We start from the raw sequence: 144,179 nt of genomic DNA, 5'->3' as shown, positions 1-144,179 counted from the left end.
ATACAGGAGCACCCAGATTCATAAAGCAAGTCCTTAGAGACCTACAAAGAGACTTAGACTCCCACACAATAATAATGGGAGACTTTAACACCCCACTGTCAACATTAGACAGATCAATGAGACAGAAAGTTAACAGGATATCTAGGAATTGAACTCAGTTCTGCACCAAGCACACCTAATAGACATTTACAGAACTCTCCACCCCAAATCAACAGAATATTTATTCTTCTCAGCACCACATCACACTTATTCCAAAATTGACCACATAGTTGGAAGTAAAGCACTCCTCAGCAAGTGTAAAAGAACACAACTTATAACAAACCGTCTCTCAGACCACAGTGCAGTCAAACTAGAACTCAGGATTAAGAAACTCACTCAAAACCGCTCAACTACATGGAAACTGAACAACCTGCTCCTGAACAACTACTGGGTACATAACAAAATGAAGGCAGAAATAAAGATGTTCTTTGAAACCAATGAGAACAAAGACACAACATATCAGAATCTCTGGCACACATTTAAAGCAGTGTGTAGAGGGAAATTTACAGCACTAAATGCCCACAAGAGAAAGCAGGAAAGATCTAAAATTGACACCCTAACATCATAATGGAAAGATCTAGAGAAGCAAGAGCAAACACATTCAAAAGCTAGCAGAAGATAAGAAATAACTAAGATCAGAGCAGAACGGAAGGAGATAGAGATACACAAACCCTTCAAAAAATCAACAAATCCAGGAGCTAGTTTTTTGAAGATCAACAAAATTGATAGACCACTAGCAAGACTAATAAAGAAGAAAAGAGAGAAGAATCAAATAGATGAAATAAAAAATGATAAAGGGGATATCACCACCAATCCCACAGAAATGCAAACTACCATCAGAGAATACTATAAACACCTCTACGCAAATAAACTAGAAAATCTAGAAGAAATGGATAAATTCCTGGACATATACATCCTCCCAAGACTAAACCAGGAAGAAGTTGAATCCCTGAATAGACCAATAACAGGCCCTGAAATTGAGGCAATAATTAAGAGCCTATCAACCAAAAAAAATTCCAGGACCAGACGGATTCACAGCCAAATTCTACCAGAGGTACAAAGAAGAGCTGGTACTATTCCTTCTGAAACTATTCCAATCAACAGAAAAAGAGAGAATCCTCCCTAAACCATTTTATGAGGCCAGCAGCATCCTGATACCAAACCCTGGCAGAGACACAAGAAAAAAAGAGAATTTTAGACCAACATCCCTGATGAACATTGATGCAAAAATCCTCAATAAAATACTAGCACACTGAATCCAGCAGCACATCAAAAAGCTTATCTACCATGATCAAGTTGGTTTCATCCCTGGGATGCAAGGTTGGTTCAATATATGCAAATCAATAAATGTAATCCATCATATAAACAGAACCAAAGACAAAAACTACATGATTATCTCAATAGATGCAGAAAAGGCCTTCGACAAAACTCAACAGCACTTCATGCTAAAAACTCTCAATAAATTAGATATTGATGGGATGTATCTCAAAATAATAAGAGCTATTTATGACAAACCCACAGCCAATATCATACTGAATGGGCAAAACTGGAAGCATTCCCTTTGAAAACTGGCACAAGACAGGGATGCCCTCTCTCACCACTCCTATTCAACATAATGTTGGAAGTTCTGGCCAGGGCAATCAGGCAGGAGGAAGAAATAAAGGGTATTCAATTAGGAAAAGATGAAATCAAACTGTCCCTGTTTGCAGATGACATGATTGTATATTTGGAAAACCCCATCATCTCAGACCAAAAGCTCCTTAAGCTGGTAAGCAACTTCAGCAAAGTTTCAGCATACGAAATCAATGTGCAAAAATCACAGGCATTCCTGTACACCAATAACAAACAGAGAGCCAAATCATGAGTGAACTCCCATTTACAATTGCTTCAAAGAGAATAAAATACCTAGGAATCCAACTTACAAGGGATGTGAAGGACCTCTTCAAGGAGAACTACAAACCACTGCTCAACGAAATAAAAGAGGACGCAAACAAATGGAAGAATATTCCATGCTCATGGATAGGAAGAATCAATATCACGAAAATGGCCGTACTGCCCAAGTTAATTTATAGATTCAATGCCATCCCCATCAAGCTACCAATGACTTTCTTCACAGAATTGGAAAAAACTACTTTAAAGATCATATGGAACCAAAAAAGAGCCTGCATTGCCAAGACAATCCTAAGCCAAAAGAACAAAGCTGGAGGCATCATGCTACCTGACTTCAAACTATACTACAAGGCTACAGTAACCAAAACAGCATGGTACTGGTACCAAAACAGAGATATAGGCCAATGGAACAGAACAGAGCCCTCAGAAATAATACCACACATCTACAACCATCTGATCTTTGACAAACCTGACAAGAACAAGAAATGGGGAAAGGATTCCCTATTTAATAAATGGTGCTGGGAAAACTGGCTAGCCATATATAGAAAGCTGAAAGTGGATCCCTTCCTTACACCTTATATAAAAATTAATTCAAGGTGGATTAAAGACTTAAATGTTAGACCTAAAACCATAAAAACCCTAGAAGAAAACCTAGGTGACACCATTCAGACCATAGGCATGGGCAAGGACTTCCTGTCTAAAACACGAAAAGTAATGGCAACAAAAACCAAAATTGACAAATGGGATCTAAGTAAACTAAAGAGCTTCTGTACAGAAAAAGAAACTACCATCAGAGTGAATAGGCATCCTGCAGAATAGGAGAAAATTTTTACAATCTACCCATCTGACAAAGGGCTAATATCCAGAATCTACAAAGAACTTAAAGAAATGTACAGGAAAAAATCAACCCCATCAAAAAGTGGGCAAAGAATATGAACAGACACTTCTCGAAAGAAGACATTTATGCAGTCAACAGACACATGATAAAAACTCATCATCACTGGCCATCAGAGAAATGCAAATCAAAACCACAATGAGATACCATCTCACACCAGTTAGAACGGCGATCATTAAAAAGTCAGGAAACAGGCTGGGCGCGTTGGCTCAAGCCTGTAATCCCAGCACTTTGGGAGGCCGAGACGGGTGGATCACAAGGTCAGGAGATCAAGACTATCCTGGCTAACATGGTGAAACCCCGTCTCTACTAAAAATACAAAAAAATTAGCCAGGCGTGGTAGCGGGTGCCTGTAGTCCCAGCTACTCGGGAGGCTGAGGCAGGAGAATGGTGTGAACCCAGGAGGCGGAGCTTGTAGTGAGCCTAGATCGCGCCACTGCACTCCAGCCTGGGTGACAGAGCAAAAACTCCGTCTCAAAAAAAAAAAAAAAAAAAAAGTCAGGAAACAACAGGTGCTGGAGAGGATGTGGAGAAATAGGAACACTTTTACACTGTTGGTGGGACTGTAAACTAGTCCAACCATTGTGGAAGACAGTGTGGCGATTCCTCAAGGATCTAGAGCTAGAAATACCATTTGACCCAGCCATCCCATTACTGGGTATACACCCAAAGGATTATAAATAATGCTGCTATAAAGACACATGCACACGTATGTTTATTGCGGCACTATTCACAATAGCAAAGACTTGGAACCAACCCAAATGTCCATTAATTATAGACTGAATTAAGAAAGCATGGCACATATACACCATGAAATACTATGCAGCCATAAAAAAGGATGAGTTCATGTCCTTTGTAAGGACATGGATGAAGCTGGACACCATCATTCTCAGCAAACTATCGCAAGGACAGAAAACCAAACACCGCATGTTCTCACTCATAGGTGGGAATTGAACAATGAGAACACTTGGACACAGGATAGGGAACATCGCACACCAGGGCCTGTTGTGGTGTGGAGGGAGGAGGGAGGGATAGCATTAGGAGATATACCTAATGTAAATGATGAGTTAATGGGTGCAGCACACCAACATGATACATGTATACATATGTAACAAACCTGTAGGTTGTGCACATGTACCCTAGAACTGAAAGTATAATAAAAATAAAAATAATAATTCCTGCATGTGAAGGTTATTATGAGAATCAAATGAGTTAATACATGCAAATTCTTAGAACAGCTCCTGGCATGCAGAGTAAATTTTTTTTTTTTTTTTTTTTTTTTTTTTTTTTTTTGAGACGGAGTCTCGCTCTGTCGCCAGGGCTGGAGCGCAGTGGCCGGATCTCAGCTCACTGCAAGCTCCGCCTCCCGGGTTCCCGCCATTCTCCTGCCTCAGCCTCCTGTGTAGCTGGGACTACAGGCGCCCGCCACCTCGCCCGGCTAGTTTTTTGTATTTTTTTAGTAGAGACGGGGTTTCACCGTGTTCGCCAGGATGGTCTCGATCTCCTGACCTCGTGATCCGCCCGTCTCGGCCTCCCAAAGTGCTGGGATTACAGGCTTGAGCCACCGCGCCCGGCCTAAATTTATAATAATTAGGAACTTAACTGAGAAATAAAAGCATAAGTATATTGCTTTCATATAGTAGACACATTACATAAAAATGCATAAATTTTTATTATGTGGTCACATTATCTAAAAATGTGAAATTAACCAGGCGTGGTGGCTCAGGCCTATAATCCCAGCACTTTGGGAGGCCAAGGTGGGTAGATCACTTGGGGCCAGAAGTTTGAGACCAGCCTGGCCAACATGGTGAGATCCCCATCTCTATTGAAAATATGAAAAAAAATTAACCAGGCATGGAGGTGGGTGCCTGTAATCCCAGCTACTCAGGAGGCTGAGACATGAGAATCACTTGAACCCGGGAGGCAGAGGTTGCAGTGAGCCGAGATGGCACCATTGCATTCCAGGCTGTGCGACAGAGTGAGACTCTGTCAAAAAAAAAAAAAAAATTAAATAGCAGAAGAGACAGCTTTAAATGTTCAAAATGGTACCACAGGGAGAGGAACTGGGAAGTGGGGAGTAGTGAGATCTCCCACTGCTGAATGAATGCTGCCGTCTCCTTCTCTTTCTCAGTCAGGAGTATCTGGTAATACCTATTCCTTGCGCCAACTAGGAAATCACTGACTTCCGGCCAATCATTTATAGTCTGCTCCATTCCCTTCCCAATGTTCCCAGACAGAAAAGCACATGTGCAGATTAAAGCACAGACTCAGATTAAAAAGAGTTCCTCTATATTATACTAAAATCACTGATTGCTAACCAGGGCTCGTTTTAGAACTTTCCCTAAACAGCCTGAGCTTCCATAGTTGAATCAGCACTGGGCACCTCAGATGCTGTCTCTCAGGGCATCCTGGCCTTCAACACAAATGTCACCACATTGCTCACTTCAGTCATTCCTAAATGACTTTGACAATGTTTGTCATATTCCTTATTACTGGTTCTTTAATTTCCTGTATTTTTAATTGGCTCTCTTTACTGAAATAAAAATTTACATGAACAAAGTTTTTTAAACGAACATTTTATATCACTACCACAAATGGAAAAGCACTGCATTTGCTACAAAAGAGGAACTGTAAAAAATAAATAAAATAAGAATGTAACACCGTTACTAAATTCCAGCTAGATACTATTGCTTACTCTTTTGTCAAAAAGGGAAATTAGCATGTTTTGAGACATGATAAGATATGTTAGCCCTGGCCAAGCATGGTGGCTCGTGCTTGTAATCCTAGCACTTTGGGAGGCCAAGGAGGGTGGATCACTTGAGATCAGGAGTTCCAAACCAGCTTGGCCATCATGGTGAAACCCCGTCTCTACTAAAAATACAAAAAATTAGCTGGGTGTGGTGGCATGCACCTGTGATTCCAGCTACTCAGGAGTTTGAGGCAGGAGAATCGCTTGAACCCAGGAGGCGGAGGTTGCAGTGAGCCAAGATCGTGCCACTGCACTCCAGCCTGGGCGACAGGGCAAGACACCATCTCAAAAAAAAAAGAAGAAAAGAAAAAAAAAATGGCTGGTGCGGTGGCTCACACCTGTAATTCCAGCACTTTGGGAGGCCGAGGTGGGCGGATCACCTGAGGTCTGGAGTTTGAGACCAGCCTGACCAACATGGAGAAACCCCGTCTCTACTAAAAATCCAAAATTAGCCAGGCATGGTGGTGCATGCCTGTAATCCCAGCTACTCAGGAGATTGAAGCAGAATTGCTTTAACCTGGGAAGCAGAGGTTGCGGTGAGCCGAGATCCTGCCATTGCACTCCAGCCTGGGCAACAACAGCAAAACTCCATCTCAAAAAAAAAAAAAAAAGGTAAGGGAATCATAAAGAATAACTGGCCAGGTGCGGTGGCTCACGCCTGTAATCCCAGCACTTTGGGAAGCCGAGGCGGGCGGATCATGAGGTCAGGAAATCGAAACCATCCTGGCTAACACGGTGAAACCCCGTCTCTACTAAAAATACAAAAATTAGCTAGGCACGGTGGCACACGCCTGTTGTCCCAGCTACTCGGGAAGCTGAGGTGGGAGAATTACTCAAACCCAGGAGGCGGAGATTGCAGTGAGCTGAGATCTCGCCACTGCACTTCTGGCTGGGCGATAGAGCAGACCGCCTCTCAAAAAAAAAAAAAAAAAGAATAACTTTTCACTATGTGAGCCATTTTTGTTTAGTGCATAATGTCTGCATACTCCCCAGTATCCCCTGCAGCTCCTCCACAGTTGTGGGGTCCCGCCCTACAGGAAGACAATGCATTTTAGCTCAGAGTACAGGTCTCAAAAACTTGGCTAAATATTTCCCCCTTCCACTCATACCAGTGTACAGGGAACAATAATGGATTAATGGATTAATAACCAAAGAGAGGGCAGGTAGGTCCCAACTGGCATCTGCTCCACTCGGCCCACTGGTGTCTAGACAGGGCATAGTAATAGTGTTCACCACTTCTCTTTCCCCCAAACCTCCTCTGGAAATTCCAGGCTTACCTCAATATTCCCAAGGTTCAAGTGACCAACTCAAGGGCTCAGGCTGCTGAGGCCCAACCTCACGTGCCCAGAAAGTGGACGCACCCAGAGGTTGCTCCTGGAAGGAAGGAGAAATGACGGTGAGTAGAAGCCAGTGTCAGCCGCTCTAGCTGGGCCCTCCTTCTACTGATGTCTTGACCTGCAGTCCACAGCCTCTGGGCAAGGAACTAAAGTCGTTTTGAGCCAGCAGGGTCAGACTTCTAGAAGCAGCCAGCTAAGGTAAAGGATCTGTCCTTTACGCCCTGGAAAACAGTCTGGAGAGGTGGAACCCGCCTAGACTTCAATATCAGACAGATCTGGATTCAAATCCCAGCTCTGCCTCTCACTTACTGAGGAATCTAAACAACTCCTTTTGTTTCACTCAGCCTCCATCTTTTCATGTGGAAAAGAACTGCTTGGTAAGGTTGCTGTGGGGAGTGAGTAAAGCAATATACGTAGTGCTTAATCTCACAGACAGCAGATGCTCCAGAAATGCTCATTCTCTTGCCCACTGGTATTCCTCAGGCAGCCACCAGTCACCTTCTTCTGAAGCTGTTGGAGGGGTACGGGCAGGCAGGAAGCTCAGTCTGAACAACCCGACTTCAGACCAGCTCAGACACAAGGTGAAACAGAAACCGAAAGCTCAGAGTACATGACTTACCTCCTCCAAACCTTTGCTCCAGCCACTGCCACTCCCCAGAGAACGCCCTCCCCATCTCCTCCCACCCACTGCAGAGAGTGCTCACATTCTCCACTGTTTATCAGACACTTGTTTCTCACTGCCTGGCACTGTGAGTTGTCGTTTATTAACTAGTTTATTGTCTTCTTTGAAAAATAATTTTTTAAAAAAATATACCTTATCCATACACACAAAGCAGTCCCCGAATTCATGAGTGGATATACTTGTGGTTTGTATTTGCGTTTTAATTACTAAGCAATCTGGTTCATCCCTTTGTGCAAAGCATTGCCTTAGGTTGCAGTGTAGGAAACTGTATTAGCTCATCCTCACACTGTTATAAAGAAATACCGAAGACTGGATAATTTATAAAGAGAAGAGGTTTAACTGGCTCACAGTTTCACAGGCTATACAGGAAGCATAGTGACATCTGCTTCTGGGGAAGCCTCACTGTATTTATTTATTTGAAGGACTGATTTTTTACAAAGTGAAAAATCTCTCATGTCCTCTTCAATGCCTCCTTGAGGTCCCCACTGTTAACATTTTTATTCTTTCAGACTTTTTTCTAGGCTTATAAAGCCATAGTAATTCTTGCTCTGCCACTTACTAGCTGCATGACCTTGGGCAAGTTACTTAACGTCTCAGTGCCTTCCTCGACTCATTCATAAAGTAGCTATAGTGATTCCTGCATGTGAAGGTTATTATGAGAACGAAATGAGTTAATACATGCAAAATACTTAGCTCCTGGCATGCAGAGTAAAGACATAAATACATAATAACTAGGAACAAATATTGTTTTACATATATAGAGAGAAAGAAAGACATCACATATACCATTTTGTTTACAAAAGCAGGTTAAGTATACTGTGCCAGTATCAATCATTGTATTGCATCTGAGCTCCAAGTCCACCCTGTTCTGTTTGATGACACCGAGCTACATCCCATAAAAAGATCTCCTTTGCCAGCTGGCACAATTTTAGGCTTTGTCAGTAGAGGGCACCAGAGGGACGGTGCAAGGCCTAGCAGAGGACTGGGTTTCTCTTCCGGGTTCTGGTGCTTTTCTTCCTGCTCTTAACGCCATGACTGCCAGCAGCTTGTAGAACAACACCCAGTGGTGCTCACCTTCAGGGAACTTTGGCAGCCTCCCAGCGGGCAGCTTCCTGCTCACCAGCCGGGGCTTGCTGCCTGCAGACAGCTTGAGTGCTCTTGTACCTTTAGCAGTTAGCCTCCTTTCACTAGTTAATAATTCTTCCTATTACATTTTCCCTTTCAAATTACTGGTGTGGTTTCCATCTCTAACTGGACCCTAACTTTAGCTCATGCTGAGTATCTATCAGATAGCTTGCAAAATTTATTTAACCATTCCCCTATTGAAGGGAAAGTGAGTATTACAGACACACTGTGCAGTAATGAACATGTGTTTTTCATCTGCATGACTGTTTTTGAAAGAAAAAAACTCCTGGAAGAGGAATAAATTGTTCTGCCATAGGGTTGTGCATTTAAGTCTTTGAAAAATGTTGTGAAATTGCTCTCCCTATAAGGTTGCACCAATTTATATTTCCAAAAGTAGGTGAAAGTGCCCACTTCCCCACACCCTCACCAACCATTTTTCTTTGACATGTATTAATCTTAGGGGTAGTGTCTCATTGTTTTAGTTTCTTTTGCGCAGTTACTAAGGAGATTGAATATTTTTTCATAACTTTGTTGTCTATTTTTATTTCTTCTGTACAATATTTGCTCATATCCCTTATTCATTTTTTAGTTGGATTGTCACTTTTTTATAATTCATAGAAATTGTTTGTTGATTCATTCCTAAAAGTATGTGTAGTTTTACAGATTTTATTAAGGGCCTTCGTTCTTAGTTATGTAGCAAATGTTTTCCCCTGATTCATTTCATGTCTTTTTTTATGTGATAAAATATACATAACATAAAAGTTACCATTTTCATCATCTTAAGTGTACAGTTCAGTAACATTAAGTACATTAATACTGATGTGTAACCGGCACTCATCTCCAAAACATCTTCATCTTCCTAACCTTCATTGTATGTCTTTAAATGCATTCTTCGTGTCTTATATTATACAAAAGTTTTACATTTTTATCTATTCTAATTTATCAACCTTTTCCTTTATGACTTCTGGCTTTTACATCTTGCGTAGGGAAATTTTTGCTGTATTTTCTATATGTTCTTTTAATGCCTTTCTAGTGTTGTTTTAACATTTATATCTTTAAGCCATCTGGCATTTTTGTGCTGGAATGCATGGTCTGAGGTGGGCTTCTAACTTTACTTTCTTGTGGGAGGACCCGATTATCCTAATACCTTTTTTAAAAATTATCTTTTTGCTGGGTTCGGTGGCTCACGCCTGTAATCCCAGCACTTTGGGAGGCCTAGGCAGGCAGATCACGAGGTCAGGAGATGGAGACCATCCTGGCTAACACAGTGAAACCCCATATCTACTAAAAATACAAAAAATTAGCCTGGTGTAGTGACGGGCACCTGTAGTCCCAGCTACTGAGGAGGCTGAGGCAGGAGAATCGCTTGAACCGGGGAGACAGAGATTGCAGTGAGCCGATATCACACCACTGCACTCCAGCCTGGGTGACAGAGCGAGACTCTATCTCAAAAAAGAAAAATAAAAATCCATCTTTTTTAAAAATTATTTTATTGTGTCACTTTTGCCAAAAAGTACCTGCCTTCTCTCCCAAAGCAGATTATCATTTCCTAGAAGGGAGGGACATTTCTTTCATCCGTAAGTTTCCTTCCAACCTGGCAAGTAGTACATATCGTACATGTTGGTTGGTGGTGTGACTGATAGGAAGTTGAATGAGAACTAGCACATTTTTAACGAAACAAAGCAGCAGCTATCAGAACTCAGAATCAAATAAAAGCTGTCCCCCAATTCATGAATGGATATACTTGTGGTTTGTATTTGCATTTTAATTACTAAGCAATCTGGCTCATCCCTTTGTGCAAAGCATTGCCTTACGTTACATGTAGGAAATTGTATTAGCTCATCCTCACACTGTTATAAAGAAAACCTAAGACTGGATAATTTATAAAGAAAAGAGGTTTAATTGGCTCACAGTTCCACAGGCTGTATAGGAAGCATAGTGGCATCTGCTTCTGGGGAAGCCTCAGAGAGCTTTTATTCATGGCAGAAGGCAAAGCAAGGGCAGGCATCTTACATGGCAGGAGCAGGACCAAGAGAGTGCGGAGGTGCCACACACTTTTAAAAAACCAGATCTCATGAGAACTCTATCACAAGAACAGCACCAAAGGGATGGTGCTCACCCATTCATGAAGGATCCATCCCCACGATCCAATCACCTCCACCAGGCTCCACCTCTGACACTGGGGATTACCTTGACATGTGATTTGGGCAGCACCACACATCCAAACCATATCAGAAACAGAGAATGGGTAAGATATTGTTTCTGCCCTTATGAAGTTTGTGATCCCTAAATGCCCATCACTAAGGCGCTAGTTAGAGCACTGATGATCCATACGTTCAATGGCGCTGTAGCAGTCATGAAGAGGATCAAGCAGTTCTGTATGTTCTGATACAGAACAGTCTCCAAGATATGTTAAATGAGCTAACCAAGGTGCAAAACAGTCTGCTAGTATTCGTGGGGGGAAAATGAGGGAAGGACACACATACACGTATGCTTATATAAGAATAAAATATCTCTGAAAGAATATTCAAAACATTAGAAACAATAATTATCTCCATAAAAGGAAATGAAGGTTTGGGGGACAGTGTGAAATTCACTTTTCCCCATGGACCGTTTTGTACTGTTTAAATTGTTTAACCATCTAGTTGTAGTTCTATTTCTAAATAAAGAAAATGGGAATTTTATAAGTATGTTTACAATGAAACAAGAAAGATGACACAGGTATACGTGAAACAGTAGGGGAGCAGAAGAGTGCTAAATTCAGAAGTCTCAACTTTGTTGCTCCAGAATCACAAGGTGGTGCTGTAAAGGGAAGTTTCCGTCTTGCTGTAGGGCGTTGTCAATCTCAGGCGATGTGGCTAGAGGGCAGGCAAAAGGAAGCCTCTGGAAAGAACTAGGAAATGCTGCTCCACCTGTGCGTGGGGGTCGAGGTGTCTGTGCAGAGATGGCAGTGGGCAGGAAGGTTGCTGAGATCTGAGTCTGTTTAGCACCCCACACTGTTATCTTCCTGCCCCTGATTTCCATTGTCTTTTCCAGAAATTTCAACATCCTACTGAGCACAAAGAGAAATAAAAGGGGAACTCTCATTGAGTGATTTGTCACACACAGGGACCTGAAGAGTCTGGACACTGGCATAACTTTTTTATGGGCAGCTGTACTTTCAATTCCTGGCAGAATGACTCACATTTCTCATCAGTAATGGAGTAGTCTATTTTTTTATTTGTTTACAATCTTCAAGATAAACCAAGCCCATTTCTCACAGGCCTGAAACTGTTGATAAAGTTGACTTATCCTTGATGTTTCAAGATGGTAACTCAAGTGGAGAGACTGTGGCTCATATCTCCAAGGCTACTTAGCTTCTCTGGGCCTCGATTTTCTGATCTCTAAAATGGGAACTAAAACACCTCTCCGTCACTCTCATCATCATTTTTAGCAGCAGCAGGTGGCTAAACCCAAGGGCTGGAGTTGTTAATTTGGCAGCAGCAAGAAACCCCAGGCCAAAACTGGCTCACTGTCCCCTTGCAGTGTGGCCAGACTGAGCCTTCAGAAAGGCATGAGTGGTAGGGGTGAAGATTCTTACTCTCTGATCCCTTCTGCCCTAGTGGAAGGATCCTTCTGAAGTTTCTAAGGATTTTTTTTTTTTAGAGGGAGTCTCGCCATGTCACCCAGATTGGAGTGTAGTGTCACTGGCACAACCTCGGCTCACTGCAACCTCCACCTTTCAGGTTCAAGCAATTCTTGTGCCTCAGCCTCCCAAGTGGCTAGGACTACAGGTGTACATCACCACACCTGGCTAATTTTTGTATTTTTAGCAGAGACAGGGTTTCACCGTGTTGGCCAGACTGGTCTCATACTCCTGGCCTCAAGTAATCTGCCTGCCTCAGCCTTCCAAAGTGCTGGGATTACAGGTGTGAGCCACCATGCCCTGCCTCTAAAGATCTTTTTGAAGGTTCTTCAAATGGTGAAATAGCAGCCTGATCCAATAGAGTGCTGAGCGTCTAATTGTACATTCTGAGTGGAGGAATGCCAGCAGCAATGTGTGCGTTGTGGGTGTCATGGTGAAGATGACTGACTCTGTAGATGAACCCCTTGACTTACACTGATTTGTTAGATACCGGTTTAGGGGCCGGGCACGGTGACTCAAGCCTGTAATCCCGACACTTTGGGAGGCCGAGGCGGGTGGATCACGAGGTGAGGAGATAGAGACCATCCTGGCTAATACGGTGAAACTCCGTCTCTACTAAAAATACAAAAAAAAAAAAAAAAATTAGCCTGGCGTAGTGGCCGGTGCCTGTAGTCCCAGCTACTTGGGAGGCTGAGGCAGGAGAATGGCGTGAACCTGGGAGGCTGAGGCAGGAGAATGGCGTGAACCTGGAAGGCAGAGCTTGCAGTGAGCTGAGGTCGTGCCACTGCACTCCAGCCTGGGCAACAGAGCCAGACTCTGTCTCAAAAAAAAAAAAAAAAAGAAGTGGCTTAAGGGAGTTTCCCATGTTTCCCATCTGCAGTTTGCTTCCTGTTCTGGAGAATATATCCAGATCATTATTTTGCAACAGGGATGGCTCAGGGCAATAAAAAGTGAGTCAATACCCCTTATCCTTGCGTTGGCCACACTGATTATATTAATTATAGCCACAGAAATCACCACCAAAAACACAGACGGGTACTAGATTGGAAAAACATACTCTGCCCAAGAGGGCAAAGCTTCCCTGCAAACCTGGCCGAGTATTCAACAAGCCAAAAAATCACCCAATCTGGTGGCTAAATTCCATTAATCAGCACTGAGATGCAAAAAGGATTAAAGAAAAAAGAGAATAGCCCCCACATCCAGCACTCAGTTGAAGATATAAAACAAAACTGATGCATTTGAAGCCCCTGTAATTCCTCCCCATTGGCATGTTCCTCCCTCTCTCCCCAAGCCCCGAGCCCATCCCAGACAACTACTACTCTAAACTCCTCATCACCCCCATACATCTGTATATTTGTACAATATACATATGAATTTATAAACAACATAAAAGACTCTTATGTGTGTTTTAACATTCTATAAATCATCATATTATATATATTATTTGCTCATCATGATGTTACTGATACATATATTTAAACTGTATGAAATGCCAATATTTGGTTGTTTCTGATCTATAAGAATGGCAATTTCATACGGTTCAACCTAATAATTCTAGCTAATTTTGTTTCACTACTTGATAGTATTCCTTTATACGACTATACCACAATTTATCTATGCTCCTGATGAATCTATAGATTGTATGTGTTGCTTCTTTTTATTTTATTTCTTTGTGCTCTTACAGTGTTGCTCAGAAAACTAACACTCCTCCTTATCTCCTGGTACATGTGCAAAATTTCTTTTGGGGCCAGGCGTGGTGGCTCACGCCTATAATTTCAATATTTTGGGAGGCTGAGACAGGAAGATTGCTTGAGGCCAGTTCAAGACCTTCCTGCACAATGTAACAAGACCCTGTCTCTACAAAACAATGTTTTTAAGTTTATTTTAGGACATAGATCCAAAAATAGATTTGCTAGATTTTACTGTGTGCAAATTTCCAACATTTATAAATATTGCAAATTGCTTTCTAAAATGATTGTGTCAATTTACATTTCCTAGATCTATGTAACAGAGTTCCCTTCACTCTGTATCTTCACCCATACTTAGTACTGACAGAGTTTTAAATATTGATAATATGATGGACATAAAATGCTATCTCACTGTGGCTGTATTTTTCAAATTCTCTGATGACCAAAGAGAATGGTTATGTTTTCAGATGTTTATTGCTCATTGGTATTTCCTTTTAATTACTGGTTCATATTTTTTGCTCATCTTTGAACTAGTTTATATGTTTACCCATCTAGATTGGATTGTTTAATACGTTATGGATTGGTAGAAGATTATATATATAGTATATGTATGCACATCTCCTTTATCAGTTATACAACATGGCAGATATCATTTCCCAGTTTGTGGCTCATCCCTCAGGTTTTGTTTTTGTTTTTGTTTTGAGACAAAGTCTCGCTCTGTCACCCAGGCTGGAGTGCAGTGGCATGATCTTGGCTCACTGCAACCTCCACCTCCCAGAGTCAAGTAATTCTCATGCCCCAGCCTCCCGTGTAGCTAACATCACAGGTGCGTGCCACCATGCCCAGCTAATTTTTTTTAGTAGAGACAGTTTTCACCAAGTTGACCAGGCTAGTCTTGAACTCCTGACCTCAAGTGATCCGCCCGCCTCAGCCTCCCAAAGTGCTGGGATTACAGGCATGAGTCACCGCACCCCAGCCTCATCCTTCAATTTTTTAATGTTGTTTTTGGTGTTTTAAAAGTCAAGAAGCAAGTGTTTCTTCTTAAATTCACAAATGACAGTTCCCATAGTGGGTTATCAAGGGAAAAGGTGGGGCTTCTCAGGAAATATCTCTAACCCTTTAGGTTGAGATCATAGAGAATTCTATGATCAGTAAAACAGACCGAGAGTGCAAAAGGGTGATATAACCAGGGAAATGTCACAGCATTGCCGAAACTCCTGAAAGCTCATTGGAGGTTTATGGTCATTGGTTTGAAACAAGACCTGTCTGCAACATGGAAGGTTTTTACCCCAGCCACATCCTGGAATTCCAGTACAAATTTGGAGGACACGGATTTATGCGATTAGCCAGAGTTGGGATTCTGCCACCTCAGTGGAACTGAGGGAAAGGCAAGGGTGCTGGTGCGTACAGGAGACTTTAACAAAGACATGTGGACTCTAAGCTGCGTGAAGAGTGAGTGGGGGGTGGTGCTGATATCGGGAAGACGATAGATAGGGTCAATCAACCTAACTGGAAGCCCCGGTGGCACTGAAGATCCTTGAAGGGAAGGTCCCAGAAGAAGCAAGATGGAATGATGTGAGGTGGATGTCGGAGAGGGACATGCTTGGAACTGAACCGTGAGTGGAAGTACAGATGGTAGTAATGATGGAGTTTACTGGATGCATGATTGGGGGGACATGGAGGATACACTCATTGAAACAGCGTGGGGAAAACCTGGGACAAACGCAGAGTGAATAATGGGAAAATACATAGCAAAATGGAATTATAAATAAATATCCTTTTTTCTTTGTGTGTTTTTGTATTTCCCAAATATTTCATAATGAACATACATTACTATGTAATCAGAAAAAAGTTATAAAATAAAATTCCTTTATTTATTAGTAAGTCCATTTCTACTATTTACAAGTACTCAGCTCAAAATCTCACAAAGTTATTTCCATTCTAGAATTTCACCAGTATCTCCCAGCCATTTTACAGAATCACTTAAAATGAGACCTAAGTAGACATATAAGTTTCACAGCATAAGTTCTTTCTTTCGAGAAATACCTATCTGAAATATGTATGTAGAAGTGGGGAGGACTGGGTATACAGTGGACAGAATTGGGGGCAAAACTCTTCTTGAACACCTTTCATATATTTTCTTATCTTCGAACCATACAAATGTCTTTATAAAAATATTACCTACTCAAAATTACTTAAAAAGTAAAACTTAGTATAATTAAAAATTTTTAATTTAAAAATCTTTTTATAAAAATTCAGATTTGCAAAAGTTATGTTAGGAAATAAACAGCTGTTTGCATTGCCAAATAAGTAAATCTTTAAACACAGAATTTCCTCTAGTGCTTTTTTAAAGGGATTTCATTTTTTTAATGTATTAAGAATTCCGTTTTTAAAAAACACCTGCCTGTAGCCCCAGCTGCTACTCAGGAGGTTCAGGGGGGAGGATCACCTGAGCACAGGAGGCAGAGGTTGCAGTTAGCCAACATGGTATCACTGCACTCCAGCCTGGGTGACACAGTGAGACTGTGTCTCAAACAAAACTAAACTAAACTAAACTAAATTTTAAAATTTGGTTCCTTTTCAAAATTCAAAGATACAAATGTGTTGCTACATTCTTATCACATCCTTAAGAGCAAACTGCAGACTTCCGACAAAACTGAAACTCTACCAGAAAGAAGTTAAATGATTTGTCACATACAATGCAAATCTCACCAGGGGACAGTTACACTTGTTTGGTGTGGCTCCGGAGTTTAGAATGAAAACGAGTGGTTTTAAATAGCTTCTAAGGAGGCAGAAACAGAGAACAGAGAAGAGAATAATTAAAGCTGTCCAACGTGAAACCAAGTGACTTGGAGGGACAGGGTGGCAAATCCAGAGATACGAAGAATTGCAAATCCTTTGGGTATATACCCAGTAATGGGATGGCTGGGTCATATGGTACTTCTAGTTCTAGATCCTTGAGGAATCTCCATACTGTTTTCCATAATGGTTGAACTAGTTTACAATCCCACCAACAGTGTATAAGTGTTCCTATTTCTCCACATTCTCTCCAGCACCTGTTGTTTCCTGACTTTTTAATGATCGCCATTCTAACTGGTGTGAGATGGTATCTCATTGTGGTTTTGATTTGCATTTCTCTGATGGCCAGTGATGATGAGCATTTTTTCATGTGTCTGTTGGCTGTATGAATGTCTTCTTTTGAGAAATGTCTGTTCATGTCCTTTGCCCACTTTTTGATGGGTTTTTTTTTTTCTTGTAAATTTGTTTGAGTTCTTAATCATGCTGCTGTAAAGACACATGCACACATATGTTTATTGCGGCACTATTCACAATAGTAAAGACTTGGAATCAACCCAAATGTCCATCAGTGACAGACTGGATTAAGAAAATGTGGCACATATACACCATGGAATACTATGCAGCCATAAAAAGGGATGAGTTTGTGTCCTTTGTAGGGACATGGATGCAGCTGGAAACCATCATTCTCAGCAAACTATCACAAGAACAGAAAACCAAACACCGCATGTTCTCACTCATAGGTGGGAACTGAACAATGAGATCACTTGGACTCGGGAAGGGGAACATCATACACCGGGGCCTATCATGGGGAGGGGGGAAGGGGGAGGGATTGCATTGGGAGTTATACCTGATGTAAATGACGAGTTGATGGGTGCTGAGGAGTTGATGGGTGCAGCATGCCAACGTGGAACAAGTATACATATGTAACAAACCTGCACATTATGCACATGTACCCTAGAACTTAAAGTATAAAAAAAATAAAAATAAAAATAAAAAGAACTGCAAATCCTCCAGGAATGGCTTCGAGGCTTCAGTAAGTCACTTAGCACTCTAAGGGCTGGACTGCAGGGTCACTGGGGTCCTTTCAAGCTCCCAAATCCATGTCCCCACTTGTGGTGAGTTCCCTCTGCTAGAAGGGTTCAGCAGAGGTGAGGGATGGTGGAGGAGGAGTCTGTTACGGAATGAGAGGTTGTAATAAAGCAAGCTTCAAACAGATTAACCACTGGCACCTGAAGACCTCTAGCTACAGACGCACATCCACACTACATTAAAAAGTCCAAGGTAAAGTTCGTCCCTTTCTGTAGGCAGGCCCCAGAACATGAGCAGTCATTGTGTGGCAGTACTCAAATATGAAGCAGTCGCCCTGAAGAGCCAGGACACACATCTGTGAAGTTTTAAAGATTATCACCAAAAAAAAATTAAAGCACTTAAAAATGAAGGTGGAGAGCTCAGAGGCTCTGAGAACAAATTTACAAACATCTAAGGGTCCAAGAATTCCAGGTTGAGAACAAGTTGACCAGGTCACTCAGAAAGCATCAGATCTGGAAGGTTCTGTGAATCATGTATGGCACAAAAATTACCTGTTTGAGGTAAACTTCTAGTTTAGTTAACCTCCATGGAGATTTGATCATTATCGATTAAGGGTTGCTATTCAGCAACATTCACCATTGTGTTGTACCAGTCAGCGTCTGTTCTGATGGGTCGGTACCGCAGTGTACTGGATGCTTACATGTTTACCACCACCTGGGCATAGGCGGAATAGAATGCATTGCTAGGGGTAAGCCCTGTGATATCCAACCTGCCCACCACCATTGTGAATCCCTGAAGCAGAGGCCAGTAGGTGCTATGGCTCTAATAAAAATAAACACCAGTGGTTACATAATTGTAACATTTGTAATAACAATTGGTTTTTCATGTCTTTAATTTTGTTTGGCAGTATCCAAACTTCTATGAAAGAAAGAATGAATGAGGCCCGACATGATGGCTCATTCCGTTGGGAGGCCAAAGCGGGCAGATCACTTGAGGTCAGGAGTTCGAGACCAGCCTGGCCAACATGACAAAACTCTGTTTCTACTAGAAATATGAAAATTAGCCAGGTGTGATGGTACACACCTGTAATCCCAGCTACTCAGGAGGCTGAGGCAGGAGAATCGCTTGAACCCAGGAGACGAAAGTTGCAGTGAGCCAAGATCGTGCCACCACACTCTAGCCTGGGTGAGAGAGCGAGACTTTGTAAAAAAATAAATAAATAAATAAAAATGAATAAAAGAGAGGAAGAAGGGGAAAGAGAGAAACATTTAATTACAGCTCTTGTAGGTGAGTACAACTAGGCAAAATATATAGGAACCTCACTCAATCTACCTATTCCCTTCATAAACGTCTTGGCATACAATGACTATCACCACTGTCAAATAGCTGTGATCAAATCACCTGTTATTCCTGAACTCAAAATTCACACAGACATGCACACACAAATACAGACAAGCATAATGTTTCACAAAATCTTGGAGGTAACACTCTACCAACTGTGCACACCTCCCACTGAGGAGGAATGAGCCAAGGATGACTATGTTCTGGTGTCTGGATAGATCGACGACTCACAGCTGTAAACGCCCAGGGACCTCCGAAGTGCTTGCTGGAGGCCTCTAAAAACAACATTTCCTGATTCTAGAATTTAACCTTACACAAGCACTAAGTTCTAGCAAAAGAGAAATAGGAAATACACCAGAGGCTCAAAACTTAAACATCAAACCCCAAATGTTCCTGATGAAGGAGGTTTCACTCACATCCGAGTGAAGAGACCGCCAAATAGGCTTTGTGTGAACAATAAAGCTTTTTAATCACCTGGGTGCAGGCGGGCTGAGTCCGAAGAGAGAGTCAGCAAAAGGAGATGGGGTGGGGCCATTTTATAGTATTTGGGTAGGTAGTGGAAGATTACAGTCAAAGGGGGTTGTTCTCTGGCTGGCAGGGGTGGGGGTCAGAAGGTGCTCAACGGGCGAGTTTTTGAGCCAGGAAGAACCAGGAGAAGAAATTTCACAAGGTAATCTCATCAGTTAAGGCAGGAACAGGCCATTTTCACTTCTTTTGTGATTCTTCAGTTACTTCAGGCCACCTGGATGTATACGTGCAGGTCACAAGGGATATGATGGCTTAACTTGGGCTCAGGGGCCTGACAGGAAGTTTTATCAACAGCGTTTTGTTCAACTGAACTCAGAGCCAAGAGCTGGCCACCTTCTGCTGTGGACATCACGAGCCAGTGAGGGAAGAATTAGGTCTTACTCAGAGTATGTCAGGGGTACTGCTAGTGCTGAGTTGCTGCTAATAAAGTCAGCTGGAATTACACACAAAGGAACTTAAGTTCTGCTATTTCTGTTGCAGTTACAACTAGAAGACTACCACCTAAAGGCCTTTATATGCACCTCAGCACAGTTAGATTTAAATAGATGCACACATACACATTCTTTTTCGTCTTCTCAACAGCTAATGTATTTCTCTACTTTACAGACAAGGCTGAAAAAAGCTAGCTTGATTTAGTTAGTGTCTCTGAGCAAAGGAATCACAGGACAATATGGAAATACAGGGCTTTGATCTCCAGATCCTTTGCTCTTTCCTCAGTACCTCACCATCCTTCGCTTGCCTTCACATGTCAGTTCTGCCAAATGGACAAAGACTGTGACCACTAGCTTTTAGCCCTGACTGTTATGAACACGGTTTTGGGAGATCATCCTGACACATGTGTAAGAATTAAAGAAAGAGGAAAGAAACATGAAAGGTGGCTTGACAGTCAAGGACAGGTTTATTTTAGAGAAAGCAAATTTGAAAGGGGCTTCTGGCAGAGTTAGGTCAGAGCCCACTCACTTACAGACTAAGAGTTTTTAAGGATTTAGGGTGGGAGAGTTTATCAGAGGCTTGGATTGTTTTTGTATCTCTTTGTTGTGCTTATCTGGGAGGAAGAGTGTGTCCGTTCCCATACAATCTTTCTGCAGCTGTAGGTATACCCTGCCCCCCTCCAGTCTGCTTTTAGCTTCCCTATCTTAGTGTACCTGAAGGAAAAGGAATGTGCTTATTAAGGCCCATTGTTTTACTGGAACCTATTGTATGAGGGCAAAGTTTGGCAGTTACCCAAGAGACTTCCCCCACCCCCTAACCTCTGTGCCAGAGCTGTCTTATCTGTATTTTACTCTCTTCTCTTTCTGGCTGCTTGCTGTTAGAAGGGAAGTGATTTCCTTGAAATGCATGAGGCTAGAAAGGGAACTGGAACTTAAAGTGGCGGTGTTTGTCTGAGATGAGATGACGGTGCTCCTGCCCTGTCAATATGGATTAGACATTCCCTCTGTCAAGCTACATTCAAATCCACGTGACAATCAGGGACATCGGAACAGTGTTCTTGTGAATATTCTTATAACAAATGTACTGTACATGAATTTGACTTTCACATAAATAATTATAAATGCAGGCACCACTGAGAATTGTTTTTCTTCATTCCTCGACATTTTTTTATGAGCATTCACATATCAGATGAAACGCTCCTAATGCCCTTCCACGCCCCAAGCCATTCCAGTTCACCTGGCTGAAGGAAAATCCAGTAAATGAGGTCTGCCAGCAGGTTGTTCACATCCCCAGGACTTAGCTGCCTCGTCTATAAACAAAGGCGTTAACCACAGGACTTTGGATCTCCCTATGAGGGCTCACCTTCAAGGGTTCAAAATACAGTTCCAGGAATTAACAAAGAAAAGTTCCTCTAGAAATTGAAAAAAAAAAAAAAAACTCAAGTACATAAAAATATTCAAAATCTTAATGAAGAAAGCATCAAGATGTCCTTACAGAGCCACCCCCTTCAGGCAAGCCAGACATCCCCTCTGCCAAGAAGAGCCCAGTGATCCTGAGAACAGCTTCAGTCTCTGACACAGCCTCTCTCCTCATCCCTCAGGCCAGAGGAGCAAAGTGTAGTAGTAGTGACAAGGTGGGGACTGTCCACTGCAGTCTACACTGCAGTTGCCAACCCTGAGGACATCCGGCCAACAGAAAGGTGCTGGCCTGTAGATTGAGTCCTGATTCAAGCTTTGCCTGAAGCCAGTGTTATCCACTCCTGGGTTTCCATGTGAAAGAGGCAATAAATTCCCTTCTTTGCTTCAGTCAATTTGAATTGGGTGTTCTGTCAATGTCACCTGAAACCCCAACATTGATTTTTTTTTTTTAAACAATGTCTTGCCCTGTTGCTCAAGCTGGAGTGCAGTTGTGTGATCTTGGCTCGCCGCAGCCTCTGCCTCCCAGATTCAAGAGATTCTCTTGCCTCAGCCTCCCAAGTAGCTGGGATTACAGGTGCCCGCCACCACGCCTGGCTAATTTTTGTGTTTTTAGTAGTGAAGAGGTTTCGCCGTATTGGCCAGGCTGGTATTGAACTCCTGACCTCAAGTGATCTGCCTGCCTCAGCCTCCCAAAGTACTGGGATTACAGGCATGAGCCACCGCACCCAGTCCAACATGGAATATGACATCAGGTTATAAAGTTTCTGCTTGCAGAGCAGCTGAGTGTAAATGAGCCATCATCTTCCTACAGGGAAACCTGTCTCTAACCAAATAAAAACTTCCTATGTGAGCACCTTCCTTACACAAAAGCAGGAAATGGGCCTGGCATAGACCAAATGTTCACCTCACTAGATATGCAGAAGAGAAGTCTTAGGAAGGGGGAGAGTAGAGAGAGGGTGGCTGGACTGTAACCTCATTGTCCAATGTTCAAGGCCATGCAGAGGGGACACAGAATTATAACTAAGGGGTAGTTGTCTAAAGAGGCAATCTAAGCTCAGTCTAGCCTAAGAACGTGGTTCTTTGAACACCAGGGAATCTTAAAATGTCCCTGGTCCCCAGGTCAGACACAGTATTTCACACGTATAGTCCCAGAACTTTGAGAAGCTGAGGTGGGAGGATCACTTGAGCCCAGGAGTTTGAGACCAGCTTGGACAACATAGTGAAACCCGCTCTCTACATTAAAATACAAATGTTAGCTGTGCGTGGACACACACCTGTAGTCTCAGCTACTTGGGAGGCCGAGGTGGGAGGATCGCTTGAACCTGGGAGGTCAAGGCTGCAGTGAACAGTGATCCCACCACTGCACTCCAGACCAGGTGACGGAGCGACTCTGTTAAAAAAAAAAAAAAAAGTACCTGCACAAACCAAGGTCAATTACTCTCTCTTTAGGGTACACATCCAAAACCAAGGCTACAATCCAAGTCTTCAATAAGGAAAGTTTTCTGGCCAGGCGTGGTGGCTCGTGCCTATAATCCCAGTATTTTGCGGACAGAGGTGGGAGGATCACTTGAGTCCAGGAGTTTGAGACCAGCCTGTGCAACAAAGTGAGATCCCTCCGTCTCTACAAAAAATAAAGAATAAAAAATATCCAGGCATGGTGGTACACACCTGTGGTCCCAGCTACTTGGGAAGCTGAGGTGGGAGGATAGCTTGAGCCCGGGAGGTCGAGACTACAGAGAGCCGAGATTGCCCCCCTGCACTCCAGTCTGGGTGACAGAATGAGACTGTCTCCTAAAAAAAGAGTGTTTTCTAACATTTAGACTTGTCAAAAGAAAAAGAAAATCGAAATTGACTGTGTCAGAAAACAGGGTGTTTCCTGTTTCTAGAATGCCAAGTGGAGACCACCGATTCCTGTGCTGGGCAGGAGGCTGGAGGATACAGACAATGATTCGTTTGAAGTCTAAGAACCAACAAAAACTCTCTGCTATAATGAAAGTGCATCCAGGGGCACAGGGAATACTAGTTTTTTCCTTAGTGTGAAAGCAGGCTGGGGCATCTGTTTCTTTGTTCCCTGTTTGTCCACTCGTCGACTCACATCATCGTTGACAGCAGTGAGGATGGATAAGATGTCTTCCCGTCTGCAACAAAGAAGAAAACAATTTTTTTTTAACAGAGTCTCACTCTGTCACCCAGGCTGGAGTGCAGTGGAACAATCTCAGCCTCCACTTGAATTCAAGTGATTCTCATGCCTCAGCCTCCCAAGTAGCTGGGATTACAGGTGCCTGCCACCACACTCAGCTAATTAGTAAAGACAGGGTTTCACCATATTGCTTGCCCTGGCTGGTCTCAAACCCCTGACCTCAGGTGATCCGCCCACCTCAGCCTCCCAAAGTGCTGGGATTACAGGCATGAGCCACTGTGCCTGGCCCAGAGAAGAAACTTTTTTCAATCAGGAGGTAGAAACCACACACCAGGTCTTAGAAAAGACACCAGGTACCATGTACCAGGTCTTAGATCAACAAATATGCAGCAGATGCCACAGATACCAACAATGCCCTCTCTATCTGTAGCCTTGGGAGAGATACAAAGATAAACATGACACAATTCCTGAAGTTAAACACTTAGAATGCAGATATAAAACATTTACCAAGGATGGCATATACACAATATTCATAACACAAGGCAGAATGTGGTCGACACCAAATGAAAGGTCAAGGTTCCGCTGCAAGTTCAGAGGAGAATGCACTTCTAGTTGGGAGGGAGAGAAAAGGCTTCATGCAGGTGGTAGCATTTGAGCCTGCACTTGCAGGACATATAGCATTTAGCAGAACGTTCTCAGGGCGGGCAATACATATCACTGGAAGCAAGCACAGGTTCTGAAAACAGATTCAGTTTTAAATTGTGGCTCCATCACTCATTCATTGTGTGCTCTTAGGCTGGTTACTCACTGCTGCATACCTCGGTTTTCCCAGCTCTAAAAGAGGAACCATAACAGTCCCCATCTGAGGGGTTGCTGAGAGCATCAAAGGATGTATATTGGGTCAAGCACTTAGAACACTGGCTACACTGTTCTGCTGATCATCATTTTTAGTATTAGTATGACTACCCTCATCCCCTCATCCTTATCCTCACTATTTTTCAGGGAAGGGATACAGGCCCCTACCTGCTCTCAATCCCTGCATCTTGCTTTGCACCTGCTCTCTATTCCCAAATCTTCCTGTGTCTGTTTTCTTCTTACCACTTAGTCTCACCTGAAATACTACCTGCACCAAGAAGCTATCATTATCCTGTTTTAATTTGTTCACGGCAGGGATCACTTCCTGAAATTGTCTCTTTTTGTTAGAGACAGGATCTTGCTCTGTTGCCCAGGCTAGACTGCAGTAATGCAATTGTAGCTCACTACAGCCTCAAACTTCTGGGCTTAAGCAATCCTCCTACTTCAGACTCCCTAATAGCTAGGACTACAGGTGCATGCCACCACACCTCGCTAATTTTTTTCTTATTAATTTAAATATTATTTATATTAATATTAAATAATAATTGAATAAAACTATTAAATAAATATTAAACAATTAAAATATTACTAATTTAAATATTAAACACTGAAAACTATAAAACATTGATGAAAGAAAGTGAAGAGAACACAAATAAAAAGGAAAGATATCTCATGTTCATGGGTTGGAAGAATTAATCTTGTTAAAATGACCATACTACCCAAGGTGACCTACAGATTTAATGCAGTCTCTATCAAAATACCAGTGACAAGCCAAGTGCAGTGGCAAATGCCTGTAGTCCTAGCTACTCGGGAGTCTGAGGTGGGAGGATTGCTTGAGCCCAGGAGTTCAAGTCTAGCCTGGACAGCATAGCAAGACCCTATCTCTACAACAAGACAAAACAAAAACAAACAAAAAAAAATTACATTCTTCACATAAACAGGAAAAAAAATCCTAAAATGTATATGGAACCACAAAAGACCCCAAATAGTGAAAACAATGCTGAGCAAAAAGAACAAAGCTAGAGGCATCACACCACCTGACTTCAAAATATACTACAAATCTAGAGTTACCAAAACAGCATGGTACTGGCACAAAAACAGACACATAGATCAATGGAACAGAATATAGAGCCCAAAAATAAATTCACACACCTACAGCCAACTGATTTATGACAAAGGTGCCCAGAACATACAATAGGTAAAAGAAAATCTCTTCAAAAAACAATGCTGGGAAACTTGGATATCCACATGCAGAAAAAGTAAGACTGACCACTTATCTCTCACCACATACAAAAACCTACTCAAAATGTATGAGACTTAAATGTAAAACCTGAAACTATGAAGCTACTGCAAGAAAACATGGGGCAAACATATCACGACATTGGGTTGGGCAAGGATTTTTAAAATAAGACCTCAAAAGCACAGACGAAAAAGCAAAATCAGACAAATGAGATTACATCAAATTAAAACCCTTTTTCACAGAAAAAAAAAACAGAATGAAGAGACAATCTACAAATGGGAAAAAATATTTGCAAACTATACATCTCACAAGGGGTTAATATCTAGAATACATAAGGAACTTAAACAACTCAACAGCAAAAAAAACAAATAACCCCATTTAAAAATGGGCAAAAGACTTTAACAGACATTTCTCAAAAGAAGACATGCAAATGGTAGACAGGTATAAGAAAAAAGTAAATAGTTTAAGCCAAAATAAATGATTTCAACTCATTAGATTATGATAGAACATACTTACCAAATGCCCTCTATTTACATAAATATCATACGAGCATTTATCATATCACTTCTGGGGGTATTAATCTATCAATCCCACCTAATATCATCCCTCCTATGCCTAGAAGGAATAATATTATCATTATTCATCATAAATACCCTTATCATTTTAAATATACACTTCATCCTAGCAAATATCATACCCATTACTCTACCAGTATTTGCTGCCTGTGAAGCCACGGTAGGCCTTGCTTCACTAGTTTCAATTTCCAACACATATGGTTTAGGCTATGTACATAACCTAAATTTACTTCAATGCTAAAAATAATTATTCCTAGAATTATACTACTACCAATAACATGACTCTCTAAAAATTATATAATCTGAATCAATATGGCTACCCACAGCCTAATCATCAGCTTCATTGCCCTATTATTCTTTAACCAATTCAACGATAATCTATTCAACTTCTCATTAACTTTCTCCTCTGATCCGCTAATATCACCCCTTCTAATGTTAACAGCCTGACTACTACCTCTTATAACTATAGCAAGCCAGTACCACCTCTCCAGTGAATCACCCCTATGGAAAAAACTGTATTTCCATATTGAGTTCCCTACAAATTTTTCTAATCATAGCATTTACAGCCACAGAACTAATTGTATTTTATATTCTCTTTGAAGCTACACTTATCCCTACCTTAATTATTACCACCCGATGGGGTAACCAACCAAAACACCTCAATGCAGGTACATATTTCTTATTTTACACACTAGTGGGATCCCTCCCCCTACTTATGATACTTACTTGTGCCCAAAATATCCCAGGCTCACTGAGCATGATAATAATAACATTTAGTACTCAAGAACTACCAATCTCTAGATCCAACAATCTCATATGATTGGCATGAATAATGGCCTTCATAGTAAAAACACCCCTATACCAACTTCGTCTATGACTTCCCAAAACCCATGTATAAGCCCCTATTGCCGGCTCAACAGTACTTGCAGCAGCGCTCCTAAAATTGGGCGGCTATGGCATAATGCGACTTACCCTCATCCTCAGCCCTCTGACAGAACATATATCCTATCCTTTCCTGATATTATCCTTATGAGGCATAACTGTGACAAGCTCTATCTGTCTACGACAAACTGATCTAAAGTCAGTCACTTATTGCATATTCCTCCGTAAGCCACATGGCACTTGTTGTTGTAGCTATCCTCATTCAAACCCCCTGAAGTGTTACCGGTGCAATTATCCTCATAATTACCCATGGACTTACTTCGTCCCTACTATTCTGCCTAGCAAATTCAAACTACAAGCGAATCCACTGCTGAATCATATTACTCTCTCGAAGACGTCAAACATTACTTCCACTAATAACCTTTTGATGACTCACAGCAAATCTCACCAACCTTGCCCTACCTGCCACTATTAATCTAGAAGGAGAACTCCTTGTAACAATGGCTTCATTCTCCTGATCAAACATTACTGTCATGCTCATAGGACTTAGTATATTAATCACAGCCCTTTATTCCCTCTATATACTTGTCACAACACAACGAGGAACACTAACATACTATATTAACAGCATTAAACCTTCCTTTACACTAGAAAACATACTAATATTTACACACCTTTCACCAATTCTCCTACTATCTCTAAATCCTAAAATTATTATAGGACTTACACCTTGTAAATATAGTTTAATCAAAACGTTAGATTTTGGGTCTAATAACAGAAGTCCGCAACTTCTTATTTACCGAGAAAGTATGCAAGAACTGCTAACTCATGCCCCCATGCCTAACAACATGGCGTTCTCAACGTTTAGAGGATGAGAGTTATCCATTGATCTTAGGAACCAAAAATATTGGTGCAACTCCAAATAAAAGTAATAATCATGTATTTTTCCATTACTATAATAACCTAATCTCCTTAACCTTACCAATTATTATTACCTTTATCAACCCTCGCAAAAAGAACTCATATCTATACTAAGTAAAAACAGCTATCACATGCACTTTCACCATTAGCCTCATTCCCACAACATTCGTGTGTACAGACCTAGAAGCCATCATCTCAAACTGATATTGAACAACAATCCAAACCCTAAAAGTCTCATTAAGTTTCAAACTAGACTACTTCTCCATAATGTTTATTCTAGTAGCACTATTAATCACTTGATCTATTATGGAATTCTCAATATGATACATAAAGTCAGATCTGAACATTTATCAGTTTTTCAAATACCTACTTATTTCCTCACCACAATATTAATTCTAGCTACCGCCAACAACCTTTTCCAACTTTTTATCAGATGAGAGGGCGTAGGAATTATATCTTTTCTACTAATTGGCTGATGACATGGCCAAGCAGATGCTAACACAGCAGCGTTCAAGCAATTCTATACAATCGCATTGGTGACATTGGCTTTAATTTTAGCTATAGCATGATTCCTCTCATCCTCCAATACATGAGAGCCTCAACAAATACTTATCCTTAACCCTACCCCCAACCTTCTTCCATTAATTGGTTTTCTCTTAGCAGCAGCAGGAAAATCAGCCCAACTTGGCCTCCACCCCTGACTTCCTTCCGCTGTGGAAGGCTCAACCCCAGTCTCAGTCCTGCCTGACTCTAGCACTATAGTTGTGGTGGGAGTTTTCCTACTTATCCGCTTCCACCCCTCAACATCACTAATCATCACGGAAATGCAAATCAAAACCACAATGACAGCTGGGCGCGGTGGCTCAGGCCTGTAATACCAGCACTTTGGGAGGCTGAGGTGGGTGCATTACTTGAGATCAGGAGTTCCAGATCAGCCTGGCCAACGTGGTAAAACCCTGTCTCTACTAAAAATACAAAAATTAGCCAGGTGTGGTGGCACATGCCTGTAATCCCAGCTGCTCGGGAGACTGAGGCAGAAGAACTGCTTGAACCTGGGAGGCAGAGGCTGCAGTGAGCTGAGATTGCACCACTGCACTCCAGCCTGACAGAGCGAGATGTTGTCTAAAAAACAAACAAAACAAAAAACCCATAGTGAGATGCCACTTCACTCAAGTTAGAATGGCTATTATCAAAGAAACAAAAGCAAACACATGTTGGCGAGGATCTGGAGAAAAGGGAACACTTATGCACTGTTGGTGGTATTTAAATTAGTACAGTCATTATGGAAAATAGTATGCCAGTTCCTCATAAAATTACAAATAAAAAATACTATATGATCCAGCAATCCCCATACTAAGTATACAGACAAAGAAAATGCAATCAATATGTCAAAGAGATATCTGCACTCCCTATTTACTGCAGCATTATTTACAATAGCCAAGTTATGGAATCAACCTAAGTGTCCAAAAATGGATATATGGATAAAGAAAATGTGATATTTATAAGCGACAGAATACCATTCAGCCATAAAAAAGAAGAAAATTCTGACATGTCTGACAACATGAATGAGCCCAGAGAACATCATGTTAAATGAAATAAGCAAGACTCACAAAAAAATCTGCATGTTCTCACTCATGTGGAATCTTTGTTTAAAAAGTTGATATCGTAGAAGCAGTGAGTAAAACAGCAATTATGGAGATGAGAGGGAAGGAGGGAAGGGAAGATGAGGAGAGGTTAGTCAGTGGGTACAAAGTTACAATTAGATAGGAGGAATAATCTCTGGTGTTCTATTGCACAGTGGGGTGACTATGGTTAACAGTAAGGCATTCTGAGTTGGGCACTGTGGCTTGAGCCTACAATCCTAGCTACTTATAAGGCTAAGGCAGGAGGATTGCTTGAGCTCAGAAGTTCAAGACCAGCCTGGGCAACATGGTGAGATCCCATATTTAAATCAATCGATCAATCAGTAAGGTGTTGTATATTACAAAATAGCTAGAAGAGAGGCTTTTAGAGGTTCTCACCACAAAGAAATGATAAATGCATGAGGTGATGGATACACTACCCTGATTTGATCATTATACAACACATATATGTATTGAAATATCAAATTATAACCCTGAAATATGTAGTTATGAAGTATTAATTAAAAATAACAAAGAAATTTCTGGAGTACCAAAAAAAAACCAGACATTGCTTAATTATGCATGTATACTGTCTCCTTTTAATATTGTTGAATTTTTAAAATAATAATAATTTAAATATTCACATATTTTTATTATCTGTCCTTCCTTTACTGGACTTTTAGCTCCCTGGAGAGCAGATTTTGTCTCTCTTGTACACAGCTGCACCTCCAGCCCCCAGTTCGATACCCAGTACAGTAAGCACATAGTATGACCTCAATAAATATTGCCTTGTTACTGAAGCCATAGACATTAGCCTCTGATGTCTGTGATGAGGATGGAGGGGCTGGTAAAGAAGAGAGAAAAGCAAAGTTGACTGAAGACTCCAATCCTGAATTCCCAGAAGAGCACTACGGCCATTCCTTCAAATGGAAATTCAGGAGCTCCTGGAGAAGGCTGGGAAGATGAGCTCAGAAACATGTATGCTGAATGTGAGGTCCAAGGGCTAAACAGAGGTAGGATATCTAGCGGGCTGTTAATGAGATGGGCTCAAGCAAGTCATTCATTGGCCCAGCAAATGTTTAACAAGCTCACAATATATCAGGTCAGGGGCTGAGGATATAAAGTTAAATGAAACAGGGTCTCTGCCCCCCAGGAATTCAGAGACGAGTGGGCCAGAGATGGCAACTTTGGAGACGTTTTCATGGAGGTGCCCATGGCCTCTAGATATAGCTAAAGCTGCCAAGAGGAGAGCATGTGGCAAAGACAGAAGGCAATCTGTCAGAGCAGTGACAAATAGAATGCCAAAGATAGCACATAAGTGCTCAGGAAATAGGAGTGAGTGATAAATAAACAAAGGAACAAATAAAAGGCCCCCATGCTTTTGTTCACACTACTCCCTCTGCCCAGCATATCTTTCACCTGATTCTTTACCTAACATCTATTTGTCATTTCTAGAAGCTTCCTCTCATCCTTCAAATCTGGGCAAGGTAGTCATTCTGCATGTTCCCGTAACACCTATACTTCACAATGTGCACTTACCAGCTGGGGATGCCCTTCCCCGTCTGTTTGTCTATCCCTCTAGCTTATAAGCAACCTGAGGGCAATGACCCTGTCTTTTTTTTAACTTTATCTTCCTTTCCAGGTCCAGGCTGGTACTCAATACAAGGTTGCTAGATGGATGGATGGATGGATGGATGGATGGATGGATGGATGGATGGATGGATAGATGGATAGATGGATAAATAGATAAACAGAAAGGTAGGCAGATGGATGAACAGGTACATGGACAGAACAATTTAGAACTCTCACCCTTACCAAAGGTGTTGAATGAGAGTAAAATAAAAAATAAATAAAACTAATTAATTAAAAATGAAAGAAAAAAAAGAACTCTCACCTTGGGACCAAGACCTTCAGATGATTACACAGAGATTGAATATACCAGCTGCCTTCCTCCACATGCCGAAAGGATACATAGCCTGGGACAGTGGCCAGACCAAGTAGGAAGTCAGCCTCGACGGGAATACTGTCCTGCAGGGAAGTGGGTGCCTGCTCAGGGTTCAGAGCATCTGCTTCGATGGATTTGGAAAGCTGTATCTTTTCACCTTGGCAGGCCTGGATGAAAAAGAGTTTAGGTTTTTCAGCCAGTCCAGGGCACTGCAGGGCTGTGAAGTGAGACATGATTTCCCGAATGGGAATGAGGGCCTCATCCGAAGAGTAGACAGCTCCGTCTTCCCCATGGGTCAGAATACAGAACACGAAGCAGTCCCCGTCGGCATGGGCTGGATTGCACTTCTCCTTCTGCAGGACCTCCTCCATTTCCCCTTTCGTCACATTATTGTATATATGCACTGTGAACCCAAGCCACTGGAACACACCCTTCAGGATCTCTGTTTAAAAAAGAAAAAAAAAAGGAGAGAGAGAGAGAGAAAGGGGAAATAAAAAAATGATGCAAAACAAAAGGAAGAACTTAAACAAGGCCGGGTGCAGTGGCTCACACCTGTAATCTCAGCACTTTGGAAGGCCGAGGCAGGTGGATCACTTGAGGTCAGGAGTTTGAGACCAGTCTGGCCAACATAGCAAAACACCATCTCTACTAAAAATACAAAAATTAGCCAGGTGTGGTGGCTCACGCCTGTAATCCCTGCTACTCGGGAGGCTAAGGCATGAGAATGGCTTGAGCCTGGGAGGCAGTGGTTGCAGTGAGCTGCAACTACACCACTGCACTCCAGCCTGGGCAACAGAGCAAGACTATGTCTCAAAAAAAAAAAATGAAATGATGCTAATAGTTACAAAAATTGCACAGCAAATAGCCTAAAGCTTTGGATTATTTTTATTTTCATAACCATAAAATCTTACAATGAATCTCCTATCATGTAATACCCAGTGTTGTCACAACAGTCCTGAGAATTGGCAGTGGCCAGTGTTTCATTTCATCTGTTTCACAGTTGAAGAAGCTGAGGTCTCTTGACTCTCCCATGATCACACACCTAGTTAGTGGTGGAGTTGGAGCTCACACCCAGGTTGTCTCGTGCCAGTCCAGCATGCTCTCCCCCAGTACACGCTCTCCTCTATTCAGAATTGTGAATAGTCAAAGACTCTTGCTACTCTTTAGCAGACTGGGTGATGCCCCAGGGATATACAAGAGGCTCAGAAACATAATAATCATCCTTACACATATATGGAAAATAAAAGTCACAGAAAAAAATGTGAAAATAAAAAATAATTTTAAGATCCCCAATTTGCACTTGATAAACTATGCTAGACTTTCTTACCAGCATCTTTATGGGTTCCTCGTCTGTCCCGCAGGGAGATAAAGCTGTGGTTGTTGACAATGACACAGAGGCCTCTGTGGTTCCGATCCATCCTGTACGTAGGTGCCCACTTGAAGAACAGATAGAGCCACTTAGTAGGAATCCTCGTCTTAGGGCCTTAAATGTTTCTAACCAACCATACCAATGGGTCCACTGTGAGGAAGAGCAGGATGTATCTCTCCATGCCAGTTGTTTAAACCATGTTTGTTGTTGTTGTTGTTGTTGTTGTTTTGCAACAAAGTCTCACTCTTATTGCCCAGGCTGGAGTGCAGTGACACGATCTCGGCTCACTGCAACCTCTGCTCCCAGATTCAAGGGATCCACCTGCCTCAGGTGCCCACCAACACCCCCAGATAATTTTTTATTTTTGGTAGAAGTAGGGTTTCACCATGTTGGCCAGGCTGGTCTTGAACTCCTGACCTCAAGTGATCTGCCCACCTCAGCCTCCCAAAGTGCTGGGATTACAGGCGTGAGCCACCATGCCTGTCCAAAACCATGTTTTTATACTCTAGTCTAAACCCCTTGGAATATTTATGCCACATTATTTCCAAAGTCACTTTTTTTTTTTTTTTTTTTTGAGACGGGAGACTTGCTCTGTCGCCCAGGCAGGAGTGCAGTGGCGCGATCTCGGCTCACTGCAAGCTCAGCCTCCCAGGTTCACGCCATTCTCCTGCCTCAGACTCCGGAGTAGCTGGGACTACAGGCACCCGCCACTGCGCCCAGCTAATTTTTGTATTTTTAGTAGAGACATTTGAAAGACTGGGGATTCTGACCACTCTGCAACTCACTTTTACTGCATAATTGTGATCTGAATAAAATTTCAAAGATTCTTTGTTAAGTCCTAGAGCCCAGGACAAAGGATAAATCTCATTTGCACTGAAGATCAGACACTTCCTTTCTTTCAGGATGCCACTCCCAGTATCAGAGGCAGAGAGTCCTCAAGATTCTGGCCCTAGTGTGGAATTAGCTAATTAATTTCAAGGGGAAATACCAGGTCCTGATTAAAATTCAGACTTCGGCCGGGCGCGGTGGCTCAAGCCTGTAATCCCAGCACTTTGGGAGGCTGAGACGGGCGGATCACGAGGTCACAAGATCAAGACCATCCTAGCTAACATGGTGAAACCCCGTCTTTGCTAAAAAAATACAAAAAACTAGCCGGGCGAGGTGGTGGGCGCCTGTAGTCCCAGCTACTCGGGAGGCTGAGGCAGAAGAATGGCGTGAACCCAGGAGGCGGAGCTTGCAGTGAGCTGAGATCTGGCCACTGCACTCCAGCTCGGGCGACAGAGCAAGACTCCGTCTCAAAAAAAATAAAAAAATAAAAATAAAAAATAAAATAAAATAAAATAAAAATAAAATTCAGACTTCACCTGGTTTGGCTGGAGAAGCGCAATCATGAAAGTTAAGAAAATGGAATATGTATATTAATATTGTCAAACCCAGGGTTTATGCAAAATTATCTTCATTTTCATATTAGCAACACGAATGAAGAAAGCATATGCAAGGATTTCATGAGACAACATAAATATCAAAGATTTTTTTCAGATGGTTCACTTCTGGAGTGATCTGATGCCTTCAAAAAAAGGGAAATCTCTTTTGTAATTTTATTTCTGAGTATAAAAATAATATACAAAGTGGCATGATGGTACTCGGGTGGCTGAGGCAGGAAAATTCCTTGAGCTTGAGAGTTCAGGACAAGCCTGGGCAATATAGCAAGACCACCATCTTTAAAGATATATGAATATATATATGTGTGTGTATATATATCTATATACTTAATATACAAGTATATATAAAGTATACTTATATATAAAGTATATATATAAATGTATATATTCTTATATATAAAAATGGCTGATATATATTCATATATAAAGATGGCTGTATATTCAGTTTTAAAAATTCAATATATAAATATAAAAATTCAATATATAAATTCACAGTAGGAATTTAAAAATATGTGCAATTAGTTTTGAAGACTATTGTAACCAGCATGTGATGGCAAATTAGCTGAGCTGCTTTAGCAGAGCCTCTGTGCAGCTAAAATCATCCTTGAAATCATGGTACATCTTTATCCAAGCAGAAAATAAGTGGCTTCAATGGATAAGAAAAGAAACTACCCCTCTCCAGAAATAACCCAAAGGGTAAGCATGACTCAAAGTGCAATAGCATTTCCTCCATAGTCAAAGGGATCAATCACTTCTGATTGATAAGAAAAAGGTGGGAAGAACAGAGATCATTATAGAGAGAGGGAGAAACAAGTTGGAAACAAACAGCTTGGAGCCCTTAAAGTCATCAAAGGCCAGAACCTAGGGAGAGAGCCCCTAAAGAAACCGTCCTTTTGATTGAATTTGGGAAAAAAAAAAGTTTTTTATTAAAAACAGAGAAAAAAGAAACCATCCAGACCTTTGTGCTGGTTTCAGAGTTTAGAGTGTTAGCAGATGCTCCTTGCAACCCCCTGGAGACCAGGCTTGGTGCACCATCTATGGCTCTGTTACCTAGAAAGAGAGGTACTCAGACTCCAAATATCTTCCCCAAGCACTTAGATTTCTTTACTGATAATTTTCGCATCTAATTCTGGAGAATTATGCTTCTCTCAAGGCCCTCCTGAGACAATTCAGCCACCATGCCTTTCCTGATAGGAGAGACTGACGTGTCTTCGCATTCCTTTTTGCTTTGTCTGGGTTGGAAACTATGCTGCTGGCAGGGATTGGGTGGGGAATTGATTAAGATTGCATGGATCAGCTCAAGGGTTCCAGGTCAAGTATGGTTGGGTTGAGTCAGCATTTATGTCACTGGATATAAAGAGGCTAGGTGGACCTCGAGAAGAAAAAAGAGGGAGACTGGGCATGGTGGCTCATGCCTATAATCCCAGCACTTTGGGAGGCCAAGACGGCAGATCGCTTGAGCCCAGGAGTTCGAGACCCCATCTCTAGAAAAAAAAAAAAATACAAAAAATTAGCTGGGCATGGGGACACACACCTGTAGTCCCAGCTTCCTGGGACGTTGAGGTGGGAGGATCACCTGAGAGGTCAAGGCTGCCGTGAGCTATGATGGCACCACTGCACTCCAGCCTGGGCAACAGAGTGAGACCCTGCCTCAAAAAAAAAAAAAAAGAAAGAAAAGGAAAAAAGGGAAAAAGAAAGTTCCAGCTGGGCATCAGCTGAGGATCACACTGCTTTGAAGTGTTCCTGCCAGCTCCCTGATTCATCTGGATTCTGTCACAGAGAGAAAGTCAGCGATGGGTTATTTGTCACATGACACTAACAGGAAAATGTAACATCAAACAGTTTTCTTTTTCCATTCGCAGAAAATTTGTAGTAGAATCCACCAAATTCTGTCCTTGTCTCTGGGGCATGAGTTGGTTATTAACTACTGCTAAGGGTCAGTCCTCAGGCTGAGCAAGTCCATATTCCCCAGACCAGAAAACACAGCAAAAGGGATCCAAGCTTCAGTGGCTCAGAGCACCTATAAATTAATTCCTCCTTACCATGGGAGGAGGTAACGCTCCAGGGGAAGTCACGTCTAAATTTTGGAACCGCAGAATTGTAAAGCTGAAAGAAACTGCCTTATTCTTCAGAGGGGTGAAGCAGTCACCTGAGCTCACATAAATAGACAGTGGGAGAGCCTAGTCTTAGGAGAGTAAGCTCTGGAATCAGACTGCTGGGTTCAAATCCCAGCTTCGCTTCTTTTTAGCTGCAGTGCCTTTTAGCTGCAGTGCAAAGCACTAGATTTCATGGGTCTCAGTTTCCTCATCATTAGTGAGAATAACAGTAGTACCTACCTCCAGTGATTGGAGGGCTGAATGACATAATCCCTGGAATCTCTCTGAACAGTGCCTAGTACGTGACAAGTGCTTAACCTGGTCAATGTTATCAACATCATAGCACACAACCTCCATGTTAGGCAAAAAGAGAAATTGCTAGCAAAGCTGTGTGTCTTGGACTCTGAAGGATAATTTTCCAGAAAAATAAATAAATAAGGAATGGTCTGTGACAAACTTTCGATACCACAGAAAGACTTCGCCAAAGCCTGTTTGTTCATAAGCAGTTTAACCTGATGGCAGATTCTGGAATATTTTCCTAAGGTTATGGTTTCTGGGCAGGGATTCAGGGAACTAAGCACACTATCCTCAAGTCCCTCCTCTTGCTTCTTCTCTCCCTCTGAAGCAACATGTGGAACCACTCCATAGAGGACACGCGCCCAGACTGCACATTCTGCTGTCACTACTGGTCTGAAGGCTTCAGCCCTGCTGGGGACTGTTTCTGCTGCACAGAGGGTGACGTAATTCTGAACGGTGGAGGGAGAACAGCTGCCTGCAGTCTCTAGAATCTGCTATACTAGGCATTCAGAGCAGAAACCACCCAGCCCTCTCCATACTGCCATAGAAAAGCCTAGTATAATCCATGCATTCAATGTCTTGCCCTGAATTGGAATAAAAAATGAATTATTCATTATTTGTAAAGTCTCTCTTCCAAGTCACCTTGAATTCCTTGGTATATATCAAATATGTCTATCCCTGCCATACTGATCTAAGTTGTAAAAAGTATATTAGAAACACCTACCATTACTCCTTGCATGCTTATCTTGCTGGGACTCCTCCTGCTGAGGAAAAAAAAAAAAAAAGGCATAAAACGTAGGAAATTCACACAGCATGAGGAACAAAAACTAGACTTGATGCAGGGAAGCACAGATATCTAATCCACAGTCATAGAAAAGGTCACTGGGCCAGTTGCGGTGGCTCATGCCTGTAATCCCAGCATTTTGGGAGGCCAAGGCAGGTGGATCACCTGAGGTCAGGAGTTTGAGACCAGCCTGACCAACATGGTGAAACTCTACCTCTACTAAAAATACAAAAATTAGCTGAGTGTGGTAGCCAACACCAGTAATCCCAGCTACTCAGGAGGCTGAGGCAGGAGAATCGCTTGAACCCAGGAGGCAGAGGTTGCAGTGAGCCGAGATGGCGGCACTGCACTCCAGCCTGGGTGACAGAGCAAGACTCTGTCTCAAAAGAAAAAAAAGAAAAGTTCTTTGGCAGGAAATGGGAAGAGAACCAACTCTCTCCATCCAAAGGAGAAGGTTCACAAAGACGCACTGGCAAAAATACAGTGTGACATACACTCAAGGGTACTTATTCATTGCAGCATTATTTGCACTAAGGACTGGAAATAGCCTAATGTCCACTAATAGGAAGTGGTTGAAAAACCGTGGTATGTCCACATAGTGGAGTAAGATGCCAAGGAAAGCCTCTATACCCTTCTCCAGGGGAAGCTGTCATATGGAGAAAGCAAAATGAAATGGTATTTGAGTATACTACCTCTTTTGTAATAAAGGGAAGATATGGGTTGGATTTTCTTCAAAAGTAACAATAAGATAAATCAAAAAACAAATAAAAATGGTAATCGAGGCAGGGAGGAGAGGCAAGGATGCACTACTTTGGGCATATGTTAATGTTTTATATAATTTAATACAAAGTTAAAACAAAGTCTAAGACCCTGTCTTTTCTGCACCCTCCTCCCCATTCACCATTACCCCCTTCCCCCTATGACTCTCAGCCATCAGCCTGCAGCAGAAAGCCCCCAAGGGGACCTGACCAAGGTGTGGGGGAAGGGCTGCCCCTGACCTGTGTGAGGGGACTGACAAATCACCCCCAAGTTCCTGCGGATGCCTCCCTGCTCAAGCCCCCAGGTTTCGGAGCTGCACAATACTGTCATTTGCTCCCCCAGCTCTGGGGGAACAAATGCAAAGGAGACTTAGCTTCACTTTCCAAAAGGCTTCCTGCCTTTCTTTTCATAAGCCACTGTTCCCTTCCTGCAGAATCCTAGATTTCTTCTAAGCGGCAGACAAGGACCTGGCCAGACTGCCTTCTGGTTTTGTCCAGCAGTTGAGTGAGTCTTCTGGGACTAGGGGCAATGCAGACACAGCAGCAGGCTCTGCCCAGCCCCTCCAGGCCCTGGCTTTCCTTGATTTGTTCTTCCCTTGGCTGATAAAGTCAGCCAGAACACGGACTAGAAAAAAGATTTAAGGTCTAATCTGCGTTTCTTCTCCTGAGAATGTTGCATCCTCTGTTGACACCTCTCAAGTCTCTATGTCAGAGAGGAATGAATGAATGAATGAGTGAGTGAATGTCCCACAGCCTGGCCACACTCAATCATCTTTCAACTTCTTTTGATTGTTTTCAAGAGGAGTCCAATAGGGCCTTATAAAGAAGCAGGTGTTAGGTCTCCTCCATAAAGAGACATGCCTCTCCTTAGGAAAACGTTATGCCACACTCAAAAAAAAACTGATTTGGCCGGGCACGGTGGCTCACGCCTGTAATCCCAGCACTTTGGGGGCCGAGGCAGGTGGATCGCCTGAGGTCAGGAGTTCGAGACCAGCCTGGCCGACATGGTGAAACCCCATCTCTACTAAAACTACAAAAAATTAGCTGGGTCTGGTGGTACGTGCCTGTAATCCCAGCTACTTGGGAGGCTGATGCAGGAAAATCACTTGAACTTGGGAGGCAGAGGTTGCAGGGGGCCGAGAAAAAAATCAGTTCAATTTTTAAACACATTAGGAGATGTTGCTTAAAATTCAATGAGAGTTTCTTCTCACTGAGCCTAATTATTGGCAGTGTTTTTTTAAATTAAAAAAAAATCCTCAGGTGCTTAAGAAACATGAGACATTTCACCAAGTTTTATTTTATTCATCACTTGACGGAGAGGGAAAGGGCTGCCCAGAAAACTTTTAAGACAGCTTCCAACCCTAAAAGTCTATGAAAACACATGAGGTGCTGTGCCCCAGTCCCCCTGCACTTCTAGTACCGCCACAACTATCCCCCAAATGCATGTGGCCGTGGCCAAGTCATCATCCCACGTCAGCAGAACCACAGCGCTTCAGAGGCCACAGCTGAGCCACGCCCCTTTAGAAACCACTGAATTTCTCAGTCAACAAGCAGAATCGTGTGTGTGTGTGTGTGTGTGTGTGTGTGTGTGTGTTTCTACATGCATGTCAGTATCAGAGCACAAAACTAGTTGAAAAAGTGGGTGGGAAGAGTTACATTTAGCAGACAATTTAACTTAGAATTCGGGAATCCTAAAATGTCAGTGCTGGAAAACCACATTTTAAAGAGCTTCTGGGATGACCAGGCACAGCAGCTCATGCCTGTAATTCCAGCACTTTGGGAGACTCGGGAGGGTGGATCACCTGAAGTCAACATGGTGAAATCCTGTCTCTACTAAAAATACAAAACTAATTAGCCAGGCATGGTGGGGGGTACCTGTAATCCCAGCTACTAGGGAAGTTGAGGCATGAGAATCATTTGAACCCGGGAGGCTAAGGTTGCATTGAGCCAAGATTGCACTCCAGCCTGAGTGACAGAGCGAGACTCCATCTCAAAAAAATTAATTAATTAATTAATTAAAATAATAAAGAGCTTCTGGGGGAGTGGGGAGGTGGGAAGGGGTTTGCAACTCTCTAAACGAAGCTATGCCCATGGCCAAGGATTGGCCCATAAATGTTGGTTTAATTGGATTACAGTAAAAGAATCAAGGGGAGCAGCCTCTCTCCCTCAATACCTCAATCAGATATCTAAGCGCTTTTCTAGGATTGGAATTAATTTAATCAAGGGCTATTTTCCTAGAGAAAAGAAATCAGTTTAAGATTTTATAAATAATTGCAATTCTGTCTTATTTCCCATTGGGGGAGATGGGGAATTCAAATGAACAAACTCACAGCAAGCAGGCGGAGGTGTTACCGTTTCTTTTAATTAAGGAGGTACTTAATCTCTGAAGATCACTTACAAAGTGCCCTCCCAAAGCTGAGAGTCCCTCAAATGGCTAAATACCTCCACCTGCCAAATGGGGTTCAGGGCAGAGCCACAGAGCAGGCCTCTCCCGGCTATGTCACGTCCTGATTGCCTGCATAGTCTTCAGGTGGGCATTTGCCCAGCCTTTGCCAAACTCCAGGAGCTACAGGTCATCTGGCCAGTTTCCACTGCCTCCTTCATTTAAAAAAACAAAAACACCTTCCTGGGGAGAAAGGAGGGTCCTTCTTTATAGTAGAATGCTGATAGCCAACGTACGAATGTGGAGAGAATACTGGAGTCAGAAAAGCATTGTTTTACAACCAACATGGTAAACGCTGGATCACACAAGAATCATCAGCGGACGCTCAATCTAGGGGGAAACTTTTCATGTGCAGCAGGATATTTACAGAATCTTAAAATGTCTCTCCAGCACTTGCCTATTAATTGTGTGGGGAAAAAATAGTAATTATATAAAATTAACTACAGAGTGATGATATTCAGAAAATATCTTGACTAAATAATCAAAACTAGCACCACAAATAGGGGGGCAGATGGACATGATGTATCTCCAGATGGGATGCCCTGAGAAAGACACAAACATCACTTCGGTGATATTCTGGCCAGAATGTACAGCTTGAATCTAATTATGAGGAAACACCACATGTACCAAAGATAAGGAAAATTCTATTTAATGAAAGGTGGGAGGAGTGACTGCATTTTTCAAAAGTCTCGATGGCATAAAAGAGGAAATTAAATGTCATAACAGCTGTGGAAATGTTCAAGATTAAAGGAGACTAGGCCGGGCATGGTGGATCACGTCTGTAATCCCAGCACTTTGGGAGGCTGAGGAGGGCAGATCATTTAGGTCAGGAGTACGAGACCAGCCTGGCCAACATGGTGAAACCCCATCTCTACTAAAAATACAAAAATTAGCCGAACATGGTGGTGCACACCTGTAATCTCAGGTACTTGGGAGGCTGAGGCATAAGAATTGTTTTAACCTGGGAGGTGGAGGTTATAGTGAGCCGAAATCATGCCACTCTACTTCAGCCTGGGTGACAGAGTGAGACTCAGTTTAAAAAAAAAAATGATTAAAGGAGACTAAAGGATCATGACAACTAAATACAATATTGTATTGCATTATATTGTATTTTTAATTTTTATTATTTTCTTTTAGAGAGGGTCTCACTATGTTGCCCAGGCTCACCTTGAACTCCTGGCCTCAAGTGGTCCTCCCACCTCGGCCTCCCAAAGTGCTGGGATTACAGGTGTGAGCCACCACACCCAGCCTTGTGTTGTATTTATATAGGATCCTATGTGGAATTTTGTACCACATGGTTTAAAAACTGTCAAGGACATTATTGGGTTCAACAGACAAAATTGGAATATGGACCATTGATTTGATAAAAGTATTATATTAGCATAACTTTACTGGCATTGATAATTGTGTCATAACTCTGTAAAAGAATATCCTTTTTTTTTTTTTTTTTTTTTTTTTTTTTGAGACGGAGTCTCGCTCTGTCACCCAGGCTGGAGTGCGGTGGCCGGATCTCAGCTCACTGCAAGCTCCGCCTCCCGGGTTCACGCCATTCTCCTGCCTCAGCCTCCCGAGTAGCTGGGACTATAGGCGCCCGCCACCTCGCCCGGCTAGTTTTTTGTATTTTTTAGTAGAGACGGGGTTTCACCGTGTTAGCCAGGATGGTTTCGATCTCCTGACCTCGTGATCTGCCCGTCTCGGCCTCCCAAAGTGCTGGGATTACAGGCGTGAGCCACCGCGCCCGGCCAAGAATATCCTTATTATTAGGAAATACACACCAAAATATTTAGGAGTAGGCCGGGCGTGGTGATTCATGCCTGTAATCCCAGTACTTTGGGAAACTGAGGCAGGCGGATCACGAGGTCAGGAGATCCAGACCATCCTGGCTAACATGGTGAAACCCTGTCTTTACTAAAAAATACAAAAAATTAGCCGGGCATGGTGGCGGTCGCCTGTAGTCCCAGCTACTCAGGAGGCTAAGGCAGGAGAATGGCGTGAACCCAGGAGGCAGAGCTTGCAGTAAGCCAAGATCACGCCACTGCACTCCAGCCTGGAAGACAGAGCGAAGACTCCATCTCAAAAAAAAAAAAAAAAAAATTTAGGAGTAAAAGGCCACTTATACTTACTCTCAAAAAGTTCAGAATGTATGCAACTTACTCTCAAAAAGTTCAGAAAAAAATTATGTGTGTGTGGAGAGAGAGGGAGAGAGAGCAAGTGTGAGTGAATGCACAAAAATAATAAAGCAAATGGGGTAAAACACCAACAACAGGTAGGTAAATCTAGGAAAACAGTACATAGGTATTCTTTGTATTATTCACATTCTTGCAACTTTTCTATAAAATTGAAATTATTTTTAAATCTAAAAATTGTAACTGTAAAAATATCAGACCATGACAGTAGTAAAGAAGACATAAAATAATTTTTAAGAATAAAAAATAAAGGCCAGGCACAGTGGCTCACACCTGTAATCCCAGCACTTTGGGAGGCCAAGGTGGGCATATCCCTTGAGGTCAGGAGTTCGAGACCAGCCTGGCCAACACAGTGAAACCCTGTCTCTATTAAAAATACAAAAATTAGCCAGGTGTGCTGGTGCATGCCTGTAATCCCAGCTGCTTGGGAGGCTGAGGCAGGAGAACCGCTTGAACCTGGGAGTTAGAGGTTGCAGTGAGCCATGATCCCACCACTGCACTCCAGCCTGGACGATGCGTGAGACTCCGTCTCAAAAAAAAAAAAAAAAAAAAAGGATTAAAAATAAAACTTCTACAAACAACTGAATTAGAAAATGAACAAAGGACTTAGACATTTCTCTAAAGAAGATATACAAATGGCCAAAAAGCACATGAGAAGATGCTCGACAGCCCTAGTCATTAAGGAAAGCAAATCAAAACCACAAGGAAATAGGGCCTCACTTCCATTAGGATGCCTACTATCAAAAATGAAAGAAAATAATACGTCTTGGTGAGGAAGTGTTTCTGAGGATGTGTGCACAGTTGGTGGAAATGTAAAATGGTACAGTCACTGTGGAAAATAGAATGAAGGTTCCTCAAAAAATTGAAAATAGAATGACTATATAATCCACCATTTCCACTTATGGGTACAAACACAAAAGAATTGAAAGCAGCATCTCAAAGAGATATTTTTACACCGACATTCATAGCAGCATTATTAAAAATAGTCAAAAGGTGGCAGCAGCCCAAGAGTCCATCAATGGATGAGTGGATAACAAAATGGAGTACAGTAAGTCCTCACTTAGAGTCATCAGTAGGTTCTTGGTAACTCCGACTTTAAGTGAAACAATGAACTGTATGCTATAGAAACTTAACTCTTAGGGTTTTTTGTTATCGTTTTTTGAAACAGGGTCTCCCTTTGTCACCCAAGCTGGAGTGCAGTGATGCAATCTCAGCTCACTGCAACCTCCACCCCCCAGGTTCAAGCTATTCTTGTGCCTCAGTCTCCCAAGTAGCTGGGATTACAGGTGTGCGCCACCACGCCCGGTTAATTTTTGTATTTTTAGTAGAGATGGGGTTTCACCATGTTGGCCAGGCTAGTCTCGAACTCCTGGCCTCAAGTAAGCCGCCTGCCTTGGCCTCTCAAAGTGCTGGGATTGGAGGTATGGGTCACCATGACTGGCCAACTCTTGATTATATCAATTAGCCTATGGTGAAATTGGTTTCATTATGTAGTATGTGGCTGGGCGTGGTGGTACATGGCTGTAATCTCAGCACTTTGGGAGGGTAAGGCGGGAGGATTGCTTGAGCCCAAGAGTTTGAGATCAGCCTGGACAACAAAGCGAAACCCCACCTCTACAAAAAAATTTAAAATAAAAATAAATACATTATACAGTATGCTATCACTTAAAGTCAGTTTCCAAAAATCTATCAACCTTGTAAATGAGGACTTACTGTATATACACACAGTGGAATATTATTCAGCCTTTAAAAAGGAAGGAAATTCTGAGATATGCTACAACTTGGATGAACCCTGAAGACTTTACACTAAGTGAAATAAGCTAGTCACAAAAAAACAAATACTGTATGATTCTACTTATATGAGGTACCCTGAAAAGTCAAATTTATAGACAGAGAAAGTAGAACCGTGGTTTCCAGGGGTTGGAGGGAAGGAGAAAATGAAAAGTTATTGTTTAATGGGTACAAAGTTTTACTAAAAGATGATTAAAAAGTTCTGGGATGGATGGTGGTAATGTCTGCACAACAATGTGAAGGTGTTTAACATTACTGAACTGTATACTTAAAATTGATTAAGATGGTAAATTTTGTTACGTGTATTTTACCACAATTGAAAACAAAAAACAAAAAATTTCCCAGACCAAGCTAACTCATTGATGCTGACAGATGTTGGCAAAGAAATTACCCAAGTCTGCTGGAGGAACCACAGATCCCAGGGAAGACTGTCACATATCTCCCAAGGATCATGATCACATTGTGAGGAACAGATTGCAAATTCTCCCAACGTTTCCCCTTCCACCCGTCCTTTCAGAGCGGAGCACCACAGAAACCAGAAACCCTTGCCCTCTGGGTTGTCCAGCTACATGCTTGGCAAACCTCTTGTTCAATACAGTAAGAATTTCAAAACAGTAACAGCAGAACATTAAACAAAGCTCTGTACTTGAACTCTGGAATTACTATCAGGCACCCTGTACTCCATAGATTATATGTCCCTAAAGCTGGCTCTAATTGCATCCCACAGATAAGAACAGAGGAACCATTTCAGAGCAACTCAAGGGTGTGTGGAGTCAGTTCAGACTAACTAGTGAGAGCTCAAACTAACTAGTTCTCACTAGCCGGCTAGTGTCAGTCAATTGTTAAATTTTCAGAAAATGTGCACTCTGGTTGATATCATGTTGTTTACTTGCAATCACCATGGCGAGAGCATTTACAGTAAATGGTACAAACCGGAGCCAATCTCTCTTTTTCTTTTTGGGGGGGTGGGAGGGGGGGTTGGAGGGTGGAGCCGGTTGTTAAACATTGACCAGCACACCACTGAACCTACCGGTAAGGCTTCCAAGAATGTTTTAATGTCTGTTTGGGAAACTAGTTCTTCCTCTCCTTGATACAATGACTCAGCTTCCTTGTCTACAGGAGGTGTCGCTATCTGGGCAGCTGAAAATAAAATCACAGACAGGAAAATAAAAATTACCTTCTGACTAGTAGCAATCCAAAATAACCAGCCATCAAAAGCAGCCATCAAAAATAATTATTTTGAAGAGAATTGTAAATTTTTTTTTTTTTTTTGAGTCAGGGTTTCGCTCCTGTTGCCCAAGCTGGAGTGCAATGGCATGATCTCGGCCCACTGCAACCTCTGCCTCCCAGGTTCAACCAATTCTCCTGCCTCAGCTTCCTGAGTAGCTGCAATTACAGGCACGCCACCATGCCCGGCTAATTTTTTGTATTTTTAGTAGAAATGTGGTTTCACCATGTTAGCCAAGCTGGTCTCGAACTCCTGACCTCAGGTGATCCACCCGCTTCGGCCTCCCAAAGTGCTGGGATTACAGGCGTGAGCCACTGCGCCCAGTCTGAGAATTGTAAATTTCTCATTGCATTTGCTTATGGAAGCCTACATATATACCCAGAAAAAAAAATGTGTAAATTTATAAATTATTTTTATTCCTTGTATTGTTTTATTTTCTTTTCTATTGTTTTTGTTATTTTATAATTTTATTAGTTCCTTAAAATTACTATATATTTACTAAATCGTATTTCAAAACTTATTGTTGTTTTAAGCTGCTAAAAAAAAAAAGTTATAGTGCTTAATGTACCAGATAATTGCCAAGTAGAGATTTCAAAAGCATTGTCTCAAAAAATAATATCAGAATTCAGGCTATAATAGCGAACAAAGAAAGAAGGAAAGGAGGGTAAAAAGAATGTAAGAAAAAAGAAAATCCATTTAAAAGTGGTAATTATATAAAAATGTTATAGCCATAAAATGATTTCTAAGGGACCATTAATAAAAACGATCTATATCTGTATTATTAATATATTCATGAAAATGTCAGCTATGGCCGGGCATGGTGGCTCATGCTTGTAATCCCAGCACTTGGGAGGCCGAGGTGGGTGGATCACTGGAGGTCAGGAGTTCAAGACCATCCTGGCCAACATGGCAAGACTCTGTCTCTACTAAAAATACAAAAATTAGCTTGGCGTGGTGGCAGAGACACCTGTAATCTCAGCTACTCAGGAGGCTAAGACAGAAGAATCGCTTGAACCTAGGAGGCAGAGGTTGTGGTGAGCCGAGATCGTGCCATTGCACTCCAGCCTGGGCAACAAGAGCGAAACTTCATCTCAAAAAAAAAAAAAGTCAGCTATATTATGTGGGGGGAAAAGCAAGTTTTAGAATATGATTAGCATGGTCTTTGTTAAAAATATACGTGTCTCTGTGTGTGTGTGTATGTAATATCTCTGTACACTTACAATTGTTTCTATATAGAAGGAAATCAATAAGTATATATTCCAAACAGTGGTTATCTTTGGGAAATGGGTTAGTAATAGAAAAAGAAGAAAAGGAGAAAGACTTTTACCTTCTACACTCTATGTTGCTTTAATTATTTGAATTTTTATTTAATTTTATTATAATTATGTACCTTATTTTAATAATAAATTAAAAATACTAGGCTGGGCGAGGTGGCTCATGCCTGTAATCTCAGGACTTTGGGAGGCCAAGGCAGGTAGATCACGAGGTCAGTAGTTTGAGATCAGCGTGGCCAACATGGTGAAACCTTGTCTCTACTAAAAATACAAAAATTAACTGGGTGCGGTGGTGCATGCCTGTAATCCCAGCTACTCGGGAGGCTGAGGCAGGAGAAGAATTGCTTAAACCTGGGATGGGGAGGTTGCAGTGAGCTAAGACCGTCCCACTGCACCACAGCCTGGGGAGAGTAAGAGTCTGTCTCAAGAAAATACCAAAGCAAACACCAAGGCTCAAGATAACTTAGAAAGTTAGCCAGGTGGTCCTTAAACAAAGCCAGTGTCCTCGCTTGGACTTTGGATCACACACACTTACAGGAAAGTCTAAACTCTGCACACCTACTCTTTTCAGTCCTTTAGACTTTCATCTTAACAGCAGAACTAGGCTCAAACTCTTAGAACTAAAGAAAGTCAATATTAAAATATCAATAATGATTGACACCCAAAAGAGATCACATACAGGTAGGTTATAGAAAAGAAAAATCAAAATTAGAATTCTGCTGATATAAAGCTCAGTCCTGGGCCAGGCTCAGTGGCTCACGCCTATAATTCCAGCACAGATCACTTGAGGTCAAGAGTTCAAGACCAGCCTGGCCAACATGGTGAAACCCTGTCTCCATTAAAAATACAAAAATTAGCTGGGCATGGTGGCAGGTATCTGTAATCCCAGCTACTCAGGAGGCTGAGGCAGAAAAATCGCTTGAACTTGGGAGGCGGAGGTTTCAGTGAGCCAAAATCATGCCACTGCACTCCAGCCTGGGTGACAGAGCAAGACTCCATCTCAAATAAAAATAAAAATAACAAAGCTCAGGCCAGGCACGGTGGCTCACGCGTGTAATCCCAGCACTTTGGGAGGCCGAGGTGGGCGGATCGCGAGGTCAGGAGATTGAGACCATCCTCGCTAACTCGGTGAAACCCCATCTCTACTAAAAATACAAAAATTAGCCGGGCGTGTTGGCGAGTGCCTGTAGTCCCAGCTACTCAGGAGGCTGAGGCAGGAGAATGGTGTGAACCCGGGAGGCGGAGCTTGCAGTGAGCTGAGATCACGCCACTGCACTCCAGACTGGGTGACAGAGCGAGACTCTGTCTCAAAAAATAAAAATAAAACAACAAATTTCAGTCTTCAAGACTCACTGAGGCAAATGTAATCAACTACATAGAAGCTAGTGTGTCTTCTTTAGAATTTAAGTATCCAAAATAATATGACCACTTGCCCTTTGTTTACTTCATATGGGATATGACATTACAGAAAAATGACAATGTGTTTAGAAAAAAACTCAGAGCTCATGTGAGGATTTGAAATGTTCTTTCCATATCAACCTTCTGCTTTCTCATTTGATAATTTGATGATAGAAAGAACTGTTTTTATTCTTCATAACTTAAATTATGCATTTATTCATCATTTTATTGCTTGAGATTTTATCAATTTGACAACAGTATATTTTGCTCCTCAACTCATTCTGTGTTAACCAAATTCTTAGAGAGACGTTTCCTCTTAGCTAGTTTCATTTTCAACCAAAGAAATCTGCACACTAGAGTCACTCACTGAACTAAATTAAGGGTGTGGCATAAAAGTTTCATGAATATACTCATGCGTTTTTATGTATAGCTCTTGTTTAACAGTGGAGAAATTGACTCAGAAAAACACAGATATTTAGCGTATTGACACGTGGTGAGGCAGCCAGGTTTGACTTCTGCCCTGTGCTTCTACCTGTATAAAATATCACAGCAGAACTATCTTTATCAGACAGACTTGAAAAAAAAAAGAAACCCACAAGAAAATAAAGTTCTTCTTTGATAGTAGTTTCTGAGAATGTGAGGTCTTCCTGACTTTTCTCTCTGAGAGAGTCATAGTAGCCACATGAATTGAATGCTTACTCCACGCCAGACATGCATTTTACAGAAACTATCTCCTTCAAACCTCACAAAAACCTAGGAGGTTGGTACTATTATTATGCCCACTTTACAGATGGGGAAAGTGAGACATAGAAAAGCCAAAAAAGTACCACTGCACCACTAGTCAGCGGAGTCCTGGCCATCCGACTCCATAGACTCCACTCTCACCCCATGCTATCCTGCCTTCTTTTTCATGTTATTTGGGTTAAAACAAAATTCCCTATACTCTCACTCCCATATTAGAATCAGAAAAAGACATTTGTCTAAAACTACTTCCCTGCACTGAAATATAAGTTCCAAGAGGGCAGGAGCTTTGTTCTGTACTTTGCTATACCCCCAACTTCTAAAGCAGTGCCTAGTACAACATATGAACTCAACCAATATGTGTTGAAAGAACAAAGGGGGAGATTTCTGGCTTTCCTAGCAGAATATTATCGGAATGATGAGTAAATATCACACACGGGTGAGGAGCGGTGGCTCACACCTGTAATCCCAGCATTTTGAAAGGCCGAGGTGGGTGGATCACTTGAGGTCAGGAGTTCAAGACCAGCCTGGCCAACATGGTGAAACCCTGTCTCTACTAAAAATACAAAAATTAGCCAGGCATGGTGGCAGGCTCCTGTAATTCCAGCTACTCGGAAGGCTGAGGCAGAAGAATCACTTGAACCCGGGAGGTGGAGGTTTCAGTGAGCCAAGATCACACCACTGCACTCCAGCCTGGGAGACAGAGTGAGTGAGACTCTGCCTCAAAACAAAACAAACAAACAAACAAAACATCATGCATGGCCAATTGCTTTAAGAATTTCCATGGGGCCAGGCACGGTGGCTCAAGCCTGTAATCCCAGCACTTTGGGAGGCCGAGATGGGCGGATCACGAGGTCAGGAGATTGAGACCATGCTGGCTAACACGGTGAAACCCCATCTCTACTAAAAAATACAAAAAACTAGCCGGGCGAGGTGGCGGGCACCTGTAGTCCCAGCTACTTGGGAGGCTGAAGCAGGAGAATGGCGTGAACCCGGGAGGCGGAGCTTGCAGTGAGCTGAGATCCGGCCACTGCACTCCAACCTGGGCGACAGAGCGAGACTCCGTCTCAAAAAAAAAAAAAAAAAAAAGAATTTCCATGGTCTGGTCCAAGTTAGCAAGCACAAGCTACTTACCTTTCTCTCTTTTGTATTTCTCTATGTTTCTCAAAAGTTTAGGTACAACCATTTTGCAGAGGTCCTCCAAGCATGTCAGATTATCTTCATCTATTTTATCTTGTTTCTCTAGAAGTGCCAGGAAACTCAGGGAGGTCTACAAGAGAATCAATAGAGTTACATTTACTTGCCTACTGATTATCCACTCACTCAGATGTTACCTGCATGGCCAGTAGGCACTAGGTTTTGCACTGATAAATAAGATATAACAGCATCTGCCCTCAAGTTGCTCAGGGGTGTAGGGGAAGAGGCGTTACCAAGCAAATCTGTATACAATCTTTTTTTTTTTTTTTTTTTTTTTTTTGAGACGGAGTCTCGCTCTGTTGCCCAGGCTGGAGTGCGGTGGCGCGATCTCGGCTCACTGCAAGCTCCGCCTCCCGGGTTCCCGCCATTCTCCTGCCTCAGCCTCCTGAGTAGCTGGGACTACAGGCGCCCGCCACCGCGCCCGGCTAATTTTTTGTATTTTTAGTAGAGACGGGGTTTCACCGTGGTCTCGATCTCCTGACCTTGTGATCCGCCCGCCTCGGCCTCCCAAAGTGCTGGGATTACAGGCTTGAGCCACCGCGCCCGGCCCAAATCTGTATACAATCTATATTAATACCAGATACCAAATATATATAACTCTATGCAACAGGGACAGTGCTTGCTGTATATTAACAGCACAACAACTGATTGAGTAGATACTATTATATTCCCCATTTTAAAGATGAAATAATTGAAGCACAAAGAAGTTCCAGTAACTTGCCCAAGGTCACAAAGCTAATTAATGGCAGAGCTGGTACAATCTGATGCCAAAGTCTATTTTATTAACCACTGAACTCTAAGTCACAGCTTTAAGTGATACTGATTAGGAAACCAGCAAAAGAGGGACACCAAAGAAATGAGGGGAAAATGTTTTGAAAGAATTTTATATTTGGTATTTTAAAAGAAAAAGAATTTTCTGAAACAAAAAATCACAATTTGGCTAGTATTTTTTTTTTTTTTTTTTTTTTTCGAGACGGAGTCTCACTCTGTCTCCCAGGCTAGAGTGCAGTAGTAAAATCTTGGCTCACTGCAACCTCCACCTCCATTCAAACCATTCTCCTGCCTCAGCCTCCTGAGTATCTGGGATTACAGGCTCATGCCACCACACCCGGCTAATTTTTGTATTTTTAACAGAGACAGGGTTTCAACATGTTGGCCAGACTGGTCTTGAACTGCTGACCTCAGGTGATCTGCTCGCCTTGGCCTCCCAAAGTGCTGGGATTACAGGCATGAGCCACCTGCCAGGCCAGAAACTCGTATCTTGACAACATCCTACCAGGAGGAATAAAGGGCTAGGATGTGATTACAGAAGCAATGATGGAAATTCATTATACTTTCTAAAAGTTTATTAGATATTTAGTACATCTCACACACACACACACACACACACACACACACACACACACACACTTAAATGGGACCTGGACATTAGCTTAACACCACTCTGGTGAACACTAGCAGCAAACATCCGAAAGCTCTTTTTTTGCTTGTTTGCTAAAGAGTAAGTTCGGGTGTGGTTTCCTTTAGACTCAACGTTCTATGCTGATTGCTGTGCTGAGAACGGATTTCCTGACAGTTGTGAGATCTCTCAGGACATGTGTAGGCCAGCTATACTACTTACGTTTCTATGAAAGCTATCAAAGAGAAAGCCAAGAACGTCCCTCAAAGGCAAGGTTATTTGTGCTCCCCCAGAGAGACCGTATGAATTTAGAACCTTTCCGTTTTGGCTGAGAGGTGTTCAGGCCCTTTTCCAATGGCAGGTAAGTAATTTATTTCTGTGATAAGGTCTTTTGCAATTGCAGTTGCAGATAATGCAGCCTCACTGAGCCCTGGTGTGGAAACGTCTGTGTTGCTTAAAGACTGTCCTTTACACACTTCCAATGGCTGGCCTAATTGCAAAATCCAATACAGATCAACCTGAATTATCTGAGGTGTGTAACTCAGCCACAATTTTGACATGAAGAATGAGATCTCCCCACCCCCCAAACAACAACAACAAAAAAGCTGAGATCATTTGGAATCCAAAGAGGAAATGCGGTTTTCCTGAATTTGACCTGGTAACATCACAGTTCCATGCCACAGCTAAGCAAAACAGTTATGTTTCCTTTTACTAGTACTGAGAAAAACAAAATCAACTGGCCACCTGAGCATGTGCATTTGATTATTTAAAAGCTATTTTAGTAGGGGAAAGATGTTTGGAATGCTACTAACCATAAAAATAATTCTGGCCGGGCGCAGTGGCTCACGCCTGTAATCCTAGCAATTTGGGAGGCTGAGGCAGGTGGATCACTTGAGGTCAGGAGTTCGAGACCAGCCTGGCCAACATGGTGAAACCCCACCTCTACTAAAAATACAAAAATTAGCTAGGTGTGGTGGCAGGCGCCTGTAATCCCAGCTACTTGGGAGGCTGAGGCAGGAGGATCGCTTGAACCCAGGAGGCAGAGGTTGCAGTGAGCTGAGATGGCACCATTGCACTCCAGACTGGGCAACAAGAGTGAAAGTCTGTCTAAAAATAATGATAATAATAATAATTCTGTAGCCACAGATGTCTTCAAGTAGAGTTCTAGAACCTCTGCAAGCAAAAGAGAGGAAAAAAACATTTTCCAGCTTTTCTTGTTTGAAAACTAACAGTGTTTCGAATATCAGAGATTGCTTTAACAAATGACCTTTCTCTCATCCCTCATCCCCCACCTCATATTGTTCAGAGAGTCCCTAACATAGGACGGGGTATAACAATAAAAAGTGGTCTCATTTTTATGTGTAAACCTAAACACTGGAAAATTTGTGAGTGGATGCCTTGACTTGGGAGAGAATGTTATCAAAACCACCTGGAGCACTTGTCAAACTACAGGAATCTCCTCTGACTTTGAGAAATTCTGTATTTAAGGTATAATGCTACCATTTTAGCAGGTAATTGCTTTGCACCACTGCAAACGTGGGCACTGAAATTTTATGGCAAAAGCAGAATATCCTTACAATGCTTTATAAAAAAAATTCCCTAAAACAAAACCGCCTGATTTTTAAAATTCTCCAAGAATTACTGAACCTTTAGGTTGTGGGTGTGTGTGCGTATTTGTAAACACATGTGTATATATGTAGTGTGTATACATATATTTACCCAAGAGCAATGAGCCTGCCAGCATCTAGTTTATGGTCTTGCCATGACATCTGTCATTAAAAGAAGCCAGGGCTTTTGGGAGAAATGAGAGATTCCAGGACTGGGCAGAAAATATACAAGAAGAACCTGGGATATTTTTGCCAGATAGTAAAGAAGCCATCAAAGACTACTAAGGTCATGTCAAAATGACTTAGGAACCAAACTGAAGACTCATCCCCTGGGAAAAAATGGGACAACTGAACTTTTTTCTTTTTTTTTTTTTTTTTTTTTGAGACGGGGTCTCACTCTGTTGCCCAGGCTGGAGTGCAATGGCACAACCATTGCTCACTGCAGCCTTGAATTCTCTGGGCTCAAGTGATCCTCCCATGTCCGCCTCCTGAGGAGCTGGGACTACAGGTGCACACCACCATGCCCAGCTAATTTTTGTATTTTTTGTAGAGACCGGGTTTTGTCATGTTGCCCAGTCTAGTCTCAAACACCTGAGGCTCAAGTGACCTGTCCACCTCCACCTCCCAAAGTGCTGGGATTACAGGCATGAGCCACCATGTCCAGCCTCAGTATGAACTTCAGTAAGGATAATAATTGCAATAGGTTGAAATACCTCACATATGTTTAAATCCATGAGTTTAAATTTATATATATTTTGTAATGGGTCACCTGCGGAGAATGATAAGAAACCAATTAACTTAAAAACTGGATAACTAGGTGGAGCACAGTGGTTCACGCCTGTAATCCCCAGCACTTTGGGAGGCTGAGGCAGGTAGATCACTTGAGGTCAAGAGTTTGACACCAGCCTGGCCAAATGAAACCCCATCTCTACTAAAAATTCAAAAATTAGACAGGTATGGTGGTGCATGTTTGTAATCCCAGATATTCAGGAGGCTGCGGCAGGAGAATCACCTGAATCTGGGAGGCAGAGGTTGCAGTGAGCCAAGATCACACCACTGCACTCCAGCCTGGGTGACCAAGAGAGACTCCATCTCAGAAAAAAAAAAACTAGATAACTAAACAAAAAGAATCAGGGATTTACCTATAAGCTGTATCACTGGGTAACCAAATAATGGATGAGAGGAAAATGAAATGATAGAATTCTAATAACTGGCCAGGTGCAGTGGCTCACACTTGTAATCCCAGCACTTTGGGAGGCTGAGGCGGGTGGATCACGTAAGGTCAGGAGTTCCAGACCAGCTTAGCCAATATGGTGAAACCCCATCTCTACTAAAAATACAAAAAGTTAGCCGGGTGTGGTGGCAGGCTCCTGTAATCCCAGCTACTCGGGAGGCTGAGGCAGGAGAATCGCTTGAATCCAGGAGGCAGAGGTTGTAGTGAGCTGAGATCGTGCCATTGCACTCCAGCCTAGGTGACAAGAGTGAGAGTCCATCTCAAAAAAAAAAAAAAAGCCGGGCGCGGTGGCTCACGCCTGTAATCCCAGCACTTTGGGAGGCCGAGGCGGGCGGATCACAAGGTCAGGAGATCGAGACCACGGTGAAACCCTGTCTCTACTAAAAATACAAAAAATTAGCCGGGCGCGGTTGTGGGCGCCTGTAGTCCCAGCTACTCGGGAGGCTGAGGCAGGAGAATGGCGTGAACCCGGGAGGCGGAGCTTGCAGTGAGCCGAGATCGCGCCACTGCACTCCAGCCTGGGCGACAGAGCGAGACTCCGTCTCAAAAAAAAAAAAAAAAAAAAAAAAAAAATTCTAATATCTCCATTTTTGCAACCCCTCAAAATTCAACATATAAACTGGTTGAACATCAACAGTTGCTAATATCAAAGATAAAGAGAGAGAAAATCAGGTACCTCCTGATGAAAAAATAACACTACCTATAGTCCTGCCAAACGGATCTGACCTGAGTCTGATGAAGCCTCTGGATTCAACTGCCAGTCTGCAGGAAATGCAGAGGACAGAGGAACATGCCAAACTGCACCACGAGTGTGCAATTCGCAAAACCCAACCTGTGAGAAACTCCACAGGCCAACCACCCAGAGATTCTTCAACAGATACGTTTTAAGAAAAAGAAAGAGATTTGGGGGCAGGGAGGAAATCTAACCTATAGATTAAAAGGCACTTGAAAGAAAAACTGGACAAGGCCAGGCACAGTGGCTCACACCTGTAATCCCAACACTTTGGGAGGCCAAGGCAGGCAGATCACTTGAAGTCAGGAGTTCTAGACCAGCCTGGGTGAAACCCTGTCTCTACTAAAAATATAAAAATTAGCTGGGTATAGTGGTACATGCCTGTAATCCCAGCTACTGGGGAGGCTGAGGCAGGAGAATGGCCTGAATCCAGGAGGCGGAGGTTGCAGTGAGCTGAGATCGTGCCACTGCACTCCAGCCTGGGCGACAAAGCAAGACTTTGTTTCAAAATAAATAAATAAATAAATAAATAAATAACACAGCAGATGCCAACAGAAGTGAGCATTTACTGCATGCTATACCAAATACTGGCCTCGTGCTAATGCTTCATGAACATTGTTTCAGCTAATTCTCCCAAAAGTCCTAGAAGGAAATCATACAATTGCCCACAATTTTACATCTAAGAAAATAGAGACTAGAAAAATTCAATCATTGGCCTCACAGCCCAGGTTTAGAATTAGAATCAGGACCAGAATCTAGGCTCATCCAGCACCAAAGCCAATGTTCCTAACCATTGTATGATACTGTCTCCCACAAAAAATAAATCTCCCTAAAAACCCTTTCCAGCATCTTTCTAATCATTGATTAAGACAGTGCTCACACACACCCATTCTGTATGACCCACTCACCATTTCGGTTTTGGGAAGAGAGTCGTTCAGAAGGAAGATCATGTTCTTTAAGTCCTCTGAGTCAATGCCTTGTGACAGTTCGTAGAGCAGGTTTCTAAGACACATACCCAAAATGACAAATAAAGCCTTACACTTGCAGAGGACACCATAATCAATCAAGTGCTTTCATAAATGTTTTCTGTCAGTTGAATGATCAACTCTATGTGTAGACAATTATTAATCCCATTTATAGATTCAAAAAATTAAAACTTTCAGTTTCTAAGTAACTTGTTTAGATAAAGATAACACAGTAAGTAGTAGAAGCAGGCCTTCTGACTCCAAGTCTAGTGCTGTTTTTCACCACACTAAGAAGGCATATTTAAAAAAAAAAAAAAAAAAAAGGCATAAAACACAGTTCTGACATGCCCTCCCATCTCCTGATTCCATCTAGAAATTCAGGCTTACTTTACAGGCCCTTAGTAGAGAGGATCCCAGGCCAGCCAAGGTACAGTCGATTGTATATTGAAAAGGGAAGAAAAGTATCCCAGCTTCGAGATAGTCATATAATCCAAAACCAGAAAAAGTGAGGATTTCATCCACATACTAACACCCCTATGTGTCAGAGACTGTCCCTCAGATGTTTAGCCAGAAGAACGGAAATATGGATTTCTGGAATTCATCATTCCTTCCACTGACTCAAGGGCAACTCAGGTTCTGGGAGCCAGCTGCACCGCTAAGGCTTAATGTGTTCTAATCACACAGACCATAAAACACCCTCCAAAGGCTCCTCTTCGTGAGGTTCTCTGATGTGGACACTTTGTCAGTGAACAACTTTAAACACTGTCATCAGCCTGATGCAGTGGCTCACACCTGTAATCCCAGCACTTTGGGAGGCCAAGGTGTGTAGATCACTTGAGGCCAGGAGTTCCAGACCAACTTGGCCAACATGTTGGAAATCCCGTCTCTACTAAAAATACAAAAATTAGCTGGGTGTGGTGGTGGGTGCCTGTAGTCCCAGCTACTCAGGAGGCTGAGGCAGGAGAATCACTCGAACCCAGGAAGCGGAGGTTGCAGTGAGCCGAGATGGTGCCACTTCACACCAGCCTGAGTGACAGAGCGAGACACCATCTCAAAATAAAAATAAAAATAAAACGCTGTCATCCATGATAAGACCAATGCCTAAATTTTACCTCTTTGGGCAAAATGCCTGTTTTTACCTCTCTGGATTTCCACCCAAAAATATAGAAATTTCTATAACTAGACATGCTAGACATGGCATAAATGACATCCCTCTCTACCCCAGAAACTCATCTCTTTTTTCATCTTGCTTATTTTGCTCCAAGTATGCATTACTCTCTTCTCAAGACCCCAGGAAAAACATAGACAGACTAGTGGATCCCAGGAGGGAGAAGATCTGCACGTGTGGTGGCTGGTAACCAGGGAAAACGCAGGCTCTGCCACACTGAGGTGGGCTTCACTGCCAGTGAGAAGTAAAACAAAGGGAAGCCACCTCTAGGCCCAGAGTTTGGTCTTGAAGTTTTGCTGACCTCTCAACTCTCAGCTCATTAGCATCAGAGGCTGAGAAGGAGGTTTAGAATCTCCCGGTTTATCATCCAAGGAGGTAGATAACCAAAAGATCTTAACTGCAGCTTCCTTTCAAAGCCCAACGGCCAGACCGAACACTAGATGGGAGATCCTCCCATCTCCACCATAGACCCATCCTCACCTAAATAGAGAGACCTTTCCTTGGATAGGTAGCAATTGCTCCACTTTCTCTTCGGTATAGTTGAGGTACTGCAGCAGCTTCTTCTGCCCTATGATATATAGGAGTTCCGCCAGGAAGAAAGAGTCTCCCTCACTCAGCAGATCCTCTGCCAAGAGATGTTCAAAAACATCTGAGGCCGAGCTGGATTTCTCCAGCTTCTTGTTGGGAACCAATCCTATGCAGAGAAACTTGAGGCGCTCCACATCTTCGACCCCCAAGTCTGAATCAATAATCAGAAGCTTCTTACGAAAGCTCACTTTACAGTTTTTATCTGAACTGGAACCTTGAGATTTCATGGCCAGCCTGAAAGGGACAGAGAGGTGGGGCAGGGCATTAGAGAGTGAGGACATATGGCCCCCTGACTTCCCAGGCCCTCCCCTCACCACAGCCTCCTCCGTTCCGGGCATTAGACTTTCCTGGAAGTGCTGACAAATAAAAATTACTGCGAGGCTACTTCAAAAACCAACAGCCCAGAAAACTTTTCCCCCAACACTGGCAAGTTACTTTTTAGGAAGCTTGGAGGGTGCTTATATTGGAACTCAAATCACCTTGATTTTTCCCCAAATCAAAATGTTCCCAGAGGGAGAAAGTTAAGATGGAGGGACACAGCACAATTTCCCTCAAGCCTGGTAACCTGATTGGAGCCCTTACATTCATTTCCACCAAGTGGCAGAAATAGCACTTGGATCTATGCTTTAAGTTTTAGACACAAAGCAATCTGGGGGAGGCAGCGTTATCCTTATGATCTATCAACCCAAAGATAGCGAGGTACCATGAAGTATGTGTGTTACATCTTTACTTCAGACTGCTACCTGTAAGAGGGCAGGCCTTTATCTTACAGAAAGGGAAGGCGTAATCCTAGACCTCAAGCCTGAGCAACATGGCGAGACCTGGTCTCTACTAAAAATACAAAAAATTATCAGGGCATGGTGGTACGTGTCTGTGGTTCCAACTACTCAGGAGGCCGAAGTGGAAGGATCATTTGAGGCTGGAGGGCAGAGGTTGCAGGGAGCCATGATCATGCCACTGCACTCCACCCTGGTGACAGAGTGAGACCCTGTTTCAAAAAGAAAAAAAATAAATAAAATATCCTAGACCTTAGCAGGAAAGGGTGGCTTTAGACAAGAGTTGCTCAAATCAGTGTAGGAAGTTACAAATTACATGAGGTGGCTGCTCTGTCTATGGAGTAGCCATTCTTTTGTTTCTTTGCTTCTCTAATAAACTTGTTTTCACTAAAAAAATACAAATTACACGAGTCAATGTTTCCATCTGACCAGTTTATAAACTACGCTATTCTCTATACTAAATTTCATCATAATCAGAGGAGCAATGCAGTGATAAAATTTTCATTGTAATATTATTTATTCTATAAGCATTTGAGGTATATAGTTATTATGCAGAACTTGGCTATTTTTAGAAATAAGAAAATACTTTATAAAGGAAGGAACAGGTGGGGTGCCGTGGTTCACGACTATATAATCCCAGCACTTTGGGAAGCCAAGGTGGGTGGATCACTTGAGGCCAGGAGTTCGGGACCAGACTGGGCATGGTAAAACCCCATCTCTACAAAAAATACAAAAATTAGCCAGGCTAATGGTGGTGCACGCTTATGGTCCCAACTACACCAGAAGCTGAGATGGGAGGATGGCTTGAACCTGGGAGGCGGAAGTTGCAGTAAGCCAAGATTGCGCCACTGCACTCCAGCCTGAGTACTGGAAGGTGAAAGAACGAGACTCCATCTTAAATAAATAAATAAATAAATAAATAAATAAATAAATAAATAAAAGAAGGAAGGAAGGAAGGAAGGAAGGAAGGAAAACATAGCAAAAATCAAAACCTCCATAACAAAGAGTCGTTATATCGAGGTGACATAACTATAGATAATACATATTTCCTTCTGGGCTTCCAACTGAATTTCTCAAATTTTATGCATATGTGAACACACACATTACTTTTGGTGTTAAAAGAAACAAAAAAAAACACAAAAAATGTCATTTTTAATTGTGATAATCCAGGGGGTCTTCCCTGCTACTAGCCCTGAGGTCAAATGAGTGGTTTATTGGAGACACCTTTCTATTCTACCGCATCTTGCATTTGCCTTGTGGTTTCTTGACAATTCCGATCTTTAGTTTTAGTGAGTCTACCCAACTTTGTCTCTGTGAGCTAACATATTTCTGCCCCAGTAAAAGGCTATGTTGGAGGCTTCCGGATTTTTTAACTTTTGTTTTCCCAGGCATGACAAAGAAATCTAAGAAAAAATAGTGCCATTGCTGACAAGTTTTTGCAAGTTTCTGCAACATGAAGCCATGAAGCAAAGGAAAAGATCCAAGCATGAGACTCTGGGGTAAGAAGGGTCGTTAATTACATACCTTCAGATCAAGCTCCACCAATCCTCTGGAGGTAAACGATTCTCAGGGAAATTGCCTGAAAACAAAGTTTTAAAGAAAGTATAATCCTCTGTGTGCTCCAAGGTCCAAGGAAGCTCCCATTTGCTTGGGAAGAGACTTCAAGATTTGCTGATCGTTAAGTGAAAACTGAATCTTCAGGACTGGGTAGCCTGATATTAATTTCCTGCTGATGTCATCATTGCTTATCTGCCTTTTTCCCTCCCCTTTTCCAGGGTTAAGATAACTTTGACAAACAGCGTCTCCTAAAGGCTAATTTACAACTTTCTCACTGTAGAGCTTGGGGTTTCCCCAGGTAAAGCAAAAGCTTCCTAGAAAGGAACCCGTGGAAGCCAGGAAGTGCTCCAGGCTTTCCTCTGATCTCCGTTTCCTTGGTAAGTCAAACACGGGAGCATCTATTTTCCTAACCGTCTCCTTCCCCAAACACACTTCACTTTTCAAATAAAGCCAAAAAGCTCATGAAATAGTTGTCGGCCGTGTTAACCCTTTCTTATGTCCACATGCAAATAAACAAATTACTTTTTTTTTTTTTTTTTTTTTTTTTGAGATGGAGTCTTGCTCTGTCGCCCAGGCTGGAGTGCAATGGAGCCATCTCCACTCTCTGCAACCTCTGCCTCCCGGGTTCAAGTGATTCTCCTGCCTCAGCCTCCTGAGTAGCTGGGATTTCAGGCATGTGCCACCACGCCTGGCTAATTTTTTGTATTTTTAGTAGAGATGGGGTTTCACTGTGTTGACCAGGCTGGTCTCAAACTCCTGACCTTGTGATCCACCTGCCTCGGCTTCCCAAAGTGCTGGGATTACAGGCGTGGAGCCACCGTGCCCGGCCCACAAATAGAATTTTTAAGAGATAAAAGAAAAGTGGAGATTCACTTTCAGACTTTATGGGAGAAATTAAGAAATAAAAAGAAAAAGAAAGGAAAAAGAAAGAAAAGTGGGGATGGTGAATTACAAGCCCATTTAGAGGTATCTGCAAGAGACTCAACCAATTTGTGGCAGACAAAACTGACAGTATGTGTTCTCACAGCACATTCAAACCAGCAGGAAAGTGAGACTTTGAAGACATTATTGCTAATAATAAAAACAATACTGCACACTAATATTGCAACTACCGTGTGTCAGGTACAGGGCATTTACAAATATTTACTCATTTCACCATCCCAACAACACTCTAAGATAAATTCTGTTACTATGACCGCTGCTTTAACATGTGAAAACTAAGGCACAGAAAGGTTAAGTAATTTGCCCAATGTCACACAGTGAGTGGCTAGAAGAGCCAAAATTTAAACCAGCAAGTTTGGATCAAAGTCACTACACTATAATTAAGCTAACTCAAATATGTAGCACTCTGGAAAGAGGTACAGAGTCTTAGAAAGATGATTTTTCTATGAGAAAAAAAGCAAGACTTACAATGCTTTGATTACAAATGTATTAAAATGTCCTTTCCATGTCCTAGGCATCATTCAGAGAACTTCTGTGCTTAAGAAAGACAAGTCCTGGGGCCAGGTGCGGTGGCTCATGCCTGTAATCCCAGCACTTTGGGATGTTGAGATGGGCAGATCATGAGACCAACCTAGCCAACATGGTGAAACCCTGTCTCTACTACAAATACAAAAAAAAAATTAGCTGGGCGTGGTGGGGCACGCCCGTAATCCCAGCTACTCGGGAGGTTGAGGCTGGAGAATAGCTTGAACCCAGGAGGTGGAGGTTGTGGTGAACGGAGATCACACCATTGCACTCCAGCCTGGGCTACAGAACAAGACTCTGTCTCGAAAAAAAAAAGAAGAAGAGGAAGAAAGACAAGTCCTGGCCAGGCACAGCAGCTCACACCTGTAATCCCAGCACTTTGGGAGGCTGAGGTGGGCAGATTGCTTGAGGTCAGGAGTTCAAGACCAGCCTGGCCACCATGGTGAAACGCCATCTCTACTAAAAACATAAAATTTGTTAGGCTTGGTGGCGCACACCTGTAATCCCAGCTACTCAGGAAGCTGAGGCTGGAGAATCGCTTGAACCTGGGAGGCAAAGGTTGCAGTGAGCCAAAATCATGCCATTGCACTTCAGCCTGAGCGACAGAGCAAGACTCTGTCTCAAAAAAACAAAACAAAACAAAAAATACCCTTCTTGGGAAAGGGGGGACTGGACCACAGCAGGCTGGGTTACTCACTACCCCAGTCCCAGGGAAGGTGGGGCCCTGATCCTAGAATGCTGCAGCACAGTGAGGAGGGGGCCCCAGCAGACTGTAAAGCGTGTAGGGACCACCTTCTCTGCCTGTTCTGTTGGGACCAGGCTAGTCTATTTGTCCCAGCCTGGGGCTCCCCCTGTGGTTTCCAATTTGCAGTTACTTTAATTTAAAATATAAATATTATTTTCTAGAAAATAACTTAAAAAGAAAGACAAGCCGTAAGTCTTGGTCTTCTATTTAGCTGTTTTATTATAAATATTACATTTATTGGGCCATTTAGGGAGGCAATTTATTGAAACTATCACTTTCTCTCACCCTGTTCATAAAGTTTATTAACTCTTTCAAAGTTGATTCAATAATATTAAATATTTAGCAGGCAATTGAAAGCCCCGAATTGGGCACAATTGGAAAGCAAAGTGACCTGCTTTCCATAATAACTCACGGCAGGTACTACCATTTCTTTTTTTTTTTTTTTTTTTGAGACGGAGTCTGGCTCTGTCGTCCAGGGTGGAGTGCAGTGGCCAGATCTCAGCTCACTGCAAGCTCCGCCTCCCGGGTTTACGCCATTCTCCTGCCTCAGCCTCCCGAGTAGCTGGGACTACAGGCGCCCGCCACCTCGCCTGGCTAGTTTTTTTTTTTGTATATTTTAGTAGAGACGGGGTTTCACCGTGTTAGCCAAGATGGTCTCGATCTCCTGACCTCGTGATCCGCCCGTCTCGGCCTCCCAAAGTGCTGGGATTACAGGCTTGAGCCACCGCGCCCAGCGGTACTACCATTTCTAAACTTCTCTGATGAACTCATAAAAACTCCCAGCCTTGGCCGGGCGCGGTGGCTCAAGCCTGTAATCCCAGCACTTTGGGAGGCCGAGACGGGCGGATCACGAGGTCAGGAGATCAAGACCATCCTGGCTAACACAATGAAACCCCGTCTCTACTAAAAATACAAAAAAATTAGCCGGGCGAGGTGGCGGGCGCCTGTAGTCCCAGCTACTCGGGAGGCTGAGGCAGGAGAATGGCGTAAACCCGGGAGGCGGAGCTTGCAGTGAGCCGAGATAGCGCCACTGCACTCCAGCCTGGGCGACAGAGCGAGACTCCGTCTCAAAAAAAAAAAAAAAAAAAAAAAAAACTCCCAGCCTTAGTTGGCATTATTAGCCACATTCAACAGATGAGGAAACCCAGATTCAGAGAGGCAAGGAATCTTGCCACCATCCCAAAGCTACAAACAAGAATTCAGGGTTCAAACGTGGGTCTCTCTGACTTCAAGCCCTTTGCTCTTGATCCCCGGGCTACCACTGCCCAAATCTCACTCAGTATGACATCGTGTAGCATCTGTAACTGTGGGCAGGGGGTGGGGATGCCACAGCGAGGCTTCACCTCGGTGCCACTTGGGCTTTAAGAAGGGACAATCTAGTCAGATATTCCTTGGAGGAGGAAGTATTTGATCTAGGCCTGGAAGGTAAAGGTAGAATAAAGACCCAGGAAGTAAAACTGAAACTTTTATCCTAGTACTCCAGGGAAACATTTGAATCAGGTTACAGAGGGGAGATAGTGTGCAGTGCAGATGTTTGTACTCAGCATTTTCTACTTCCTCCTACACACAGTTACTGAAGGCATGGTAATGGTGGTAGAGTAAACACGTCTTATAATCTCTTTCCTGATTGGTTGCAGTCTACTGAGTCCATGGGAAGGGCCAATCAAAACCTTGATGGCCTTTTGTAGCTGTGGATGTCAACGACTGCTTTAGTTCCACATTAGTAGGGGGTAGTGGTAGCAGTGGTTGGCTTTCCTTTACATCCAATCTCTGGTCCAATTTTCCCACCCTCTGTTCGGGTAGACTTTAAAGAGTAATGACTCCTGGTTGGGCACGGTGGCTCACACCTGTAATCTCAGCGCTTTGTGAGGCCAAGGTGGGTGAATCACCTGAGGTCAGGAGTTTGAGACCAGCCTGACCAACACGGAGAAACCTTGTCTCTAATAAAAATACAAAATTAGCCGGGCATGGTGGTGCATGCCTGTAATCCCAGCTACTCAGGAGGCTGAGGCAGGAGAATCGCTTGAACCCGAGAGGCAGAGGTTGTGGTGAGCCAAGATCGCGCCATTGCACTCTAGCCTGCTAAACAAGAGTGAAACTCCGTCAAAAAAAAAAAAAAAAAAAAAAGAATAATGACTACTAAAGGATAGGCATAGCGATGAGGGAGGAGGAAGGGATATACTGGCTAGAGAAGAGCTCAGAGCACTGAAACCTCCACCCCAATCTATGAGTGTCCTCAGAAGGTCTTGAAGTAAAAAGTCCTCTAGATTTGACACCCCCAACCTCCAGGACCCCCTTGTGCCCACTTTGCTACATACCTTTGTTACAGGTGTCAATTTTCTGGCCAGAAACTTTTCTGGCTGCAGCAGCTTTGCCCAAGTTCTGGCCTGCGTCTAGGAAGAATGAGGTATGCAGACAAGTGAGGGGTGAACAAGATGAAGAAGAGCTTTATTTAGTGCTAGAACAGCTCAGAGGAGGCCCACAGTGGGTAGCTCTTCTCCGCAGGCAGGTCGTCTGTCCAGTGCTCAGTTCTCAGTGGAGAGGAAGCCCTGAAGAGGGTGGCTCCTCTGTGCTGGCAGGTCGCCTCTGCAGCTCTCAGTGGAGAAGGTAGCTCTTCTCTGGAGCCAGCCATCCTGTTGTCTCCAGCTATCAGCAGTGAGTACTCCTCTCTGCAGCTGGTCATCCCGCCACCTCTCTGCCCTCTTCGTCCTCTGGCCATCCTCTGCCCTCTCTGGCTGAGCCCAGGGCTTTTATGAACCTCAGAGGGAAGGAAGTGGCTGCCAGCTGGTCCACTGGCACCCAGAAGAGGCACCATGAGTCCCTATTCCAGTCCACAGGACTGGCAGCCCCACCCCCAGCCTTCAAGCCCTCCCTGGTCTGAAGGCGGGCCTTGCTGGGGACCTGCCCCCTTCCACCCAGGACTCTGTCTGCCTCCCATTGCCATTCAAGGCCCCAGGGCTTGGCCCCAACCCCACTTCAAGATTGGAGCAGGTGCCAGGAGTGAAGAGAGGCCAGGCAGTGGGAGCAGACACCCACAAGACTGCAGGGACGGGGTGGGAGGGAGTCCTTCTTCGGGCCCTGAAGCTGCAGGCTGCATATTTGTCCAGGTCCTGCACCTAGGAGGGTGGCTGCAGCCACACTCCGGTGTTGGGAACAGGTCCCCAAATCTGGCCATTAACTAGCCCCAAAACTGGCCATAAACAAAATCTCTGCAGCACCGTGACATGTTCTTGATGGCCATGACGCCCACGCTGAAGGTTGTTGTTTTACTGGAATAAGGGCAAGGAACACCTGGCCCACCCAGGGCGGAAAACCGCAAAGAGGCATTCCTAAACCACAAACAATAGCACGAGTGATCTGTGCCTTAAGGACATGTTCCTGCTGCAGATAACTAGCCAGAGCCCATCCCTTTGTTTCCTGTAAGGAATACTTTTAATTAATCTATAATCTATAGAAACAATGTTTATCACTGGCTTGCTGTCAATAAATATGTGGGTAAATCTCTGTTCGGGGCTCTCGGCTCTAAAGGTTGTCAGTCCCGATTTCCCACTCCACACTCTATATTTCTGTGTGTGTGTGTCTTTAATTCCTCTAGTGCCACTGGATTAGGGTCTCCATGACCAAGTTGGTCTCAGCACCCAGGAAGGCAGATCCCACCTGCTCCCAGCCCTCCTCCAAGAGCACAGGGAGGCTCAGATCCACAGCTGCAGTCTGGGTGTGGCAGCTGCAGCAGCACCCGAGGAGCTCCCACTCCAACTGAGAAGGCGGGGGGCACCCACCAGCTCCATGGCGTGTGCAGCCCGAGCCGTGCCTCCCTGCTGCAGCCAGCGTGATGGCAGCAGCCACTGCCATCACCTTTATCCACACATTCCAGACCTTCCCAGAGCTGTTGTATGTGGTATATGGGCATGAAACTAAGGTCTGAAGGTGTAGACTTTTTCTGTTAAAGATCCCGTCAGAGATTTCCAGATAGTCAACAGGAAGGAGACAATAGCTAGACAAGTAAAATGCAACCAGGCCCAGGCAGTGTGGCACTGTCTCCTATAGTCCCAGCTACTGCGAAGGCTGAGGTGGGAAGATCACTTGAGCCTAGGAGCTGGAGACCAGCCTGGGCAACATAGCAAGATCCCATCTCCAAAAAAAAGGTGACCCATTTTGTGCTCGCTATGCTACATAATAGAAGAACAAAGCAGCTGGGAAATTCTGGGGTGGCAAAACCTCAAAGTTCCACAAGATGGCAGTAGTTCCTAAAAGTTAAATTAGCAATAGGTTGTCTAGGGAACTAGGTAGACGTGGTTAAATTGAATAATGTGGGCCGGACGTGGTGGCTTATGCCTGTAATCCCAGCACTTTGGGAGGACGATGCAGGTGGATCACCTAAGGTTAGGAGTTTGAGACTAGCCTGGCCAAATGATGAAACCCTGTCTCTACTAAAAATACAAAAAAATTAGCCAGGCGTGGTGGTGGGTGCCTGTAATCCCAGCTACTCAGGAGGCTGAGGCAGGAGAATCTCTTGAACCTGGGAGGCGGAGGTTGCAGTGGGCCGAGATCATGCCATTGCACTCCAATCTGGGCAACGGGAGTGAAACTCCTTCTCAAAAAAAAAAAAAGAGAGAAAAAGAAAAATTGAGTAATGTGTACTATATTTATTTATATATATAATATATTTATAAATATATTTAAATTGTTATATAAATTACAAAAATAATTTTATATAACATAGATTGCATAGTATATAAATTTAAAATACATTTTTTATGTATCAATAAATTTAAAATGTGGTATATAAGAAACCACTATATATGTTTATATACTTGTGGGGTTTTCTTGAGACAGGGTCTTGCTCTGTCACCGAGGCTGGAGTGCAGTGGTAAGATCATAGTTCACTGCAGCCTCAACCTCCAGGGCTCAAGTGATCCTCCCACTTCAGCCTCCAGAGTAGCTGGAACTAAAGGCATGTCCCACTATGCCCAGCAAATTTTTAAAAATGTTTTTGTAGAAACTGGCTCTCACTTTGTTGCCCAGCCTGATCTCGAGCTCCTGGGCTCAAGCAATCCTCCCACCTCAACATCCCAAAGTGCTGGGATTACAGGCATGAGCCATGGCACTTGGCCTGAGTAAAACAGTTTTAATGCTGCTCAAAAAATATATAAAAGATAAAGGCAGAAAGGCCTTTCACTTCGAATTTAGTTTGTTGTTTCTAGGACAAAAAAACAGCGAGAAACTGCTAGTATTTGACATTTTTCAGAAAGAAGCATATGACTTAGCCACATCTATAAAAATTCACAATGAGGCAAGTGACAAGAAATGTCACCAAATCAACGTTTACAAAGAAGGGGTTTGTTACAGTGGGTAGAGTCAGGTCTGAGCAAGGCAGGAGAGGGCTCCCCCGACACACACCAAGTGTGGGCCACCATCAGGTGATGGTCAGGCAGTTGTTAAATGTTTCTGTAAAGTAATAATTGGTCACAGGTGGTGCCAGGGACCGGCAGACCCCCCCCCATTCCAATAGAAAACACCTGAAACTGATCATCAGCTTCCCAAAAAGATCTCAGGAGTGGGGAGAAGTAACGAAAGATCCTGGAAGTATGCCAGCATATAAAACCCCAAGTCAAGAGGGCAAGCCCTGCACTTGGTTTCTCAGGTCACCCACTTGGCCCTCTTCCAAGTTATACTTTCCTTCATTTCTTTCCTTTCTTACTGTTCTAAAGCTTAATAAACTTTTTCAGCTCACTGCAATCTCTGCCTCCCAGGTTCAAGTGATTCACCTGCCTCAGCCTCCTGAGTAGCTGGGACTGCAGACGTGCACCACCATGCCCGGTTAATTTTTGTATTTTTAGTAGAGACGAGGTTTCGTCATCATGTTGGCCAGGATGGTCTCAAATTCCTGACCTCAAGTAATCCACCCTCCTCGGCCTCCCAAAATGCTGTGATTACAGGCATGAGCCACCATGCCCAGCCTAAAGCGTAATAAACTTTCACTCCTGCTCTGAAACTTGCCTCAGTCCCTCCTTCTGCCTTATGCTCCTCAGTCGAATTCTTTCTTCTGAGGAGGCAAGAATTGAGGTTGCTGCAGATTTGCCACCAGTAACTTGGATACCATCCACCAGTAACAACTTCCGTTAAGATGGCAATACACCTCAAATGTATTTTATTTTGAGACAGGGTCTCATTCTGTTCCCCAGGCTAGAGTACAGCGGCACAATCTCAGCTCACTGAAACCTCCATCTCCCGGGCTTAAGCGATCCTCCCACCTCAGCCTTCCGAGTAGCTGGTACTACAGGCGCATGCTACCATACCCAGCTAATTTTTATATTTTTAGTAGAGACAGGGTTTTGCTGTGTTGCCCAAGGTGGTCTCAAGTTCCTTGGCTCAAGCGCTCCACCATCCTCAGCCTCCCAAAGTGCTGGGATTACAGGCATGAGCCACTGCGCCCAGCCAAACTTATCTTTATATGTTTGTTACAGGCAAAAGTACCCCAAGGTTGAGGCTCAGCCCAGGAGGCCAAGTGGGTTCAGGAAAAAATTCAAGAGCATGCTGACAGAATAAAGTGAAAGCAAGTTCATTAAGAAACTAAAGGAATAAAAGAATGGCGACCCTAGGGAAAGTAGCCCTGATGGGCTGCTGACTGGCTATATTTATAGTTGCTTCTTGACTATATGCTAAACAAGAGGTGGATTATTCATGAGTTTTCCAGGAAAGAGGTGGGGAGGTCTGGACCTTTCAGACCATACAGGATAACTTCTGAAAGTTACTATGGTATTTGTAAACTATCATGGTGCTGGAAGGACTTTCTTTTACTGTGCTAATGTATTATAATTACCATAGAATGAGCAGCAAAGGTAATCAGAGGTCCCTTCTTTCACCATCAGGGTTTTGGCTGGTTTGGGTTGGCCTTTCTACTACACCCTGTCTTATCAGCAGGGTCTTGTGGCTTGTCCTGCCAAACTCCTCTCATTCAGCGTAATCACTATCAAAATGCCAGAGGCCCTTTTTGCATAAATTTGCAAGCGAATCCTAACAGTTACATGAAAATTTAGGGAAAGGTAAACCCAATACGACCCTAACAATTTTGAAAAAGAACAGGCCAGGTGCAGTGGCTAACCCCTCAGCACTCTGGGAGGCAGAGGTGGAGGATTGTTTGAGGCCAGGAGTTTGAGACCAGCCTAGGCAACATAGCAAGACCTCATCTCTACAAAAAAAATAATAATAAAATAAAATAAAATAAAACAAGGAAGAAGAAGAAGAAGAACAAAGTTGGAGGACCACATTTCTGGATTCCAAAACTTACAAAGTTACAATAATCAAGACAGTGTGGTACTAGCATAGGAAAAAGCAACAGAATTGAGTCCCGAAATAAACCCTTATAGCCTGTTGATTTGTGATAAGTATAATATAATTCTATAGAGAAAAAATAGTATTTTCAATAAGTAATGCTGAGACAAGTGAACATTTATGTGCAAAAGAATGAGGCTGGACCTTTATCTCACACTGCATACACAAAAATAACTCAAAATGGGTCAAAGAGCTAAAATCATAAAACTTTAGAAGAAAACATAGGTGTAATACCTCATAGGCAATTGATTTAGACAACGGTTTTTTAGGTATGACACCAAAAGCATAAGCAATAACATAAAAAACCGAAATCAAGTGAACTTCATCAAAATGTAAAACTTGTACTGTAAAAGTGAGAAGACAATCCATAGAATGGGAGAATATATTCGCAAAGATTGTACCTGATAAGAAACTAGTATGCAGAATATTAAAAAGAATGCTTACAACTCAACAATAAAAACAACCCACCGGGTGTGGTGGCTCACGCCTGTAATCCTAACACTTTGGGAGGCTGAGGCAGGCAGATCACCTGAGGTCAGGAGTTCCAAGAGCAGCCTGGCCAACATGGTGAAACCCTGTCTCTTTTAGAAATACAAAAATTAGCCGGGCATGGTGGTGGGTGCCTGTAATCCCAGCTACTAGGGAAGCCGAGGCAGGAGAATCGCTTGAACTCAGGAGGTGGAGGTTGCAGTGAGCCAACATTGCACAACTGCACTCCAAACCTGGGTGACAGAGCGAGACTCCAACTCAGAAAAATAAATAGATAAAAAATAAATAACCCAATTTTAAGATGAGAAAGGATTTGAGGCCGGGCACAGTAGCTCATGCCTGTAATCCCAGCATTTTGGGAGGCCAACGCAGTCAGATCATCTGAGGTCAGGAGTTCGAGACCAGCCTGGCCAATATGGTGAAACGCCATCTCTACCAAAAAATACAAAAATTAGCTGGGCGTGGTGGCAGACTCCTGTAATCCCAGCTACTCCCAACTACTAGGGAGGCTGAGACAGGAGAATTGCTTGAACCCAGAAGGCAGAGGTTACAGTGAATCAAGATAATGCCACTGCACTCCACCCTGGGCGACAGAGTGAGACTTCGTCTCAAAAACAAACAAAAAAACCTCACACATTGCTGGTGGGAATATAAAATGATGCCACTACTTTGAAAAGCAGTTTAGCAGTTCCTCAAAAGGCTAAACATAGAGTTACTATATGATGAGCACTCTCACTTCTAAGGTATATACCCAGAAGAACTGAAAACATATCCATATGAAAATTCATATACAAATATTCATAGCATCATCTAAATAGCAAAAAAGTGAAACAATCTAAATTTCGATCAACTGATGAATAAAATGTGGTATATCCACACAATAGAGTATCATTCAGCCATAAAATGTAATGAAGTACTGGTACACTCTACAGCATAGATGAACCTTGAAAACATGCTAAGTGAAGGAAGTCAGACATGAAAGGCCACATGTTTATTTTTATAAACTATTCAGAACAGGCAAATCATAAGAGACAGAAAATGGATTATTTGTTTCTAGAGGAGGATTAGAGTGGCAGCTCACTGGTATGGAGCTTCTTTCTAGGTAGATGGAAATGTTCCTGGAATTAGATAGTGGTGATGATTGCACAACTCTGTAAATATACTAAAATCCACAGCATCATATACTTTAAAAGGGCAGATTTTATGGCATGTGAATGACATTTCAATAAAAAGATGAGGAAACCTAGGATATGTCACAATCCCATGCCACAAACTACTTACACTTCCAATATAAGCACTACATCAACAATAGTTTACATCATGTTCAGTACATTGCTTGCTAAAGTAAGGTCATGAATATATCAAAATATTTTATAAAAGTTAAAATTTGCCGGGCGCGGTGGCTCAAGCCTGTAATCCCAGCACTTTGGGAGGCCGAGACGGGCGGATCACGAGGTCAGGAGTTCGAGACCATCCTGGCTAACACGGTGACACCCCGTCTCTACTAAAAAATACAAAAAACTAGCCGGGCGAGGTGGCAGGCGCCTGTAGTCCCGGCTACTCGGGAGGCTGAGTCAGGAGAATGGCGTGAACCCAGGAGGCGGAGCTTGAGGTGAGCTGAGATCCGGCCACTGCACTCCAGCCTGGGCGACACAGCGAGACTCCGTCTCAAAAAAAAAAAAAAAAAAAAAAAAAAGTTAAAATTTAGGAGATCCATCATTTCTCTTTTCATTCCATCACTGATTCATTCAATATATATTTATGTGTGTGCCAGGCTCTTCACCCGGTAAAGTGTTTAGGAGAGATACAAAGATAAAACTGATGAGAATTCTGCACTCGAGCTACAGCATACTCTCCAAGAATTACAGCGTGAGATGTAAAGTGAAAAGAAGTCTTGGAGGAGATTCACATGAAATAGTACTGTTCAGGAGAAGGGGCGATAATTCCAATGGAAGAGATAATGACTTCATGGAGGATAGAAGGAGACAGTATTTGAACTGCCCTTGAAGTATGGTTATATTTTGGGGATGTGGAGATGTGGGGTAGGGTAATATGCTGGGGTTCCAAATGGTCCAGAAATATACAATCACCAGAACCAAAGATCCCGGGGTAGGAACTATGAGCTGTTCAATTTGGCTGAGCTAACAGGTGTTTGGAGTGGGATCTTGAACAAGATGAAAATGAAGATACCAACTAGACAGTTAAAGACTTCAAATGTTTGACTGAACTGCAATTTTATTGTGTATGCATTTCAGAATCTTTTTTTTTTTTTTCATATTCTCTACAGATTTTTAAAACATTTTAATTTTAAGTTCTGGATACAAGTGCAGGATGTGCGGGTTTGTTATATTGGTAAACGAGTGCCATGGTGGTTTGCTGCACCTATCAACTCATCACCTAGGTGTTAAGCCCCACATGCATTAGCTAGTTATCCTGATGCTCTCCTTCCTACAGCCCCCACAATAGGCCCCAGTGTGTGTTGATCTCATTCCTGTGTCCATGTGTTCTCATTGTTCAGCTTCCGCTTACAAGTGAGAACATGTGGTGTTTGATTTCCTGCTCCTGTGTTAGTTTGCTGAGGACAATGGCTTCCAGCTTCATCCATGTCCCTGTAAAGGACATGATCTCATTCCTTTAAAAACAAAATTTTATTTCCATAGGTTTTTGGGGAACAGGTGTGAAGGGGTGGCCTGCCCCTCCACACCTGTGGGTGTTTCTCGTTAGGTGGAACGAGAGACTTGAGAAAAGAAATGAGACACAGAGACAAAGTATAGAGAAAGAGAAAGTGGGCCCAGGGGACCGGCGCTCAGCTTACAGAGGACCCACGCCGGCACCGGTCTCTGAGTTCCCTTAGTATTTATTGGTAATTATCTTTACCATCTTAAAGATAAGGGAGTGGCAGGACAATAGGATCATTGTAGGGAGGAAATCAGCAGTAAGACATATGAACAAAAACCTCTGTGACATGAATAAGTTTAAAGGAAAATGCTGTGCCTTGAGATGCATATGCAAACATCTCCATAAACCTTTCAGCATTATTTCAGCCTATCACATGGGGAGAAACCTTGGACAATACCTAGCTTTCCTAGGCAAAGGTCCCTGCGACCTTTGGCCCTGTACGTGTCCCTGGGTAGTTGAAATTAAGAGAATGGTGATGACTTTTAACCAGCAAGCTGCCTTCAGGCACTTGTTTAACAAAGACACATCCTGCACAGCCCAAAATCCATTAAACCTTGAGTCACCGCAGCACATGTCTCTTGCAAGGACAAGGTTGGGGGTAGGGTCACAGATTAACAGCATCTCAAATACAGAACAAAATGGAGTCTCTTATGTCTACTACTTTCTATACAGACACAGTAACAGGCTGATCTCTCTTTCTTTTCCCCACACAGGTGGTATTTGGTTACATGCATAAGCATTTCAGTGGTTATTTGTGAGATTTTGGTGCACACATCACCTGAGCAGTATACACTGAACCCAATTTGTATTCTTTTATCCCTCACCCCACTCCTACCCTTTCCCCTGAGTCCCTGAAGTCCACTGTATCCTTCTTATGCCTTTGCATCCTCATAGCTTATCTCCCACTTATGAGTCAGAGCATACAATGTTTGGTTTTCCATTCCTGAGTAACTTCCTTTAGAATAATAGTCTCCAGGTTGCTGTGAATGTCATTAATTCATTCCTTTTTATGGCTAAGTAGTGTTTAGGTGAGGTTATTTTTAAGTAATTAACATTGAGTAAAGAAGATTCATACATAGTGGCAAAGACACATAACTTCTAAGTATCTTAAACTACATCTAAATGATACCAAGACATGCAGTCAATTCTAAAAGTTCAGTTAATGATATTTAATAATACAGGAAAATATTCACAACATATTTTTGTGTAAAAAAAAAAAAGCAGACTTCAAAATGGACCATGCATTATGATTCCAATCATGTAAAAGCTACACATTAACAAAGATTAACAGGTATAAACAGGCCGGGCGCGGTGGCTCAAGCCTGTAATCCCAGCACTTTGGGAGGCCGAGACGGGCGGATCACGAGGTCAGGAGATCGAGACCATCCTGGCTAACACGGTGAAACCCCGTCTCTACTAAAAAATACAAAAAACTAGCCGGGCGAGGTGGCGGCGCCTGTAGTCCCAACTACTCGGGAGGCTGAGGCAGGAGAATGGCGTGAACCCGGGAGGCGGAGCTTGCAGTGAGCTGAGATCCAGCCACTGCACTCCAGCCTGGGCGGCAGAGCGAGACTCCGTCTCAAAAAAAAAAAAAAACAAACAAACAAAAAAAAAAAACAGGTATAAACAAATGTAAATTCATTCAACCATTGTGGAAGCATGTGATGATTGCGTGGTGGTGAATAATAGACTTTTTAAAAATTTGTGCCTTTCTGTATTTTCAAAACCATCTAAATATTACCTTTGTAGTTAGAAAAGAATATGTATTTTAAATCCATAATTCAACTGCTTATTTATATGATGTCAAACTGGATTAGGCTGAATTATCAGCAAGTGAATAAAATAGTTCCTTCATCCATGGAGAAACATCGATTTATGACATTCTTTGAATTCCTCTTCTGTTAGAATTCTTTATGAATTTAAAATAGAAACATGGCCAGACTCAAGATTTCAACACAAAGATTACATCATGTTCAGTATATTGCTTGCTAAAGTAAGGTCATGAATATATCAAAATATTTTACAAAAGTTAAAATTTAGGAGATCCATCATTTCTCCTTTCATTCCATCACTGATTCATTCAATATATATTTATGTGTGTGCCAGGCTCTTCATCCAGTAAAGTGTTTAGGAGAGATACCAAGATAAAACTGATGAGAATTCTGCACTCGAGCTACAGCATACATACTCTCCAAGAATTACAGCGTGAGATGTAAAATGAAAAGAAGCCTTGGAGGAGATTCACATGAAATAGTACTGTTCAGGTTCATGTACCATGTTCAACAGTACTGTATCATGTTCAATAATAACTGTTTTAATTTAATTTAATTTAATTTAGGAGAGCTAATTAATTAAACACGAGGCCAAAGTACGTAAGAAAGTGGCAGTCTTTTACTGCAAATATGCACACACTCTCGGGCGAGGTTCTCTGATCCTCAGGTGTGGGGGGCCAGGGAAGTAGCGCCGGCACTCTTGGGTGATGTTCTCTGGTCCACGAATGCGGGGGCCGAAGAAGTCACACTGGCTCCTGCCGGTGGCAGACTTTTATGCATTGGTACTGGAAGGGGGAGGGCAGTGGGCGGGATAAGGGCGTGATAGGGGCATCTCCGTAGGTGTGGCCGAGTAAGTTTCGATCTCTTCGGATTGACATCACCTGGTGCAAGCTGGGTTGATCTGCATCTTCCCGGGGCGGGCTGCATTTTCCCGCGCACGGGAAAGTTAGTGAGGAAGAACCCGGAAGCAACATGGATTATGCCTTCTTGTTCACCTTCCTCCATCTTGTCCCTTCTCCCTCATCCAAACAATAACCAATTAAAAGAATTAATGAAAAATCTGATTCACTGCATCACCAAAAGCTCTAACAGCTGCACTGCACAGTATTCCATGGTGTATATGTACCAAGTTTTCTTTATCCAGTCTATCACTGATGGGCATTTGCTATTGTGTCTTTGCTATTGTGAAGAGTGCTGCAATGAACATACATGTGCCTGGATCTTTACAATAAAATGGTTTATATTCCTTTGGGTATATACCCAGTAATGGAATTGCTGAGACAAATGGTATTTCTAGTTCTGGATCTTTGAGGAATCATCACATGCTTCCACAATGGTTGAATGAATTTACATTCCCACCAACAATGTAAAAGTGTTCCTATTTCTCCACAGCCTCACCAGCATCTGGTGTTTTTTGACTTTTAATAATCACTATTCTGACTGGCATGAGATGGTATCTCATGGTGGTTTTCATTTGCATTTCTCTGATGATCAGTAATGTTGAGCTTTTTTTAATATATTTGTTGGTCACATAAATATCTTCTTTTGAGAAGTGTCCGTTCATGTCCTTTGCCCACTTTTTGATGGGGTTGTTTTTTTCCTTGTAAATTTGTTTTAAGTTCCTTGTAGGTTCTGGATATTAGATCTTTGTCAGATGAATAGATTGCAAAAATTTTCTCCCATTCTGTAGGCAGCCTGTTCACTCTAATGATAGTTTCTTTTGCTGTACAGGAGCTCTTTAGTTTAATTAGATCCCATTTGTAATTTTTGCTTTTGTTGCAATTGCTTTTGATGTTTTTGTCATGAAACCTTTGCTTGTGCCTATGTCTTGAATGGTATTAACTAGATTTTCTTCTAGGGTTTTTATAGTTTTGGGTTTTACATTAAGTCTTTAATCTTGAGTTAATTCTTGTATAAGGTGTAAGGAAGGGGTCCAGTTTCAATTTACGGCATATGGCTAGCCAGTTTTCCCAGCACCATTTATTAAATAGGGAATCTTTTCCCCATTGCTTGTTTTTGTCAGGTTTGTCAACAATCGTCTGTAGACATGTGGTCTTCCTTCTCTGGTCTCTATTCTGTTCCATTGGTCTATGTGTCTGTTTTTGTACCAGTACCATGCTGTTTTGGCTACTGTAGCCTTGCAGTATACTTTGAAGTTGGGTAGTGTGATGCTTCCAGCTTTGTTCTTTTTGCTTATTGTTGTCTTGGTTATATGGGCTCTTTTTTGGTTCCATTTGAATTTTAAAGTAGTTTTTTTCTAATTCTGTGAAGAATGTCAACGGTAGTTTAATGGGAACAGCATTGAACCTATAAATTACTTTGGGTAGTATGGCCATTTTCATGATATTGATTCTTCCTATCCATGAGAATGGAATGTTTTTTCATCTGTTTGTGTCCTCTCTTATTTCCTTGAGCAGTGGTTTATAGCTCTTGTTGAAGAGGTCCTTCACATCTCTTATTACTTGTATTCCTAGGTCTTTTATTCTCTTTGTAGCAACTGTGAATGGGCATGATTTGGCTCTCTGCTTGTCTATTGTTGGTGTATAGAATGCTTGTGATTTTTGCACATTGATTTTGTATCCTGAGACTTTGCTGAAGTTGCTTATCAGCTTAAGGAGCTTTTGGGCTGAGATAATGGGGTTTTCTAGATACAGGATCATGTCATCTGCAAACAGATAGTTTTACTTCCTCTCTTCCTATTTGAATACCCTTTCTTTCTTTCTCTTGCCTGATTGCCCTGGCCAGAACTTTTTAATACTATGTTAAATAGGAGAGAGGTCATCCTTGTCCTGTGCCAGTTTTCAAGGGGAATTCTTCCAGCTTTTGCCCATTCAGTATGATATTGGCTGTGGGTATGTCATAAATGGTTCTTATTATTTTGATATATTTTCCATCAATACCTAGTTTATTGAGAGTTTTTAACATGAAGAATGTTGAATTTTATTGAAGGCCTTTTCTGCATCTATTGAGATAATCATGTGGTTTTTGTCTTTAGTTCTGTTTATGTGATTAATGTTTCTTGATTTGTATACGTTCAACCAGTCTTGCATCCCAGGGATGAAGCCAACATTCCAAACATTTTATTTATTTTTTATGTTTTTTGAGAGTTTTGCACTGTCGCCCAGGCTGGAGTACAGTGGCAAGATCACAGCTCACTACAAGTTCCACCTCCCGGGTTCATGCCATTCTTCTGCCTTGGCCTCCTGAGTAGCTGGGACTACAGGCGCCCGCCACAACGCCCGGCTAATTTTTTGCATTTTTAGTAGAGAGGGGGTTTCACCATGTTAGCCAGGATGGTCTCGATCTCCTGACCTTGTGATCCACTGGCCTCGGACTCCCAAAGTGCTGGGATTACAGGTGTGAGCCACCGCGCCTGGCCTCCAAACATTTTAATCACATAAGAATGCATCAGTTGTATTAACTAGGTTGAGATAAATATAAACTCTCAATTTTTTTCTTGCACATAAAAGTCCAGAGGTAGGTAATTAGGGGTGGCACAGTGATTCCACAGTGATTCTGCTCCTTCATGCCCTCATCCAACAAGGCTTCTTGCTGCTCACCACCCAGCTACCCCTAAGTGTGGCCCTTATCTTCACGGTTCAAGATGGCAGCTAGAGCTGCTAGGTAGTTAAGGTCCTTCTCACACACTTTCCTTCTGTCATAATTAACACGGGGTTTTAGTTCATGAGGCCAAGCATACACATCACTTCCCACTGGCATCCCTATACAATATTAAATGCAAAGACACCACAGGAGTCCTGTGCTCAAAACTAGTGCAAAATAACTTTTTGTTGTTGTTTGTGGTGCTGGTGGTTTTATTTATTTATTTTTTCTGAGACAGGGTTTCACTGTCTCCCATGCTGAAGTGCAGTGGTGTGATCATAGCTCACCACAACCTTGACCTCTCTGGGCTCAGGGGATCCTCCCACTTCAGCCTTCCAAGTAGCTGGGACTACAGGAACACACCACCATGCCCAGTTAAATTTTGTATTTTTTTTGTAGAGATGGAGTCTTGCTATGTTGCCTAGGCTGGTCTCGAACTCCTGGGCTCAAGTGATCCGTCCACCTCAGCCTCCCAAAGTACTCAGATCACAGGTGTGAGCCACCATGGCGTCAAAATAACTTGGAAAGTAGGAATAATTGCTTGTTGTTCCTGAAAACTGTCTCTTCCACACTTTTCAGCCTCTGTCACATGATTGTGACAAAATATACACAAATAGACATACAGATACACATCAGTTAAAACTAACTTCTAGAAAAATAAATAAATCATAAAATAATTATTTAAAAAGTGGCATTCTGGCACACTGCCCAGAGGTACCCCTGTTCAGCAATTTTTAAAAATGTAAAAAATAATAATAGGCCACATGCAGTTGAGCCACTCCACCACTTTGGGAGGCCAAGGCTGGTGGATCACCTGAGGTCAGAAGTTCAAGACCACCCTGGCCAACATGGTGAAACCCTGTCTCTACTAAAAATATAAAAATTAGCCGGGTGTGGTGGCAGGCACCTATAATCCCAACTACTCGGGAGGCTGAGGCAGGAGAATCGCTTGAACCCAGAAGGCAGAGGTTGCAATGAGCCAAGATCATGCCACTGCACTCCAGCCTGGGCAGCAGAATGAAACTCTGTCTCAAGAATAATAATAATAATAATGCAACTCCAGTGATATTTCAAACAATGGTCCCCTTTTAGGTCACACTATCAAATCAGAGAAAGATATACTTGATTAGCTGTAAAATGCAATTTGAGGTCTAGGTGAATGAACAAGTAACCTCTAAATCATAAGGCTATTGTTACAAACTGAATGTTTGTATCCCCCACAGAATTCAAAGGGGAGACAGTATCCCCAGTGTGACAGTATCAGAAGGTGGGGCCTTTGGGAGGTAATTAGGTCATGAGGGTAGAGCCCTCATGAATGGGATTCATGCCCTTAAAGAAGATACACATGAGAGCTTGCATCCTCTTTTTCTACCATGTGAGCACATGAAAAGACTGACATCTGGTAAGATTTGAAAGCATGCCTTACCAGACACCAGATACGCTGCCACCTAGATGCTGGATTTCAGCCTCCGAACTGTGAGAAATAACTACTGTTTAAGTCACCTGGTCTATGGTAATTTGGTATAGTTGCCCAAATGGACTGTGATGGTTAATACTGAGTATCAACTTGATTGAATAGAAGGATGCAAAGTACTGTTCCTGGGTACATCTGTGAGGGTGCTGCCAAAGGAGATTAACATTTGAGTCATTTGAGGCCAAGGCGGGCGGATCACAAAGTCAGGAGATCGAGACCATCCTGGCTAACATGGTGAAACCCTGTCTCTACTAAAAAGCACAAAAAATTAACTGGGCGCGGTGGCGGGCGCCTATAGTCCCAGCTACTCGGGAGGCTGAGGCAGGAGAATGGCGTGAACCCGGGAGGCAGAGCTTGCAGTGAGCCGAGATCGCGCCACTGCACTCCAGCCTGGGCAACAGAGCGCGACTCCATCTCAAAAAAAAAAAAATATATAGTCAGTGGACTGGGAAAGGCAGACCATCCTCAATCTGGGTGGGCACCATCTAATCAGCTGTCAGCACTGCCAGAATAAAAGCAAGCAAAACACGGAAAGATCAGACTGGTGTAGTCTTCTGGCCTCCATCTTTCTCTCATGCTGAATGCTTCCTGCCCTCAAACATCAGACTCCAAGTTCTTTAGCTTTGGGACTTGAATTGGCTCCCTTGCTTGCAGATGGTCTATTGCGGGACCTAACCTTGTGATCACGTGAGTCGATACTCCTTAATAAACTCCCCTTTATATATACATCTATCCTATTAGTTCTGTCTCTCTAGAGAAACATGACTAATACATGGACTAAGATAGTTCCTGTCCCATTTTTTTCTTTTAAGAGATGGGGTCTTGCTATATTGCCCAGGTTGCTATGTGGTGGTTATTTGTAGGCACAATCATAGCATGCTATGACCCTGAACTCCTGGGTTCAAAAGATCCTCCTGCCTCAGCCTCCCAAGTAACTGGGAACACAGGTACCCACCCCCACATCCGGCTAATTTTTGTATTTTTATTAGCGTTTACCATGTTGGCCAGGCTGGTCTCAAACTCCTGACCTGAAGTGATCTGCCCTCTTTGGCCTCCCAAAGTGCTGGGATTACAGGCATGAGCCAGGCATGGCCTTTTGGTTTCTTATGTGTAGGAGAGGATAAGTTTCTTCCTCAGAGTGTGCTGCAGCCAGACATAATATTTCTCCTTGGCAGGAACTCTGCTGTTCCAATCATACATGTGGCCATTGAGTTCAATGTGGAGATCCAGGAGTGGGCGTTTTCTGGAGAAAACAAGAAAGGCAAAATTTAATGCCATGCAAATATCAAAGAGAAGACAGATTGTCCTTAGGGTGAAATGAGCCAACAGATGTGAAAGTTATTTGAAACTGTTCCCTTCTAAATGCACCACAAGCTGCTTAGCAAATGATCCAAACTAACTTGCAGCACTCTGGCTTAGTGGCCACCATGCCCTCCCTCAAGGGGCTGCTGAGTTTCACTCTGGGAACATACCAGCCAGATGATAACCCACGTGGATCACCTATGCAAACAGGGATGGGCTCAAAAGGCCAGTAATACCACTGGCCCATGGAGTATCTATCTTGGAAGGCTGAGTGGCTCCTGCTCTAACCCCCGCTTCCTGCTGGGCCACCACTAAGGAGGCCAGGTAAAGAAGGCCATGAGATTTATTGCTGGGGTATGCAGAGGTACAGCCCAAAATGCATTTTGACAGGTGGCTCAGAAACATCATTCTAAATCGTTAATTAGGGTGCAACTGAAAAAGGCCAGTTAATCTTATACTTGAGGTACATTGTGGCTTCATTCAGCTTAAACAGAAACCAGGACACTGATGCTTCTCTTAGAAAAGTATTCTTGCCAATAAACATTTAAAAAAATGTTTACATAACAAAGCCTTCCAGATCTGAACAGTCAGATACCACTTTTCACCTATCAAATTGTCAAAACTTGGGGAAATATAAGAGCATGCAATGTCAGGGAGAATTCAGGGACACAGCTACTCTCCTATAAAGCTGATATGACCATCCTATAGGACATCTAGTAAGATGCATCCAAGGCTTGAAAAATGCATGTCCTTTGACTCAGTAATTCCACTTCTGGGAATTGTCCCCCTAGAAAACAATTAAGGATAAGAACAAATACTAAGCTGCAAGGATGTTTCTTACTTTGTATGAAAGCAAACACTATGCAACAACTAAAGACTGATCAAGTAAATTAAGCTATGGCCATATTATGGGCTGTCGTGCACACATTAAACTGATGCTATAGAAATGTGACTACTGACATACAAAAATGTTTTTGATCTAGTGTTAAACAAACTAAAAGCAGGTTATAAAGTGGTGGCAGGCTGTGAGTGTCTTTCGGGCGATACATGGGCTAGAGGGAAGTGGGTCCTTGCCCTCTCCCTGTGTGCCTCATCGCCAGGCCTTGAAAACTTAAGGAAATCAAAGACTTTCTGCTCACAGCCAGGTGAAAAGATGACAAATCTGTCAAGATCAAGAAAAATAAGGATAATGTGAACTTTCAAGTTCGATGCAGCAGATACCGTCAGAGAAAGAGAAGGCAAAGAAACTGAAGCAGCCCTTGTCCCCTGCTTTAGCAGTAAAGGAGCTGAAATGAGCCAGACATGCTGATTTGAACTGTATTAAAATTTTTTTAATTAAAAATAAATAAATAATAGATGATGATTCCATCTGGGCTTACAAACATACTTCTGGGCTGGGTGCGGTGGCTCACGTCTGTAATCCTAGCACTTTTGGAGGCCGAGGCAGGAGGATCACTTGCGGTCAGGAGTTCAAGACCAGCCTGGTCAACATGGTGAAACCCCGTCTCTATTAAAAATACAAAAATTAGCAGAGCGTGGTGGTGCGCGCCTGTAGTCCCAGCTATTCAGGAAGCTGAGGCAGAAGAATTGCTTGAACCCAGGAGGTAGAGGTTGCAGTAAGCCGAGATGTGCCACTGCACTCCAGCCTGGGCAACAGAGCAAGACTTCACCTCAAAAAACAAACAAAAAAGATATACTTCTATATGACTGTGTGGGTATCAAATAAAAAAAGATCTGGAAGGTGGCCAGGTGTGGTGGCTCATGCCTGTAATCTCAGCACTTTGGGAGGCCGAGGTGCGTGGATCACTTGAGGCCAGGAGTTCCAGACCAGCCTGGCCAACATGATGAAAACCCTGTCTCTACTAAAAATACAAAAACTAGCCGGATGTGATGGCAGGCGCCTGTAATCCCAGCTACTCGGGAAGCTGAGGCAGGAGAATCACTGGAACTCAGGAGGTGGAGGTTGCAGTGAGCCAAGATCATGCCACTGCACTCCAGCCTGGGTAACAAGAGTGCAACTCTGTCTCAAAAAAAAAAAATTAAAAATAAAAATTTGTGGCCAGGCACAGTGGCTCACGCTTGTAATCCTAGCCCCTTGGGATGCCTTGGGATGCCGAGGCAGGCAGAACACCTGAGGTCAGGAGTTCAAGACTGGCCTGGTCAACATGGTGAAACCCAGTCTCTACTAAAATTACAAAAATTAGCCAGGGCGTGGTGGCACACGCCCGTAATCCCAGCTACTTGGGAGGGTGAGGCAGGAGAACTGCTTGAACCTGGGAGGCGGACATTGCAGTGAGCCAAGATTGTCCCGCTGCACTCCAGCCTGGGCAAACAGCAAGACTCCATCTCAAAAAAAATTAAAAAATAAAAAAAATAAAAATTTGTTATTTGTATGTATTTATGTATTTATTGGAGACAAGGTCTCCAATACTGTACTCCAAGGCTGCAGTACAGTAGTGCAATCACGGCTCACTGCAGCCTCAAACTCCTGGGCTCAAGCGATCCTCCTACCTTAGCCTCCCAAGCAGTTGGGACTACAAGCGCACACCACTGCACTCAGCTAATTTTTAATTTTTTTATAGAGTAAGTTCTCACTTTGTTGCCCAGGCTGAAAATTTCTTAATTTTGAAGAAAAGTATTCAAACTACAAACTAACTAACTACAAAGTATTTATAAATCGTGCCGGGCTGGCCGGGCGCGGTGGCTCAAGCCTGTAATCCCAGCACTTTGGGAGGCCGAGACGGGCGGATCACGAGGTCAGGAGATCAAGACCATCCTGGCTAACACGGTGAAACCCCATCTCTACTAAAAAATACAAAAAAAACTAGCTGGGCGAGGTGGCAGGCGCCTGCAGTCCCAGCTACTCGGGAGGCTGAGGCAGGAGAATGGCGTAAACCTGGGAGGCGGAGCTTGCAGTGAGCTGAGATCCGGCCACTGCACTCCAGCCTGGGCGACAGAGCCAGACTCCCTCTCAAAAAAAAAAAAAAAAAAAAATCGTGCCGGGTCTATACTGTAGTCCTACGGCAACCCCAAAGCAGGAGGGAAAATCTCTTTTCCTCCCAGAAGAGAAGGGCAGCAAACGTGGCACAGTGGTAATTCCTATCCTGTGGCACGAAAATAAGCAGGTGGTCCAGAACTGACCACCTCCTGGGGGCTCACCTTTCTTGTCTCAGTTTCTGGGAGAGGCACTGCAGGTACAGGGACGGTGAGCTGCAGGACCGCTCCAGCAGGGACACATCCGCAGTGCACAGGCTCCAGAAGAAGTCAGCTTCTCGGTGAACTGTGCTCAGCCCTCGCTGCTGAGCCTTGAATTCCACATTCTTCATTGCTGGCCCATCCACCTCCAAGAGGCTGCTGTCCTCCAGCTGGCCCTCTGACACTACATAGTTCTGAATAAAAAACACCTTTGGCTTCCCTGCTAGATAAGGGCATGAATCTCCCATGAACATCCTCCTGATGTGATGCAGGGGGAGTCCTGAGTGAGTCTGATCCACACCATACAAGCTCTGCGAGCCTCCTCGGCTCACCAGGACACATACAAAGCTATCGTAGTCTTGGTGCTCAGGCATACAGGCAAATTGGCCAAGAATCTGGGATATACCATTCACACTGAGATGCAAGAATTTCTGGACTTCATAGCCCAGGGAAGTGAAGGTGTCTTGAAGAAGCTCTGGGGAAAACACAAAACAAACATGTAAAACAACACTGGAGTGAGGAGAGCTCAAGAGGACTGGGTAGGAATCCTAGCCATGGTCTAATCTCCATTATGAAAAGCTTCTGCTTTTGTGTCATATTTTGACAGGCTCAAGTCCTGGGCAGTTGGAACAGGAACCATCTGAATCATGAAAGACGTGACTTTAGGTCCCTAAATATGGTCTATACCCTGCTATACCACTGTTCCTGCCTGATGCCAGCCACAGGCACAGACTGAGCCCACTCTAGTCCAATCAAACCAAGGGGAGGACAAAACCTTTCTTTCTTCAACGACCTTCTTACTGAAGTCCAGACCTCACAATCTTTCTCTCTTCTGAGTGGCTCACTCTGGGGGAAGCCCACCACCACATCATGAAAGTACTCAGGCAGTCCCTCAGAGAGACCCACATGAAGAACAGGCTTCCCGCCAACAGCTAGCACCAACTTCCCAGTCATGTGAGTGACCACCTTAGAAGTGGATCCTCCAATCCCAATCAAGCATTCAGATGACCCAGCTGACAACTGACCACAACTTCACTAGACTCTGGGCCAGAACAGCCCAGCTAAGCTGCTCCTACATTCCTCACCCACAGGTGAAGATATAATTAAATTAGTACTGTTGTTTTTGCCACTAAATTTTGGAGTGATTTGTATACATTTTTAGGTAAATAATTCACTAGGTAAGTCTTTTGACCTTTCCTATCAGTAAAAGGAAAAGGCTTCTTACTTTTCTCCTTTGCTTGGCCCACAACTAAGGATTAAACAATGAATCATTGGCTGGGCTCAGTGGCTCACACCTGTAATCCCAGCACTTTGGGAGGCTGAGGCGGGCAGATCACCTGAGGTCAGGAGTTCAAGCCCAGCCTGGCCAAAATGGCGAAACCCCGTCTCTACTAAAAATACAAAAATTAGTCAGGTGTAGTGGCACGCCCCTGTAGTCCTAGCTACTCAGGAGGCTGAGGCAGGAGAATCACTTGAACCCGGGAGGTGGAGGTTGCAGTGAGACAACATTGCAACACTACACTCCAGCCTGGGCAACAGAGTGAGACTCTGTCTCAAAAAAAAAAAGAAAATGAATTATTGTATCATGTAATAATGAAGAGATACAAAGGAAGTGCTGATATTTCTAAGTCTATAATCAATCAGCATCATTAACAAGGAAATAGGAGACATGATTCACAGGTTGCAAATAACCCATTAAACAGTGAGGGCAGCCAGGCCCAGTGGCTCACGCCTGTAATCCTAGCACTTTGGGAGGCCAAGGCGGGCAGATCACCTGAGGTCAGGAGCTCGAGACCAGTCTCGTCAACATGGTGAAACCCTGTCTCTACTAAAAATACAAAAATTAGTCAGGCGTGGGGTGCTCACCTGTAATCCCAGCTACTTGGGAGGCTGAGACAGGAGAATCGCTTGAACCCGGGAGGCAGAGGTTGCAGTGAGCGAACACTGCGCCACTGTACTCCACCCTGGGCGACAGAGCAGGACTCCGTCTCTAATAATAATAATAATAATAATAATGAGGGTAAATGCCTTCACAGGATCTCTGGGCAGCTGTTATCAGGACTGTAATTTTGTACAGCGTTTTTGAAGAGCAATTTGGGAGTATCATTAAATTTTAAATGTGTATGCGCTTTATAAAAAAAGGAAACTGTGTGGTAGAAGAGGCCTGGACGCACTGTCCCCTAGTCATCTCCTCTGAGGGTGCAGGCGAGTTTCAATACCCAGTACTGAATCCAGGCTGAACAAGGAGAGAACCTGGACTAGGACTCCAGTTCCATCACTGCTATTCTATTCCAAAGGACTTACACGTCTCTAATCATAGAGTATTTGTTCCCCCAGGGGGCAGAAGCAAACAGGGAAACACCAGACTCAAAGCTCTTTTGTTTACTTATCTCAAGATTGGTTCACTTCCCTCAAAACCTCTCTTCACTGATAAATGTCCTTCCTTATCAAAGTCCTTGAAAGAAAGCTTCACCTCGTTCTCCCTTCCCATGCTGATATGTGACGCTTGGACAGAACAAATGCTATACTGTGCCTTCCAGCTCTTTCCTTTATTTGTGCTCCCTGGAGGTTCTGGCTGGGGAAGCCCCTGTCACATGACCGTCAGCAGACAGTCGCGTGGTGCAGGGCAAAAGAGGAACCAGCCTTGCAATCACAAGATGTGGGTTTAAGTCCTAGTTCCTCCATCTCCTCTTACTAGGGTCTGAATCTTGCATGGTCTTGGAAGAGGACTGGGCTACAACAGCAGACAAGCTAGGAAGGGAATGGGAATCTGAGGTCTGGGGCAGAAAATCCTTACCTAAAAGAACAGAAGAAAAATAGCTAAAGCTGGAGGTGAAGCCAAAAACCATGCAGGTCCCAAATGCCAAAAAGAACAGCAGGTCTGAGCCTCAGACAAGACAGAGCATTGCTTAAATGTGTGGCAAGGCAGTCACTCCATAGGCCCAGCCTGAAGACATCACCACTGACATTTCCCATTAATGTCACAATTTTCCTCTATGAGATGGTGAGGTGGAGTGGGAAGGGTTGTTAGCTGGCACTTGCAACTTTATTGAGCCGCAAGAACATGCACACAGCCCAGTCTAATGTACAGGATCAAAAAGGTAATGACAGTGTGACTGAGTCAGTTTGAGTCAGCCCCAGTTTATTCATCTATAAAACAGGATTAAAATGAATGCTTGGCCAGGTGCAGTGGCTCACACGTATAATCCCAGCACTTTGGGAGGCCAAGGTGGGAGGACGGCTTGAGCTCAGGAGTTTGAGACCACCCTGGGAGTCACAGGGAAATCCCATCTCTACAAAAAATAAAAAATTAGCCAGGCATGGTAGTGCATGCCTGTAGTCATCACAGCTACTCAGGAGGCTGAGGCAGGAGGAACTCTTGAGCAGGAGGTTCTTCAAAAGGTGACTGTGAGGGCAGGGTACGATGGTTCATACCTGTAGTCCCAGCACTTTGGGAGGCAAGGCGGGTGGATCACTTGAGCTACAGAGTTCAAGACCAGCCTGGGCAACATGGCGAAACCCCATCTCTACCAAAAATACAAAAATTGGCCAGGCATGGTGGCACGCATCTGTGGTCCCAGCTACTTGGGAGGCTGAGGAGGATCACTTGAGCCCAGAAAGTGGAGGAGCCAAGATCGCCCCACTGCACTCCAGCCTGGGTGAAAGAGTGAGACTCTGTCTCAAAAAAAAGGTGAAAAAGGTGACCGTGAGGATCCAGTGAGATTTCTGTAAAGATGCTTTGCAAACTGTGTTTATTCAGATATAAGATATTGACTTTAAAGGAAACAAAGGAAGCCATTTCAAAGTACAAATCACCAATCTTATGGTGTTGCACATCTCTCATGGAATCTCTCTCTTAGGACCTGGAGGGAGGTCTCTATATTCTGAACTAAAATGGGCTCAGAGCGGACAAAGTCCAAGTCCTATGTAGGCAGAACAGTAACTGTTTTGTCCTTGCACATAAATAGAGGAAGAAAAACTTGGGGGCTGGGTTTGGAAAATAAAACTTCAACAAACTACAGAAGTCCCACTTCTCCTTCTAGAACCCACCCTGGAAAACCCACACCCAACCCAGTCTGATCTCCAAAAATTCCAACGGTTCTTTAGAACTTCTTGAAATGTTATGGGGGAGGTAGAGAGGGGAAGGGTGGGGGTTCTTCTGGCCTTGCAGTTAGTACAGGGCTGTTCATTCAAGGTCAGGGTCAGCACTACTCACAGGTTTGAGGACTTCACAGATAAACCAAAAAAACCAAAATACAGTAAAATGTCATGACTTCATTAATTTAGAATTTGTTTTGATCTAAATGAGGGTGCATTTATCTTGACAATTTCTATGAAAAGGGCTTCATTAAATAAATGTATAAAATAAACGAGAATGAGGGAATGCTTCACCGGTTAATTTACAATCACTTACTGTGTACCTTTAATAAGCCCAGTGTTAATTGCTATAGAGCACATGGGCAAAACATAAGATGGGCAAAACATTCTTAGTGAAAAAGGGAGTTCTGAGGTCAAATGTGTTTGGGAAATGTAAGGTGGACAAGGCTAAAATAGGTTTATTCGCAGGAAGAATTCTCAGAGCCTTTAATAGGTCAATATGCATTGCAAATATCTGAGGGGGAAGAGATTAGGCAGCACTTCTCAAATTTACTTGACCAGAAAACTCTTGTTTTACAAAGTTCCCCTTATCGCCTACAGAAATACTTGGACAAGAGAATACATATCAAATACATGATGTACTTAAATCAAAGAGCTTATAATCTTGTTGGGGAAGCAAAGCTTATAAATGCACATAAAACAAAGATTACGTGGTGGCTCATGACCATAATCCCGTGATTTGGGAGGCCAAGGCACGAAGATCACTTGAAGTCAGGAGTTCAAGACCGCCCTGGGCAATACAGCAAAAAACCCTGTCTCTACAAAAAACAAAAATAAGTTAGCCAGACATGTTAGCATGTGCCTGTAGTACTAGGGACTCAGGAGGCTGAAGTGGCAGGATTGCTCGAGCCCAGAAGTTTGAGACCAGTCTGGACAATATAGTGAAACCCTGTCTCTACAGAATATTTTAAAAATTAGATGGCTGTGGTGGTGCCTGTGTGTAGTTCCAGCTACTTGGGAGGGTGAGGTGAGAGGATCGCTTGAGCCTGCGAGGTTAAGGCCGCAGTGAGCTGTGATTGTTTCACTGTGCTCCATTCTGGGTGATAGAGCAAGACCCTGTCTCAAAAAAGAAAAGGAAAGTACAGAAAAATGTTCAAGCTTTTCAGAAAGAACAGGGTAGAAAAAAAAATACTTCCTCTTGGCCAGGTGCGATGGCTCATCCCTGTAATCCCAGCACTTTGGGAGGCCGAGGCGGGTGGATCACCTGAGGTCAGGAGTTCAAGACCAGCCTGTCCAACATGGTGAACCCTGTCTCTACAAAAATACAAAAGTTAGCCGGGCATGATGGCGGGTACCTGTAATCCCAACTACTCATGAGGCTGAGGTGGAGAATCGCTTGAACCCGGAAGACAGGTTACAATGAGCCAAGATAACGCCATTGCACTCCTGCAGCCTGGGCAACAGAGCGAGACTCTGTCTCAAAACAAAAACAAAAACAAAAAAAAACTTCCTCTTAAAATTTGCAAACATCGTCTTTTATTTTTATTCAGGGGACTTAAAAACAACCAGAGCTTCAGGCCAAGCCGTAAAGCCCATCTGTCAGAGATGTGAGACGTTTGCTTCTATATTCCCAACAGAATTAAAAAGTCCAGTGTTTAAAGATGACCCACCAGGGCCTAGCACAGATCCAGCTTTGCTATCACTGACACAGATGACACAACACCAAAGACTTATTTTTCAATTCTACCAAACTGAGATAATTAGCCCCCAAATCCCTAAGCATTTACTTCTGCCTCAAGAAGAGGTTACTGAACTCCATAAGGATTCTTCTCAAGAATGAACTACCAAAGAATAACCTTATTTCATGCACAACACAGCTCTGAGAACGGATTCCACCTCATTGCCTTAATATTTGCTTCACACAGGGCCAAGCATGGTGCTTTGCACATAGTAGGCCCTCAACAAACATTTACTGGACAAAGAAATAAAGCTATAAATACTTGGGAGACGTGCATGCTCTCTGGATAAAAGTCTGGTTTTTTGAGGACAGAAGTGAAGACAGGTAGAAGAGAGTCTGCTAAACTCTAAAGATAAAAAGGATTGGCTTTTATAAACACACTGACACTGGGAGAGCTTATTCCTTCATTCATTCACCCAACAAATATTTATTGAACACCTAGGTACCAGGGATTGTTCCAGGTACTGGAGACCCATAGTAAGAGGGATGGATAAACTCCCCCACCTTCATGGAAATTATATTGAGGCAAAGTAATTAAAAGCATAGGCTTTGGAGTCCAGCTTTTGATCCCAGCTCAATCAGTACTAGAGAAGGTAGGAGTGTAGTTCACTGCTTAGCTTCCTCACCTTGAAAAGAGAGAGAATAGGCCGGGAGCGGTGGCTCACGCCTGTAATCCCAGCACTTTGGGAAGCTGAGGTGGGCGGATCACGAGGTCAGGAGATCGAGACCAGCCTGGCCAACATGGTGAAACCTCGTCTCTACTAAAAATACGAAATTAGCCGGGCATGGTGGCATGAGCCTGTAATCCCAGCTACTCAGGAGGCTGAGGCAGGAGAATCGCTTGAATCTGGGAGGCGGCAGTTGCGGTGAGCTGAGATCGCGCCATTGCACTCCAGCCTGGGCAACATGAATGAAACTCCGTCTTAAAAATAAATTTAAAAAAAAGAAAAAAGAAAAATTAGCTGGGCGTGGTGGCACATGCCTGTAATACCAGCTACTCGGGAGGCTGAGGCAGGAGAATCGCTTGAACTTGGGAGGGAGAGGTTGCAGTGAGCCGAGACTGCACCACTGAACTCTAGTCTGACAACAGAGCAAGACTCCGTCTCAAAAAAAAAGAAAAGAAAAGAAGAGAACACAGAAAGAATATTCCTAGTAAATTAGTTCTAAGTAGAACAAAAAAAAATTTAATGGAGAGAACAGCACCTATATTATGGTATTTATGAGGATTAAGCACGAATCCATGTAAAACAATTAGCATAATACCTGGCACGTAGTAGATTTTTAATAAATTATGTACTCTGAGCACAGCTATGCCCAGGTTAGTCCTATCATGTTCCTGTTTGTTTCTTTCAGAGCCCTTATTTCAGCTGGCAATTACCTTACCCGCTTGTAGGACTCCTGCACTCCTCCCAAGTGTTCAATGTTAACCAGGTGGCAAAGTTAACTAGACAGAAGAAATCCACATAATTACTCTAGATGAAGCCCCCTAACTGCAGATTAGATGAAAAGAGATGAAGGGTGCTGCACTAATAACAACCATTTTCAACCAAGGCAGGATTCTGGGCCTAGAATCTTCAGTGACAAATCACCAGGAGGGGAGGAGGAAAATGAAGAGCTGGAGGCCTAGAGAGATGATGTGAGGAGAGGAGACTGTGCCTTTCCACTTCGTTATAATTAATGTTCTCCTGCTGCTCTGAGTCTGTGCATGTAAGTGGATTCGTGACCTCGCAGCTGATGAAAACCATAGCACAAGAAGAATAAAAGTGTGCTGCCTTGTTTCTTACCTGCTAATTAGCCACCTGAGCCCAGGGGGGTTTATAAGAGGCCTCAAGCCCAATTATTGATTTTGTTCCCAGAGGCAGGGAAGGCTTGAGTCAAATCACCCTGATTCTCAGGGGGAAAGGCAGCACTGAGCATCCAGGGTACCCTCTAATGGCCTAGGCCTACTCTTGTCCAGCAATATACCACCAAGATGTTGAACTTTAAAGGACTACGTCCGACCAGGAGGGACCTGCTGTCTAGAGTTGCCATTCTGATTCTTGGAGCTCATATACAGACACATCAGCAGCCATGGGGCAGGAAACAGATGTACTAATGCAGTCAACACCAATACCTACTCATACCTGCAGCCAAAAGCATGATGCCCCAGGCTCTGCCTCCAATTCTACAGTCCTCTTCCATCTTTCTCTCTTATCAGGTCTCTGCCCTCCTGTACTTTGTACTTAGATTCTCCTTTGCCAAGCCCATTCAGACTGTGACTGGTAGGAGTGTTGTGCTCAGCTTTCCACTTGAGTGTTTATCCAAGAAGTTGTCCCCTCTCAGGTTATGGCCTCCATTCCAGTGCACCACAGCCTACGGGGATGTATCCCACTCATGCATCCCCTTGGGCCTAGAGCAGGCCTCAGTGCCCTGGTCTCTCACTTGTCTGAGATCAGATTCTATGTACCAAGTGCAAAGAGCCATGGTGAGCTCTTGCTTAGGTGGTTTATGGCTAGAATTAAACAAGCAAATGAGGAAATAATGCAAGTTGGCATCTAGTACAGGCTCATACTGTGCCAGGCACTATTCTAAGCCCTTTCCAAGTATGAACTCATTCATTCTGCCCAACCTCCCTGTGAGGTAGGTCCATTATTAACCCACTTTACAAAAGAAAAACTGGGACTTAAGGAGGCCAAGAACTCAGCATTACAGGAAAAATAAAAATAAAATTTAAATTAAAAAAAAAATTAGAAGCCGGGCATGGTGGCACACGCCTGTAATCCCGGGAGGGATGTATTCAGGAGGCTGAGGCAGGAGAATTGCTTGAACCCAGGAGGAAGAGGTTGCAGTGAGCCAAGATCACATCACTGCACTTCAGTGTGGGCAAAAAGAGTGAGACCTCTCTCAAGAAAGAAAAAAATAAAAAATAAAAAAAAATAAAGAGGCCAGGGACATTGCCCAAGGTCACAAGCCAGAACATGGCATAGCCATGATTCAAACCCACACTGTCATATTCCATTTCTCAACTCTGATCATGCTCCTATAATGCAGAAAAATACGAATATACATTCAGCCCCTGCCCACAAGAGGCCCACAACCCAGCAACAGAAGCAAGCACAGACATTGAGTTTTAGCCAAAAAACTTGGTTTTTCAATTCACAGCAGGTCATGGCTTTTTTTTTTTTTATGATTCTCTTCGTACAACAGATACATGTACAACATCTGCTGATGAATGAAATAACACTGACCAAAAACAGAAGTACAGGACAATTACATAATCTCTTAAAACAGGAAGTGACTCATTAAGAAAATATTTTCTCATTCTTATATGGGTACTAATGGCTAAAAAGCAGAAGACACTTATCTTTCTCACATCTAACCAAAAATAGGACATGACCAAGCAGGATCACATCTGAAATCCTGGAAAATTTAGTCTTATATTTGACCTTCTCTTAACCTCTCTTCCTATAAAACTCCCCATGGTAACATTTTAAGTGAGCCTAAAAGATAGTTCTGACTCATTTTAAGAGAATGTTGAGAAGCTCTAAAACTGGAAATATAATGATCGATCCTCTTAAGGAAGAGCTAAATAATTAAACAGAAAGTCATTCCACTTATCTATGCTCTTCTCATTCTCTTTTGATGCAGCACCAGTGATTCAGTTTGAGTCAGACATCCAACAACAACTGAGCAAAAGCAATGGTGACTCACAGATAGAAGAGACTGAGGCCAACAACCAAAGCAAAGGATAGCAGAACTGACACATTGCTCAGAAAATATCCAAAGCTCTGTAAGTGAGCTCACATTTATCATGTCTTTAATGTTCCCAGGAAAGTTTTTGTCATCTATCTAGGTGAAATGATGGGGCATGTGATAGATAGTATGTGAAGCCAGAATGCCTTCCATTAATATTAATGTCCCTCTGGGTTCCAGGACTCCTCCCTGCTATAGCATCCAAATGAAAAGGCAAGACTGAAGCTCACCAACTACCGTAAATGATGTCTTTGTGTCAGAGACACTGTTACGTGTTCCCCAAATCCATTTCATTTTCCTCCTGACACGCAGCTAGACTAATTTCTCCATGTCTACTACAGTTAGATGGAGCCACATGACTGAGTTCTGACCAATCTAATGAGGTAAAAATGATGCATATTATCACTTTTAGGCCTGGTCCCTAAAATCTCTTATAAGATCTTCCACACATTCTCTCTTCCCTTATCTGCTAGCCAGATACAAAGGACTCTGCAGAAAACCAAAGACCTCAGAAGATGATGGAGCCACTGAATGGCCACATGAACAAAGACCCCCCCCGGCCCGATCCACACTAGCCTGTAACATGAATGAGAAACAAGTCTCTGTTATGTTGAACCACATATTCATTTTTTCTTTTTTTGAGACAGGGTCTTGCTCTATCACTCATGCTGGAGTGCTGTGGCACAATCCTGGCTCACTGCAGCCTTGACTTCCTTAGGTTCAAGTGATCCTCCTGCTTCAGCCTCCTGTGTAGCTGGGACTACAAGTGTGCACCACCATACCAGCTAACGTTTTTTTTTTTTTTTAAGACAGAATCTCACTCTGTCACCCACGATGGAGTGCAGTGGTGCAATCTCGGCTCACTGCAACCTCTGCTTCCCAGGTTCAAACAATTCTTCTGTCTCAGCCTCCCAAATAGCTGGGACTACAGGCGTGCGCCACCATGCTCAGCTAATTTTTGTATTTTTAGTAGAGACGGAGTTCCACCATTTTGGCCAGGCTGGTCTTGAACTCCTGACCTCATGATCCACCCACGTCCACCTCCCAAAGTGCTGGGATTACAAGTGTGAGCCACCGTGCCTGGTCCACACTAGCTAATTTTTTTTTTTTTTTTTTTTTTTTTTGGAGATGGAGTCTCGCTCTGTCACCCAGGCTGGAGTGCAGTGGCGCAGTCTGGGCTCACTGCAAGCTCCGCCTCCCGGGTTCACGCCATTCTCCCGCCTCAGCCTCCTGAGTAGCTGGGACTACAGGTGCCCGCCACCACACCCGGCTAATTTTTTGTATTTTTTTTTTAGTAGAGACAGGGTTTCACCGTGTTAGCCAGAATGGTCTCGATCTCCTGACCTTGTTCGGCCTCCCAAAGTGCTGGGATTACAGGCGTGAGCCACCGCGCCCGGCCACACTAGCTAATTTTTAACTGGGCTCAAGCAATCCTCCCATCTCAGCCTCACAAAATGCTGGAATTCCAGGCATGAGCAACCACACCCAGCCTGAAGCACAGATTATTGAACTGGTTTGTCATGGCAACTGGTGCTGATCACTCTAATGAATACAGCTTGCCTGTGCCATGATCTCAATCTGAGGGCACCGGTTAATCTGCAGCTTCCACACCTACCTGTCTCATTGCCAATGCAATCGATTATCAGGCAGATTCCTAGGGGCTTGCTCTTCATCTTGTATCTCTCTTCAGGTATGCTCTGGAAAGGAAGGCAAGAATTGCTAAAGACTCTGGATATTGCTCTCTTTCTATGAGGTTCCACTCATATACCATCTCTTCTTTTGGATTTCCTTTGACAGGTGAATCACTCAACAGACACAGCCTGAAGTTTCCCATTATGGCAAATGTTTCCCATTAATATCAAATTTTTCCTCTATTAGGGTAATGTGCTCAAGACAAATTATTTTATTTTTATTTAATTTTAATGAAAATCCCAGTCTCTTTATTGGCTTTGTGGAATAAAGATAATTTGAAAAACAGAGAAAACATGAGTCATTTGTCTCCACAGTAACCTGAAGTTATATAAGTGGTATCTTCCCAAGTACAAAGGGAGCCCTTCTATTGCTTCTGCTTACAAAGAAGTGTCAACCTAATAAAAAGCCAGAACAAGTCAAAGTTCAGGGAAGTATCACTGCTGACTTACATGTTCAGCAGTCACTGAGTCGAGACAAGGGGTGCTACTTTGGAACTTCCCTGCATTCCAAAGTTCACTAATGCAATCCTCCCTTTAACAACTTTCTCTTTGTTATTCAGAGTTCCCTTGTATGGAAGTTCACAGAACACCACTCTCAGCCTCCCACTGTCTCAAAGAATTCTTAATGGACAGATATTTTTAAAGAAGTCAGGGTTCTCCACAGCTATGTACATATAATACCAAATCAGACCATTTATTCTGTACCTGAGGCAAAAAAGCTTCTGATTCCTGAATGGATGTCTTCACTGGTTCTTCTGGGGGATGAGAGAGAGAGATCATTTACAAAGCTGAAGGAGAGCTAAATCCACCCCCACACTGGCTTAGTTTCTTTGTATCACAACTGTTCTCCCTTCCTATTTTCTTCAATTATCTCTTCTTTCCCCAGCTATACTTGGCCCTGAGGTTCCAACCTCACATTGAAGAAAGTGACATAAGAAAACACAAGTCCCAGTGCTACCAGGGGCTATCTGGAAAAGTTGCTTAAACAGCAAGTGAAGAAGGCTCTCCCCTACCTCACTCTAGGTGAGGAACAGGTGGCTGGTGAGTTTTTAACTTGATAGGAGAATCTAATAACCTCACCACCCAACAATACTGATAGCTTTCCTATATGTGCTCAAACTGTTGACAATACCTAAAGGGAACAGCCTTAGAGAGTGCAGAGCAGGGAAAGCTTATATGTGTTTGCTAGCTATAAAACAGATGGCACTGTTTTCATAGTCCAGTGATACTGGGAGATCATAAAATAAAATGTCAATGGCAAGACAGTGACAACGGGGGCAGTGAGCCTGGCAAATGCAGATGAGCCTAAAGCTAATTTGCTAGAAAAAAATGACTTGATTAGGTCAGGGAGGTGAATGAACGACCAGTTTTGAGCCAAAATGGTGCCACTGCACTCCAACCTGGGCAACAGAGCGAGACTCTGTCTCAAAAAATAATAATAATAAATTTTAAAAAAAGATACACAGGATATATTAAGTGAAAAATGGATTATTAAATAATATGTATAATATTGATTCTGTGTACTTAAAAATATCTATTTGTGTACATATACTTACACATGTATTAATATATGCTTAAATATAAAAGAATCTAGAGGTATAAAAATCAAACATTAATAGCAGCTATCTCTGATACTTGAAAGAGGAAATTTCACTTTATATTTTTTGTATTTTAGCAATTATATATTAACAGAACAAACAAAGAAAACCCACAAAATAATCTATGTGATATACCTATCTCAGTTTAAGGCATTTAGCAAGAACTTACTAAATTGAAGTTATCACCATCCTCATCAAATTCAATGATGGCTGAATAGTTGAAATTTATTTGGAAGTCCAAATTAATATAAATATTTGGCTTGATTATTATTATTTATTTGGATGGAATCTCGCTCTGTCATCCAGGCTGGAGTGCAATGGCACGATCTCGGCTCACTGCAATCTCTGCCTCCCGGGTTGAAGCGATTCTCCTGCCTCAGCCTCCTGAGTAGCTGGGATTACAGGTGCGTGCCACCACACCTGGTTAATTTTTATATTTTCAGTAGAGACGGGGTTTCACCACGTTGGTCAGGCTGGTCTCGAACTCCTGACCTCGTGATCCACCCACCTTGGCCTCCCAAAGTGTTGGGATTACAGGTGTTAGCCACCATGCCTGGCTGACCATTTTAAACCTCTATTAAATTAAGTCCAAGTTATTAGAAAGCTTTTGGGGGGGGACAGAGTCTTGCTCTGTCACCCAGGCTAGAGTGCAGTGGCAAGATCTTGGCTCACTGCAACCTGCACCTCCCAGGTTCAATCAATTCTCCTGCCTCAGCCTCCCGAGTATCTGGGACTACAGGCGTGCACCACCACGCCCAGATAATTTTTGTATTTTTAGTAGAGACGGGGTTTCACCATGTTGCCCAGGTTGGTCTCGAACTGCTGACCTCAGGTGATCCACCCACCTCGACCTCTCAAAGTGTTGGGACTACAGGCATAAGCTACCATGTCCAGCCCAGAAACCTTTTTCTTTATTAGCAAATAAACCAAGTCCAAGCAAGAACAAGTAAGCAGCTCTCCTAATAGGATCACAGGGATATTGGGATTAATTCCTATGCAAATCTACTAGGTCTCCTATTTTCCCTTTAAACAGCCTTCGGAATACTAATTCTCATCACCTCACCAGTGTTTTAAGAAACATGCTGTTATTTCAGGAATTAATTAGCTTCTCAGTAGTTTTTGCTGAAAAGCACAGTATCAGGTAGAGAATGACAGGCATGAGCTACACCATCTGACTAATCCAGGCCAAAATAAGTTTTCAGGTACACACAGCACAAAGACTGAGTCATAACGTATCCGTAAGGGGACTGCCACACAAAGAGGGCTTCTATTAGGCCACTGCCCTACTCAAAACATTCATGATGTCCCACCATACAGAGAACAGATTCCAAGCCCCTTGGATAAGACTGAAGCCCTCCATCGCAGCCCATCAATCCCTGCTTCCTGGAGTTCGGAACCACAACCATGTGCTTCATCAGTGTAAGAGTCAGCTCTCACTTCAAGGAGGACTCAAGCAAAAGAAGTAAACTTTTGCTGGGTACAGTGGCTCACGCCTGTAATCCCAGCACTTTGGGAGGCCAAGGCAGGTGGATTACTTGAGGTCAGCAGTTTGAGACCAGCCTGACCAACATGGTGAAATGTTGTCTCTGCTAAAAATACAAAAATTAGGCTGGGTGCCGTGGCTCATCCCTGTAATCCCAGCACTTTGGGAGGCCAAGGCGGGTGTATCACCTGAAGTCAGAAGTTTGAGACCAGCCTGGGCAACAGAGTGAAACCCTATCTCTACTAAAAACACAAAAATAATCTGGGTGTGGTGGCGCAAGCCTGTAATCCCAGCTACTCGGAGGCTGAGGCATAAGAATCACCTGAACCCAGGAGGCAGAGGCTGCAGTGAGCCGAGATCGTACCACTGCACGCCAGCCTGAGTGACAGAGCGAGACTGTGTCTCAAAAAAAAAAAAAAAAAAAGGCCGGGCGCGGTGGCTCAAGCCTGTAATCCCAGCACTTTGGGAGGCCGAGACGGGCAGATCACGAGGTCAGGAGATCGAGACCATCCTGGTGAACACAGTGAAACCCCGTCTCTACTAAAAAATACAAAAAAATAGCCGGGCGAGGTGGCGGGCGCCTGTAGTCCCAGCTACTCGGGAGGCTGAGGCAGGAGAATGGCGCAAACCCGGGAGGCAGAGCTTGCAGTGAGCTGAGATCCAGCCACTGCACTCCAGCCTGGGCGACGGAGCCAGACTCCGTCTCAAAAAAAAAAAAAAAAAAAAAAAATTAGCTGGGTGTGGTGGTGCATGCGTTTAATCCCAGCTACTCAGGAGGCTGAGGCATGAGAATTACTTGAACTCAGGAGGTGGAGGCTGCAGTGAGCCGAGAGTGCACCACTGCACTCCAGCCTGGGTGACAGAGTAAGACTCCATCTCCAAACAAAAAAAAAGAAGTAATCTTTTAAAAAATGATCTATGGGATCAAGTGCTAATGTTTTAAGAGAGAAAACAGATCATGCGGGTTGAAATTGACCTGTCTTTAAATTGCACGTTTTCTTTCTTTGTTAGGAAAGGGGGGATATCATCTGTAGAATATCCAGATTTATTAAATGGGCTATAAGACAAGAACTTATTTACCTTTCCTCTTCCTGCTGCTAGATATTTGGTTTAACATGGTTCATTATCATGGTTGGATGAATGTTTAACATGGCCTGGTTAGAGCTCCATTCCATTTCAGTTATAAACGTCACATCTCTTAAAATATAGCCAAGATGACGAAGCTGATGGAGTATGATGGTGTTCAAACTTAGATAAGCTAATTCAATAGACAACTAGAAATGCCAATGAGTCCATCGTAAGAGCTTAACCGGTTTTTATTTTGAGAGCTTACTTAGATTATGTAGATAAAGGAAATTGCCAACTCTAAAAATGCAACAGTTGTACTAAAATTATCAAGCATTTATAAAGAATGAATATTAAAAAAAGGTGGTCTTACGTTGAGTGCCAAGTTGCTCCTTAAGTCTTTGTTCTTTACTTCTCCCATTGTGGAGCTTCAAATACAAAGAATAAGGTCACATTTCCTGTTTGTTATTTCAGAGGTACATTATACATTACACCTCTTTAAATGTCTCAATAGGATTCTTAACCCAGGAAAAAAATAAAAATATCATCTCCACAGTTAAATTATCTAAAGAATAGCAAGAGCTGTTAACTCCATAAATCCCATATCATATTACCAAAGAACAGGGAAATTCTGCTTTTAGAAAATGAAAATAGGCCACGAGTGGTGGCTGACACCTATAATCCCAACACCTTGGGATGCCAAGGTGGTTGGATCATCTGAGGTCAGGAGTTCCAGACCAGACCAGCCTGGCCAACATGGTAAAACCCCACCTCTACTAAAAATACAAAAATTTGCTGGGCATGGTGTGGGTGCCCCTGTAATCCCAGCTTCTCAGGAGGCTGAGGCAGGAGAATCGCTTAAACCAGGGAGGCAGAGGTTGCAGTGAGCTGAGATGGCGCCATTGCACTCCAACCTGGGCGAAGAGAGTGAAAAGTGAAACTCTGTCACAAACATAAAAAAAAATAATAAAATAAAAATACGCTAAGCTAGCATAGTAGAATGTTTCAAAACAGCCCAATAAAAGCTGATGTTACAGTATAGTATAGTTGCTAGCATAGCTCCAGGTTAGGATAAGCTGTTAGAACATGAGATTGACATTCCACCTGTTCCTTCAACATGGGGCAAAGTACAGCATGGTTAAGAGTCGGATTTCTAGCCCAGACAGACCTGGCTAGGAATCCTGATTCTGCCACTTATTAGCTATGTAATCTTGAGCAAGTTATTTAACTTCTGTATGTGTGTCTGTTCATATGCTAAATGAGGATAATAATAATAGATACCTTACAGATTTCGTATGAAGATTAATGCATACAAAGCGCTCAGCACAGTGCCAAACACACGGAAGTACACCATAAATGTCCAGTTATTGCTTTTCTATCATTGCCTAGCTACACATAAGCAACATATGGTCCTGATTCTTGATAATCAAATATTCTTCATAAACCACTTCTGAGGGCTAGAGTAAGAGTAATCAGAGAATGAAAGATTAAACCAACCCTTTCTCTTCTCAGACGATAGGTCCTATGTAAGATACACATACCACATGCTGTCAACCCATCTGAGACACTCAGCTTTCAAATGACAGTTCTTCTCTGAAGCTAACCTAGCCAAAAGAGAGAAGTACACTATCTGTTAAGCTGTGTCAGTAGCTAAGTCTGTGTTTCTAAATTAAAAACATGTAAGTTGCCGGCCGGGGGCAGTGGCTCACGCCTGTAATCTCAGCACTTTGGGAGGCCGCGGCTGTCGGATCACGAGGTCAGGAGATCGAGACCATCCTGATTAACATGGGGAAACCTCGTCTCTACCAAAAATACAAAAAATTAGCCGGGTGTGGTAGCCGGCGCCTGTAGTCCCAGCTACTCGGGAGGTTGAAGCAGGAGAATGGCGTGAGCCCAGGAGGCGGAGCTTGCAGTGAGCCGAGATCACACCACTGCACTCCAGCCTGGGCAACAGAGCGAGACTCCGTCTCAAAAAAAAAAAAAAGTAAGTTGCCTTTTTTACTAATAATTAGTAACTTAGCCAGAGGCTGATCATATCAGATAGAAACTGGCCCCGTGCATAGATGTGTATTCACTTATACAATTAGAGAGAGGTAACATCAAAGATGGATTTTAAAAGCATTGTATTGTAGCCATATAATTTTTAAATTCTTTTTTTTTTTTTTTTTTTTTTAAGACAGTCTCACCCGGTCGCCCAGGCTGGAGTGCAGTGGCGCCTGCAACCTCTGCCACCCAGGTTCAAGTGATTCTCCTGCCTCAGCCTCCAGAGTAGCTTGGATTACCAGCGCCTGCCACTGCGCCCGGTTAATTTTTGTAGTTTTAGTAGACACAAGGTTTCACCACCTTGGCCAGGCTAGTCTTGAACTCCTGACCTCATGATCCACCCGCCTTAGCCTCCCAAAGTGCTGGGATTACAGGCGTGAGCCACCGCGCCTGGCCATAATTTCTTAATTCTATAATATCTTGTGGTATCCTGTGGCATTTAATCACACAGTAATTTCTGAAGCACTTCTGCAGACTCATATGAGTTAACTTCCAGGTATTCAGCTCCTAAACCTCTTAAGGAAGTCACTGCATTCATATGCCATAGTGCCTGCTTACTAAATTAATGAATGAATAATCAGGGTCACTTTTTTTTTAGATGGAGTTTCACTCTTGTTGCCCAGACTGGAGTGCAATGACACAATCTCGGCTCACCGCAACCTCTGCCTCTCGGGTTCAAGTGATTCTCCTGCCTCAGCCTCCCAAGTAGCTGGGATTATAGGCATGCACCACCACACACAGATAATTTTGTATTTTTAGTAGAGACAGGGTTTCTCCATGTTGGTCTCGAACTCCCAACCTCAGGTGATCCGCCTGCCTTGGCCTCCCAATGTGCTGGGATTACAGGTGTGAGCCACCGTGCCCAGCCTTAGGGTGACATATTAAATATAGAAAATTTAAGGAGAAACTAATATGCAAAGCATATGGGCTCACAACAGGCTACATAGCAATGAATATGCCTCATTTACAAAATAGAAACACAATAGTAAAAATATGACAGGTTTTCAACTGAGAATGACAATATAATTTATATTAGACAGACAATAGCAGAGAAAGCTCAGAAACCTGGATCTGAATCCTAAATCTGCTTTTTCTCATTATTTGGTATTACAGAGACTCAGAAAGACAAAAGAAAGCACATTTCATTCTTTTAAAAAATGTACGCTAGGCCAAGCGCAGTGGCTCACGCCTGTAATCCCAGCACTTTGGGAGGCTGAGGTGGGCAGATCACCTGAGGTTGGGAGTTCAAGACCAGCCTGACCAACATGGTGAAACCCTGTCTCTACTAAAAATACAAAGTTACCCAGGCATGGTGGCACATGCCTGTAATCCCAGCTACTTGGGAGGCTGAGGTCAGAGAATCGCTTGAACCCAGGAGGCAGAGGTTGCAGTGAGCCGAGATCATGCCATTGCACTCCAGCCTGGGCAACAAGAATGAAACTCCGTCTCAAAATAAACAAAAAGTACGCTATATCTAAGCTATGGCATGACAAGTATACAGTTTATTATATACATCACAGTGCAGTGGAAGGAGTATGGGCTGGGCCCAGCTCTGCTAGTAGTTAGAGGTACAAAATCGCTTAATGTTCTTTAGGGCTAAGTTTCCTTATTTTGTTCATTAAGGGGATTGGATAATATAATCCGTAAATTCATTTTAGCTCTGAAATTGTACTGCTCAGTAGTGTATCTTACAGACATATTCGCCATGAAACCATTTATATTACAAGAGTGGTTAATGTTTTCATTACATCCTTTTACAAAAGCATTTACATATATATATATATACACACATACATTTTTTTTTTCTTTTCTTTTCTTTTTAGAGACAAGGTCTCACTCTGTCACTGAGGCTGGAGTGCAGTGGCACACTCACAGCTCACTACAGCCTCAACCTCCCAGGTTCAAGCAATTTCTCCCGCCTCAGCCTCCCAAGTAGCTGAGACTAGAGGCACACCATCATGCCCAGCTAATTTTTGTATTTTTGGAAGAAATGGGGTTTTGACATATTACCCAGGTTTGTCTCGAACTCCTAGGCTCAAGCAATCCGCCTGCCTCAGCCTCCCAGAGTGCTGGGATTACAGGCATGAGCCACCACACCCAGACAAAAGCATTTTTTTTCCTTCTTTTTTTTTTTAGGGGCTTTCTGGCAAAAACTGAAAAGCGTGCTAGACAAATTCTAAAAGAGCTGTTAACACTGCCAAAAGCATTTCTAATTTAACGAGGAAACTGTACCTGGGTCTAAGTCCTCACTACAAACTCCACATACCTTTATATGAACATGAGGATAAGATTACACCAAGATTTAACTTCTCAAGATAAAAGATTAACTGAAGAACAATTCTGATACCTTGTACTAAGTACTACGAACACAACAACCATAAGTGACTATGTGATACTTATGCTCGTGAATACCCTCAAAAATCTTTTGTTTCATCACTCAATAACAAAATAACTTTTGCTGAAATCATTAAAATTAGCTCAGTAAAAAAGCAAATACACAAAGAAGTACAAGGATATTTATTTTATAGCATTATTAGTAGTAACAAAAGATTGGAAAGCATCTAAACATACAGCAACAAGAAAGGGCTAAACACATTATAACACATTTAGAAAATGAAACTATTTAATCGTTCAAAATAATGATTAAGTAGAGGCAGTTCCATGTTAATCATATGGAACAATTTCCAAGAATTTACAAGTCAGGAAAATGGACATAGGGTGCTATCATCTGCAAAAGAGAAAAAAGCAAAAATGAAATATATGTGTAGACTATCTCTCGATAGTTACAGAATGAACTAGTTCACAACAGCTGTCTTTAGGAAAAATAATTGGAGGTCAGTATTATAGGGGTAGGAAGAAATTTTTTTTTTTTTGAGGCAGAGTTTTACTTTTGTCACCCAGGCTGGAGTGCAATGGTGCGATCTGGCTACTGCAACCTCTGCCTCCTGGGTTCAAGCGATTCTCCTGCCTCAGCCTCCCAAGTAGCTGGGATTACAGGCGCCCACCACCACACCTGACTAATTTTTGTATTTTTAGTAGAGATGGAGTTTCACCATGTTGGCCAGGCCAGTCTCGAACTCCTGACTTCAGGTGATCTTTCCGGCTCAGCCTCCCAAAGTGCTGGGATTACACGCGTGAGCCACCGCACCCGGGCAAAAATATACTTTTAAAACTTCTTGTAGTACATTTAAAATTTTTTTCCATAGGTATGGTGCATCTATTTCTATTTTTATTTTTTTTTATTTTATTTATTTATTTTTTTTTTTTTTGAGACTGAGTCTGGCTCTGTCGCCCAGGCTGGAGTGCAGTGGCCGGATCTCAGCTCACTGCAAGCTCCGCCTCCCGGGTTTACGCCATTCTCCTGCCTCAGCCTCCGGAGTAGCTGGGACCACAGGCGCCCGCCACCTCGCCCGGCTAGTTTTTTTTTGTAATTTTTAGTAGAGACGGGGTTTCACCGTGTTAGCCAGGATGGTCTCGATCTCCTGACCTTGTGATCCGCCCGTCTCAGCCTCCCAAAGTGCTGGGATTACAGGCTTGAGCCACCGTGCCCGGCTCTATTTCTATTTTTAAAGTTACATTTTCTAAGTTACAATTTCAGGTGAATAAATGAACAGTAAAAAAAAAAAAAAAAAAAAAAAAAAAGTCCAATTGTCCAACTGTATATATATATATATACAGATACAAATGCAAACCCACAAAAAAGAGTCTAGAAGGAAATATACTAAAATATTAACAGTGGTTGTCTTTGAATAGTGGAATATAGGTGATTTATTTTCTTTTATCTTTATATTCTCCACATATCTCAATGAACATGTATTAGCTTTGAAATTATAAGAAGTTACACGTTTTTAAAACAAATACACATTTCTATCACAATTTTCTCAGATATTAAATAAAGTACATGCTGTGAGAATATGTATATTTTTATTAGAACTCTGAAACGGTTTCATGCTGGGATTCCATATGTTTGCTCCAGACTCACCCTGAAGTTATTTGAAGGGTCCTTGAGACTCTTTTGGATTGCTGCTTGGAGAACATTCTTATAACCTGCCCCTGCTCCTTGAGCTATAAAAGCAGAAGAGAGGTACTGAGTTAAAACTTATAAATTATTATCAAATAAATCTTCAACAGTGGTTCAGTCCAAGGTCAACCATCAGCTTTCAAAATACCCTAAACTTTCCAGCCACCTTACTGAATTCAAAATTTCAGATGACTCTTCGACCAAACATCATTAAGAATGGAGTATAGGGCGCCCTGGCCCGCCCCGCCGCAGCCCCCGCCCCCGGCCCACCCGGCCTGTGGCTGCAGGGTGGCAGCGGCGCGGTGTAGGCGGCAGCAGCAGCGGCAGCGTTTATGTCGGGTCCCACGGGGCCTCGCAGCAGCATGGCGGTACCTGATCAGCAGCAGCACCAGCTACATGCTCCAGGACGGGCTCACCGCACAGCAGCTCTTTGCCAGTGACCAGGGACTCACCTACAACAACTTCTTGATTCTCCCAGGATTCATAGACTTCATAGCTGATGAGGTGGACCTGACCTCAGCCCTGACCCGATGGTCACGCTGAAGACGCCACTGGTCTCCTCCCCCATGGACAGTGTGACAGAGGCTGACATAGCCATCGCCATGGCTCTGATAGGAGGTATTAGTTTCATTCACCACAACTCACTCCAGAGTTTCAGGCCAGTGAGGTGCAGAAGGTCAAGAAGTTTGAACAGGACTTCAACACGGACCCGGTGGTGCTAAGTTCCTCGCACACTGTGGGTGATGTGCTGGAGGCCAAGATGCGGCATGGCTTCCCTGGCATCCCCATCATGGAGACAGGCACCATGGGCAGCAAGTTGGTGAGCATCGTCGCCTCCCGAGACATCGATTTTCTTGCTGAGAAGGACCACACCACCCTCCTCAGTGAGGCAAAGACGCCAAGGATCGAGCTAGTGGTGGTTCCAGAAGGTGTGATGTTGAAAGAGGCAAATGAGATCCCACAGCTTAGCAAGAAAGGGAAGCTGCCTACCGTCAATGATCAAGATGAGCTGGTGGCCATTATCACCGACACCCACCTGAAGAAGAACCGAGACTACCCTGCGGCTTGCGAGGATTCCCATAAGCAGCTGCTGTGCGGGGCAGCTGTGGGCACCCGTGAGGATGACAAATACTGCCTGGACCTGCCCACCCAGGTAGGCGTCGACATCATAGTCTTGAACTCGTCCCAAGGGAACTCAGTGTATCAGATTGCCATGGTGCATTACATCAAACAAAAGTACCCCCACCTCCAGGTGACTGGAGAGAACGTTGGTGACAGCAGCCCAGGCCAACAACCTTATTGACACTGGTGTGGACGGGCCGCGCATGGGCATGCGCTGCGGCTCCATCTACATCACCCAGGAAGTGATGGTCTTCGGTCGGCCCCAAGGCACTGCTGTGTACAAGGTGGCCAAGCATGCCCAGCGCTTTGGTGTGCCCATCATAGCCAGTGGCAGCATCCAGACCGTGGGGCATGTGGTCAAAGCCCTGGCCCTTGGAGCCTCCACAGTGACGATGGGCTCCTTGCTGGCCGCCACCACGGAGGCCGGCGAGTACTTCTCAGACGGAATGTACCTCAAGAATTATCGGGGCATGGGCTCACTGGATGCCATGCAGAAGAGCAGCAGCAGCCAGAAACAATACTTCAATGACAGGGATAAGGTGAAGATCACACAGGGTGTCTCGGGCTCCATCCAGGACCAAGGGGCCATTCAGAAGTTCATGCCCTACCTCATAGTGGGCATCCAGCATGGCTGCCAGGATTTCGGGGCCTGCAGCCTGTCTGTCCTTCGGTCCATGATGTGCTCAGCGGAGCTCAAGTTTGAGAAGCGGACCATGTCGGCCCAGATCGAGGGTGGCGTCCATGGCCTGCACTCTTACGAGAAGCGACTGTACTGAGGACAGCGGTGCAGGGCGAGGTGGTGGAGGGAGTGCACCCCAGTGTCCACCTTCGGGCACAGCCTCCCTCCATCACTGAGTCCACAGATTTGCACTACAGGTTCCCCAGCTCCTTTCCAGGGAGAGAGGAGGGGAGGCTCTGAGAGGTCTGCGGCCACCCTCACTGAGCATCCCCTGCAGAGTCAGGACAGCTCCCTGGGTTAGGCTGCCCTGGGATACCCCCTGAATCCAGCCAGCCAGGCTCTCAGGCCCTGCACCTGCCTCAGGTCTTTCTTGCTGCAGCCTGCTCCAGCCCAGCCCCCACCCCAGGGGCAGGAGGCTCCTCCTGGCTTCTCCTGTAGGGCACCTCCCTGTCCCCAGTCCCCCAGGAAATGGTGCTCTCCTGGCCCTGCCTCTGGCCCTTCCCGGGCTGCTGCCCCCTCAGCCATGTGGCACTTCTGAGCTCCTGACCTAGGCCAAGGGGAGGTCTCTGCCCCCTTCCCTGGCCCTGGGCTATCCTTGGGTCCTGCTCCTCAGGCCACTCCCCAGTCCCTGGCCCTGGGGAGGAGGCCGCCCTGGTCATGGCTGCCTGCCTGTTATTCCTGACTCACCACCGTCCCCAGGTGTACCATTCCTGCCCTCTCCTCAGCTGCAGTTGAAGGCTTTAACTTTGCACACTTTGGGATCCCTGTCGAGTCACTGTGTGTTAAATAATCGGAATAAATCAAGTAGGTCTCAAAAAACAAACAAAAAAAAAGAATGGAGTATAAATGCTACTTCTGTTCTCGATCTTTGATCAGACAAATTTAGAGTGTGTTGGGGTGGAAGAGTGCTCTATAGATCAATGAGTCTCAGCCATGCCCTTTAGGCTGTGATGCCATGGTGGCAGTGAACTTGCTAACAGAGCCGAAGCTGAGGCTGAGTCTAAAAGACAATGAGGGATGCAAGTAAGGGAGAAGGCCAATGTGAGTCTGGTCCTTTTTATCAAGGAAAAAATCGAATGTGCTCTTTTCCGTAAGGAAGTTTTGTGAAATTTGGGACACATGCAAGGAAAGTATGAGACCCAAGTGACATCACCCGAAGTTGGATAGTGGTTGTGAGGCCAAATACCAGAGCAAGGCAGTAGGGTTCAGCATACATGCAAAACTCCTGAATGTCCATAGCTCTGCCAGCCTGTGCAGATCCCAGATTCTTTCTTGAAGACTGAAATGTTAAGAACTGCTTGGCAGCATTTTGCAGAGATCATGAATATACAGGGCAATGGAGTTGGCAGATCTGAGATATGAAGAATATAAAGGGACGTGATTTCTAGCCACAAGCTAAAGGGGGCTTTGGTCATCTGGGTTCCATTCCATCCACCTATCCAACAAATGAATCTTTACCAGTCACGCCCCGCCCCATGCACAGAGTACTTCCTCTAGGCCACTGAGAGGCCAAAATTCTTACCAGACTGCTTGTATTTCTGGATTTTTGTCTTCAGGTCTATTCTGTGGATGTTCTTTAGGCATTTTTCTAATAAATCCAGTTGATCTGGGGCAACCAGATTTAGTTTCTCCAACTCAACCACAAGGTCCAAGAAACTCTAAGAGAACCACCAACAAAAAACAAACGTCAATAGAGCTAGCTAGACCAGGTGCAGTAGCCCATGCCTGTAATCCCAGCACTTTGGGAGGCTGAGGCGGGAAGACTGCTTGAGCCCAAGAGTTCGAGACCAGCCTGAGCAAAACAGCGAGACCTCCATCTCTACAAAAAAATAAAAAAATAAGCTGAGTGCAGTGGTACACACCTGTGGTCCCAGCTACTCAGGAGGCAGAGGTGGAGGATCACTTGAACCCAGAGGTCAAGGCTGTAGTGAGCCATGATTGTGCCATGGTACTCCAGCCTAGGCAGCAGAGTGAGACCCTGTCTCCAAATAAAAAAAAAAAAAATAGAGCTGACTAATAAGCCCCAGATGCAAACCTCAGTCCATGTGATTTATAGCAGTAAGAAGATGTGACAAGATGAGCCCTTTCAGTGACCTTCAGTGATCTTAAACCAGGTATCTCTGTCATGAGCAATTTAAGACTCCTGATTTTTACTCAGAACAGAGGTGGTGGTATAAGTTTTTTGGTCATCAATCTGCTCCTTGGTTGCAGACAGACACGTGGGCCATGTTGTGTCATTGAGAAGGACCATGAAAGAGCAGGGCTGAAACGAGAACCCTCCTGAGTTTATTATTTTCCAAAAGGCCAGGCTGGTCTCATAGTGAAAAACTCTAAGGGCTTCTCTGAAAAAGGGAGAAGGAAGGTAGCTGGGGAAAGACTTTATGAGAAAAATCACATGATATAGTTTTAAAGTTTCCAAAATATTTGAATCAATGCTAGACCTTCCAACTCATTCTGACCTTCTGACTCAGGGGGTTATAAAAAAGTGAAATTACAACAAGGTTTGAGTGTTCTGCTATTCATTTACCTTGGGCCACAGTGATTATGAACAAACTATAGTTCAGAAACAGGCATTGCTTTGGGATCTATTTCCTTTGCATTTAACATTTGGTTACTGAAGTGCTATCTTTATTTTTGAAAATAATAATCATAATTTAAATATATATAAATGACTGGGAGAGACAATTACTAGCAGAAACCAAAAAGGGAGTTCTAGTTTCATTTTCCTTCCCATTTTGCGTTTAATGGGACTTAAGAAACAAAACTAAAATCATTAGGAACATGAGGAAATTCTCAAGCAATGACTTATCTGAATCGTCAGAGGCAGGCACTGGTCTGCCTATTTTGAGGACCTATTGTCATATTTTAGAAACAATAGGTTCTCAAACATTTCCTGGCCTATCCTTAGGTCAACAGTACCACGTAGGGCCAACTGGAATGTTGTTTTATTTAATTAATTTATTTTTTTGAGATGGAGTCTCGCTCTGTAGCCCAGGCTGGAGTGCAATAGCACAATCTTGGCTTACTGCAACCTCTGCCTCCTGAGTTCAAGCAATTCTCATGCCTCAGCCTCCCAAGTAGCTGGGATTACAGGCGCCCACCACCATGCCCAGCTAATTTTTATATTTTTAGTAGCAATGAGGTTTTGCCATGTTGGCCAGGCTGGTCTTGAACTCCTGACCTCAAGTGATCTGCCCGGCTTGGCCTCCCAAAGTGCTGGGATTACAGGCATGAGCCACTGTGCTAGGCCAACTGGAGTTTAAATATTTTTCTTTTTTGTTGTTGCTGTTTTTTTGAGACGGAGTCTTGCTCTGTCGCCCAGGCTGTAGTGCAATGGTGCAATCTCGGCTCACCGCAACCTCTGCCTCCTGGGTTCAAGTGATTCTCCTGCCTCCGCCTCCTGTAGCTGGGATTATAGGCGCCTACCACCACGCCAGCTAATTTTTTGTATTTTTAGTAGAGATGGAGTTTCACCAGGTTGGCCAGGCTGGTCTCAAACTCCTGACCTCAGGTGATCCACCCACCTCTGTCTCTCAAAGTGCTAGGATTACAGGCATGAGCCACCACGCCAGGCCATGGATTTTAAATATTTTTCTAGTAATCATGACACATCCCCTAGATCTTCATCACTACCTGGTTTTCTTTTCTTTTTTTTTTTTGAGACAGAGTTTTGCTCTGTCACCCAGACTGGAGTGCAGCGGCGCGATCTTGGCTCACTGCAAGCTCTGCCTCCCGGGTTCATGCCATTCTCCTACCTCAGCCTCCCAAGTAGCTGGGACTACAGGCGCCTGCCACCACGCCCAGCTACTTTTTTTGTATTTTTAGTAGAGATAGGGTTTCACCGTGTTAGCCAGGTTGGTCTCGATCTCCTGACCTCGTGATCCACCTGCATCGGCCTCCCAAAGTGCTGGGATTACAGGCGTGAGCCACCGCATCCGGCCTCCTGGTTTTCAACTCTAAATCTCTACTTTTACCATTTCCCAGATACATCAGTCACAAGAACCTCCCCCCACCCCACTCCTACGTGCAGCCTAGATCCCACACTGACCTTGAGTCAGCTGAGGAGAAAGAGATGGCAGTAGGAGAGCAATACCATAATGGACTAGCACCTCCTTCCTGTTTCCACCCAGCACAAGCAGATGGGATGTCCTCCCCACACCCCCGTCAAACCAGGGAGGGAAACACATATGAGCCAGGCCTATGAATTTTACAGAAATAAGGATAAAATCCAAGGATAAAAGAAACATCCAAGGCCACACCAGAAGATATTATTATCCTATTTCTTCAATTCATAAACCAATTCTCTTCCCATTCATGTTATTTAAAAACCACCTGAGATGTCTGACTCCCACTACAGTGGCAGCAGACTGCCTGCTTCCCTCTCTCTGTATCAAAAATAGTAGCTCCCACTTCTGATAGGCTCTTGGGACCATGAACCAAAAAGAAGAAAACTCACCTTCTCCTTGCTTATCTTGCCTCGGCCCATGTAATCCTTCATGAGGAAAATTAATGAGGATACATCAGATTTATCTAAATCCTCACCGATCTCTGCCATCAGCACTCTGCAAACCAGAAAAGTTCATTTAGTTAATTCAGACACAAGTCCTAAGACAACTCGAAGTGCCCACACCTCCCCTATGCAACAATGGATTGAAAGACTAGTTCTTGCCCCTGTGTAAATGTGTCCCTCCCTCATAAAACAGCAAGCCTGGATCACCCCAGGAAGAGATCTTAAGGGAACTCAAAAAAGGGATCTTGTCTTTGCCCATTTAATAGGAGATGGTACCTCCTTTGCCAACTAACAGCTTCTGAAAACAACTCAGAGAATGGAAACTTCCCTAAAGAATCCCCTAGCTCCCCCAGAGGTTATAGTGAAATGACTTAAGAACCCAAATGACTAACATAAAAGGCAGAAATAGAATTTGAAGGAGCCTTGTCGTCTCTGTTTAACAAGCTCTCAGGTGATGTTGATTCAAGGACCAGATTTTGAATTGCAAGATGCTAAAGGAAAGAAATACCTGACATACCCCAGCCCACTTCTGAACTTAAAGGGTACAGGCATCTGGATCACGGGGATTCTGAACTTAGATGTCTTTGCCTAGAAAGCCTCTCCTGACTCAGGGGTGGCTGGAGCGAACGCTATATATATATATATGTATAATTTTTTTTTTCCAGGAAATAGACTTTGAGAACCAATAACTGCATTTTACTGGGGGCTCCTAAGGACAACTTATGGTTAGTATTGTTATCATGACATTGTCATCAGGCCATTTTCCCAGTTAGCCTCTCAGATTCTCGAGGATGACAGATTTTTCATTTTGTCCTAGAGCTTATCAAAACACTTAGCACATGCCAATACACAATGAAGCCCACTCACCAGATGAATAAATAAATCTAACACTCCCCTTCTACTGGCCCCCTTCTCTTCCCAGAGGGCCTGAAGAATCTCCACTCATCATAGCAAGGAAATGGGAAAAGGAGAGATTGCCCTAATTTACTCACTGAAACTCAGCTGGCACCTCCCAGAAAGTTTGAAGACTACTGACATTAAAACTGATGGCTGAATAGGTGGAAGATTTAAAAAAACAATAGTAACAACAATGATGATAATCCCTTGTATCTGTAGAGTGCTTCACAGTTTAAAAAGTACTTCACATAGTAAATTATTATAGCTGATGCTCACAACAACCTTGTAAGGTCGGGTATTATTATTTTTCGCTTTACAAGTAGGAAAACAAAGGCCCAACAAGGTTAGTGATTGGCCCAGGCTGCCTGGCCGTAACTGGTAGATCTGAGGCTTGAAACAGGTCTTCCAGCTACAGTGAGCTATGATCACGCCACTGCACTCCAGCCTGGGTGACAGAGCAAGACCCTGTCTCAAAAAAAAAACAAAAAACAAAAAAACAGGCTTTCCAAGGTCAAATCTCATATACTTCCCAGAGCCCACACTGCTTTCAGCTCTTTTTGGTATAGTTCTTGATAATATATATCATCTCCAAATACACATTATCAACATAATAAAAGGCTGGTGGTCGAGAGAAAAAACACCAGCTGGGCACGGTGGCTCACGCCTATAATCCCAACACTTTGAGAGGCCGAAGAGGGCAGATCACTTGAGGCTGGGAATTCAAGACCAGCCTGGCCAACATGGCAAAACCCTGTTTCTAGTAAAAATACAAAAATTAGCCAGACATAGTGGTGCATGCCTGTAATCCCAGCTACTCAGGAGGCTGAGGCGGGAGAATCACTTGAACCCAGAGACAGAGGTTACAGTGAGCCAAGATCGCACCACTGCACTCCAGCCTGGGCTACAGAGCGAGACTTTGTCTCAAAAAAAAGAAAACACCAACTTAAAGTTACAAGTTATCTTCCTTTACCCAGGAACTCAGTCTGTCAGTAGCTTCCATGCCCCTCTGAACCTCAAAAGACATTAACATGTGAGCAGGAGGAAGGAGCAACCCAAAGCTTGTGGGAACTAAAGCAGACTCCAGTGGCCGTTTCCTCTTCGACTGAAGGGGCTAAGATGTGGTTAACTGAAAAGATTTTCAATTCGGGCTCTCCAACGTCTCCAAGGGCAGGAAGCACAGGAAAGGAGCCCACCCTGATAAACTTCCTCAGCAGGGGTAGGGCCAACGGGGATTCAGAAGGGATGATGGAGTTTCTACAAAGGTAGGAAGATTGCTGTCAGACTTGTTATTTCCTTTCTTTGTACCAGAAATTATCAAGGACTGACTTCACAGAAAATGAACTAGTAAACACCACCACAGATCTCACACTGTCAGAGGCTGGCAAGAATGACTAGCTCTTAGTCATTCCTATCTTTCTTCATGTCTTGTCATTCTATCCTTCAGGCAAACACATACCATCTGTCCCTTCTACTTGCATATGATCCCAATTCCTTTGAGAAAGCATGTTTCAGCCAGGGGCAATGGCTCACGCCTGTAATCCCAGCACTCTGGGAAGCCAAGGCAGGTGGATCACTTAAGGTCAAGAGTTCAAGACCAGCCTGGCCAACATGGTGAAACCCCGTCTCTACTAAAAATACAAAAAAAAAAAAAAAATTAGCCAGGCATGGTAGCGCACGCCTGTAGTCCCAACTACCTGGGAGGGTGAGGCTGAAGAATCGCTTGAACCCAGAAGGCGGAGGTTGCCGTGAGCCAAGATCACGCCACTGCACTCCAGCCTGGGCAACAGAGTGAGACTCTGTCAAAAGAGAAGAGAAGAGAAGAGAAAGGAAGAGAGAGAAAGTTTCAAGAATTTAAAGGGTTCACAGGAATGAAGTGACGTCATCTGGCAGTTGGATAAGTGGGCAGAGACAGTAAAGTGGCTGCATTTCTTATTATCCTCGTTTCTGCCATTCAGTAGAGTCTGAGACACTTCAATCCCTCCCACCTATCCAGCCTCAGGAAGAGGTGATGAATTACCTATAGTCCGAAACAAGGTGAGGGTTCCTGAGCAGGTGGGTCTCCACAGCTTTTCTGTCCATCTTCAAGATCCGTTTGAGCAGGTCAAATCGCCTCACTCTGTAGAGCAGTTCAGCCAAGTCCCCGACAGACAGCTTACCTCTTTCACGTAAAATATCCAGAAGGTCCCTGACATTAGGTGGAACCACATCTACAGCAACATCCCGGCACAAAAAGAGCAGCATCTCCTTCTCATCTGTGTCAAGTGCTTCTTCGACCTGATGGATGACCTCAGCAGACATCCTACTCTTAGACTACAGAAGCTCACAAGGGTCTGCAGAAGTACAGCTCCGGGTCAGTCAACAGAAAGCCAGCAGGCAGGCAGTCAACTTCATTTCTGAGGGCTGACTTCATTTCTTTCAGAATCCTTTCCAGTGGGGGAGTTCTGTGGTTAAAAGGGAATTTTTCTGAAAATCTTATCAAGCTACCTTACGCCTAAGATTGAAAGTATGGGCTCTTTCTTTCTTGGTGGTCTCCCTGACCTAAGTAGATTAACTTCTATAGAAAGGGATCTATAGAAGTCTATAGAAAGGGATCCTTGGTAGACAGAGCCAAAATGTCAGACTAATCCAAAGAGACAGAGAAGAAAACCTACATTGTAAAGGAAATGAAACAACAGATGAAATCATCTCCTAGGAAACCCCACATTCTTTTTCAGAATTCATCAGAATGTAAAACATGTTACAGGGAAAATTACAACTAAGGGGTGAATGGCCTCAGTAGGAGGAATAGGGAAGAAGTATGTAGTAGGAGGAAGAGGGAAAAGCCCAATGACAGACAGCCTGACTAAACTAGAGAAACTTGCCTCACAGGGTTAAATCTCCACTTCAATGACTCCACCCACGTGGCCTTGAACAAACAATGGGGAAAAGAAGTTTCTGTCCCTATGCCACTCCTTTTTTCTAGTTGCTCTCCTACTTCAAAAGCCCCTCACTCACACCTGGAGGCAGAAACCTCTGCTGCCATCCTCCTAGACCCCAAGCCCTTTTCACAACTTCATCACAAATGCTCACAGAACCTGCCACCAAGTTGTCGGGTTTGGATCATGTCTTCAGACCCTGAGCCCCATGGAGGTGCCAGAGGCCCTGACTCTCAATGCACTGCTACATGGCAGCAATTGCCATCAGTACTTCTGATGTTCTCAGTGAACATCAGGAAGTTACAGAGGATCTGGGGAAAGATCTCACTCCGGGGATGGGGCTGGGTGGGAGGGGTAAGGAGCTCATGCAATGGGTGTGTTCTTAACTTCTTCCATTGAAACATCCTATTTTCTTGCAAAATTTAAGTTGCTAACCAATCTACTCTAAGTTTCACAGCTAAAACTTATGTTAAATCAACTCTTGTGTTCTTTATCTGTTCCTACAAGACAGTATTTCAGGTTAAAACCAAATTTATTAACAAAAAATAAGTGGAAACACAACCCAACTCTAAATTGCCAATGGTTGCTTTGAATTTGTGTTCAAGTATATTTATATATTTATCTAGCTGTATTGAGTGAAAGAAGCACTGAATCCATTTATTTATTAACATACAATATCAGTCCACAAAAGATTTGAGCTATCTTAAATAAAAACACATAAATAGAAAATTTTATATGAGAACAAGGGGAAAAAATTATGTTAGAAATTTGAAATGGGCGTGCCCATTCATCCAAACTTCACTTAATATGATCATTTGTAAATAACTGGAGAAATTAAATTTGCTAAGTTAAATTTACTAAAATAAATTTGCTCAATGACAGTGGAAAAATTAGCACTCAGAAAGATAAATACAAATTTTATGTGCTCTGGAAAGCCCAAATCTATACTCCACTCGCAGGCCAACAGTGCTTTAATCTCTAATTCTCTATTTTTTCACAGTCATCTAACTTCTGTAATTCATAAATATCAACAATATAACAATGCCACCAAGAGTTAACAAAATTAGATAATCATTTTTAAAAACGTGATCTGCTCAGTTTGTTTCTTCCAACCATCACACCCAGTCACGCACACTCAGCAAGAGCACTGGCATACTGTCTTCCCTCTGTGCTCATGGGGGTAGAGTTTGGCAGCAAAATCTAGATTACTCAGTGGTAGCATCTGGCACATTGAAAGAAAATATCAAAAGGAAACTACAGATCCCGTGTGGAGCCAGCCCACTCAGATGCAGCAAAATATCAGCGTGTGTGTATGCTGGAGGCAGTTCACTGTGGCTAGAGGTGCTGGGCACTTGAGAAAGGAGAGCATACTAGAGAGAGGTAGGGCTGGGGTCCGAATAATCACCACTTTGTTGCGGTTTCTTTTAAGCCCAAGCCAAGAAACTAACATAAAAATTACTCTTAGACTAGGGAAGCTCATAAGGTCTTCAGTTTTTTGTAGAGACAGGGTCCCACTGTGTTGCTCAGGCTGGTCTCGAACTCCTGGGCTCAAGTGATTCTCCTGCCTCAACCTTCCAAAATGCTGAGGCTACAGGTGTGAGCCACCACACCCAGATGAGTGAGTTCTTTAGAGCCCAGTAAAAGGACTTGCGCCCATCAGTTACCAGCTCCACCCAGCCTGAGCTGTCGGACTCAGTGTCCCATTCACTTCTTCTGAAGACTCACTTGCCTTCACCTTACTCAGATGAAGGGCAAAAGGAATATCCAAGCCCAATTATTTTTCTTCCCTGCTTTCAAATACCCAATCCTCCTAACTGATCAAGATTCCATTAGTTTCGCTTCTCCCCGCAGTGTTTTCAGCAGTTCACTTTCCCCAGTTAGACAAAATTGGCAACCGTGTGTATTTTCTAGAATTTTAAAGGAATTCCCCTTAACTCCCCTCACAGGCATATTCTAATTTAATGACTATATCTCCCCTTCTTTTCCACACCCACACCCTGGGACAAACTGTCCCCGACCTTCACAACAAGAGCAAATAAAACCTGAGACCAATTTCTGTTTCATTTCTCTTGCAGAAGTCATGAAACTATCGCCAGTTATTACGCAAAACGCCAACAAAGCTTAGGCAAGTCAGAGTTATCTTTCACACACTAGCTAACAGGAGCATCCGGTTCTGGAAACAGAAATACTCCAGGCATTTTTTAATAGAAATTACACTTAATACTGGAACTAACAAAACTGCTGAGAGGACTGGAGGAAGGGGCTCTGAGGTGGGATTCTAACAAAGACTCCTGGGGCTGCTGGAACAACCTTGCCTCAGCCAGGGAAGTGAGGATCAGGAGGCTGCCACTAGAACTGAGCTCAAAGACCCTCTGACAGTGGAGACCCAGAGATCAGAGGGCGCATGCTACAAACTCTGGCCAGCATTTCCAACTATCTCGCCTTTTTCACTCCTGCCTGCCAGCCCTGCAGCATCCAGGGTGACCGAGTCCCAGGAAACCCCTCAGTCGCAGGCAAACAGGGATGGTTGATCACTCCAGCACCCCTGCCTTAATGAGTAAGCCTCTGACACTCCTACAACTCGAGTAGCAAGTAGTTCCGAAGGAAGGGAGAAGAGATAACACAATCTGAAAACTACTTACCACCACACCCTGCTGGTTTCCTGAGCCGGGCCCTATGGCTGCTCAACAGTTTCATTTACAAGAAGACTGGTCAGTTCCTTTCCCACACCCTTCAAGGAGTGCTCCAACCTGCACCACTCTTCCATCCCAACACCACCTCCAATGCCATTTCTCATCCATGTATCAGGCACAAACTCCTGCCACCTTCTACCCTTCCACTGCCCCAGCCGGTCCCTGCTGTCCCTCTGCTTGCCTAAGGCTAAGCCTCCCTGTGTGCCCTCCTGTCTCTACTAAGCCCCTATGTCTACTCTCATGATCCTCTCTCTACCTCCAGAGACGGCTCCTCCCAGCTCGTAAACATGTGCAAGTCTCTTCCATCTTAAAAAATAAAGCCAAAACCCTCAAAAAAGCCTGAGGGTCCCCTAGGCCAACCATCCTTTCACTTTATTCCCTTTCACATAAAGCTGGGACCTCGTGAAGGAACAGTCTGTACTCAGTGCTTCAGTTTCTTCAACCACAATTCACTCCTCAACAGGCCTCCACCTGGATCGCCTCACCCCACCATCTCCTCTACACAGCCACACTCAGTCCTGAGCCTTACTGGAATATGACGCAAAAGGGACAATCAGCAATACTGATGCTGTCTTTATTTAAATTTTGGTATTTTGTTCATCATAGATTTTTGGCATTTATGTCTGTTTTTTAAAATATTGCATTAAAATATTATCTATGTTGATGACTGACTTTTTGAGCACCCCCTTACATGTTGTCCTGAAGCGAGTGCCTTGTTTGCTCCTGCTAATATCCCAGCCCTGATGACACAGCTCTTGTTGAGGCCCTCGTGACCTCCTGGCTGCCACATCCAAAAACTTGGAAGTCCTTTCAACTGATTGCTCAACTCCAGCTGACACTGCTAATTAATCCCTCCTTGAAACTCTTCTCCCTTGGCTGAGCTCACACCACTATATTCTACACAGACCCTTCTCTAACCTTCTCCTACTCCTCAGCATACTCTTTCTGCACCTGTCCCTTAAGTGCTGGTGCCTACCATCCATCTCTCATCCAAACTCATTCCCCTAGTCATTCTGTTCCCCTGCTTCCGACCTTACCCTCTCCAAATCTACCTTCCATCTAAGTGAACTTTCTAAAATTCATGCCTGAACTGGCCAGGCACAGGGGCTCACACCTGTAATCCCAGCACTTTGAGAGGCCAAGGCAGACGGATCACTTGAGGCCAGGAGTTCAAGACCAGCCTGGCCAACATGGCAAAACCCTGTCTCTACTAAAAATACAAAAACAGGTGGCTGAGGCACAAGAATCTCTTCAGCCTGGGAGATGGAGGTTGCCAATGAGCTGAGATGGCGCCACTGCACTCCAGCCTGGGCAACAAGAGTGAAACTCTGTCTCAAAAAAACAAAACAAAACAAAATACCTCTATTGAAGCACTTAACACACTTCCCTGGTACCCACATTAGCCCTAACCAGGTGTCAGCAAATGCAGTTAAGTTCAGTCAGGCTTCTCAACCTTTCTCACAGAACACCAACGCTACCTCCATCAAAGGCACATATTGTTCCTTGTAATCAGTAGCAAAGCATGCGGCAGGACCAGCTAAGCCATCCAAAGATGTACTTAACATTCCCTTCTTTCTACTGCTTCTCTATGTGAAGCAAGGTCATTGTATGGCATGAAAGCAATGTCATGTCCAATGAGCTATGGCATGAATGCAAATGTAATTTCTAAGCAACCCCACAAACTGGGCGGCAATGGAGAAACCTGTCTTGCCAGCTGCAGAAAGCAGCATGCAAACCTGAACTTTCAGGTGTCTGGGAAGCCCCAGTGGAGATGAGAACATGAAACAAAGTGTCATCCAGAAGTTTCTAAAAGGAGAAGAGGTTGCACAATTCTGGGTAAAGTAGAATGTGGCCATCTCACAGAAGTTTTGTGCATTCATCCTGAACATAACAAAATTCACCTTCCTACTCTATTGGTGTGCAGAACAACAGATGATCCCAATTTTAAAATGACATAAAATTAGAAGTTATATTTTATAAAATTCTTTGATGAGGCTGCTATGGTTTGAATGTGTCCCCTCCAAAGTTCAGGTGTTGCCAATACGATAGGATTAAGAGGTGGGGCCTTTAAGAGGTGATCATTCCCTGGAGGCGCCTCCCTCCTGAATGGGATTAGATGACCTTATAAAGGGGGTTGATAAAGGGAGTTTATTTCTTTTTTTTTTTTTGCCCTTCCACCTTTTGCCATGTTAAGACACAGCATTCTTCCCCTCTGCAGAATGCAGTGTTCAAGGCACCAGATTGGAAGTGGGGAGCAGCCCTCACCAGATGTCAGCACCTTGATCTTAGACTTCCCAGCCTCCAGACTGTGAGAAGTAAATTTCTGTTTTTATAAATTACCCTGGTTGTGGGTATTTTGTTATAGCAGCACACAACAGACTAAGACAGAACAGACTTTTCATGACTCTCGGGGAGGCTCCCACAAATTCCAACCAGACAGTATCTCCAATAACTTCCTTGGTTCCTAACAATTACATGTAGGCTGCAGAAAATGAGAATGAATCAGAAATGAGAAAGCATCTAGATCAAAAGATCATAAATCATCATCTAATTGGATACAGAAACATGGCAAAGTCACCAGGAGCAAGGGAGGTAAATCAGTTGATGTAGTGCCCTTAACTAAATTTAAATTTTAACTTTGGCAGGTATATTTGCTCAGCTTACACAACAGATTGCCCACTGTAACTAAAGGTCCAAGAGTGGCCCTGCAGGAGATAGCTCTGTTCAAAATCAGAAACTGTGCATCACACTAGGGACAAACTTCTGATACATAGCTCAAGCACTGAGTATCATCCCCACTTCAGCCCAACCCATAATCTAACTCCAAACCAACAAATATCTCAATGGTCCCTGGACAGTATTTTTCTGTCCCAGCACCTTCACTCAAGCATTTGCCTCCATTTGGAAAGCCCCTTCCCTCCTCTCAGTCTGTGCCTGAAATTATATCTTATCTCTCAAGATAGCTCTTCTATAAGCTTGTCTTGATCCCCAAATCAAGTCATCTCTTCCTGCTTTGTAGCACTGTTTGTGTTCTCTTCCAGCATTTTATCTTATTCTATCCTATGTGAGACTGAGTTGAGTACTGTCATATGTGGAGGTCCTTGGGGATAGATAGGCTTTTACTCATCTTCATTAGATTATGGTAAACAATGGCCAGGGCTGCCAAGCTCAGCCCTCTTGGGTCTTGAACAGACTGGTCATCATTGGACCATTGCAGCCCATGTGTAATGCTTACTCATCCCTTCATAACATACAATGAAGCAAGATGGAGCTGGTGGTGTAGTTAAGATACCATACTTGGAATCTAGTTGTTGGATTCAGAAGAGTGAGCTCGTGAAAGGAAGCTTTTGCAACTACATGCGTTAACAATGCTATTGCTTTAGAGTGACTTGCAGTGTAATTCTAAGAGGATGGGTAAGTCCCCATGCAAAACTTCCTGGACACTGGCAGGACCTCATTGTGAGTGGGGAGAATACAATGTCTCCAACCAAGGGGATGTTTGGAACTCATCATCAATTTATTACCAGGCTTCAATTTATTTCACAGAGAAAAATGAATAACAGGTCAAGCTGCCTGAGTTTAAGCAAGATGTCAGATTTTAATGCTTTGGCAAAGACTGAGTTCAGAGACCAGGTTTCAACTTCAGGTAGTATGAAGAAGACCTATGGCTTAGCCTCACTTCTTTTTAGGTATCTAAACCATCTGATGTCACCTTTAGAGGAACTGGATGTCTAACTTCATGCAACAGCAGTCAGGAAAACAGGCATTCCTTCTCCTCAAGGTTTTGATCAAAGGAATAAAAAGTGGCTCAAGAAACAATCCCATCTATTCAAGAGAATAGCATACTATCAATTATGCTACATTACTGCAATAAAATATTTAGGAGACATTCTCTTAAGTTAATCTAGACACAATTGGCTTAAATTAAATTTCAACTTGGCAGGTATATTTGCTCAGTTTACACAACAGATTCTCCATTGTAACTAAAGGGCCAAACTTGGCCCTTTGGGAGATAGCTCTGTTCAAAGTCAGAAATTGTACATGATACTAGGGATATAAAGTTCTTAAAATTACTTTTATATAGCATTCATTTTCTATAAAAAGCACTACCTGCTTTTTGCTCTAAGAAAATCTGGAAAATAGAGAAAAGTAGAGAAGAAAATAAAAATAAAAATTAAAAATTAAATTAAATAAATTTAATAAAATTAAAAATAAAAATTCCCCACTTGCTTCAGTCTCATCACCATCCCTGGTACCTACACATCCGTCCCCCTAGTTTCTCATCTCTTGCCTGGTTCCTTGTTCTAGGTTCCTTGACATTCCTGGTGACTACCCAGGTTAAAGGGATAGACTCATTCTACATTTAGGCTGAATGATAGCCAGCACATTTACAGAAAGCCTAGGCAGACAGCAACTGATATAGTGTCTCCTCTGGGGGTATAGCTTTGTGCTATATATAACTTGCCTGTGCTACCACATATTTTATTAACAGCTCCATCACGGAGCACAACCTTATAATTACTTACCAGATTAAAATAATCCAGCCTTATGATTATTTGCCAGATTAAAATAATCCAGCCATGGCTTAGAATAGAACTCAAGTCAAGTATAAAATCTGAACTATGGGGTTTCAATAGCATACCATGGCCAAGGTTTTGAGTGAAACTTTTGCGCTGCTTCTGTTTTCCAACCAGACAGGGAGCTCCAGATAGCAGAGAGAGATCTACGTGCTCCCATTCCTTAGCCCCAGTAGGTGCTCAGTAAACGGTGAAGGAGTTACTTTTTTCATTTAACTCTTGATTCAAAGTTGTGGTTATTGTTGCAGGGAATTTGGTTTACTCACCAGATAGTATTCAAGCAAGAGACTGTCAGGTACCTACTCTTTTAAACAATCTCATTGACTTTGAAAACTACTTTTGGGCCGGGCGCGGTGGCTCAAGCCTGTAATCCCAGCACTTTGGGAGGCCGAGACGGGCGTATCACAACGTCAGGAGATCGAGACCATCCTGGCTAACACAGTGAAACCCCGTCTCTACTAAAAATACAAAAAACTAGCCGGGCGAGGTGGCGGGCGCCTGTAGTCCCAGCTACTCCGGAGGCTGAGGCAGGAGAATGGCGCAAACCCGGGAGGCGGAGCTTGCAGTGAGCTGAGATCCGGCCACTGCACTCCAGCCCGGGCTACAGAGCAAGACTCCGTCTCAAAAAAAAAAAAAAAAAAAAAAAAAAAAAGAAAACTACTTTTGAAAGCTGCAAGTAAAAACAAACAAAAAATACAGATATATAAGCCAAAGGGAAGATACAAAGGAAGTTCAAGGAGAAAACTCAAGAATTTCACAAGTAGGTAAGGTAGCTTTGGTTCCCATTTCTAAAGTCACATGACTAAAGAAACTCATTACCCTGGGAAACATTTTAAACCTTGGAGTAAGTAACTATGAGAGGATTTTTCAATTACATTTTTTAAAGTATATAAATATACATATAAATGATTCACTTCTTCAACTGAAGAGTTCACTGCAGAAGATACAAATTATCTTGAGTATGCAGATGAAAGTAGTATCAAGTGGTGTGTAGCTTCTCTTTCATAACAAGTACTAAATCAACAAAGATGGCAACTCAGTATCGAGAATAAGAGAAAAATAATGTAGAAGATGTTTATCTATTTGGGCCAAAAACCTAAATCACCAAAAAAAGAAAGTGGCTAGAAGTGGAGACCAAAATACAGAACAAGTGTAGAAAAGCAAGCAATTTTCGAAGTAGAATCACTTGAATCCAGGAGGCAGAGGCTGCAGCGAACAGAGATAGCACCACTGCACTCCAGCCTGGGCGACAGAGTGACACTCTGTCTCAAAAAAAAAAAAAAAAAAAAATGTAGCTGGGTGTGGTGGTGCGCACCTGTAGTTCCAGCTGCTCCAGAGGCTGATGTGAGATGATTGCTTGAGCCCAGAGTTAGAAGCTGAAGTGAGCTATGATCACCACTGCACTCCAGCCCGAGCAACAAGCAAGATCTCACCTAGAAAAAAAAAAAAAAAAAAAAAAAAAGGCCCCACCTTGAATCTTTTTTAGAAAAAAGCAGGTTGTAAATAAACACAATTTTAAAAAATGAAATATTTTGCAAACTAGAAAACAAAAATATTATGAGTGTTTTTTAAAAAAAATATGTAAAAGACTGTATTTGAGAGCACAAATGTGGTAAAACAAAACAAAACAAAACAAAACATTACACTGAAACCTTTGGTTATCTGTAGGGAATGAACCCCTGGGGGTTTTCTCTATTTACTTTGCATGTATTTTAACCCAGGTAATTGTAATACAACTTGACTGAAGAGTGTCTGAAGAAAATGCATTACAGTACAGAATGTTAGGTACGATCCTGAAGCAAGTGCAAAGACAGCCGCTGAGCATATGAAAGTACAGAGAAAGGGCACCAGGGTGGGGTGTCAAGTCTTCTGAGGGGAGATGCCAGGAGGAGAGTATAAGGGAGATACAGGGCATTCCAATAATGATAGTGCTTTTCACCTCACCGATCTATAGTAAGAAAGAACGATTGGGTTCTGCAAGTTACCTGGGCATACTAAAAGAAAATACAAAACAAACAAACAAATAAACAAAAAGAACCCATGGTGTCATAACTGCCCCACCATGGCCCACAGGCTTCCTCCAGGCAGGCTGTCAGTGGATCTTGTCTAAACTGCCTTGACTCGAAGTTACCTGTGTTTAGGTAACTGTTGAGTCTTCCTCAACCATATTGTGAGGTTATGGGGACAAGAACCAAGTTTAGATCCATTTCTATGTCCTCGGCACCCAGAACTCTACCTGGCCCAGAGAAGCTCAATAAATGTTGGTAGGATTATACTGAATTAAAGGCAAGGAGGCATTGGAGTCCATAAACACGAGTTTAATTAGCCCCTGGGGCTCTACAGGGAAGAAATAATCAGACTTCAAGGGTGCCCCATTCCCCAGAGTCCATTCCTGGTATTTGAAAGAGCAATATGCCTCGGAGTGTTGTGAGTCCACTGGAGGCTCAAGGAGGAGACCTAGGGCCAAAAGCGAGGACTCAATCCTTTTCTGCCAGTATCGGGGGACAGTGCCCCAACGTCTCAGGAGCCCAGGGCGACACCAGCCCCGGGGCGGGGATCGGGCAGGATTCTCATCTACTCACGCCCGGGCAGCCGTCGGCTCTTCCCACTGGATCTCCGCCGGGACCAACTCCCACCCTCGCCGTACAAGCTCAGACCTGCTGCTCCGCAAAAGCAGAATTGGAAATGCTCCAGATGGGATGAGGAACGAGGACAGAAAGTCAAATATATCAACAGGTGGCTTCGCCGGAGGGCGTCCGAAAACCTCTGCCTACTGAACCGCTTCACGCCTAATCCCCGCCGCCCACCGGCTGAAATGTTACAAGACATAAATTCTCGAATCCTGTCTGCGGAATTCCCCGCCCCCGCGCAGTTGAAACTTGCACAGGGCCACTCGCGTGTCTCTGGGTGGTGATATTCTCCATGCGTGGTCAAAGGGCTTATGCATATCTCAGGACAGTTACGTGCGGCCCCACCAGGACTGAGTGGGGACCGCCGGTGCGCCCCCACCACCTACTAGGAGCTGCGGTAGGACCTCCGATGCCCCAGGGGCCTAGGCAATTTCCGTTTCAGCTTCCTGGAGGCCCCCAGCCCAAGGCTCAAAAAACTGCACGTAATCCCGCCCACCCCGGGTCATGCAAGACTTTCGGGGGTAGGGGGAAACCCAGCGACCCTGCAAATGGCTTCACCTTGGAAACCGGTACAAGGAAGCAAGCAAGTATAAGGAAGCAAGTAACCGGTGTAAGGAAGCAAGTAAGGAGGTCAAATGTCAGTTACAAACAGAAACGTAAAACATAAAGTCGCTAGAGAAAGCCATTTTAACGAGGACATTTGACCCAAAAGCTGTAAGTAAAACAAGTATTAACAAAACAAGAAAATGTATGTAAAGCAAACATTTACAAACATTAAATGTATGTAAAGCAAACAGTAAACATTCAAAACTCCCTTTCGACCCAGTCTTTTTTGTTTAGATCTTGGAGTTGGGCCGGGCGCGGTGGCTCACGCCTGTAATCCTAGCACTTTGGGTGGCCGAGACGGGCGGATCACCTGAGGTCGGGAGTTCGAGACCAGCCTGATCAATATGGAGAAACCCCGTCTCTACTAAAAATACAAAATTAAGGGCATGGTGGTGCATCCCTGTAATCTCAGCAACTTGAGAGGCTGAGGCAGGAGAATTGCTTGAACCCGAGAGGCGGAGGTTGCGGTGAGCAGAGATCTGTGCCATTGCAATCCAGCATGGGCAACAACAGTGAAACTCTGTCTCAAAAAAAAAAAAAAAAAAAAAAAAAAAGATCTTGGAGCTCGAGCCAGGTTTTTTGTTAAACAAAACTTTTGTAAGGTTATTTAGGGGAATCACCAACCCGAAAAGGGCCAAAAACTCCGTTCTTCTTATCTGAAATCTCTCTCTAAAGCAGGTCAAACCTTCCAGAGCCCGCTCTCAGTTCTAGATTATTGCAGTTTGTTGATATTCAAAACGCTTTACTTATGCTATATGCTAACCCCCTACTGGTTTCACCCCTCATTGCTTAAGAACAAATTTCAAATGTCAACCAATTAAAACATTCGTAAGACCTCTGGCGTCCTTGAATTTACTTCCTACTCCGTGGAGCCAAAAACTAATTCTGAATTTCAGTGGCCTTTGTTCTACTGCGTGCCACTGTTAATATTAAAAGAACATGGCCTTCTGTCCAAATCCGGACACTCTCAAGTAAGAACATCTTGAAGTCATTTTACATTTCCCAGTCCTTTTGAAGCGGTGGAAAAATGGCAGAAACAGGTTCATTTTAAAAGGCTCTAAAAACGTTTCTTCAGTCAGGCATTCCCAGCTTTTCCAAGGCAAGCTTTCCTTGCACTTGGGCAAAATAGATATTAAACTGCTCTGGAAAATAACAGCCCTGACTAGGCTATTGTTAAATTCCCTACAGGGCGGCGGCTCCCACTGAGTGAGGTCGAACGCACACACAACTGTTGGGAAAGTCCACGTTCCCAACAACTTTCGAAAGGAAAAGTGCCAGATCTTCTCAACAGTTCACTCCAAGAATTGAACTCTCAAGATCATTTTAAGCAAAGTTTACACAACGCTGAGGACCCGCCACTGAAGCTCGCGGGTGGGCCTCTGCGGTTGCGGCTGCAGGGGGCGGCTAGAGTTAGCCAAGGTTTACTTCCGGTCTCTCAGGTCCATTGGGGTGAAGCTCGGACCGCAGTGGCCCAGGTCGCCCCTTTTTGGGAATCCGGGGCGGAGTTGCCAGCAGAAAGGGTTCGGGGTTTCGGAGCGGGGCGGAAGCGGAAGCGGGGGCATTCCGCTCAGCCCGCGGTAAACAACCGAGATAAGAAATCTACAAAACTGAGTCAGGTTCCAGAAGCGCCCCCGCCATCCCCTGGCCACTGCCGGCCACCTGCAGTTTCCCGGAGCGCAGGGCTGTGAGGAGCGGCAGGAGTGGGACGTGGGCGCGTGGGCGCGCGGCGGCTCAGGGCCTGCTGCAACGCTGACTCAGGGCCGGGCGTCGGGGCTTGGGGTCTGGGACAGCTCCGGCGCCGCCGGCGGGGGGTAGAGCGTGGGGCACGTACCGTCCTGTCGCGGCCGGACTCTCCTGCCGCTGACACCTCAGCCTTAGCTCCCCTAGACGCCCGAAAGGCGCACGCAAGATGGAGGCAAAGAAACCGAAAGCCTGGAAGCGGACTCGGAAGCGGACTCGGTGCTGGGCGATGGCTGTTCGCAGCGCTTCTCTCCCACACCCCCTCCCGTGGTCTTTGGATAGCCCTGGGCTTTGCCTCAGCTGTCACTGGACAAAAGTCCAATAGCCGGCACTCACTGTGTTAGGCCGAGTCCCCATCCCTAGCTCCGGGAGTCCTTTTTAGTTGAGACTCGTCGGTGAGGCTGCCAACTCGCTGTTTCCTGCTTTGGCTTGTGTGACTGAGTATGCAGTAACCGAGGGTGGATGTCGACATAAGTTCCACGCGTTAGGAGTAAACACTGCGAGGTTTTTTGGGGTTTTTTTTTTTTTTTTGCTTGCTTGCTTTCTTCTTTTTTGAGACGGAGTCTCACTGTGCGGCCCAGGCTGGAGTGCAGTGGCGCAATTTCAGCTCACTGCAACATCCGCCTCCCTAGTTCAAGCTATTCTCTTGCCTCAGCCCCCCGAGTAGCTGGAACTACAGGCGCGCACCACCACTCCCGGCTAATTTTTGTGTTTATTAGAGACGGGGTTTCACTGTTGGCCAGGATGGTCTCGAACTCCTGACCTTGTGATCCGCTCGCCTCGGCCTCCCAAACTGCTGGGATTACAGGCGTGAGCCACCCAGCCAGGCGCGAGTGTTTATGATTTGATGTCTGGGAGTCATAGCAAACGTGAACGCACTTTGTGGTTTTTTTGTGTGTATGTTGTTTTTTGTTTTCCTTCTTGAGACAGGGTCTCGCGCTGTCGCCGAGGCTAGAAGGCAGTGGCGCCATCACGGCTCACTGCAGCCTGGACTTCCTGCGCCCAAGCCATCCAACCCCCTCAGCCACCCGAGTAGCTGGGACCACAGGCACAGGCCATCATGCCCGACTAATTTTAGGGTTTCACCATGTTGGCTAGGCTGGTCTCCAACTCCTGGCCTCAAGTGATCCTCGCCCGCCTCGGCCTCCCAAAGTGCTGGGATTACAGGCGTCAGTCACCGCGCCCCGCTAAGTTTTTATTTATTCCTATTATCTATCTACTTTATTGTGATTCTTAAAAAGCTTTAACTTTTCTTGAAATAATTTTAAACTCACAGGAAAGGTGAAGAATAATACCAAGAGAGACTAACTGCAGGACGGCATGAAGAGCTCAGGATTCACCCCTAGTGAAACTGAAAATTATTTAAAACAACAAACAACCATTAACTATTTTAAGCGTCTGAAATGGTCCTAAGGGCAAACAGCAAATGAAGAAACATGTATTCCAAAAAATCTATAAAAATTCTTGCATCAGAATGTGAGAGTTTGTGGTATTTAAAGCAAACCTCTGCCTTTGTGCAGCAAGACAGACTCCACTCCAGACGGCTGCAACTAAGAACCTCTGTCTTCCCACAGCTCCCAGTCAGAGACCAGCATGTCAGCATTTCTCATCTTGCCCCTAGCTACCTGATGCTGAAGCTAAATCCTGGGGAAGTGTGGTGGAGAGGTGGCAAAGTCCTTCTTCCATTCAGAGGCTCTACCTTGGGTGGAGTGCTGAGACACAAGAGGAGACTTTAGCTCTTTTTCTCCATTACTTTCACCCCATATTCACCCCCAACCTTTTTTTTTTTAATCTCTCCATCTTCCCAAGATAGTTACATTCTGATTCTGATTAATCTTCAGTACATATGCTATTACAATCATGTAAACGGTAGTCACAGCCAAGTTAATGTACCAAACTATGATTACTTTTCCTTTCCCACACAACTTTTAGTTTTTTCTGGAGTTAATAATTGTCTTGTTTTGTTGGTTTTTCCATGTAATTAAATACTAAACTGTTTGTCAGTTATCCAAGTTTGGTTTTTTGTTTGTTTTTGAGAAAGGGTCTCACTCCAGGCTGGAGTGCAGTGACCCGCTCACAGCTCACTGCAGCCTTAACCTCCTGCCTCCTGAGTTCAAGGGATCCTTCTGCCTCAGCCTCCTGAGTAGCTAGGACTAGAGGTCCTAGCATGCCACCATGCTAGGTGTGCCACTACAGGTGCCACCATGCCCAACTAATTTTTAAAAAATTTTGAGGCCGGGCACGGTGGCTCAAGCCTGTAATCCCAGCACTTTGGGAGGCCAAGACGGGCGGATCACGAGGTCAGGAGATCGAGACCATCCTGGCTAACACGGTGAAACCCCGTCTCTACTAAAAAAATACAAAAAACCATCCTGGCTAACACGGTGAAACCCGTCTCTACTAAAAAATACAAAAAACTAGCCGGGCGAGGTGGCGGGCGCCTGTAGTCCCAGCTACTCGGGAGGCTGAGGCAGGAGAATGGCGTGAACCCGGGAGGCGGAGCTTGCAGTGAGCTGAGATCCGGCCACTGCACTCCAGCCTGGGCGACAGAGCGAGACTCCGTCTCAAAAAAAAAAAAAAATTTGTGGCCGGGCGCAATGGCTCACGCCTGTAATCTCAGCACTTTGGGAGGCCGAGGCGGGTGGATCACGAGGTCAGGAGTTCAAGACCAGCCTGGCCAAGATAGTGAAACCCCATTTCTACTAAAAATACAAAAAATTAACTGGGTGTGATGGTGGGCGCCTGTAATCCCAGCTACTCAGGAGGCTAAGGCAGACAATTGCTTGAACCCAGGAGGCAGAGGTTGCAGCGAGCCTAGATTATGCCACTACACTCCAGCCTGGGAGACAGAGCGAGACTCCATCTCAAAAAAATACATATATATACACACACACACATATATGTGTGTATATATATGTATATATGTATATACTATATAGTATATGTATCGTGTTCATATATATACACTATATATAGTAGAAGTGGAGGTCGTGGGTTGGGGGAAGTCTTGCTATGCTGCCCAGGCTGGTTTTGTTTTTTGTTTTTTGGTTTTTTTTTGAGACAGTCTGCTCTGTTGCCCAGGCTGGAGTGCAGTGGCCAGATCTCAGCTCACTGCAAGCTCCGCCTCCCGGGTTTACGCCATTCTCCTGCCTCAGCCTCCAGAGTAGCTGGGACTACAGGCGCCCGCCACCTCACCCGGCTAGTTTTTTGTATTTTTTAGTAGAGACGGGGTTTCACCGTGTTAGCCAGGATGGTCTCGATCTCCTGACCTCGTGATCCGCCTGCCTCAGCCTCCCAAAGTGCTGGGATTACAGGCTTCAGCCACCGCACCTGGCCCCAGGCTGGTTTTGAACTTGCCTCAAGCGATCCTCCTGCCTAGGTCTTTCAAAGCACTGGGATTACAGGCATGACCGCCGCTGCTCTTGGCCTTTCTTATCTTTTCAGTACACCAAGAAAATTTTATTACAGATCAGCACCTGTCCTTAATTTGGAAACTACTATTCAAGAACACCTAGCTTAGCACCTCCATCACCACCTCCAACGCACCCTATCCCAAGTGAAAGCCATTTCTGGTTGTCAGTAGAACCATCACAGTGGATTTACCCCAGGCCCACCTTGCATGCCCACTGATTCTCACCACTTCAACACACACCAGTATGACTTCTAACCCAGCATATCCATATGTCATTCCCTGAGGGCTTTTTCTGGCTCACATTGGAAGCCCATATTGTCATCCCATTTGGCAAACCAGTAGGGGCAGGCATTTAACCCCCTACCCCTGTGCCATCCTCATCCTTTGGCTTCAGCAGCCCTCAAAGAATGACTATACACCTATGTTGACACTCCCACCTGCAGTCCACTTTCCATTTACATCCTCTTACAATCAGCCACCCCTTGGGCTTAGGGATGTGCATACTTGCAGCACAGTTTGTCCCTGGGGTATAGACTTGGGGAAGAGGCCAATGTAGGCCCTGGTGGGAGGCTCAGGGCTCTTTGAGTAGAGAACATCAGGTCTTGGGTACCCAAAGAGGGTTTTTTGTTTTTGTTTTTTTGAGACGTAGTCTCGCTGTGTCGCCCAGGCTGGAGTGTAGTGGTGCAATCCTGGCTCACTGCAACATCTGCCTCTCAGGCCCAAGTGATTCTCCTGCCTCAGCCTCCCAAGTTGCTGGGATTACAGGCGCGCACCACCATATCCGGCTGATTTTTGTATTTTTAGTAGAGACAAGGTCAGGACGAGGTCAAGACCAGGCTGGTCTTGAACTCCTGGCCTCAAGTGATCTGCCTGCCTTGGCCTCCCAAAGTGCTGGAATTACAGATGAGAGTCACCACACCCAGCCCCAAAGAAGGTTTTAAACAGAGGGTCTCAGTGTGGGCATGTCCTCTTGACCTTGCAGACTCCTCCCACCTCTGATCATTCTCCCCACCTGAGGGAAGGGCACAGCCCAAGAAGAGCTGGAGCAAGGCCCTTCTAAATCAGGGCCCACAACAGGACCCTGAGTGCCTGGGTCCAAGGGCAGTATTGCTTAAGCTTCTCTGACTTTCTCTTTCCACACTTCACAAAGTAGCAACAAATGTTCACGTTTTCGTCAAATTCACTGGTGGTAAACCTTGGCTGCACGTTAGACTGTCCCCAAGGAGCTTCAAAAACCTCAGTGGCCAGGTACCATTCCAGACTAATTATATCAAAATCTCTGAGAGTGAGACTCAGGGATTAGTAGTTTTTAAAGCTCCCTGTATGATTTCAACATACAGTTCAGTTCAGAACAACTGATCTAATCCAAACATTATCTCACTCCCTCAACCACGACCCAATTTTCAGATGAAGAATCTGAGGCTTAAAGTGAGTTAATAAATTGAGAAATCTCACAACTAGCTAGTGACAGAACTAGGACAGGATGCCAAGAATTTATCTAATGCTTTTCCTTATATCACAGTGGGTGACTTGGGAAGTAGAGAATTAATAGCCACAGCAATGACTTTATATCTACTCTCTTAGTCACACATCCCGCCTCAACTCCTCTGACATTCTATGAGAATATATTCTTGGCTGGGCATGGTGGCTCATGCCTATAATCCCAGCACTTTGGGAAGCCAAGGCAGAAGGAACACTTGAACCCAGGTGTTCAAGATCAGCCGAGGCAATATAGGGAGAGCCTGTCTCTACAAAAAAATTTAAAAATTAGCCAGGTGTAGTGATGCATGTATGTGATCCCAGCTACTCAAGAGGCTGAAGTGGGAGGATCACTTGAGCCAGGGAGGTTGAGGTTGCAGTAAACCATGAGCACAGCACTGCACTCCAGCTTCGATGACAGAGTGAAACCCTGTCTCAAAAAATATATATAAATAAATAAATAAACTTAGTTCAAAAAGAATACATTCTTTTTTTTTTTTTTGGATGGAGTCTCACTTTGTCACCAGGCTGGATTGCAGTGGCATGATCTCAGCTCACTGCAACCTCCGCCTCCCAGGTTCAAGCAATTCTCCTGCCTCAGCCTCCTGAGTAGCTGGGACTACAGGCGCGTGCCAGCATGCCCAGCTAATTTTTTTTTTCTGAGACAGTCTCACTTTTTTACCCAGGCTGGAGTGCAGTGGCGTGATCTCAGCTCACTGCAATCTCTGCCTCCTGGGTTCAAGCGATTCTCCTGCCTCAGCCTCCCTAGTAGCTGGAATTACAGGCGCCTGCCACTACACTCAGCTAATTTTTTGTATTTTTAGTAGAGACGGGGTTTCACCATGTTGGCCAGGCTTGTCTTGAACTCCTAACCTTGTGATTCACCCACCTCGGCCTCCCAAAGTGCTGGGATTACAGGCGTGAGCCACCGCGCCCAGCCATAATTTTTATATTTTTAGTAGAGACAGGGTTTCACCATGTTGGCCAGCACGGTCTCGATTAAAAAAAAAAAAAAAAAAAAATACATTCTTGAGAAGAATAAATAAACACCTAATTCTAATATGCTGGTGCTATGGTTTGGATATTTGTCCCCTCTAAACTTCATGTTGAAATTTGATCCCCAGTGTTGGAGGTGGGCCTCATGGGAGGTATTTGGGTCATGGGGGCGGATACCTCATGAATAGATTAATGCCTTCCCTTAGCGGTGAGGGAGTTTTTCTTCTATTAATTCCCACAAGAGCTGCTTGTTAAACAGAGCCTGGCACTTTCCCCTTTTTCTCTGTTTCTTCTTCTCTCACCATGAGAGAAGGCTTTTGCCTTCCACCACGGGTGGAAGCAACCTGAAGCTTTCACCAGAAGTCAAGCAGATGCCAGTGCCATGCTTCTTGTACAGCCTGCAGAACCACGAGTGAAATAAACCTCTTTACTTTATAAACTACCCAGTCTCAGGTATTCTTTTATAGCAACACAAAACAGACTAAGACAGCTGGGTTTGTATAGAAATAGTCAACTGTAGATTTGTAGCAACAGACTTCACAAGCAAAGCAAGATGCAGAAATTAGTAGTTAACTAAGTCATTTCCAGCCGGGCGCGGTGGCTCACGCCTGTAATCCCAGCACTTTGGGAGGCCGAGACGGGCGGATCACAAGGTCAGGAGATCGAGACCATCCTGGCTAACACAGTGAAACCCCGTCTCTACTAAAAATACAAAAAATTAGCCGGGCGAGGTGGCGGGCGCCTGTAGTCCCAGCTACTCAGGAGGCTGAGGCAGGAGAATGGCGTGAACCTGGGGGCGGAGGTTGCAGTGAGCCGAGATCGCACCACTGCACTCCAGCCTGGGTGACAGAGCGAGACTCCGTCTCAAAAAAAAAAAAAACAAAAAAAAAACTAAGTCATTTCCAGAAATATAACTGGCACTATTACATAAGAATTAATAGTACTGCCTCTGGAACTAGTTCTGGGTTTGCATTCCAGCTCTACCTCTCACTAGCAGAGTGAACTTCTCGGTAAGTTTCCTCTTTGTGCCTCAATTTTCTCTTTTTTTTTTTTTTTTGAGACGGAGTCTCGCTCTGTCGCCCAGGCTGGAGTGCAGTGGCGCGATCTCGGCTCACTGCAAGCTCCGCCTCCCGGGTTCACGCCATTCTCCTGCCTCAGCCTCCCGAGTAGCTGGGACTACAGGCGCCCACAACCGCGCCCGGCTAATTTTTTGTATTTTTAGTAGAGACGGGGTTTCACCATGGTCTCGATCTCCTGACCTTGTGATCCGCCCGCCTCGGCCTCCCAAAGTGTTGGGATTACAGGCGTGAGCCACCGCGCCCGGCTGTGCCTCAATTTTCTCATCTGTAAAAAGGGAATGACAGTAATAGTCCCAACCTCATAGAATGAGTACACAAATTAATCTTTTTTTTTTTTTTTTTTTTTTTTGAGACGGAGTCTCGCTGTGTCGCCCAGGCTGGAGTGCAGTGGCCGGATCTCAGGTCACTGCAAGCTCTGCCTCCCGGGTTTTTACGCCATTCTCCTGCCTCAGCCTCCCGAGTAGCCGGGACTACAGGCGCCCGCCACCTCGCCCGGCTAGTTTTTTGTATTTTTTAGTAGAGACGGGGTTTCACCGTGTTAGCCAGGATGGTCTCGAACTCCTGACCTCGTGATCCGCCCGTCTCGGCCTCCCAAAGTGCTGGGATTACAGGCTTGAGCCACCGCGCCCGGCCACAAATTAATCTTTAGCATATGCCTGGCATGGCCAGGCAAGGTGGCTTATGCCTGTAATCCCAGCACTTTGGGAGGCTGAGGTGGGAGGAACACTTGAGGCCAAGAGTTCAAGACCAGTCTGGGCAACATAATGAGGCCTTGTCTCCACAAACATAATTTTAAAAAATCAGCTCAGTGTGGTAGTAAGCACCTGTAGTCCGGGAGGCCAAGGCGAGCATATTGCTTGAGCCCGGGAGTTCAAGGCTGCAGTAAGCTGTGATCACACTACTGTACTCCAGCCTGGGTAACAGAGTGAGACCCTGTCTCTGAATAAGATGCCTGGCATATAGCAGGTGCTAAATAAATTAAATACTATGTACTAGGCATTGATCTAGCCTCTGGGAATATAGTGGAAGGAAAAAGCAAAGGTCCTACACTTGGAGCTTAGAAGTTATGTTGACAACTTCCATTTCACCTTTTCCCAAAACTTTCCCCCCATAGTTAAGTGCAAGTGAGCAAATACTTTATTTTATTTTATTTTTATTATGTATTTATTTTTGAGATGGAGTTTTGCTCCCGTTGCCAAGGCTGGAGTGCAATGGCACAATCTCTGCTCACTGCAACCTCCACCTCTTGGGTTCAAGCAATTCTGCTGCCTCAGCCTCCACCACCATGTCCAGCTAACTTTTTGTATTTTTAGTAGAGATAGTGTTTCACCATGTTGGTCAGGCTGATCTTGAACTCCTGACCTCAGGTGATCTACCCACCTCGGCCTCCCAAAGTGCTGAGATTACAAGCATGAGCCACCATGCCCGGCCATTTATTCATTTTTATTTTTCAGAGATGGAGTCTTACTGTGTCACCCAAGCTGGAGTGCAGTGGTATGATCATACCTCACTGCAGCCTCAAACTTCTGGCCTCAAGCAATCCTCCTGTCTCAGCCTTCTGAGAACCTGGGACTACAGGGATATGCTATGGTGTTTGGCTAATATTTTTAATTTTTGTAGAGAAAGGGTCTTGCTTTGTTGCATAATCTAGCAAATAAATTTAAAAAATAACTTATGTCACACCAGAAGGCTACACTATAATATCCATTCATTGGCAAACATTTTTGAGCTCCTACTATGTGCCAAGTACTACACAAAGAAATAGAGGCTAGATGCAGTGGCTCACGCCTGTAATCCCAACACTGTGGGAGGCCAAGGCCGGCAGATCACTTCAGGTCAGGAATTTGAGACCAGCCTGGCCAACACGGCGAAACCATCTACTAAAAATAGAAAAATTAGCTGAATGTGGTGGTGCATGCCTGTATTCCCAGCTACTCCGGAGGCTGAGGCAGAAGAATTGCTTGAACCTGGGAGGTGGAGGTTGCAGTGAGCTAAGATCGCACTGGCCTGGGAGACTGGCTCAAAAAAAAAAGAAAAGAAAAGAAAAGAAAAAGATAAAAACGAAATAGAGTCTTTGTCCTCAAGGAATTCCTAAAAGGGACATTGAGCTGTAAAACCCTTATTGAATAATGCAATACTATGCATGCATTTCCATGTATTTATACATATAATTTTATTGATAATATATAAAAGGTAATGCCTTATCAGGAGATAATTTTTACCCAACAACCTAGCCAAGAATTAGGGATTATTAAGAAAAAGAGGTGCCTGTAATCACAGCACTTGGGGAGGCTGAGGCGGGCGGATCACCTAAGATTGGGAGTTTGAGACCAGCCTGGCCAACATGGTGAATCCCTGTCTCTATTAAAAATATAAAAAATTAGCCAGGCATGGTGATGTGTGCCTGTAATCCCAGCTACTCGGGAGGCTGAGGCAGGAAAATCGCTTGAACCCAGGCGGCAGAGATTTCAGTGAGCCAAGATGGCGCCATCGCAATCCAGCCTGGGCGACAAAAGCAAGACTCCATCAAAAAAAAAGAAGAAAAAAGAAAAAGAGGCATTTGCATGTACAAAAAAGGTGTCACTAAACTAACTCAGTTTGTTTGGAAGATCCTTGGGGTCTAGTTATTTTCATCACAAATGTTAACAAGTTCCTTTGGCTGGTTTCCTACATTATAATGAGCTGAGAATTAGGAAGGAGCTTCCAGAGCTGGATCAGGAATAAGAAGTGGCCGCTGGTGATGAATGAAGCAAAATAATATGTGATGAAAATGACAGAAAAATCATTTTCTGTCATGGCATCTCTGCCATGGACCAGTGCGATCACAGATGCTTTTGGTCAGAGGTTGAGTCAGAAAAAGGTTTAAAATGTTCTGTGCATGCTGTTTTAAGAGGGAGCAAAATATTTAATGCATTTTAGAAGGCTTTTTGTGAAAGAAGATTCAAATTTTTAAAAGGTTTAATTCTTATAGACTTGAGTTATCTGGAAGATTCACTTAAATGATGATACCAAATAACTGGGAAAATATTGCCTTTGATCATTATTTATGCAAAATAATAAATTCTGCAATAAGAACAATGTAAAATATAATGTATAATAAAAATGTTGCTTATAGGTTAAAGATGAGAGCAAAAGGAAGACTTCAAGCTGGAATTGCAGAAGGAGGATTTGAGAGTAATGCTGGGTCTGAAAATTGAGCAAAAGCGTAATGGCAAGATTGAGTGAGAGGAGGTGATGGTCTAAATGAAGTTGAAAATGTTAAAAATGCAGCAGAATAGCCTGGGTAAAATGGCAAGACTCTGTCTCTACAAAAATTACAAAAATTAGTCAGGTGTGGTGGCTCGAGCGTGTGGTTCCAGCTACTTGGGAGGCTGAGGTGGGAGGATCATCTGAGCCCAGGAGGTTGGGGCTGCAGTGAGCCATGATTGCACCACTGCACTCCTGCCTGGGCAACACAATGAGACCCTGTCTCAAAAAAAAAAAAGTGCAGCAGAGTAAATTCCTGTTTGATCAACTTCTTACAATGAATGTTTACAGCCCTTGCTGGGTTAGAAAATCAGTTTGAAAACATATTTTGTATATTTCTTTCGAGTCTATGTGTACTTAGTCTAATTCATGCATTTATCCAGTAGACATTCGTTGAGTACTTACTAAGTGTCAGGCGTCATTCTAGGTTCTGAGGGTGTCTCTAAGAACAAAACTAGCTGTACCCTCAAACTGATCCTAGAATGTAGACTACTAAGAATTAACAGAGAAAACACTAAAACTTGTATGCTTATTAATCACTGTGTAAGTAATAAATGCAAGTCTTGGCCGGGCGCGGTGGCTCAAGCCTATAATCCCAGCACTTTGGGAGGCCGAGACGGGTGGATCACGAGGTCAGGAGATCGAGACCATCCTGGCTAACACGGTGAAACCCCGTCTCTACTAAAAAATACAAAAAACTAGCTGGGCAAAGTGGCGGGCGCCTGTAGTCTCAGCTACTCGGGAGGCTGAGGCAGGAGAATGGTGTGAACCCGGGAGGCAGAGCTTGCAGTGAGCTGAGATTCAGTCATTGCACTTCAGCCTGGGCAACAGAGCGAGACTCTGTCTCAAAATAAAATAAAATAAAATAAAATAAAATAAAATAAAATAAAATAAATGAAAGTCTCATTTAAATAAAACAAAAGCCTTGTGATCTCCATTAGTCAGAGTAACATAGATTTGGCTGGGCATAGTGGCATGAGCCTGTCGTCCTAGCTACTTGGGAGGTTGAGCTGGGAAGATCGCCTGAGCTCGGAAGATCAAGGCTACAGTGAGCTGTGATTGCATCACTACACTCCAGCCCGAAAGACAGAGCGAGACCCTGTCTCAGAAAAAAAAAAAAAAAGTAATATAGATTTAATACAGTAGACAGTGTGGTGTAGCAGAAAGAACATCGGCTGTGAAGTCAGAGATCTGAGTTCAAATTTTGACTCTGAGACTTAATAAATATCTGTGTGACTGTAGCCAAGTTAATGAATCTCTCTGAACCTAATTTTTCTTATAATAGAGATAGTGAAGACCTTCTTGTGTAAGAATAAATGGAATACTATGTGTAGTGATGGTAGGTCAAGTTTATGAAGAATTGGGCATGCTTTGCTTTGGTGAGAGCATTGGTTTAGCTTTGGGGAGGGCCCATAACTATTAGGGGCATAAAAGGAAGAAGAGGGTTTTGTTTTTGTTTTTGAGATGGGGTTTCGCTCTTGTTGCCCAGGCTAGAGTGCAGTGGCACATACTCAGCTCACTGCAACCTCCACCTCTCGGGTTCAAGTGTTTCTCCTGCCTCAGACTCCCAAGTAGCTGAGATTACAGGCACCTGCCACCACGCCTGGCTAATTTTTTGTATTTGTAGTAGAGATGGAGTTTCTTCATGTTGGCCAGGCTAGTCTCGAACTCCTGACCTCAAAGTGATCCAGCCGCCTCAGCCTCCCAAAGTGCTGGGATTATAGGCATGAGCCACCATGACTGGCAGAGAAGAGTTATTTTGGAGATAAGAGGATAAATGTCAGTTACAGGTAAATGGGAATTTTGGTATAGCCCATACATTAGATACTATTGTGTATGTTAAATTTCATGGATATTGTCTTAATTCATTTGGGCTGATATGATAAAATAACATAGACTGGGTAGCTTATAAACAACAGAAATTTATCTCTCACACTTCTGGAGCTGGGAAATCCAAGATCACTGGCAGATTCAGAGTGTGGTGAGGGCCTGATTTCTGGTTCATAGATGTGGTCATCTTCTCACTGTGCCCTCATATGGTAGAAGGGACAAGGGAGCTCTCTATGATCTCTTTTATAAGGGCACCAATCCCATTCATGAGGATTCCACCCTCATGACCTATTCGCCTCCCAAAGGCCTCACCTCCAAATGCCATCACACTGGGGATTAGGTTTCAACATGAGTTTCAGGGGGAAACATTCAGTCTACTGCAGGTATGATAGTGATATTGTGATCATGTAGGAGAATGTCTTTGTTCATGGAAAACACACACTGAAGAATCTAGGGGTAAAATATCATGGTGTCTGCACATTACTGTCAATGATTCAGCAAAGTGTGTGTGTGTGTGTGTGTGTGTGTCTAGAGAGATAAAGTACTTGTGGCTAAATGTTAACAATTGGTGTCTGTAGGTAAAGGGTATATGTGTATTCTTTAAATTTTCTGGTTTTCAGGTTTTGTTTTGTCTTGTTTGAGTTTTGTTTTGTTTGAGACAAAGTCTCTCTGTCACCCAGGTTGGAATGCATTGGCATATCAGCTGACTGCAACCTCCACCTCTTGGGTTCAAGCAATTCTCATGCCTCAGTCTCCGGAGTAGCTGGGACTACAGGCGTGCACTACCATGCCCAGCTAATTTTTGTATTTTTAGTAGAGACAAGATTTTGCCATGTTGGCCAGGCTGGTCTTGAACTCCTGGCCTCGTGTGATCTGCTCACCTAAGACTCTCAAAGTCCTGGGATTACAGGCATGAGCCACCACACCCAGCCTGGTTTTCAGGTTTGAAAATAAAAAGTTGGAAAAATATCTACACATGATTCTGTATTCCACCAATTGTATTTGGGACACAATGTAAGACTTTTCAAGCACATAATTTTACTTAAAAATACTATCTTGAGGTTTTTTTGGGGGGCAGAAATATGAACAATTTCTGTGCAAATATTAGTCAAAAATACCATATCCAGAGAAAAATATATTCTCTGATGTTCAATAAAAATTAACATACATTCTACTTGGAAGACATTTATCAGGGAGGTGCTTTGCACCTCCTATGTGATTGTATATTAATTTTTTTTTACTTTTTATTTTTATCCCCCTGATTAATCTATTTTGTTTGCTTGTTTTTTGAGACAGGGGCTCCCACTGTTGCTCAGGCTAGAGTGTAGTAGCATGATCATGGCTCACTGACACCTAGACCTCCCAGGCTCAAGCAATCCTCAGTAGATGGGGCTACAGGCACGTGCCACCATGCCCAACTAATTTTTTATTATTTGTAGAGACAGGGTCTCACTATGTTGCCCAGGCTGGTCTTGGATTCCTGGGCTCAAGCAATCCTCCTGCCTTGGCCTCCCAAAGTGCTGGGATTACAGGTGTGAGCCACTGCACTCTGACTGCTTTATTCTTTGCACATGTAAGGCCATGTAAATCTAAGAATGTGGAAAAGCCTAAATGAAGTATACACAACTATTTGTGGTTCTAGTGAATTTACATGTTCTGCTCTGGTAGCTGGAGTAACAGGGACTGGAGTACCCTCCTGCCTGAAACAATTAAAAAACCGCGTAGACAAAATATCTACCTGCATTCTACCGTGGGCAAGTAGCAAGACTCCATCTCTTAAAAAAAATTACAAAAGAACAAAGAACCAGGAAAAGATCACTCCTATGAGAAAAATAACAATCAATCAATCAATAGAATTATACCCAGAAATGCCATAGGTAATAGAATTAGTATATTTGCCTTGGCTTTTGAGGTGAGGTAAAACAAACAAACAAACAAACAAAAACAAACAAGCAAAATAATTAGTACATAGGGATACTAAAACAGATTCTATAGCCATATTTCAATAAGATAGAGGAAAGACTGAGCATGTAAGTTCAGATACGGAAGATATAAAGACTCATATTAAAACTATAGATGGGGCCAGATGCAGTGGCTCACGCCTGTAATCCCAGCACTTTGAGAGGCCAAGGTGGGAGGATTGCTTGAGGCCAGGAGTTTGAGATCAACCTGGGCAATAAACAGAGACCTCATCTTTAGAAAATAAAAAAATTAACTGGGCACGGTGGCACACACTCTCCGCTACTCAAGAGGTTGAAACAGAAGGACTCCTTGAGGCCAGGAATTCAAGGCTACAGTGAGCTATGATTGTGCCATTGCACCACTCCAGCCTGGGTGACAGAGTGAGACGCTGTCTCTGAAAAAGAAAAAAAGTTCTAGATGGGCCAGATGTGGTGGCTCATGCCTGGAACCCCAGCACTTTGGGAGGCTAAGACAGGAATCACTTGAGGCCAGGAGTTCAAGACCAGCCTGGGCAACATAGCAAGACACTCATCTCTACAAAAACAAACCACCACCAAAAAACACATACAAAAAAACTTCTAGATGCAAACTACAATGTCTGAGGTGAAGAATACATTGCATGAGGTTAAAAGCAGATTAGATACTGAAGAAAAAATTAGTGACCATGAAGACACACAATATAAATTATCTAAAATGAAATACAGAGGCCATGCATGGTGGCTCACGTCTGTAATCCCAGCATTTTGGGAAGCTGAGGTGGGCAGATCACTTGAGGTCAGGAGTTCTAGACCAGCCTGCCCAACATGGCGAAACCCCATCTCTACTAAAAATACAAAAATTAGCCCAGTGTGGTGGTGGTCGCCTGTAAACCCAGCTACTCAGGAGGCTGGCAGGAGAATCGCTTGAACCTGAGAGGTGGAGGTTCCAGTGAGCCAAGATTGTGACATTGCACTCCAGCCTGAGCAACAGAGCGAGACTCCGTCTAAAAAAAAAAAAAAAAAAAAAAAATAGTAAAATGAAAAACAAAAAAAAAACTGAAAGAGAAAAATAGTGAAACCATAACACAGTATCAGGGAGGCTAATATATGTGTAATTAAATTCGCTGAAGGAGGGGATGGGAGATAGAAAAAATACTTGAAGAGGCTGGGTGCTATGGCTCATTCATGCCTGTAATCCCAGCACTTTGGGAGGCCAAGACGGGTGGATCACCTGAGGTCAGGAGTTTGAGACCAGCCTGGCCAACATGGCGAAACCCTGTCTCTATTTTAAAAATAACAAAAATTAGCCGAATGTGGTGGCGGGTGCCTGTAATCCCAGCTACTCAGGAGGCTGAGGCAGGAGAATCACTTGAACCTGGGAGGCAGAGGTTGCATTGAGCCCAGATTGCGCCACTACACTCCAGCTTGGGCAACACAGCAAGACTCTGTCTCAAAGGAAAAAAAAGAAAAGAAAAAATTCTTAAAGAAATAATGGCTGAAAAATTCCAAA

At 43.7% G+C, this 144,179-nt stretch overlaps 3 protein-coding genes, 2 long non-coding RNA genes, 1 other non-coding gene and 3 pseudogenes across 27 annotated transcripts in view; 4 read left to right on the top strand and 5 right to left on the bottom strand.

The window, feature by feature from the left end:
* Nucleotides 1-7,513, bottom strand: part of CASP8 (caspase 8) — a 60,083-nt gene extending 52,570 nt beyond the window's left edge. The window contains exons 1-2 of one of the 6 annotated variants that reach the window (XM_015110650.3): nucleotides 7,341-7,513; nucleotides 6,851-6,947 (exon numbers count right to left, since the gene is read on the bottom strand). The gene's annotated coding sequence lies outside the window, so the exon portion shown is untranslated. Of the gene's footprint in view, nucleotides 1-6,850; nucleotides 6,948-7,219 lie in introns of all 6 variants that reach the window. The other 5 variants (XM_015110651.3, XM_077957369.1, XM_015110648.3 and 2 more) reach the window with 5 other exon arrangements.
* Nucleotides 7,514-20,602: 13,089 nt separating this feature from the next.
* CASP10 (caspase 10) lies at nucleotides 20,603-60,922 on the bottom strand. Its single transcript, XM_015110720.3, has 10 exons — nucleotides 60,756-60,922; nucleotides 58,348-58,689; nucleotides 56,643-56,736; nucleotides 50,699-50,834; nucleotides 45,954-46,063; nucleotides 37,686-37,725; nucleotides 35,527-35,618; nucleotides 33,085-33,193; nucleotides 31,707-32,199; nucleotides 20,603-23,715 (listed from the first exon to the last, which is right to left on the bottom strand). The coding sequence occupies exons 2-10, from the start codon at nucleotides 58,680-58,682 to the stop codon at nucleotides 23,562-23,564; spliced, it is 1,563 nt and encodes a 520-aa protein (XP_014966206.3). The 5' UTR covers nucleotides 58,683-58,689; nucleotides 60,756-60,922; the 3' UTR covers nucleotides 20,603-23,561.
* LOC144333554 (NADH-ubiquinone oxidoreductase chain 4 pseudogene) lies at nucleotides 26,622-28,144 on the top strand (annotated as a pseudogene).
* An 11,142-nt stretch (nucleotides 60,923-72,064) lies between the features above and the next one.
* LOC144333455 (uncharacterized) lies at nucleotides 72,065-75,689 on the top strand. The gene is made up of 2 exons (XR_013402115.1): nucleotides 72,065-72,173; nucleotides 75,502-75,689. It is a non-coding gene; the product is annotated as an uncharacterized LOC144333455 (long non-coding RNA).
* A 3,371-nt stretch (nucleotides 75,690-79,060) lies between these two features.
* Nucleotides 79,061-129,132, bottom strand: CFLAR (CASP8 and FADD like apoptosis regulator). 16 transcript variants are annotated; one of them, XR_013402112.1, is made up of 11 exons: nucleotides 128,779-129,132; nucleotides 115,544-115,967; nucleotides 112,576-112,681; nucleotides 109,642-109,777; nucleotides 106,280-106,362; nucleotides 100,628-100,682; nucleotides 96,814-96,863; nucleotides 96,033-96,114; nucleotides 84,814-85,324; nucleotides 83,042-83,161; nucleotides 81,324-81,595 (listed from the first exon to the last, which is right to left on the bottom strand). XR_013402112.1 is itself a non-coding variant. In XM_015110712.3 (10 exons), the coding sequence occupies exons 2-10, from the start codon at nucleotides 115,822-115,824 to the stop codon at nucleotides 81,457-81,459; spliced, it is 1,443 nt and encodes a 480-aa protein (XP_014966198.1). In that variant the 5' UTR covers nucleotides 115,825-115,967; nucleotides 128,779-129,132; the 3' UTR covers nucleotides 79,061-81,456. The 16 variants fall into 16 exon arrangements, 13 of the variants coding, with proteins under 13 accessions (XP_014966198.1, XP_014966199.1, XP_077813485.1 ...); XR_013402113.1 differs by having other exon boundaries at nucleotides 129,024-129,132; XR_013402111.1 differs by lacking the exon at nucleotides 128,779-129,132 and adding an exon at nucleotides 126,294-127,501.
* On the top strand, nucleotides 82,762-83,035 carry LOC106992694 (large ribosomal subunit protein eL38 pseudogene; annotated as a pseudogene).
* Nucleotides 104,432-104,494, bottom strand: LOC114671592 (U7 small nuclear RNA). The gene has a single exon (XR_003721627.2). It is a non-coding gene; the product is annotated as a U7 small nuclear RNA (small nuclear RNA).
* On the top strand, nucleotides 106,694-108,216 carry LOC114671391 (inosine-5'-monophosphate dehydrogenase 1 pseudogene; annotated as a pseudogene). The gene has a single exon (XR_013402114.1). The product of XR_013402114.1 is annotated as an inosine-5'-monophosphate dehydrogenase 1 pseudogene (transcript).
* A 6,476-nt stretch (nucleotides 129,133-135,608) lies between the features above and the next one.
* Nucleotides 135,609-143,905, bottom strand: LOC144333454 (uncharacterized). The gene is made up of 2 exons (XR_013402110.1): nucleotides 143,600-143,905; nucleotides 135,609-143,085 (listed from the first exon to the last, which is right to left on the bottom strand). It is a non-coding gene; the product is annotated as an uncharacterized LOC144333454 (long non-coding RNA).
* Between the last annotated feature and the right edge of the window lie 274 nt (nucleotides 143,906-144,179).

Source organism: Macaca mulatta, chromosome 12 (assembly GCF_049350105.2).
Source record: "Macaca mulatta isolate MMU2019108-1 chromosome 12, T2T-MMU8v2.0, whole genome shotgun sequence".
Taxonomy (NCBI): Eukaryota; Metazoa; Chordata; class Mammalia; order Primates; family Cercopithecidae; genus Macaca; species Macaca mulatta.
This window is presented reverse-complemented; position numbering and strand designations above follow the sequence as displayed.

Excerpts from the sequence above, each read along its gene's own strand:
- CASP10 (XM_015110720.3), bottom strand. The coding sequence starts at position 58,682 with ATGAAATCTCAAGGTTCCAGTTCAGATAAAAACTGTAAAGTGAGCTTT. Across the intron at positions 50,835-56,642 it reads CTCTTCCCAAAACCGAAATG|ACCTCCCTGAGTTTCCTGGC; the intron begins GTGAGTGGGTCA and ends ATTCTCTTGTAG. Across the intron at positions 23,716-31,706 it reads CTGAAGGTCTTGGTCCCAAG|ACGGGAAGACATCTTATCCA; the intron begins GTGAGAGTTCTT and ends TCTTTGTTGCAG.
- CFLAR (XM_015110712.3), bottom strand. The coding sequence starts at position 115,824 with ATGTCTGCTGAGGTCATCCATCAGGTCGAAGAAGCACTTGACACAGAT. Across the intron at positions 106,363-109,641 it reads CCAGAAATACAAGCAGTCTG|CTCAAGGAGCAGGGGCAGGT; the intron begins GTAAGAATTTTG and ends CTGCTTTTATAG. Across the intron at positions 85,325-96,032 it reads TTGCATTGGCAATGAGACAG|AGCTTCTTCAAGACACCTTC; the intron begins GTAGGTGTGGAA and ends TGTTTTCCCCAG.